This window comes from Cucumis sativus, chromosome 3, assembly GCF_000004075.3.
Source record: "Cucumis sativus cultivar 9930 chromosome 3, Cucumber_9930_V3, whole genome shotgun sequence".
Taxonomy (NCBI): Eukaryota; Viridiplantae; Streptophyta; class Magnoliopsida; order Cucurbitales; family Cucurbitaceae; genus Cucumis; species Cucumis sativus.
In genome coordinates, this window is record NC_026657.2 from 37,441,628 (window position 1) to 37,556,067 (window position 114,440).

The 114,440-nt window shown below is 33.0% G+C and overlaps 16 protein-coding genes, 1 long non-coding RNA gene and 2 other non-coding genes across 31 annotated transcripts; 11 read left to right on the forward strand and 8 right to left on the reverse strand.

Annotated features, from left to right (window-relative positions):
• Positions 1-5,065: 5,065 nt before the first annotated feature.
• LOC101216711 (protein disulfide-isomerase LQY1, chloroplastic) lies at positions 5,066-6,914 on the reverse strand. Its single transcript, XM_004136340.3, has 5 exons — positions 6,541-6,914; positions 6,320-6,403; positions 6,177-6,228; positions 5,504-5,660; positions 5,066-5,384 (listed from the first exon to the last, which is right to left on the reverse strand). The coding sequence occupies exons 1-5, from the start codon at positions 6,697-6,699 to the stop codon at positions 5,363-5,365; spliced, it is 474 nt and encodes a 157-aa protein (XP_004136388.1). The 5' UTR covers positions 6,700-6,914; the 3' UTR covers positions 5,066-5,362.
• A 1,952-nt stretch (positions 6,915-8,866) lies between these two features.
• On the forward strand, positions 8,867-12,231 carry LOC101216294 (HVA22-like protein i). The gene is made up of 7 exons (XM_004136338.3): positions 8,867-9,158; positions 10,029-10,069; positions 10,157-10,255; positions 10,340-10,396; positions 10,550-10,613; positions 10,721-10,930; positions 11,386-12,231. The coding sequence occupies exons 2-7, from the start codon at positions 10,038-10,040 to the stop codon at positions 11,911-11,913; spliced, it is 990 nt and encodes a 329-aa protein (XP_004136386.1). The 5' UTR covers positions 8,867-9,158; positions 10,029-10,037; the 3' UTR covers positions 11,914-12,231.
• A 9,072-nt stretch (positions 12,232-21,303) lies between these two features.
• On the forward strand, positions 21,304-24,035 carry LOC101222539. Its single transcript, XM_004136445.3, has 4 exons — positions 21,304-21,566; positions 21,641-21,990; positions 22,134-22,234; positions 22,751-24,035. Exons 1-4 carry the CDS (start codon positions 21,423-21,425, stop codon positions 23,428-23,430), a joined length of 1,275 nt encoding a protein of 424 aa, XP_004136493.2. The 5' UTR covers positions 21,304-21,422; the 3' UTR covers positions 23,431-24,035.
• Positions 24,036-36,012: 11,977 nt separating this feature from the next.
• LOC101222301 (WEB family protein At1g75720) lies at positions 36,013-38,785 on the reverse strand. Its single transcript, XM_004136444.3, has 2 exons — positions 38,496-38,785; positions 36,013-36,612 (listed from the first exon to the last, which is right to left on the reverse strand). Exons 1-2 carry the CDS (start codon positions 38,628-38,630, stop codon positions 36,148-36,150), a joined length of 600 nt encoding a protein of 199 aa, XP_004136492.2. The 5' UTR covers positions 38,631-38,785; the 3' UTR covers positions 36,013-36,147.
• A 3,331-nt stretch (positions 38,786-42,116) lies between these two features.
• On the forward strand, positions 42,117-45,652 carry LOC101216058 (hexokinase-2, chloroplastic). Its single transcript, XM_004136337.3, has 9 exons — positions 42,117-42,714; positions 42,791-42,941; positions 43,654-43,836; positions 43,920-43,994; positions 44,074-44,229; positions 44,329-44,424; positions 44,607-44,737; positions 44,851-44,932; positions 45,085-45,652. Exons 1-9 carry the CDS (start codon positions 42,452-42,454, stop codon positions 45,412-45,414), a joined length of 1,467 nt encoding a protein of 488 aa, XP_004136385.1. The 5' UTR covers positions 42,117-42,451; the 3' UTR covers positions 45,415-45,652.
• Positions 45,653-45,916: 264 nt separating this feature from the next.
• Positions 45,917-48,611, forward strand: LOC101215581 (AP-2 complex subunit sigma). The gene is made up of 6 exons (XM_004136335.3): positions 45,917-46,151; positions 46,235-46,333; positions 46,434-46,484; positions 46,797-46,970; positions 48,031-48,090; positions 48,317-48,611. Exons 1-6 carry the CDS (start codon positions 46,149-46,151, stop codon positions 48,356-48,358), a joined length of 429 nt encoding a protein of 142 aa, XP_004136383.1. The 5' UTR covers positions 45,917-46,148; the 3' UTR covers positions 48,359-48,611.
• On the reverse strand, positions 48,610-49,368 carry LOC101215816 (gibberellin-regulated protein 1). Its single transcript, XM_004136336.3, has 3 exons — positions 49,138-49,368; positions 49,009-49,051; positions 48,610-48,925 (listed from the first exon to the last, which is right to left on the reverse strand). Exons 1-3 carry the CDS (start codon positions 49,213-49,215, stop codon positions 48,744-48,746), a joined length of 303 nt encoding a protein of 100 aa, XP_004136384.1. The 5' UTR covers positions 49,216-49,368; the 3' UTR covers positions 48,610-48,743.
• Positions 49,369-52,344: 2,976 nt separating this feature from the next.
• Positions 52,345-53,142, reverse strand: LOC101215341 (gibberellin-regulated protein 11). The gene is made up of 3 exons (XM_004136334.3): positions 52,925-53,142; positions 52,798-52,843; positions 52,345-52,713 (listed from the first exon to the last, which is right to left on the reverse strand). The coding sequence occupies exons 1-3, from the start codon at positions 53,003-53,005 to the stop codon at positions 52,532-52,534; spliced, it is 309 nt and encodes a 102-aa protein (XP_004136382.1). The 5' UTR covers positions 53,006-53,142; the 3' UTR covers positions 52,345-52,531.
• A 3,148-nt stretch (positions 53,143-56,290) lies between these two features.
• On the reverse strand, positions 56,291-59,499 carry LOC101215096 (ER lumen protein-retaining receptor erd-2.2). Its single transcript, XM_004136333.3, has 6 exons — positions 59,154-59,499; positions 58,553-58,752; positions 57,348-57,488; positions 57,088-57,168; positions 56,866-56,990; positions 56,291-56,779 (listed from the first exon to the last, which is right to left on the reverse strand). The coding sequence occupies exons 1-6, from the start codon at positions 59,374-59,376 to the stop codon at positions 56,731-56,733; spliced, it is 819 nt and encodes a 272-aa protein (XP_004136381.1). The 5' UTR covers positions 59,377-59,499; the 3' UTR covers positions 56,291-56,730.
• Positions 59,500-62,213: 2,714 nt separating this feature from the next.
• Positions 62,214-65,742, forward strand: LOC101222062. 6 transcript variants are annotated; one of them, XR_004215694.1, is made up of 7 exons: positions 62,214-62,565; positions 62,682-62,793; positions 63,359-63,435; positions 63,512-64,108; positions 64,300-64,374; positions 64,760-65,170; positions 65,415-65,742. XR_004215694.1 is itself a non-coding variant. In XM_031883591.1 (6 exons), the coding sequence occupies exons 1-6, from the start codon at positions 62,362-62,364 to the stop codon at positions 64,808-64,810; spliced, it is 1,116 nt and encodes a 371-aa protein (XP_031739451.1). In that variant the 5' UTR covers positions 62,214-62,361; the 3' UTR covers positions 64,811-65,742. The 6 variants fall into 6 exon arrangements, 5 of the variants coding, with proteins under 5 accessions (XP_031739451.1, XP_031739452.1, XP_031739453.1 ...); XM_031883591.1 differs by having other exon boundaries at positions 64,760-65,742; XM_031883592.1 differs by having other exon boundaries at positions 64,782-65,742.
• Positions 65,743-67,314: 1,572 nt separating this feature from the next.
• LOC101214860 lies at positions 67,315-69,967 on the forward strand. The gene is made up of 4 exons (XM_011654149.2): positions 67,315-67,827; positions 68,152-68,286; positions 68,384-68,454; positions 69,501-69,967. Exons 1-4 carry the CDS (start codon positions 67,519-67,521, stop codon positions 69,811-69,813), a joined length of 828 nt encoding a protein of 275 aa, XP_011652451.1. The 5' UTR covers positions 67,315-67,518; the 3' UTR covers positions 69,814-69,967.
• A 3,450-nt stretch (positions 69,968-73,417) lies between these two features.
• LOC101214619 (BRISC and BRCA1-A complex member 2) lies at positions 73,418-78,483 on the reverse strand. Of its 3 annotated transcripts, none has more exons than XM_004136331.3 (13): positions 78,184-78,482; positions 77,853-77,943; positions 77,540-77,732; positions 77,356-77,446; positions 76,939-76,974; positions 76,723-76,821; positions 76,509-76,639; positions 76,358-76,406; positions 76,159-76,248; positions 75,970-76,023; positions 74,550-74,615; positions 74,058-74,155; positions 73,418-73,977 (listed from the first exon to the last, which is right to left on the reverse strand). In XM_004136331.3, the coding sequence occupies exons 1-13, from the start codon at positions 78,259-78,261 to the stop codon at positions 73,911-73,913; spliced, it is 1,143 nt and encodes a 380-aa protein (XP_004136379.1). In that variant the 5' UTR covers positions 78,262-78,482; the 3' UTR covers positions 73,418-73,910. The 3 variants fall into 3 exon arrangements, 2 of the variants coding, with proteins under 2 accessions (XP_004136379.1, XP_031737812.1); XR_004214929.1 differs by lacking the exon at positions 73,418-73,977 and adding an exon at positions 75,688-75,760 and having other exon boundaries at positions 74,082-74,155; positions 78,184-78,483; XM_031881952.1 differs by lacking the exon at positions 78,184-78,482 and having other exon boundaries at positions 77,540-77,763.
• A 345-nt stretch (positions 78,484-78,828) lies between these two features.
• LOC116403023 lies at positions 78,829-78,924 on the forward strand. Its single transcript, XR_004215753.1, has one exon. It is a non-coding gene; the product is annotated as a small nucleolar RNA Z161/Z228 (small nucleolar RNA).
• Positions 78,925-79,027: 103 nt separating this feature from the next.
• Positions 79,028-79,098, forward strand: LOC116403014. Its single transcript, XR_004215743.1, has one exon. It is a non-coding gene; the product is annotated as a small nucleolar RNA Z105 (small nucleolar RNA).
• Positions 79,099-79,879: 781 nt separating this feature from the next.
• On the reverse strand, positions 79,880-88,236 carry LOC101221826 (putative E3 ubiquitin-protein ligase LIN-1). 6 transcript variants are annotated; one of them, XM_031881951.1, is made up of 17 exons: positions 87,642-88,235; positions 86,072-87,120; positions 85,895-85,955; positions 85,386-85,760; positions 85,160-85,242; positions 83,809-85,074; positions 82,802-82,946; positions 82,463-82,720; positions 82,073-82,379; positions 81,874-81,998; positions 81,592-81,711; positions 81,364-81,495; positions 81,001-81,123; positions 80,801-80,911; positions 80,500-80,643; positions 80,140-80,400; positions 79,880-80,051 (listed from the first exon to the last, which is right to left on the reverse strand). In XM_031881951.1, the coding sequence occupies exons 2-17, from the start codon at positions 87,010-87,012 to the stop codon at positions 80,034-80,036; spliced, it is 4,470 nt and encodes a 1,489-aa protein (XP_031737811.1). In that variant the 5' UTR covers positions 87,013-87,120; positions 87,642-88,235; the 3' UTR covers positions 79,880-80,033. The 6 variants fall into 6 exon arrangements, with proteins under 6 accessions (XP_031737811.1, XP_031737809.1, XP_031737810.1 ...); XM_031881949.1 differs by having other exon boundaries at positions 82,463-82,946; positions 87,642-88,236; XM_031881950.1 differs by having other exon boundaries at positions 79,880-80,400.
• LOC116402519 lies at positions 80,287-81,266 on the forward strand. The gene is made up of 2 exons (XR_004214930.1): positions 80,287-80,429; positions 80,788-81,266. It is a non-coding gene; the product is annotated as an uncharacterized LOC116402519 (long non-coding RNA).
• A 3,222-nt stretch (positions 88,237-91,458) lies between the features above and the next one.
• On the forward strand, positions 91,459-95,226 carry LOC101214378 (UPF0307 protein ECA0281). Its single transcript, XM_004136330.3, has 7 exons — positions 91,459-91,850; positions 91,993-92,041; positions 92,146-92,197; positions 92,972-93,129; positions 93,435-93,542; positions 94,050-94,210; positions 94,936-95,226. Coding segments are annotated over exons 1-7 (891 nt in total). The 5' UTR covers positions 91,459-91,488; the 3' UTR covers positions 94,937-95,226.
• Positions 95,227-102,282: 7,056 nt separating this feature from the next.
• LOC101214136 (pathogenesis-related thaumatin-like protein 3.5) lies at positions 102,283-104,382 on the forward strand. The gene is made up of 3 exons (XM_004136329.3): positions 102,283-102,453; positions 102,561-103,254; positions 103,748-104,382. The coding sequence occupies exons 1-3, from the start codon at positions 102,396-102,398 to the stop codon at positions 103,923-103,925; spliced, it is 930 nt and encodes a 309-aa protein (XP_004136377.1). The 5' UTR covers positions 102,283-102,395; the 3' UTR covers positions 103,926-104,382.
• Positions 104,383-105,160: 778 nt separating this feature from the next.
• Positions 105,161-110,640, reverse strand: LOC101221601. The gene is made up of 2 exons (XM_011654151.2): positions 110,418-110,640; positions 105,161-108,875 (listed from the first exon to the last, which is right to left on the reverse strand). Exon 2 carries the CDS (start codon positions 108,787-108,789, stop codon positions 105,697-105,699), a length of 3,093 nt encoding a protein of 1,030 aa, XP_011652453.1. The 5' UTR covers positions 108,790-108,875; positions 110,418-110,640; the 3' UTR covers positions 105,161-105,696.
• Between the last annotated feature and the right edge of the window lie 3,800 nt (positions 110,641-114,440).

Here is a 114,440-nt window from a genome sequence, read left to right on the forward strand (position 1 = left end):
AAGTCAACCTATAAATTGAATCCCTCTCGAGCCAATGAGAGGGCGTGGACCCCTTGTTCAAGACTTGGATTCAGTTTTTAAGAGAACAACCTATCTACTAACCCTGAAGCAGGTAGGAGTGAATTATGTATTGCACCCTATGTCCCCAGCTATCCACCCAGTTTTCTCCTTGAAATGAGAGGTTTATTGGGCCAACGCCGTTTAGCTACCCTCACTTATGTAGACTTAAGGATAATTTTGTGTGAACAGAAATTCATATAAATGGAATCCCTCTCAGATCAACGAGAGGGTGGGACCCCTTATTCAATACTTGGATTCAGTTCTTAAGAGAACAATCTATCTACTAACTCTAAAGCAAGTAGAAGTGAATTCCATCTTGCACCTATGCCCCTAGTCATCCACTCGATTTTACCCTTGAAATGGAAGGCTTATTGAGCCAGCGTCGTTTAGCTGCCCTCACTTATGTAATAAGAATAATTCTGTGTGAATAGAAGTTCATAGTTAATTCAGGATTAAGATTAATTTACATTGGTCATCAATAACCGAAATAGTCAGTTTTATATAGTCAACGATGTTATAACTTAAAAGTGACTAGCTATTTCATAGTTTCAGTCTTATGCAAACTCTTTATATAGGATGCCCTCACTTCCATGTTTTTACATGTCATGAATCGTTTGCACTAACTATACAACGGGTCACATCCATAGTTTTTCAAAAATAAGGCGTCCAACCTTATTTACACTATAGACCATTTGGGTTATATACTCGAACTTGATCCACATTTATGTCTCTACATAAAGTTCAAGTCTACACTATATAGCCTCAAGATCTTAGTCTATTGGGTTCAAGATTATAGTATTCTATTTTCACTAATAAGTCCTCAATAACCATTCTCTAGGGACGAGATATATGAGATCGTTTTTGGTAGACGACCATGTTTGAATTTATGTCCTAAAACTCGTATTTTACACAATATAGGTAATAAGTTGTGAGATGATTAGAATTAAAATAGAAAGTACAAAAAAAGTTTTCATAAACTTACATGTGCATCCACTACTGCATGTGAAATGAACTTGCCAATCCTATTGACATGCGTTTCTCGGAACAATTTGACACGGTCCACCAGGTGACTGCATTTTTCAGCAAGCTCATCTTGGGTTGAAGGAAGGACTTGGATCTGCTTCTGTGATTATAAGGCTGCTTCGCTCTAGCATATTGTTGGCCCCTAGTTGCTCCTAGATTCAAATAATTATAAAAAAAATGTTACATCCCAACAACAAAAATGAAGTATTGTTAATAAAATTAAAGTAAACAATATAAATCACCTTAAATTGTCGAGTTGTATAATAATCACAAACGAAGTCCTTTGCTAACTATCAATTACAATGTTATCAAAATTTAAGGTGGGAACCTATTCGATACTAATTAACATTTATTGGATGTTAACACACTTAGTATATGTTTTTTCTTAATTAATTTTAACTTCAAATTGTTCATTCAAAATTTGGTTCATTGTTAATTGGTTGGGAACTAGCAAGTCAACTAAATAGACCTACAAAATATAAACTTTAATGATTCAATTCAATTTATAAACTATGAGAAAAAACACTATAAACCCATAGTTATACTCTTGTGCAGTATAGAACAAGTTGCTCCCCATAAATATAATTATTATGGGTAAGTTGATCCCATCATGAGTTACTCGTAATAATAGCTAGGTCAACTAATTGTATTATCCTAAGTACGGTTTTTTTAATGAACAATTTGTTTTCAAGATAAAGATTAAGTTAGATATAATTGAGATTCAAACCAATATTTCTCTAAACTGTTAAAATTTTACTAGTTATCTCTTGAATTTTCGAGTGCATCTATATTAGATTTTAACAAATCTTCAAAATCTTTTATTCTAGTTTATGTGTTTCATAGCCGAGTGGACAAGATTACAATCAAAATCTTATTTGCAATAACCTTATATAAAATTTGACAAGTTTGAGGAAAGTTAGTTGATTAATTTAATTGGATAAAGTTGTACCTAAAAATAGAAATTTAAATATTAAAGGAAAATGAGAGATAGAGAAAAGATGTTTAATAGATTTTTCTTTAATAAAACCTATCATAACCGTGTTAAAAAAAAATTGTAGTATATCTATAAAATTCTCTTTCTGTTTTCAATCTCAGTCGAACTCGACTGGTGATAGCTTGAGTTCTAAGCTTCTTAACTTCTCTATTTTCCATCATAGTTGGACAAGGACCGAGATTACAATCACTAAAGCTTTCTATCCGTGAGAAACACCAAGATCTATCTTGACAATTTCACTTTTTTCTTTAATTTCTTCTAAGATTGCGCAAGCGACACTTGAGACTTGGAATTTGATTATATATATATATCAAACCCCAATATTTTGAGTTGGGTTGGGTTTTGAACCAATAGCGTTCATTTTCTATACTTTGGATGAATATAATTTTCCTTCGACCAGACTTTATGAACACCCCTGCCTATTAACCCGTTTCTGACCATTTCCCAGGATTTCCCGCTCGCCCCCGCATGGCCGTCGCGGCCCCATTTCCCAGTATGTTCCTGTGCTAATTTTAGCATTTAGTTATTCAAGTCGGTGATACAATACCGAGGTTCATTAAAAACATGGTATTGGATGTCAAAAGGCCTGTGAATAGTAAAGGCAAGACACTATTACGCACTGCAAAGGCCATGTTTGTTTCTGGTTAGTCTGTCTAAGCTGCTTTGACTGTTTCTTTTTTATATTCTCTGGAGGTTTAGGTTCTGTTTGGTTTGCTTCCCTTATACTAAAAAGAAGCTTCCTTAATTCTTGTTTCATTTATAGAACTGTTATTACAGCCCGTTTCTCTGATTTAATGTTACAGTATGGATTATGCACAAAATGAAGATAGAAGCTATTTGTTTGACATTTTAGTCTATCGATGATCTACATTAGCTTGGTGTTTTTCATTTAGATAAATATTATTCAGTCAGGACCTTTGAGGAACTAGATCAAAGACGGCTCTGAAGTCTATAAATACTTCGCTGTTTGATTAACATTGGTATCTTCAGCATGTGCTACTCACATATAATATCGTCCTGTATGTGTTAGAAAGACAAGTTCCTTGGTTGATGGACCTTTACTGGCGTGCTGTTTAAATTCCACTGTTTTACATCAGTTGCCGCACTGTTAAAATGAATGTTTGGTATTCACTAATTTGAATATCTTTTTTGAAGTGTTGGTGTACTTCATACTGTATTGGCTTACTTGCAGTTGCAGTTGGCACGATAACGTCTACGTGATTGCTCTTGTAGTGTATTAACTTTTGTAAAAAAGGAAATTAGTTCCAGGATAATTATTTTTCAGGAGAAAGTACGGGGCATACGGTTTTGATGTACATTGCCTCTGATTCATGTAAATGTAGATATGAATTATATGCAACCTTCCGAATCTGTTGATTTATATTATACTTTGGTGATATACTTTACAATGTTTACACGCACATTCAACAGAGAGACAAAACAACGTGCTTGACAAGAAAACATGAATTCACATTCGTGATGAACTCAATAAGCGAACTGATATCAACTTCCAATAACAATTGACCTCACAATTGATGATTCATGTAGCACTGGGTTTGATTAGGGGGAGGATCTTGGGCTACATTGCTTTCCTTCGTAAGCTTACCTAGTTTTGCCTTACAGGTCTACCTTAATTTTCTGGTAGATTCTTTTCATAGGTCCAGAATCAGTTTGAGATACTCAAATTCGGAGATTGTCCCATCATATATGAGCAGTTGTGCACAATGTTCACCGAATCAGCTGCTGGTAAGAAGTATGCACAATCCAGCCACTAAGAATAGCTGGATAGATCTGCTGGAACAAATAGATTAGTCATAAATTCATGTCCTGATGGGTGGACGTGGAACCATGTCTCCTGAAAACCCTAACCAAAACTAAGCATGGAAATTAGTTATTTTCTGGAAAAATGACGAAGGCCGTGGTAGAGCAAGAAAAAGCGACAGTTAGATGCACATACTTCCATAGGTCAAAGCATGACAGGACAAGAAACCCATCTGATAATGGCATAAGCATTGTTAGACTTGTTAGAAGTAGAATCTTTCAAGAACAGCTGAAGAATGCCTACTGATCGAAGACCTAGAATCAGTATAACTAATTGCATAGGTGCCCTGGATGAGATTGAAAGCAATGATAACCGGCTGTATTTTGTTGCTTTGGATCTCTTTGATACCCCAAATTTTAGGGAGACTTTTATTTTACTTAAACGGAACAAGATACGTTTGAGGTGGTTAGAAGAAAACTGTCGTAAATGTAAAGCTACCTCATGTTAACCTGGATGGCTTTTGTGCTGGTGCTGCGATATTCAAAGTGTAAATATACGCTTATTTGCCTCTGCTAACTCCAATGAGCTGGTTTTTGCTCAGAATCAAGCATGCTTTCTTTTGGTTTTCAGCTTGCATTGTTTCCCTTTATTATTTTGATGATGGGGCCTAAGGAATAGCAAATGTTTTGGTAGCAGCGCATTAGGATTCTTCATGGTTCTGTCACCGGCATGGTTACCAGGGAAATATGCTTCCAAATTCATTGTTTTTTTAGATGCCCATTGCAGTGCCTTGAAATTCGTCTACTTGAAATGTCTTATAACAAATGTTGCCGATTATTTGATAGGCTCATTACGGGAATGATCTCCTCCCTGCCTGTGATTTAGCTGCCTCTGCATGTTTGGCTAGCATCTGAATTCACGGACTTCACGATTAATTATATGGATTTTTCATAGTGACCCTTCCAGTTCCAAATTCCTGATATGGTTGCAAAATTTTTAACCATGTATGATCTGGTAATTCAGCTGTTCTCTGCTTGTGCCTAAAAGATGAGATCCACCTGCACCGGCTACTATTACTAGGTAGTGATATCAGATAGAGTTTGATCCCCCCATTTTACTGACAGTGAATACAGATGAATTCACAATCTTGGCTTAGTACAGTTAAATTCTTCTCTCCTCTATTAGCCACAGATATTCTTATACTTTAGAAGAATGCACGGGAAAAGTACCAAAAAGAAGTGCTTGTGATTATCAGATTGCGTTTGATCCCCCATTTCTGATTTCACTGACAGTGAATAGAGATGAATTCATAATCTTGGGATAGTACAGTTAATTCTTCTCTCCTTTTACAATGTTTGTATTATTAACCACAGATATACATTAGAAGAATGCATGTTACCAAAAAGAAGTGCTAGGTAGAAGTTACCCAGCTCTTCAATTCGATGGAACTAACAAGGTTCAAGCCATCAAATTAAACACAAAATCGGAATTGGTGATGTTGCCGGGTTTGGTTCTGCAGGGGTTCAATCATCATCTTTAAATTCTCTGTTCAAAGGGAAATGTAAACACTCATCAACCTCTTGGTCTCCACAGCTAGATTTTCGGGCGAGTTTCAACTACCAGAGGAAGAAAAATGAAGCAAAGATCCATAAAATAAAACATACCTGCGATCTAGGTATCGAGGTTGAATTCCAGAGCCCTGACATGTAGTACATGTCAATGTGCCAACACCATCACAGTTAATACACCGGGAGACTTCTTTGTCATCTCCACCAAGTTCTACGGTCACATTGCCAGTTCCCATGCAAAATCTGCATCTCTCTGTGGACGAATTATTCATTTCCAACCAAGGGTTTGTAAGTTTATAATACAACCCACTCGCCATTCATTTGTTTCTAAATAGTAAATACGAATATGCATTTTGTCCTATGAAGAGCTCCTTTCTTGATAATCATATTTCATATTTTATTTACTACATTTCGAGGGTTCAAGTTTACATAATTTGGAGTTGAAAAGCTCCCGTTCAATCTGTGGCGTTATTTTAGATTTTACAGATTAAGCAACGAGTCAGTTTATGTAGTGAGGCCAACAAACTAAAAATTTGATGTGAATAACATATATTATCAAATGTGACTACTTGACAATTCTAAGTTATACAATCTCATCCTTGTAATGTTGTATGAAAATTTAGTTTTTGTTTTGCAAAACCAAAGGATATAATACTATTAAAGAAGGACAAGAGAATTCCCTGGGCTACAATTTAGAATGATGGAGACCTATTTCCTGAAATCATTTCATGAAACGAAGATATACTCTGAAACACCGAAATTAACTTACGTGCTCCTGAACCACTGCAGGGAAAGCAGGGCTGAGTATTTTCACGCTTTGCCTACAATACAAACACATGGATTATGAGCTGGAAATGAACGAAAACTCAATTTACTAGGCATAGACTTGAAGAACAGGTGAAGAGCACTTACAGCATTATCAATTTGGGTTTCGTAGAAGACGGGAATACCTATTCCAATTGCAACACTCACCAGCCCAACTGAAAGTGCCACCACCTGAAACAAAAGGTACTTCTTTCTTCATTTTCACTTCCTTTTCAATCAAATAGAGAGCATAGAAAAATTGGGGGAAAGAATAAGTTAGCCAAAATACTATTTGAATGAAAAATCATGGGAGTAGACAAATAAGAAACCGTGTTTTGGTCAAGATCTATTGCTCTGATGCGTGGATATGATGGTGGCGATCGTTGATTTCCAGAGAATGTGACTGATAAAGAGGTAGATGGAGTTGGCTTGAGAGGACAATACAGAAATGGAGAATGGAGGCGGGAAAGCGAAGGTGCTACTGTCATTTCTGAATTCCTTGGACTCAATTCCTTTGCTTCTGAGAGCTCCGAATCAGAAAGAAAAAGAAAGTCAGTCTCAGTCCTAATTCCTAAAGAAAACACTTGAGGCTGTGGTTTGTTTCAAAGCTACAAAGCTTCACCACGCATTCCAGGATTTTGGATATCCGTTACTGGCTGCCTCTGCTCTACTACAGACCCACCACTCATCCAACTGCCCGTCGTCGTCATCATCATAAAAAAAAAAAAAAGAAGCTGTTTTGGGCCTTCCTTTCTCAGCGAATGTAGCCCGAAAGCCCAGTTAGGATTCCAATGGCCCAAGTTCTATAAGGCCAAGTATGTGGGAGTACTCACTACTCATGACTAGAGAAAATGAAAGGGTGATTGCAACAAGTATAGCATTTTTGGGACTATAACAACACTTTAAGAATTGCAAACAACAAAATCTATTAGCAATGGACTCAGTTGTGAATAGACTCTTATTGGTGTAAACTATCATTAATTTTCTCACCTTAGCCATAAGGTCTAAAGCTTATCTAAATTTTGTTATATTTGGAAAATTGTTTTGCATCATTTTATATCGGCAAATACTATATACGTGGCCTTTATTAATATTTGCAGCTGTCCTAAAATGAAAATGACAAAGCAACGACCAAAAGATGATATAATTAGCGGGCACATGTGTGAGAAGAGAAGAACTTGTTGCCCACTGCACAGCTTCACAAAAACGTAAAATTCAAGTCTCATGGAGCCCTATCCAAAACCACTTTTAACACATCCTATCCTCAAGGTAAGGCCCCCACTCCCTTTTTTTTTCCCTTTTCCAATTGCACCACACTCTTCTCTTCATTAACCTTTAACTTTCTTATGAATTACACAAACACACAATTCAAAAGCTAAATGCCATTTGTAGACAGAAAATAGAAAAGCAATCTCGAGAGTCCAACTATATGTAATGTAAGTATGTTTGTTAAATGAAAGCTTTGAATGCAAGTTTAAGTTTTGAGAGTTGCTGCTTCCTTTAATTTAATTCCATTGGGCCCAGACATTACTCTCTTATAATTTCATACCAAAGTCTAGTTATTTGATGGTACCTAGCTCATTAATAGACACCACACCGTTATATGCGAGAGTAGAAGAATAAAGTATAGAAATGTGCCTTAAAATTTCCAGGGATTCTGAGTTTGATTGAATGAAAGTGTTTGTGAGTAATTGGAAAAGAGAGGAAAGGGCGAGGGAGGTCATATGTTTATATGGCCCAATTTGAAGAGAGTAAGGCCCTACAAAATCCTACGTAGAAAAAGAAAAACATGGGCCCATAGAAAAAGCCTCCATGTCACGTGCCCTCTTCTAAGCATCGGATCTTGTGAAGATGGTTAGATTCTTTATTTTGTTTCAAGTCATGGGACATACAATATTTTCCCATAGCTCTCTGCAGTTGGGAGCAACGGAAAAGTTGAAAAAAATATTGTCTTTTTCCTGGGCCCCTAAATGTTAATTATTTAAAATTAGAGGGGTCCGAACTTGGAAGTATTATTTTATTTGGATTCCATTATTAATATTGACCTTCTCTGGGGACGTTGAGTGATATTATTAAAACATTCTATCTCTCCATTGCGTTACGTTATCCAATATATCCAATATATCCAATATCATATCTGCATATACTTTTTTTCTTTTTTATTTAACACTCAATAATTCTCTAATCCGATTCTTCATTTTGCTCAGAAACAGTGAGTGATTCCTTCACCCTGCAGGGTCACATTCACAATGTCGGTGCAAACAGTGTTCTATTATTTCACTACTTCTTACCAATTTACGTAATAAAATCTCAGTTTAGGGTATATTTGTGAAAACGGTGTCTGAACGGTAAAGTTTTTATTGAGGTTGACGCTTGCTACATCACAAGCGGGTGAGAGGATAGTTATCATACCAAATCGTTTTCCATAAAGTAAAGAGACTAAAGAGGAAATAAATAAATAGAAAAGGGAACATACGCTCCGGTTCCGTGATACTGGAGAAGGGGTATTAAGAGAGCCGTTTGATTCGAATTGGACGGTGATTAAGAGATGAAGTTAATACCATTATTGTCCTTGATTTCACAGATTCCAAGGTGTCCGTCTATTTTAATACGGATTTTTATGGAACTTAAAAAACGGGGTTCATTTAGCGAAATGAACTTCACCAAGCCAAATCCTCAATTGGTTTAAGGATTTCAAACGCCTTCATTTTGACTGCACACGCTCTCTCTCTCTCTCTCTCTCTCTCTCTCTTTCGCCTCTCCATCTTTATCTCCATCTTCCTCTGCTTCTCCAACGGTCCGCCGAGGCATTTTGGCGGCGCCGATCGCCGATTTCTCTCGATCTTCTACTCTCAGTTTACGATTCTCCTCTTTCGCCTGCTTCCGACTCAACTTTTCCCGCTTTTGATTCTCCTTCTCTTCGTTGATTCCTTGATTTTGTCTCAAGGTAATAATTATTAGGTACTTATATTTGTCTCTCGCATTTCCTTTCTTCAACCTAAGCCTTTGTTGTGTTTTTCTTTATTTCTGGCATTCAGTGGTATTTAGTCTTCAGATTGCTCGGTTGAGATGCTTCATGTTTTGTGTATTAGATCTCTCTCACTATCTTATTCTTGTTTTTCTCGGTCTTGCTGGTCTTAGGCTGATAATGTTTGGAGATTTTACTTTATTTTTTGGAATTTGGATACGGTTTCTTTGTGGTTGTTTGGCAGATGCTCCTGACGTTTTGTTATTCCCTAAATTTGAAGTTGTTTCGAGTTCTTTTCTCTTGGAGTTTTTTGTTCGATCGCCGTTGATGAAATTAAGTTGCGATTTCATTATGTGGAAGGCTAGAATCGCTCCATTTGGTTTGTAGTAGCCTGATAATGGCCAAGGAATACAACATTTTACGCATTGTATTGGCCAATTTATCTTCTCATTTTTTGCTTTATAGTTTCTTTTGATTGCTTATTCACAATTTTAGCCTGTTTCTGTGATACGAGAAATGTGGTTAAAAACTGTGTGGCGCAGTAATGTGTCTAGTACTGTTACGAATTTCTGATTGAGGAAAGTTGTGGTACTGTCTATCTTTTTTTTTCTTTGTGCTATTTCTTGCAATTCGGTTAAGTTGATTGTTTAGAAGAGTGAGAACATACATTAACTGTTCCTTTTGCATCAAACAGCAATTATTATGTAACTCTTCAATTTTTTTATTCCTTGTTACTCGTTGTGATCTCCTACTTCTTATAAGAATAAACGATTTTCTCATTGTTAGCTTCATTGATATCTATCTATGGCGTTTTTAATTTAACCATAACTGATCTCTAAATTTTGTTAGGCATTCAAGATGATTGGCTCCTTTCTTACCAGAGGACTTGTGTAAGTCCATTTGATAATTTGCTTGTGTCATTATAAAATAGAAACTATCCATGCGTGTTAATAAATAATTTTTCAATCTGTTGACAGGATGATTTTTGGCTATGCTTATCCTGCTTATGAGTGCTACAAAACTGTTGAAATGAATAAGCCAGAGATAGAGCAACTTCGCTTTTGGTGCCAATACTGGTACATGATAGAATTTCTTTTGCGCCAATTGTCTACAATTTGGACTTGAGCATCTAGGTTTATTGGCTTTCCTTTTGGTTTCAGGATATTAGTGGCTGTTTTGACAGTTTGTGAGAGGATTGGAGATGCATTCATTTCATGGTAGGGGTTTGATGTAGATGATGTTGTTAGGATGCCTTTGTTTTTTCCATTTTAGAACCTTTGGTCTGGAATTCAGTTCAATCCTTATAGTTAGCTGCTCTTTACTTTTGAATTGTGAATTGTTAATATTATTATTATTCTTCATTTGTGCAGGGTTCCTATGTATAGTGAAGCTAAACTGGCATTCTTTATATATCTCTGGTACCCTAAAACAAAGGTAGGGAATCAGAATCTTGAACACTGGGTTTTCTCTTTCTTCCCCTCCCTACTGGACTACCTTTATAAAACCACGCATTTTCTCTCTAATAACTTCTCATTTGTCAGGGAACAACATATGTGTATGATTCCTTTTTTAGACCATATGTAGCAAAGCATGAAACAGATATTGACCGAAATTTGTTGGAACTAAGGACGAGAGCTGGTGATATTGCTGTTATCTACTGGCAGAGAGCTGCAAGCTATGGTCAAACAAGGATATACGAGATCTTGCAGTACGTTGCTGCACAATCAACAGCAAGGCCTCGCCAGTCTCAGGTATAGTCTTGTAGATAAGTTCAGTTGAGTCGGGATTGTCTTAATGTTCTTCATCTCTTGGTTTTGAAATGGTATTTACATCAAGTGGCGTGGAAATAGTTATACTGCAAATGCAATGCTGTTGTGTGTTATTTTAACCATTGCTGTTGTATGCATTTGAAGTTTCGCGTAGACCTGGGATTTGCCAACGTGTAATGATTTCTCTCCTTTTGTTCTCAGATTCTGAAATGTGCAAATGATTTTTCAGCAATTCATGCCTACTCCACTTTGACTCGATATTTTTCTTTTTCTTTGGAATCTAGTGGAGAAGGAGTTCAAGTATCACTTTCGTTGCATGCATATCTGACATTTGTTTATACAGTGCATGTGGCTGATTTTTTTTTTTAAAATACATTATAAACTGATCGTGGCATTTATGGCACTTATCTCCGACTTATTTCCATAAACCTGCACAGCGACAGCAAGGGTCAAGAGTTCCAGCAGACAACGTTGCACCAAAACGCCCGGCAAGCACTGCAAATCAAGTGCGAATTGAACCGACACCATCTCCATCATCAAGCCAACAACAAAAAGATGTAGCTGAAGAGACGGGTGCATCACAAGTTTCAAAACTAAAATCCACATTTGAAGTTCCCAATACTCAGAAAGTGCTGAAACCAACAACCGTAGTCGAGGTTTCTAATATTCCAAAAGGTCTGAAACCATCAACTTCACTCGAACCTCCTAATACTCCAAAAGGGTTAAAACCATCAACCTCAATGGAAGTTTTGAATGCTCAAAAAGCAGTTGCTGCAGCATCTGAACAAGCCAGCAGCAGCCACACTTCACCATCCGAAGTGGAGCCAATGGCCATCGAATCAGTGCCACCACCTCCAGTGATTGAGAATGAAAATCCTCCACCAAAAGACACCATCATGGAAGAACCCACAAAAGTAACTCGAAGATTGAGAAAGACTCGTTCGGGCGCTGCTGCTAACCGTTGAAAAGGAGGTGCAGTGTTTCTAAATCTCAATTCCTTTCTTTAGCCCTTAGAACAACAATAGTAGATGGAACAATGATCAGTGCTGAATTGCTGATCCTAGCATGGCATTCATGTAAATTTGTTGTTTTTATTTCCAGTTTATTTTTTGGACCGTAGCCGATGGTCGGGTGGTACATCCAGCGGTTGTCAAAATTTCATATCATTACAATGTTGGTTTAAATGTATACTTTGTATCTATCGGTTGGATAAATTTTTGATATAGCTGAATTCAGGTCTCTCTTTAAAAGTGTGCTTTTTGCACAAAAATCTTTCCTTAGAAGTGAGATCTTCAAGAACTCTGTTCAACCATTTAATTGAATTCTAAGACTATGTTTGGGGGTTGAGTTGAATATAAAAGATTGAACTTCTTCACAAATGTGCAAAAGGAGAGAAAAAGATTAAGCAAATTTGTACGGCAAAGTTGAGTTTTAATGGTGGTGTTGAATTTGTTGGATTAGACATTTCCTAATTGTTTTCATTTTATCACCATAGAAGTGGTTTGTAAGTAACTATCGCCAATAAATTAATGAACAGGAGAATTGTTATGTTAGCCTATTTTAAAATTAAAAAAAGGAAAGAAAAGAAAAGAAAGTTAACAATATAATTAATGAGGTTGTTGTTGGGCAAATGGTCCATTAGAGAGTGGGATATGTTACCCCATTCCTATGTTATAAAAGGAAAGGAGTGGGACAACTTAAGAAAACCCTTTTGGGATTAATACCACTTTCCTAATCACATCCCAATGGTCACTTTTGCCCAAAATTTGGACTTTGTTGCTTGCTGCTGAGATTTTGTTATTTATCTTTTAATTTTCAATTGGAAAATTTTAATGGGTTTGAACGTTAGGTGAGGTTTAATATAGACTTTCCAGCAACTGCTCTGCTAATCAATCATTGACAATTTTACACTCTAAAATGTAAGTTTAATATTTAAGGAAGTATTTGAGGTAATGAGTGAGTTATTATAGTATGAGGTTTTTGTAGTTTGATTAGAATAGTTTGTATTTGAATTGTAGATTATTTTGGTTTGGATTATTGATGTGTAGACTATTTTAGTTTGGTAAGAAAATAGTAAATGTTGTAGCAAAGAAAAACAAATATGATTGTCAAATAGTAAATATAGCAAATTAGAAGTTTTGAAATAGTGTTTACTGTAGCTAATTTAAAGAATTTTAAATAGTATTTACTAGCATGAGATGATTATTATAGTCGTATATAGTCTTTGTCCCAAATGGTTCCTAAATCTTTGTTGTGTCAAGTTGTTGAGGCTAGAAAAAGATTAAGTAACTACAATCTTGTAAATAGGTTTTAACATTTTGATTGAATTTTAGAAGGCTAAGAACATAGTATTTATAATCTAATGTTAAAAAACTAAAATATATGGTCACGTTTAGTAAGTATTTGTTTTCTAAAATTAAGTCTATAGACATTACTCACACCTCCAAAATCTTCAGTTAAAATTCAATCATTTCCTTAAAAAAAAAGATGTAAATTATTATAAAAATGAAGAACAGAATGATTGTCAAACTTAACCTAAAATAGTTGTTAAATAAAGCTTGATTGCTTATGTATAAATGGCAGTGAGTCTTAATCGCAAGAGGGAATTGATTCCCTGACCATGTTTACTACATATTGGTGCACTCTTTTAAGAAAAAAAAAGTCATTTTGATCCGCCCGAGTTTCGAAAATGTACATTTTTAGTCTATAGGTTTATAAGAATAGATTCATTTGGTCCATAAATTTTCAAAATATACTTTTTTTAATTCTTAAATTTAAAAAATAGGTCTAGAAAGTTTCTTAATTTTATTTTAAAAATTTATATGACATCTTTAAATAGAAGAATAATTTCTAAAAATTATATACTCTTTAAAACCATTTTTCTTAGTTAATATCATATAATTATTTAAAAAGGAACAACCAAAAATATATTTTAAGAACAGAACAAAAATGTACATTTTGAAACTCAAAAATCAAATAGACCTATTTTTATAAATTTAGGATATTTTTTAAAATTTAGAGATCGAGCTTATATATTTGTTAAATCTTGTAGACTTAAAAAGTTAATATTTCTAACAAAGAATATATGTCTTGTTTACTTGGTAGAAAAACCAAAAGAAAGGAAAAATAAATGAGTGTCATGATGCCGTTTTTATAATTCTAATTAATTAAAACATGGTTAACTAAACAAAAAGATAAACAAGAGAAGTTATTACAAAAGATGGTGTCTCTTCTACATAATTGGATTAGTGACTCTTCCCTCGACAATTGAATTATGTTCGTCATAGTCAAATATATTTTATAAACCACGAGTAAACAATAACAAACATTAAAAGGAGGAAGAAGAAGAAAAACATGGCCTAAACACAACAAAGCTTGAAAGGAGGGGAAGGAATAATGTGCCTTCAATTTATTATGATTAGTATGATTAAAAGTTGTCACAAAATTGAATATAGTTTAATATCATTTTCAATTTCACGTGTAATTCCCTTTAAAACAATTATTATATAATGCTTTTTTTCGTTTGAATTATATTCTTTTGCACTATATTTGACAGTAAAAGTTTTGCTTTTTCATTGTTTTCAAGCAATATTGCAATTTACACTTTAGAGTTTAGAGTGTTGTTTTTCATTCAAGAAATCATTCCAAATCATTTTTTTCATCATATCCCGTGAATTATAAAATATATATTTCACATATAATTTATAGGATTTAAAGAAATATGATATTAGAATTAATCCTTTAATTAAAATCTGTATGTTTTAATTAGTAGTGGAATTATTCTTTTTGTTATTCATACCAACTTTCCTTTGAAAAATATATACTTTTTTTTTTACCTTTGTTAATTTAATATGAGAACATGTAAAAGAATTGAGGTTGATGTCTATATTTAGTTTTTTTAAAAAAAAATGTTAACCTTTAAATATGGATATGAATGAGACATCATTTAACTACTTCACATAAAAATATTTGATTAGTTGTTGACAAATAATTTGAAATTAACAACTGTTGAAGTATTAAAATATTCTAAAAAGCCTTTAAATCAATTTCTTCGTATCTATCATTTCCTTTCATATCCTCCTAGTTGATGCCAACCAACACCATTTCAATTTTTTGTTTGGGTTTTTCAATCCTTTAGTTAGATGTTCAAATAAATTTTGGTCATGAAATAGTACAAATTTTTATAAATATAGCCGCGACCAAATCTGTTCTTATGTCTGACTAACTACTTTTTATTCGATTGGTTATGATCAATCAATTAGGTTTTTTTATTAGTAGTGATCATCCTTATTTGATAGGAGTAGACAAACTTGCTCTTGGAAATTTGTAGTAAATAATTACAAAATTCTCAAAAGAAAGAAAGAAAAAAAAAAACTAAGAAGAAGAGAAAGAACAAACACCTTAACGAATCACAAAATATGTCAAATTTAGGTACTAAAATTTTGTATGTGAATGAAATGCGTTAGAAAAGTTCCAAAATAGTATTGATCAAAATCTGGAGGATTGACTTTTTCGTTCTTCGATAAAACATTAATTTATTATCTAACTTTTAATTAAAAATTAATTTTTTTTAAAGCTGAGACTAAAATATTTTTGAAAGTTTAGTTAAAAATATAATATTATATAACAAAGTTTAAAAACCTAAATTTCTCATAAGTAAACGGAAGTAAGGTATAAAAAGTGAATATGGGTATGATGAATGTAATGGAAGGCCCAAGAATGTTAGATATGATGGGTCATAATCTGCTTTTAAAATAAGCCCAAACCCAAACCACTTCCACTTTCCTCAATTATCATCTCACTTCCTTCTTCGCCTTCTTACCACCACCCTCTTGGTAAACCCTGTTTTTCTTTTTACTTTCACAAAGTGCATATTATAGAAAAAGTGATATTATTTTAAACTTAAAAAAAAAAAAGTTTTCTCAATTTCACCACCATTAGTTCTTGTTGGAGTAGAATTAGATCTAAATATTTGGGTTGTAATTGAATTTTATGCATACTTATTAATTAAATTAGATATAATATTAAATGTTATGCTAATGGGTTGCACATTTTTCGAATTATATATCTATATGGCTAAAAATAAAAATATGGTTTCACACGTGTCTTCAATTAATTTGATTACATGTGACATACATATATAATACAACAATCTTCAAATTTTGAAACTCCTTCAAGTTTAAAAATATCACTTTGGTTTAATTTTTTTAATTTCAGTTTGTGAGAGGTTTGAATAACACAAATCAGTTTATTAGTCCTAAATTCTTTTCTAAAAAAAGCATACCATCAAATCCTCAACATTTACAAGACATTTCAATTTAGTACATTTTAAATCTTTCAAGTACTCGACTAAAATTGGAACCTTAATGACATTGAAATCATAAACAATAAATTTTAAGAAAGAAAATTCACTTCCAAGTTGCTTTCATAAAAAAGGAGAAAAAAATCCTCTAAATTTGTTAAGAGAATGTATACATATATATGTATTGGTATTGGTACTTGAAATAAATGACACTCTTTATTTCTCAAATTTTTTTGAAAAAATGACACTCATTAATTACGATAATTAATAAGATATATTATAAAGATGCACTGTACTAATTAATAGATAAATAATAGTTGATGGGGACAAATAAAATAAATAATGATCTGTTAAGTCATAAAGAATATATTAGTAAATATAAAAAGGTTTTGTTGGGATGAATAAATATAAATTATTATACCCATTAAGATGATGTCGAATGTGGAGATTATTGTTTAGGGTTTAGTTTGATTTAATTAATATAATGTATGGAGTAGATTAATGTCTGGTCTCCAAGGTTGAAGAAGACAATGCAGAACACCATACCTTTTAGCATTTTATAATTAATTTGGTTGCCCAAATCCATGGCTCTTGATCTCTAGCTAACCACTCCTCAAAATAATTAATTAAACTAAACCCCCCTTAATCTCTTTCATTATTTTATTTTCCCACAAATATGAGTTGGATGGCTTTTCTTTGTTCTTAGATGTGTTTTACTTCACAATTTTAACAAATTTGACTTGCTTTAGTCTATCTTGTGTTGAAAGTTTGCATTTATGTAATAAATTATAACTAATGACCAAGTAAAATATATTGACTTAACATGTCAGCGTATAATTGGTGACTAAAATAACTTGAGAAATTATAAGTTTGAATTCTCTTCACATATATACACATATTATAATGTCTATGAAAAGAACTAATTAAAAATAAAAATTGAGGGGTAGAATATCTCAAAATCCAAGGTATATGTATAGTTTATGAAATCAATAAATTTATGTTTGGAGTAACAAAATGTGGGTTAGACTTGCGAGAGCCCGTGTGGATCTCGAGTCTTTTGTAATTAAGACTTCTTCTTTTTCAAATGGCCTATTTTCCTTAATAATAATAATAATAAAAAGTAACTTCTTCCATCATTTTTTTAATTTAATTAAATAAGAAGAAAGAGTCGTACACTTTATATCCGCTAGAGATAATCATTAGTTGGTTGGAGTTGATTTCTCAACCAAATTTGGTCACTGAATCTGGTCAATTTAATCAATATTCGAATTGACATCGACTGAGGAATAAAAATTTTCTCAAATTGACAACCACTAACCTCTCTTGTTATCCAATCGACTAATTTTGGTTCGGTCAATTTGCTTGGTTTTTCGGTCTATCATATTCACCTCTATACTATTCGCTACTATTTGTTTAATTTATAAAATACTTAATTGCACCATCTCTACTAAAATTTATTTGCATACACTGAGCACTCCGATCACGATTTATTGTCATGTGACAAATTCTTTTATTTTTTAAAAAAATATTTAAAGCAAATTTCTTCACTATTGTTAAGATAGATTAAGAAAAACATAGGTGGATTCAAAATGTAGTCAAATATTGCTTTTAAATTTATATGTTAGCTTAGGTAAAGGGAAGAATGTATATAAAAAGTGTCTTAAATGAGACTAATTTATGAGGAGGGTGTGACATCTAATTTAATTTTAATTGAAGGTTGACTATATTTACATCCAAATAAATTCCACTTTTGAATGATTAATTAATGGTATAAATTAAATAACAATAGTTAATCTAGTGGCTGACTTACTCCATTTAATTTTGCCTTCACATGGAATATTTATGGTTAGTTTTAGAATAATAGAGACCTCCTTCAAATATCTACTAGAAAATATAAAATTGCATACGGTCAATATAAATTTGTACTGATATATAGTATTACCATTTCAAATTAAACACAAAAAATTAAAGATTTTAAATCTTTAACCTCGTTATAGAACGAGGTTAAAAAATGTAATTTAGAGTTTCATTATTCCATAATCATGTGAGTTAATTACCTCATAAAATCTAAAGTAGAAAAAAAGGGTTTCATCCTTGTAAGTGCTTTTAAGAATGAGAAAAGGCATTTATCTCAAATATAAATGGAAAGGAAAAGATTGAAAGTAGAAACTTTTAAACAAAAAGACTGTGATATTGGAATTAATAAAATAAAGGTTAAATTACCTTAAATTTTGGTTCTTACTCTATTAAATCTGAACTTTAGTCTAAATATTACCATTTATTTACAATAGACCTAATCTATCTATAACATGGTAGACAAATATAGTTTACTATATTTTGAGAAGTTTTATTATTTAAAATAATTTAGAATATATAAATGAGATTTGACAAAAGAAAGAAAGAAGAAAAGTAAATAGGAAAAAGAGATGCATGGTTGAGCGTGGAAATTGAATGAGTACCAAAGCTGCACGAACTTTGATTTCAGCAGAGGAAGAGTCGTCCACATAACAAAAAAGAGGTAAGGGAAAAGAGAGCATTATACTATATTATATCATAGCTATTGAGTATATGAAGAATTTTGAATAAAACCAAAGTGCATGGCGACAATATTTGGCTCTTTCTTTCATGATCCTTCCCCAACCCATCTGGTCCGACCAACCCATTTTTCTTTCATTTATACATTAACACAACCTCCCTCCCTCATACCCCACTTCCCCTCTCCAAAACATTATTCTTTTCTACCAATTTGAACTACCAGTTTCTCTAATTATAACCATTCTATTTCTTACTGCATGGGACTATCCAACTATGTTGTTTGTTAGTACGACCCCATCTACTACTCATCTTGATGTCGCACTCAATAAATTAAACTAATATGAAATTTTTTATAATATTGTACTACTTAACATTTTTCTTTGTGTTTTATTTCTAATTTGACTTGTATTATATAATTTAAAACTATGTGAATTCATTAAGACCAGTTTACCAATTTATAATTAAAATTAGGATTATTTTTTGAATAAGTAAATTTACTTGAAATTACAAATTTTCACATTTATTGTTTTCATTATTATTTGACTCCAACGACAATAAATTAGTAACGTATTATTAGAAAAGTATCTAATAATTTTAAAATTAAAAGTAATAGCACTCTTTATTCTTCTGTCAAATTGTGTATATTGATACAGATTTGAAAGCAGACGTTACAATTCCTTTTGATAGGTAAATAGAGCACACTATCCATATTATCTCATCAATGGATTACAGTTCACTATACATGAATGCAACTTTAAATTATTAGAAATGAACAAAAGTAAACTCATATGGGAGTTTGAGGTTAATAGAAAAAATTTACCGTTTCTTAGCAGCCACTTCTCTATCAGACTCCACTGTCTATTGGGTAGAAGATAAGAATAATGTTTAAGAAACCAAAAACAGAGCAAAATGTTGTTTTCTTTTTGTTATGTGTTTGGCCTTATTCACTTCAGCTTTTACTACTCCTTGGAATCTGCAAACCATCTCCATCTCTATACCCTCATTCTATATTTTATATAATCAATACATTTGACCTTTTTGGTTTCTTCACTTAACACCCAGTTAACCTAATTTCATTTGCCCATACCCCCTCTTTACATCCTTTTTTTTTTTTTATTCATTTTCTATATTTTCAAATTAGGGTAACCCTTTCCAACTCAACCCTTCCCGATTGAAATGAAAACGGAATGGATGATACAAAATATTGATTTAGATGTGAAAATGAAATGAAATTTAATACCATGCTTCTCCATACATGAATTTAATATTTCCAACTCCACTAAATTGTCTATAACTATCTATGACGTCACAGTAAAAGGTGCAGTCTCCAATGGAATTTATTGAATCTGAGTGAAGTGTTAGTAAAGTTGTATATTTAACCATCCATCATACTGTCCATTTAATTACCCCATATATACTTTACCTTAATTTATTTTACTTTTTATATTCAAGAAGTTTCTAATAAATATTTAAATTTTCAACTTTAAGTTTTAATAAAGTTTTCTTATTTCAACGTTATATATATAAAACAAGTATCTAGGAAAGATGTACACCTTTGGGCCGATTATCAAGACAATTATTTATTGAAATGTAATACTTCGAGATGTATCTATTTTGATGCATTTTTTTTTCTCTGGTCACCAAGTAAGAAATTAAAATATTTTAAAATAAAATTTGTTACATCACCAAAATTTGATCAAACATAATTCAGTAGAATGTACAAAAATGAATGATTTTCCTCTACCAAATAAAAAATAATTAAGATTTGTCTAATCTAACATCCTCAAACAATGAAAACAAACATGACACTATTATTTATTTTACACGTAATAACAAGTGATTAATGTTAGAGACTTGGCCTCTAAATGTGAAGAGTGAGTAGTCTTCCCTCGTTTAGTTAAAATAACACATTTCATATATTGCTTAAGACATCCGAATCACAAACTAAATACTATAATAGTGGAGGAAGATCCTCTCAAAATAACTCTTAACCAAATCCAATGAGAAGCATATGAAGGTTCGCAACATCATCTAACTAAAACAAGATTCGAATAAAAAGATTATGATAATAGAATCTATGTTACTACATTTTTAAATTGCAAAAATATAAATTTAAATGTGAATAAGTTGTTTTTGTAGTTGTATGATAACCATTTGATTATTAATTAATTACCTGTCTAAAAAAATTTATTAAACGATTTTCTTCAAAATAATTTTGTGATATGATGAAAATTTGAGAAACAAGATAAAAAGTTAAATTTATTAAAGTAAATATATATATAAAAAAAGAAAGTTTCACATTTATATATTATTTAAAAAATAACCATCACATAATCAATACATTTTAAATCTAGAACTTAGGGAAAAGAAAAGAAAAAAAGGATAAATAGCAAAGGAGAGGACAGTATCCAAAAGTGGGAGAGAGAGAGGTGGTAATAATAATAATAATAATAATATGTTGAAAAACGATAATAAAATGAAAGAAAAGAAATATTAAATAAAGGAGAAAAGGTCCACAAAACCACTCCTCTTTAAGCTTCTTCTCATTACATATCTTGGATCCCTCTCCATTTCCTTTTAGCTATGTTTCTCTCTGTCTCAGAAAATTAAGAAACAGAGCAACTTCCATTTGTTTTCATGGCACTCTTAACTAATTCCTTCCAAGATCACAAGAAACCCCTCTCCAATAAACGCCGCAAAAAACATCCAAACCCAACTCCCCCTCCTTCCTCCGCCCAATCCTCATGGGACCATATCAAGAACCTCATCACCTGCAAACAGGTACTCTCTCTCTCCCTCAATTTTATTTCATTTCACTCAATTTCTTTTTCCTCAACCATCTTCTTGATTTCCAGGTTGAGGTTTCTAGAGTTCAAGAGCCGGGGAAACGGTCGCCAGCCTACTCGAAGTTGGGATCTTCTTGTAGCTCTATATGTAGCTTTAGAGATGTGGTTCATGGCAATGCTAAAGTGGTCCATAGAGCCGATAACTCACCGGAAAGCAGCTCCGTCGGACAGGAAACTAGATTACTTACTAGGAAATCTGCAAACGGTTCTTCTTCTCGTTCTTTAACAGCGCCGACTCCGGCCAGAACTAAAAACGGTGGTTCGGGTTCTGCTTCGTACAATTCGTCGTCTTCTAGAGGAATACAATTACGAAAACTTTCTGGGTGTTATGAATGTCACACCATCGTCGATCCTAGCAGGTATATATTCTCTCATTCTACTAATCATTTATTTATGCTTTTTTTAATCCTTTTTTTTCCCAATAATATTATGTGATTAAGTGATCCAATCAGTTCATATTGCTTAAAATAATTGGATTATATATGAAAAATTTGAAATTCAGGCTTCCAATTCCAAGGAGTTCTATATGTCCATGTCCTCAGTGTGGAGAGGTTTTCCCCAAGATTGAAAGCTTAGAGCTTCATCAATTAGTTCGCCACGCTGGTAAATTTTCCCTTTTCTTTTTACTTTTACCTCTTCTTTCACCACTATATATATTTTTTCCTTGCATGTTCCAAAAAAATGGTCCCTTTTTTTCCTTTTAATTGGTAAAGAATTTAGTAGTAAAAGAAGAGAAAAAATTTCTATTATTGAATCGGTCCCAAAATATTATGATTTAATTTGTTTCCATCAAAATGAAGGAAGCACTTTATTGGTATAGTTGAAAGAAAAAAGAGTAATTTGATAATAGCATAAATCGCTTTCATGACCATGGGGACTCTGCCTTTACTGATACACCATTGCTCTCAAGGTTTCAATGCTCATTAACATTAACATTAATATTTACAGCTGTGTTTCTATGTTATGACGTGTCATGGTTTTTTATTTTTACCATATTGTAAAAAAGAAAAAAGAAAAAAGAAAGAAAAATGGTGCAGGACCCGTTGACCCGACCGACAGAGAGATACGTCAAAATTAAATCCATTAATTTTGTTTTTTTTTTATTTAATTTGATTATAGTATCGGAATTGGGTCCTGAGGATTCTGGTCGAAACATCGTGGAGATTATTTTCAAATCAAGCTGGCTAAAAAAGGACCGTCCAATTTGCAAGATCGAACGTATATTAAAGGTCCACAATACCCAACGCACAATCCAACGGTTTGAGGATTGTCGTGACGCAGTGAAGACACGTGCACTTGGTAGCACCAGAAAAAACCCGCGATGTGCGGCCGACGGTAATGAGTTACTGCGCTTCCACTGCAGCGCCTTGTTCTGCGACCTTGGCTCACGTGGCTCAACCGGCTTGTGTGGCTCGATTCCCGCCTGCGGTGTCTGCACTGTCATCCGTCATGGATTCCAGTCTAAACCCGGTGGCCCCCCTGGCGTACGCACCACCGCTAGTAGTGGCAGGGCCCACGATTCCTTCGACTGCGGCGACGGACGACGACGGGCGATGTTGGTGTGCCGTGTCATCGCCGGCAGAGTCAAGCGGATCTCGGACGATGCTGCCGCCACTGGGACGACGACGACAACGGCTACGGAAGAGGAGAATGTGGTGTCGGCAGCGGCGGCGGCTGCCTCATACGACTCTGTTTCACGGCACTCCGGGATGTACTCGAATCTGGAGGAGTTGGTTATTTTCAATCCAAAGGCTATCCTTCCTTGTTTCGTTGTGATCTACGAAGCGCTCCAAACCTAATTAATTAACGACCTGGTTTTGAAGAAATATATGGTTGCCTTAATTTACTTGTCTTCCTCTTCCTTTTAACTTCTCTAGCTTCTTCTTTTACATTTTTCAATTATACTATTACCCTTTTTGTGGATGTTAAATGTGAGTAATAATAAGGATATCTAAACATTTAATGAGCTCAAACAAATTTAGATAAGAAATTAAGTCACTCAGAAAAGAGAGAACTTAAAATATTTCTCTCTAATGTGGTTTAATTTTTACACTAAATTTTTTTGTCAACTCATTGAGTCCAAGCTTATTGTTGACTACATTTAATATTTACTTATAGAAATAGTATAATTGTAAAATTCTAAAGCAAGAAGTTAATTTAAAACAATAGAGACTTTGATTAAAAATTTAACCGTGTTATTCCATTGGGGTAGCTAACTTAACGTATGTAATGTACAAAGCTTTTGACATTATTGTATTGGTAATTGTCATAATTGTTTTCCTTTTATCTATTTAGTCAAAAGTAAAAGCTTAGTTGAATTGTAATAGACTTGACATTTTCTTTAGAGATAACTATTTTTTTTCCCTCTGTTTTAAAGTGAATGAATGGCAGGCATGAGTACGTATGTATTATAATTATGTGAATGGGAGATTTTGTCTTTCGGCGAATTTAATTTATTATTAATTTTGGTAGATAATGATTGAAAGTAATTTTATTTTATGGGTAAGTTATGATGGAGGAGGAAGAAGAAAAAGAAAAAGGGAAATGATGAGGGTGGAGGTGAGAGATTCTTGGGAAACATTTGAAGGAAGAAGAGTGGGGCCTTGGAAGTCTTAGGCTTAGCTTTTTTGACCCGAAATTTAGACAGCTATCCATGGTTTCATTTCACATATATTATCAAAATAAGAAGCATATGCCAATGCCATGTTGAATTATTAAGCATTGGAAAATGATATATTCTATGACAAACATTATTTGATTTATTGACATTATATGCCCACCTCTCTTGCCCTTTCATTTCTTATCAATTTTAGTTTTCAAGGACAGCATTGGCTATACCTACCTAACATAATTATATACCTAAATATTATTTCTCAATAAATACCTTTTTTATATTCAGAATGTGTACCTATCTACCCTACCATTATCTCATTTGGGAGTTAGAATTAGAAACTACTTTCAATCTGTAATAACATCTATTCATATTTTCATGCAAAAGTATGGAGATTTTTTATGTGGGGATCTATCAACAAACTCGGCGCTGTGAGTGTACCGCAATTAAGGATAGATGTCGAGTGTACCGTACTTAAGGATAGATGTGACATAAGTTATAGGAGACTATTCCTTTGAATAACAATGAATATAATAGGAGTAACTTGACCATGAGTTGAATCATCTATAAACTATAGACCACTGTTTTAAAGGTCGTCGGTCAGTTATAGATGATTTTAAACTAAAAGACATAATAATAGTCGACATCTAACGAAAAACAAAATTAAATAGCAAAGTTAGTAAGATATATAACATGATTTAGGTCAATAAAGTGGCTAGGCTTGGACCTTTTACTCAACCTTGACCTCGAGTTGATGTTGAGTCAAATGCATAATGGAGCAAGACTCATGCATAACTCGAGATCCAAGGGAACATCTTAGATCCTAAATAATGTAGATAAAAGAAGGTGTTGAACCTCGACTTTGATTCATGCTGACTCTAGAAAAATATCAAACAGATCGAGCATAACCCAACCTAATGAAGCAAAGAATAATTTGATCAATGCAACTGCAAAATCGACCATAAGGGGAAGAGGTCAACAACACCTATAAATATATCATGATATAGCTCAAGTGGAAGTAAGTCTATCATGATACTCAAACTCCTTACTTGATACACAATTACATTTTCCGACTTAAGCATCAAAATCTATATGACAAACATCACACCATTGTGTAGATTTTTTCATCTTGCATATTATGTTCTTCTCCAAACTATAAAGATACCATTGTTGTCACGCAAAAATATTAGATAAATTTTCTTCCAACCAAAAACTTTAGGATAAAAAACTGTGTTTGAATGCCATGACAAGAAAAAAAATTAGTATTTAGAAAAATCAACACCATCATACAACTTCAGTTCGTTCAACTAATCAATCTAACTTGATTTGTTTCTATTCTTGCATGTCATTTCATTACATTACATGTGATCAATTCAATTAGGTTCCCACCAATCCAACATCTTTTAACAATTATTCAAAAAATATATTTTGTGATGACATGCAACTAAGATTTGCAAACCAATGCTCTCATCCCAATAAAGGAAATGAGGATGAGATGCATGAATCTTTCTTTTTTTTTTTTAATTGTCATTTTTCCATTATTGATCCATTAAACTTAGAAGAAGAAACCTCCCAGCAATGTTTTTATTGAACTTTATTTTCTAAAAAAATAGACAAAATTAGAATGTATCATAATTAAAATTGAATCTGCCCCTGGGTTTTTGTTTCTCAGTTGTTATACGTTGATTTACCCTATTATCTCTTTTTGTACTTGAGTAATTCTAATTTAACCTCTTTGCATTTCGGCTTCCAATGGAAAAGGATGACCTCAAAACAAAATAAATAAAGTTTCTTTGTTTTTTATGCCCACGTTTTGCCTTCTCTTTTGTTTTTTCTTCTTCTAATCATTTTAGGCTTTTTCTTCATCTCTAACGTGTATATACTCTTCAATGATGTTTTTTTACCAACTCTTTTTTTCAAGTACAAACATTGTGAGATGGATGATCGAACCTCCAATCTGTAGAATGGAAGCCATGTACATACTATCAAACCAAACTCACTTTAATAAAATGAAAGACAAATTACATGAACTGAATCAAAATTTTTAAAACTACATTGTTGTAGCTATGGAAGAAATATTGTTTGAAAGCAAAAAATATCATGTAGAACCAAAAGCTACAAGCATATTTTTTAGATCCATCTTATATATAAAGAGTAAGTAGACTTACTTTGATACCATGTCAGATAGTATGAAGTTTCATTTTAAAATCAACTGAGAATGACAATCAATTGACATACGTAATTACTAATTACTCAAATTTGTTTCAAACATATGATTGGGAGAAAAGGAATTGATGGATATTAATTGAGTTGGGTACACTATTTTTTTTTTTTTGAAGTGAATGCTTCCAAGGCAAGCATCCTCTATTAACTATAATTTAATTTTGTACCACATCTGTTTCCCCACTACTACGTCAATGGGGTGTATTCAAATTCAATGCAAATTTAATTTCAATTTTCTTTTATGGAACTGCAAGTGTTGTTTGAATCATAACGGGTTGGATTATGAAAAATGGTGTAATGTTTCCATTATATTTTAGAAAAAACAATGAACCATCCAAAATAAAGTAAATACCAAAATGTTCCTACTTTTTTTTTTTTTTAACTTATTTGATTTTATTATTTTACAATGGATCATTAATCAATCAACTTTGATTATAAATCACTCATTTTACCATAATTGTAGTTAATAATTCAATTAATATTATTACTTCATTATTAAATAATTAACTTCTTTTTCCAAAACTTTGAATTGAATTTGTTTTTTGTCTATTAATCTATAAAAACTTATAGAGTTGCCACACTCCATTTTATAAATATAATTTATTTCTATAAAATCTAAGTGACATTTAATTTTTAAGCAATCTTAGTTTTACAGTTTTTATTTTCAGTCATTCTTCATTCTTACTCATCTATAAAATCTAAAACTAAACAACCTTTTAGGAATAAGCAACAACAATAACTTTGATTCATTGAAAGATACGTGAAAGAAATGTTAATGGTTCTTAAAGATTGTGGAATGTTACAAATTATGATAAACTTTCTTTGCTTCTCATATTAATTATATCAAATTTCTCAATCTTTACATCTATTAATATAATCTATTGCCTATTCAAACATTTATGAGAGATTTTGATCCAAATATATACAAACAAACACGAAGAAATTATGAAATTTAATTTCAAATTAACAAATTGTACCATTAATAAGACCCTAAATGAATTTAGTTCAATTGGAATAAATGTGTGTTAAGAACCAACAGATTTACGATGAATTCACCACTTCATTGTACTTTAAAAGAATGGTATCATCAACTACTTTTTGTATAATTTTTTTTTCAATATAAATGTGAGAAGTTAGTTTCAATCAATCAAATATAACACGAGCATTGCACGTGGTAAGTCACTAGCAGCCACTATAGGCATTACGACTCGTTACATCTTTATATATATACACACACACATTCATCAACAATAAATTACAACAACTACTTATAAATTACACACCTTTAAACTTTGAATATTAATAATTAGATTTTTAAACTTCTACAATTAATGGAATTGAATCCTCAAATTCTCAAATTTCTATAATTGGTACAATTTATACAACTATGTAAATGAAAAACATGGTTTCCTAATTAATTTTTAAACAAACTAATTTTATTAATAATTTCCAACGTTCTAACTTGTAAAATGAGAGTAACATCAATATATGTGTTGTGAGTATCCAAAATGTTTCACAATACATGTGGGTTTGGGCTCTGCCGGCCCATGTAATGGTACATGCTCCGTTCCTTGTTAATCACATGGACACATATCCCAATTAAAATAACATACAAACAAAAAAAATTCATAAAGACAATTTTCTTTTTATAAATTTCAAAAAAAAAATTATTGGTTTGAATTTCCACGGGATGAGTATAGAATTCTTGCACATTTTCTTCATATATTATTACTTTTCATTCTTTATATTTACAACTTCTTTCTTATTCGCGATTTCTTCAACTTCTCTTCCGTAATTTCTTTCTTATTCATCATCTCTCATCTTCTTTTTCACTACACGATTGTGTACCAAAATCTAAATGATCAATCATCTATTCTATATAGACAAATATAGATCAATATCATTATCTATCTCAGATAAATAAGTGATATATCTAAATGATCGTTTACCATGATCTAAATGATTGTGTACCAATATCTAAACAATCTTGGTACAAGTTCGTGTACCAAAAAATTATTTAGATTTGATACAAAATCATGTACCAAGATAGTTTAGATTTAGTAAAAGATCATGTATCAAAATCGTTTACCAATATCTAAATTATAATCAACCGTCTATCCCAAATAGACAGAAATAGACCACTATCACTGTCTATCTCATATAGATAAGTGATAGATTTAAACGATCGTATACCAATATCTAAACGATCTTTAGACTGTTATACGCTCATTTAAATTAGAGGCCTTTTTGCTAGGGTGTGTGGTCGATTAATCGTGGAGTATTTTTGTTATTTCATGGTGTGAGTTTGTGGATTTTTTCCTCTTTCAAAATTGTTCTATATATACGACATAAATATTTTTGCATTTGGTTCTATTTTTGAAAAAAACCACAAAACATATTGTCAAGTGACAAATTATATAAGGTAATTATAATTGGTAGTAATTTTAAGAATAATGATTAAGTATATAGTAACATATTTTTAAAAATTGCAAATACATATAACAAAAATCTATCGGTGATAGACTTCTATTAATAATAGACTCTCTCTTATAGTCTATCATTGACGGACCAATATTTGTAACATGATCTATTAGTGATAAACTTCCATCATTGATAGACTTTGATAAATTTTGCTATAAATGTTAATAGTTTGAATCTAATTGCTATATTTGATCAACTATCCTAATTGTATATTATACTAGTTGTGCTAACATTTTAACTCTAAACAAAAACTATTTTAATATTTTCTCCGTTAGCCATGTAAAAAAAACTGTGTTGTTTATTATGTACTTTCCAACTTGAAACTAGCTTATATCTTTTCCAACAAAAAAATGAAAAGAACTTTAGACTGACCTATTAACTAAGAAATAAAATGTTCTACTCTCATAACATACTCATATTTCAATTAGGTAGACATCTTCATGGCATCATCATCACAATCTTACTCCATTAAAAGAAAAACGATCAAATCAGTATTTAGAAAACTTTGTAATACAAAAGAAAAAAAAGGAGAGTAAACAAAGGCATAGAGGGCGTAGAGGCAAGCTCCACAACAGAAGAAAGAGACAAATATAGATTACACAAATAATGTGATTGTTGAAATCGCTTCACTGGTACACTTTGTTAGAACAACAAAACCTGCAAAACAGAAGTAATAAAGAGATCTAAAACAATGTCCTCATTATTTGGCAAGAAAGAGGACGAGAGTTACCTTTAAATCATCTCAGTATTCAAGAAAGCCAAATGTACAAGAGTTGATACATTCTAATGTGTGTGGTCCAATGAAAACAAAGTCGCTAGGGAGTGCATCGTATTGTGTGACATTTACTAATGATCATTCAATGAAAATATGGGTTTACACCTTGAAGACTAAGGATCAAGTGTTGCAAGCGTTTAAATAGATTCACGTTTTTTGTTGAGAGAGAAACTGGTGAAAAGCTTATGTGCATTAGAACATATAATGGAGGTGAGTATTGTGGACCTTTTGATGAATATTGAAGAAATCATGGCATTCTACATCAAAAGACACCTCCTAAGACCCCACAATTAAATGAAATAGTTGAAATATTGATCAGAACATTGGTTGCGAGGGTGGAATGCTTAATATCTGCGTCACAATTGCCACAATCATTTTGGGGGTGAAGCATTAAATACAGTTTTACATGTTTTGAGTCTCATACCAATGTGCTCCATTAGGATAAGAAGTTCCGAACAAAATATGGTTAGGTAAGAATATATCTTATAGTCACCTACATGTCTTTGGTTGTAAAATTTTGTTCACGTACCTAAAGATGAGAGATCAAAGCTTGATGCAAAAACTAAACCATGTGTGTTCCTTGCTTATGACGAAGATGAGTTTGGTTATAGATTATATGATCTAGTTAAGAAAAACTCATGTATTTGTTGAAGACAAAATAATAGCATACATTGAAAAAATAGGTGAACCAAAATCTAAGTCGTATAGTGATAATCTAATTGATTTGAGTTCAGCTTCTTTAACACAACCTTCTACATAGATAGAAAATGAGGTTCAAAATGAACAGTTTTTTTAATATAGATGAGAGTTGTGTGTTGGTTGGGGCAGAGAATAGTGTTCAAGAATAGTTAGCTGAAATAGATGTTCCTACATATGTTTCACTCAGGAGACATGTCAGAGATCAACGCCCGTTAACAAGATACTCACATAATGAATATTTTCTATTGATTAACGGAGGAGAACCTGAGAGTTATGAAGAGGCTATAGAGAATTTGCACAAAAGAGAGTGGAACAATGTAGCAAAAGATGAGATGAAGTCTTTACATGAAAACCACACTTTTGAGCTTGTTAAGGTTCCCAAAGAAAAAATTGCACTAAAAAAGAAGTGGGTTTACAAAATTAACCATGAAGAACATACCTCAAATCCATGTTACAATGCGAGATTGGTTGTCAAAGGGTTCAGTCAGAAGAAATGTATCAACTTTGATGAAATTTTAGCTTCATTTGTCAGGATGTCCTCCATACGTGTCATTCTGGGTTTGACAGCTAGTCTTGACTTAGAGGTTGAGGCATATGGATGTTAAGACTGCATTTCTTCATGAAAATTTAGATGAAGAAATCTATATGGAACAACCATAGGATTTTAAGCAAAAAGGCAAAGAGCATCTCATGTGTAAATTGAAGAAAAGTCTTTATGAGTTGAAACATCAACCGAGACAAGACAGTGGTACGAGAAATTTGAGTAAGTTATGGGGGAGCAAGTGTACAAAAAAAACTAATTCTGATCACTGTTTTTTTGTCCAGAAATTTTCTGATGATGATTTTGTTATATTATTACTCCATGCTGACTATATTTTAATTGTTGGTAGGAATGTTTCGAGAATTAATAGCTTGAAGAAACAATTGAGCAAATGTCGTGCCATGAAGGATTTGGAGCCAGCAAAGAAAGTTCTTGAAATTCAAATAGTTCGAGACAAAGCATCCAAGAAGTTATACATGTCATAGGATCAATACATAGAGAAAGTACTTGAACGTTGCAAGATGAGTCAAGAAAAATCAGTTAGTTCTCCTTTACCTAGTCACTTCAAACTAAGCAGTAAACAAGGCCCTTCTACAGATAAAGAGAAGGAAGATATGAGTAAAATCATGTATGCTTCAACAGTTGGGAGCTTAACGTATGTCATGGTAAGTATTAGACCTGATACTGCTCATGTTGTTGGTGTTGTTAGTTGTTTTATGTCTAATTCAGGAAAACAACTTTGGGAGGCAGTTAAGTGCATCATGAGATATTTTACAGGTACTTCCAGTTTGAAGCTCATATTTGTGGATGGAAAGCCGTACTTGTTAGGTATACTGATTTAGATATGGCAGAGGACTTAGACAACATAAAGTCTACCGCTGGATACTTGATGACATTTGCATGTGGTGCAGTGTCATGACAGTTAAGGTTGCAAAAATGTATTGCACTTTCTACAACTGAAGCAGAGTATATTGTAGTAGCAGAAGCATGTAAAGAGATGTTGTGGATGAAGCACTTTATACATGAGATTGGCTTCAAAATATATTGAGGAATTCATTGATACAGGCCATTAATACAATGAACAAAAAGATGATTCATTGATATATATGTTTCATTTTGAAATTTATATTCTAACTTGAAAGTGACAAACATTTTCATCACTCCATGTTCATTTATTGTAACATTTTTCATATGGCCCTTATGTATACATATATAAGATTTTTTTTTTTTAATTTTCATATATATTTATATGAGAACTTCTCGTATATAGAAAAATGTTAAATTGTTTATAAAAACAAGAAAAAAAAATATTATGAATAGTATATTTCTATCTGTTTCTATCAATTTTTATTTTTGATAGACATCTTATCAGCCTTTATTAACGATAGACTTGTACCAATTTTTGTATATCACTAATAGACATTGATAAACCTGATCTATTAGCATTTATCAGTAACTTGTATCAATTTATACTAGGGGTCCCTTGCAAAAATAGCAAAAAAACTTAGAACTCATGTCACTATATTTTTTAAATTGCAAAAGCAACAAATTTTAAAAGTCGATAACCTTATATTACCATCTGATAGTTGTTCGATAACTCTATGATTACCATCTGATATCACTAATTTTGTCATATTCGCAATATGCAAAAAATATATGTCATGTGTTATTTTTTTCTAAATGTTTTTATCATTTGATGCAATTTTCTTTCTATTGTAAGAAATGACAAAAAATAAATTTGCTATAACTTGTAAATAGTTTGGTCCATTTTTCTATGTTTAAAAGGACTCCTACAAATATAACAAAATAAGTTCAATAAATTAGACTCATATCACCTCCATTTTTTATTTACAAAATTGATAAAATTCAAGCCTTAACTAAATTTGAAAAATGCAAAATTACAAACCTTCCAAAAACAAAACCAAAAATGGTGTTTGTGAAACAACTAGTTTTCATTATTAGATTAGTTTTTCACTGTATGGATACAAATATGATATGGAGATTTACAAACAAGAAGAAGAGAAAGTGGAAGAGGGAAGCATTCAAGGGAGATGACCAATAGAGAGAAGAATGTGTGGAAAGTTTGGGAACCATAAAAATTTAAAAGTAAAGAATATTTTACAATTTTTAGGAATTGAAATTTTCCATATTTGAAAATTTTTTAAAAATATGTGCCATAATTGCTAAGCACTATTCACATATCGTTACCCAACACAATTTTTTATTTAAAAAAAAAAAGCCTAAAATTTATATATTATTTTAATTTTCAGTATTATTGAAATAAAACTATTTCTAATTTTTTTAAAGAACCGATAATTTCTAACATTCTAATGTGCCCTTGCTAACACATAAGTATACAAATTTGATATTACAAAAGAAAAAAGAAAAAAGAAAAAAGAATCAATAGCCTAAACTTCTTTCTAGGAATTTATGAGCATCATAAGTTATGAATTCCCAAAGGCATGTGAGATCATCTACTAATTTTAGTTTTATATTAATTGATTTTGAAAATTGAAATGGCATACAGTATTATTAAGTTATTTATGTAAATAAATATTTAAAATATATCTTCGAATGTGTTACGGAATTGAGCAACAGATGAGATTTAAAAAGAAAAATAGAGCTGAAGTTGTGATGTCATTATTATGGAAAGATTTAAAAAATAAGAAAGGGAAGTACAAGACATAATTATAGCGTTTTACAGAAATGATTGTATGAAGTCCTAATTAAATAATTAATTAAAGAAAAATACTCATCTTATAATTTGTCATTTTACAAAAAGGGGTATTTTAGTACACAATAATTGGTTAAAAATGAGGGTCAATTATAGGGCATTTCAGTCCATTGGACCACTTTGACCCTTCCCCACCCCTCTTACTCTTCTTCTCTATCATCATCACTCCTTTACTAATTAATAATTTACCTTCCCCCATCACTAATTTTATACTAACTAAGTTCCTTTCTTCCTAATCTCTTCTAATTCTTTTTAATTAAAATCATAAATATCATTTTGGGGTCCACCAAAGGTTTTGAACATCAAAGCATTGCACCCTAAAGCTAAAGCTGCCCTTTCTAATACTTGTTTTTATCAATAAATGGGCCACCAACCTCATCATTCTTACCATCTTTTATGCCTACTTAAAACCTTTGGGGAATATTTCGTTTTTATAATCTTTACTTCACCATGCCAACATTCATCTTTTATATATATATACATATATGTTTACCAGATAATAAGAAGCAGAATCATGATATATAAGTGTTGATTTCAAATTTTGGTATTCTTTGACTGTGAATGTATGTTGCTTCATCTCAATGCCTTACACAAGGTTTAGAGATTTGGAGAGTAGATTGTTTGATGTGTTTTAGCGTCCCTTAAATGTCACGAGCTCTCTTGATTATACAAAATTGTATTTTGTGATGGCTATTAACTAATTAAATTCTCAAGTAATTAATAAAAATAGTTGCTAATTGTTGTGAATGGTTGGATTTAGTCCTCAAACATATACAAAACTATAAAACAACTTAGACATAATCTCTATTTTCTTATAATTAGTTTCTTTAAGCTCTATGGTCGTTCCAATTGTTTGACGTCCATACTTAGACATTATGGCTTCATGACATCTTATAGATCAATATTTGTACTTAGACAAATAAATTTATAATTTTACAGGCTACCCTGTGGACCAGTCTCCATACTTAACCAAATAAGTATTTACTTTTTCACCAAGAACAACAAGTGTTGACAACAAAATCTAGCCAAAAAAAATCTCACCATAATCTATTAGTAATTAATATGCAACTGATCACATACCAGCAAAGCCTCTTCTCTAAGTTACAAATTTTTCATCAGTGATATGAACAAAATTTCCAAGTAAAGAACATATTAAATAATATAAAGTCTGTTAGATATTGATGCCAATAGAAAACACATATAGAAGAAGTCAAGCACACTTTGATAATATTATTGTAACTTATACAATTTGGGGTATAAGTTAGTGTAAATTTGGAAGCAAATGAAGAGATCAACAGACTTTGTTATTATTGTTATTATTATACAAATTTGTTTGTTTGCGTGAGTTGGAATTCTTCATTGAATCAAACCCAAATGAATACTTATTCTACATTCTCAAATACCATAATTAATGATGGAAAAAAAAATATCTCCTTTAATACTCGTTTTCATTGGGACTACATGAGAATTTGTTTTTTAAAGGGAAATGATTTGTGCACATGGAGAGTTGGACACAATCTTTTAATATATGTATATATATTAAAATTAATCTCCCCTCTGACTATATGCTCTTCAAATCTTGGCACATAGAAAAAACCACACACATAAATTACAAATATTAATTCCTATATATATAAATCACAAAAGACCACACACATTATAGCCATTCCCATTTCCCCAAAAGAATTTTTACACAAATATGCAAAGGCCTAAAACTAGTGCAGCCCTTATCACTGCTGTTTCTTCTTCTTCTTCTTCTTCTAACTCTCTGAACTTCTCTTCCATGAAGCTGTTTCAACGAATCCGTAAGATGCTCGTACGGTTCGTCTTTTCTATCCCATCTCGAGTGTCATCATCGTCGAGACGAAGAACAAGCTATGACAAGTCGTTTGATCCACCAAAAACGTCGTGTAGCTCTTATTACTCTTCTCATTCCCACTATGATGAGGCCATTGCCGATTGTATTGAGTTTTTCAACAAGTCGTCGCAAGATAGGGGTTTTGAAGATCAAAAACCAATCACTAATTTGATGTGATATATACTGAGAGTACACCAACAAATTAAAATATCGTCCCATAGTGGACAATATGTCAAACCATGGTAGAAATATGAAGAAAAGTTTGTTAATCTCGATCGATCGAGAAAATTTGGTTTGTCCTTTGATTTTTATGTGTTGTTTATTCTTGTATTTATATCTATCTTTTTATTTAAGGGCTCCGAACGAATTCTAAGTGTGTTGTATCACCATTTGTATGTTCTTTTATTCTTCTTTGGTACTTTATGGTATTCGTTGTCACAAAATTGCAATATCAAAACATTTTTTTTAAATGAAAAAAAAGAAGTTTATATATATGCATGGAATTTATTATTACATGACCAATCTCATAATTCATTCGTCGTCAAACAGTCTGAACTCTTATTTTTTTTAGAAAAAGAACTAGTGAGTGTGTCTCTAATTTCCTTTTTTCTTGGAAAACATGCCGGAAATGAGTGGGATTAATGTCTTCTTGATCTTATTTTTCTCCCTCCTAATAGAGGATAGCCTGTCCAACTTCTCGACAGCGGCGGGAGGTGGAACAGTGAGGTGAGTGACGGCGGCTGCGGGAGGGTTTGCAAAAGTGACATAACGTTTTTTTTGGAATTCCATAGAATCAGACTGATCTACAAGAAGTTTAACATCCTCGGATTGATGGTTTAACAATAATGAAGATAATTCTCTTTCCTTTAAGAGTTGAAGCTCTTTTTTGGTTTTCTCAAGCTCTTCTTGAAGAGATGAAAGACAATGAGCCATTACCATGCTTTCTTCTTTGGCTTTTGAAAGGCTTTGCTTTGTTTCTTCTAACTCAGCTGCAACATTTCCTAGCTTCAATTGCCTTACCCCATTCCTCTCTTTATTCTCCTCATCTCTCCCTTGCATCTAATTCAAAACCCCACCTTTATATCATCAATTTCTTGTTTTATATCATCATTTAACACGATTCAATCTAATTCAAATAACAGTTTAATTTTCTTGACTCAACTATCTTACCTTCATATTATAAAATCCTATTTCATATTCACTGAGTTTTTTTCTTTAGAATAAATAAACGAATAGTTAAAAGAATTTAATGGTGAGCAATATGAAATTTTATTGATTACTATTCTTTAGATCTTGACTTGTTGAGACACGACCAAATAACTATTTTCTTTTAATTGATTTTGCTAATTAATTTGTTAAACATTATCTATTTTGACTCTTGAAAAAGTGAAATATATTTCTAAGCTTTCAAAACTGTATATTGATACTATTGTTTTATATTGAAAAATGAGAAGGGAGAGAGGATAACCTTCATTTTAGTCTATATACTTTAACTTTGGTTTATTATTTTAATCTACTTTTAAAAAATGATCATTTTCTTACATAAGTTTTCATTTTCAATTTTAAGAAATAAAATTGAACTTGGTAAAAGTTCAAAGATCAAAATAAACAAAAATTGAAAAATACAAAACAAAAAATATTTGAAAGTACAAGAACTAAAATGAATCAAGGCTAAAAAAATATAGAGACTAAAATGAGCATTTTAAAAATATAGGGATCAAAAGTATAAAAACTAAAGTAGTGTTTAAATAGTCTCGTACTTTCATCCCTAAGTTATAGACATCTATAACTATTTAAATCACAACCGTTGTTATATGTGTAAAGAATTTTATAATTAGAAGGAGGAGGGACACCCAAAAATATAAATTATAAAGGATTAAGTTGAAACAAAGTAAGACTACCTGCTATAACAATCACATTTTCGCATTGATTATTTATATATACACAATTAATTTTCTAGTCTAGTACAATTCATTGAATTTTTTTTGGTCCAATTTAACCTAATTACAAAATTAAACAATATGAAACGTGTATATTGTAAAATATTTTATTTGATGATTCGGCTACTATATATCTTACTTCAAATCGAAGCAAAGAAGACAAATCAGATTCCAAATTAAAGTTTTTGCTGATCTCAGTAAACAGACCAAATGCATCTTTGTTCCTTATCAGTTCATACCTATAATTTTTGGGTTCTCTTCTCTCTATCGAAACTTCAAAACAATAATAGTATCAATTTAATTATGCATATTTCCTAATTTTTACTCATATATTTATTATTAAAAAAATTAGTAATTTTGCTATATAAAATAATTTCTTAAATATTTTAATGTAAGAAAAAAAAATGTAAAGATCAGATAGACAATTATAGTTCTTCATTGAATTTGAAGTCATCAATTCGTATTTGTTTGTTTAGAACAAATTAGATGTTGATATTTTAGCACTTTTACGTATAGAAAATTTGGGTGATATCGAGTTCGTTAAATCAAGTAAAATAACTACAAAATAGTCTATAAGAGAGTTTTTTAAAATTTCTGTTAGTTGAAATTAGTAAATTATTAGTTTGAATTTTAATCGAATTTTAAAAATATAAATTGATATTTGTTCTAAATATTTTCTTACATAGTGAATCCGACTCGATGGAGATAAATTATCTGCTAACCACTAAAGGATAGAACATTTTACGTTTAAATTTCAAACTTATATATTGAATTTTTTTAGAAAATGAAATAACACAATACTATGTGCCTATATTTTGATTGTTAAAACAATTTCAAATATATTTTTAATAACTCAAAATCACTACTTTAAACTCATTAACAAACACATTTATGGTATTAAAATTGATTTTAAGTGATTTAATTAGAACAGTTTTTGATTGATATATATTGAAAATTACAAAGAACTTGAGCGGTAAAGAAGAAGAAGAAGAAGAAGAAGACCTGTTTAATTCTGTTGCTATAAAGTTCTCCAGCCAAAACTTTGTCACCGAACAACGTAACTGCTTCTTTTACTGAACGAAATGGCTTTCTTGTATCAATCTCTGCTCTTTTAAATCTCACACTTCCATTTTCCATCTTTATAAATTTGAACTAACAAACAACAAATATCCCACCAAATTATAAAAAAACTTACTTTGGTTGGGTTTCTGATCTACAAATTTGTAACAAAGACAGAGTCGGACCAACTAAATTTCAACTTTGTCGTTCCAACATTCAAACAGAGAGAAAGTAAAGAAGAATGTTAATATATTAGAGGCAATATGAAAGTAGCATAGCTTCGTTTCTTGGCTTCCAAGTTAATGGAATTCTGTTAGTTCTTTTAGGCAAAAAAAAACCAAAAGAGTGACAGTTGAAATCTATGCTTGTAATTGAAGTCTGGTTTGGGTCTATTTTCTTCCCCCTTTTTCACTTAGTTAAAGATATATATATATATATATACTGTGTGTACTTACTTTAATCAAACATATACTTAGCACACTTATTAAGCTTCTAATCTATTATTCCTCTTTCTGTACGCTTCTCTCCTCCTTTCCTCTTATTTATAATTCATTTTAATTCTTTCTTTTCAAATCATTTGTTGTCTCATTTATTTACTTCGTAAAACATGAATCAAATACGCAAATATTGGTAAATCAGTTTGGTGATAACCATCTAAAAGTTTGGGACCATTTTGTAAGAGAAAGATATATAGTTTACTGAAGATATATATATATATAAAGTCAATTGTTTGCTTATTTGTAAAGTAATGAAGAATACAGTGATCATACAGTTAGAGCCCAACTTGTATAACACCTTGGTTATCTAGATGGACATGCCCACTTGTTCTCAAAAGAATCCCTTAAGTTCAAGAGTTATTGTATCTCTATCAATGAATCCTTAGGGTCTTCGTTGAGAATCCATTTTCAATCAACTTTTTCGTGAGGAATGTTCCTATTACAAATTAATATAATGCTTCTCCAAGTTGAAACTTTCATAGCAAAAACCGCCAAAAGTCAAGATTGTTGTTTTGTTTTTCAAACGACGAACCCACACAGTTGCCTTGTTAAAACTTGATAAATGATCTCACACAATAGTACATGCAGCAACACCTGATAAGAATACACCAGATAAGGATACACCAAGAGCTTAAATAACATAACGAAAATAAAGAAAATATCTTCTAATACTATCGATAAAACAGTACCAATCAGAAAAACATCCCAAACAAGATAATGATATGCATATATACTTGTGAAACGATAACTTTCTATGGCATACTAGGAGACAACACCAACACTGCCCAAGGCAAACCACATATACCTTAAACAAATATACAGCTAACAATTAATAACAAAACTCTAATTACAAGTCTAATGTATACATCTATGTTTGAATAAAAAAATCTATCAATCACAAATAGTCATGTCAATTCTTAAATTAATAAAAAAAATTGTTGAACTTGAGATTAATAACAAACAAATTGGCATGTATTTGAAACTAAGATTGAAAACAAGAATTCAATTGGCCGTAATAATGTCATATGTGTCTATGCTATATATGATTGTTTAATTGAATAAACTAGCTTTTTTTCATTAAGTCCGGTTATTTGTTTTCAAGTTTAACGAACAAAACTAAGATTATTTGGACCTAGAGGTTAACCTCAAGTTCCAATTAATCGATGAGCTTCAAAGGTCATGGTCAAGTCTTTATTGACCTAAGATATATAACTCTATAAATATAATTTATCGATCTTATTAAAAGAAACATATCATCAAAACAATCTACTAACCATGATTATTTGGCAGCCTCAATGCTTTATAGGTGATCTTGTAGCTTACAAGGTGTCAACAAAGCATGTTGTTTTTATTTTCTAAATATTAAATCAGTTTGTAATTTGTAAAGTAATGTGTGGTTATTTGTTAGGATACCACGTAATAACAACATGCTTTGTTATTGTCCAATAAAATTATGTATATTTGAATTTTCTATTCTATATAGGTCGAGTGAACTCAAAAGAAGGAAGAATAGAGTATTTTATGAATGGTCGTGACGATACACTATGTAAGCTTTTATTGTAAACAATAAAATTGAAAATGACACAATTTGGTTTTTGTTATTTCATCAGGTTGATGGATATTTTATGAGGAGAAAATTTTGGATGCTACCAAAGTTACACCTATCTATCTTGATACAACTCAAACAATTGTCCAATAAAATTGTAACGTGTAACTAAAAGAAGAGGAGCATATGTATTATATTTGTAACTCTCTCAATTCTCAACCGTGATTAATACAAGGAATAGTAATTTTATTGAGATTTAAAACTCTTCTATTACAGTTTGAAAGACTCCAGGTACAGCAACAATAACCATAGGAAAATTATGAGTTAAAAACCTAGACCTTTTGTTGGGTTGTGCATATTGAATTTCATAGTGTTTCGAGAATGAAACAGTGTGCTTCAAACGTTCACATGTACCCATCATGTTGTTCCAAGAATTTTCTTTTCATATTAGTTAACACATGTTGGATATATAAAATGAAAATAGTCCTTGAGTCGTATTGTACCAACTTCTTTAAATAGTATATCAAGAACGTTATTTTAATTTCAATATTATTAGAATAAGGTAATAGCAAAATAACTTAATTACAAAAGATACTCGAATGAAAGTTGGTTTTTAAATTAAGATTTTGAGAGTATAATTATAACCCTTAATTGAAGTAGATCGTAAGAAATTTCAACTACCAATCTCTAATTCAAAGATATTAAGGACACACGGTGAAGTTATTTAGTACAAACAAGTATTAAATCTTAATTGTTTGATTGTGAAATCTAAAATAATAAGAAGTTAATAAGTCATAAAATTGATGCTTCTAGTTACGAGACTCGTGAACTACTTTTAAGTTAAACACAAGAAATAGAGTTAATATTCAAATTTCCATTGGTATACAAGAATGCTAAAATATGGGTTGGATTGTTGGATTATCAGGCTTAAGTATTAACCAATATTTTCTTCAATTAATAATATATATATTAATTCGAATTGGGTTAGGTTGAATCTAATTTTTCAACCTCAACCGGAGACCAAATCATATAATAAAGAGAAAACTGTGAAAGTAGCAAAATAATGGAGTACATTTGACAAAATAGCAAACATTAAAAGTAATTTGATTTTTAGCAAAATCTCATAAAATAGATATTCTTTGATATTTTTCACCCGACTTTACTCCTTGATAAAATTAATATTAGAGTGTATTTAAATATTATTCAATTTTATCTCCAAACGAAATTAAATAAATATTTATTTTATTTATGGTAACAAATTATCTTTCAAAATAATATATTTTACCTAAAATTATGCATTTTATATGCTTCACGATTATTTTTTAACTAGCATGTGCATAATGTACAGTATTAGAGAGATTTTGAGATTGTTGGATTTTTGTGTACATAATATACAAACACTAAGCTAACTCTAATATTTGTATCGACCTTGATTATGCTAGTTGGATATATTTTGGTATAAAACTTTGGAATTGCAACAAAGATTTAAGCCAATGGAGAGATGTTTTGTGTTGTAAAAGAGACGAAGTGGATCAAAAAGCACCTGAAGAAGAAGAAGAAGATATAGACAAAATATGCTGAATTCCTATTAACGAACCAAACCAAATATGCTGAAAACTCCACTCCATCTCGTCTTCTCCGTCCCCACTTTTCATTTCACTCCATCTGTCCTAAAACTCTAGATTTGATCATCGAACCCTTGTTCACCAATTAGGATCTTTAATCAATGTTTTGATCCTTTTCATTAAATTTTAACTATTTCAACTACCCCACCTCAAAACACCTCCTTCCCTCTTGATTGTTGCAACTGTATCATCTCTTTCTTTTTCCTCTCTCTATTTTTACTGTTTCTTACAATGTCGGTCGCTGCGGTTGGATCTCTCCCTCCACTAAGATCTCCCACATGGATCGCCCGCCCTCGCTTCACCATGGCCGTCGGATCCAAAGCCGTCTCTGTTTCCCCAATTTTGACTAAGTTTCAGAAGGATTGCGACACCCCTTTGCCGGTATTGCGCCACGTGGCGGATTCAATGGCCAATGATATGAGAGCTGGGCTCGCTGTCGACGGTGGCAGTGATCTAAAGATGATTCTTAGCTATGTCGACACTCTCCCTAGTGGGTAAGTTTCAAAGTTCGAACTTTTTGGCTTAGAACTGTGTTGTTTTAAACTGATTGTTGATGGCTTTGTGAAAAAGAAATGAGGAAGGATTGTTTTATGCATTGGATCTTGGTGGCACCAATTTTCGAGTGCTTAGAGTTCAATTGGGTGGCAAAGAAGAACGTGTTATTGCTACTGAATTTGAACAAGTTTCAATCCCTCAACACTTAATGTTTGCCACATCTCAGGTTCATTACTTCTTCAATTACTCTGGATCAAAATCTTACAATATAATATGGTTAGCTAATATGGAATTTAAAATACTTAAGTTAAGGTCACTCGTGAACTTGAAAATTAGCGTAGGATTCTTGAAGGGGCTGTCAATACTAATCGTAGAGAAAAATGACATTATTAGAGGTCAAATAACTCTTTAAGCTACCACCGAATCAAGAAACTTTAAGTAGATAGATTGTTGTCACTTTTGAACGTTAAAAGTAGCATATGACTCAAGAGGAGATTGTCGATACCATCTGATCGAAAAAATCTTTAAGTAGATAGGTTGCAGTCTCTCGTGAACTTGAATATTAGCACAAGACTCAACTGTCAATACTAATTGGATAGGAAAAGGACATTACAAGAGATTGTGTACAATCTTTAACTCTGAGATCATGTTCATTTTAAGCTACCACTAAATCAAAAAAAGAGACTGTCAATACTGATGAGAGAGAAAAATGACATTATGAGAGGTTGAATACGATCTTTAACTCCAAGATCATGTTCAATTTAAGCTACCACTGAATCAAAAGACTACAAGTAGGTAGGTTACGGTTAGTCGTAAGCTTAAAGAACTCAATCAATATTAATTTGGTTTGGAGAGAATATCATGTTAAACTGGATTTAGCAACTTATTGATATCCTTAGCATCATCTGTTAACTATGAACTTCCTTGTTGTTCTGAAGGAGCTCTTTGATTTCATTGCTTCTGGTCTGGAAAAATTTGTAGAGAGTGAAGGTGACAGATTCCACCTTTCTCCTGGAAGAAAGAGAGAGACTGGATTCACATTCTCATTCCCTGTTAAACAAATTTCCATTGATTCTGGCATATTGATCAAGTGGACTAAAGGTTTTGCTGTTTCTGGAGTGGTATTTTTTCACCATATTTCACTTGAGGAATGTCAAAATGGAAGGAATTTAGCTTGCCTCTGATTGTTTCAAACTAATATCAGGCTGGGAAAGATGTTGTTGCTTGTCTAAATGAAGCCATGGAAAGGCGAGGACTAGATATGCGCGTTTCGGCCCTTGTATGTTCTTGCACCTATAACCAGCCTTGGAAAATGTTTTTTGCTTTGATGCATTGTTGATTGTTATAAATGAAAACAGGTTAATGATACGGTTGGAACCTTGGCTGGAGCAAGATATTATGACGATGATGTTGTGGCTGCTGTTATTTTAGGCACAGGAACTAATGCCTGTTATATAGAACGAAAGAATGCTATTCCTAAGCTGCAAGGCCAGGGATCTTCTTCAGGGAAAACAGTATGTACCAACACTTACATGACCTCTATTCCTCTAGTTCGGTAAATTATTTCATCGGCCACAATGTAATGTCGTTTTATTGACGAAAACTCGTTTCAGATTGTTAACACAGAGTGGGGAGCATATTCAAATGGTCTTCCTCTCTCTGTTTTTGATAGAGAGATGGATGCTGCTAGTATCAATCCAGGGGAGCAGGTGAATCGTAGTGTAATAATGTTCAATGCAATGCACATTACCGATATGATATTGTAATTTTGGGACTAATGCAAATGCAATATATATATATATGGGTGCTAGAGATACATAATTAAATTTGCCTTCAACTACTAATTTAAGCTTTTTTGTGAATTGGTGGTTTAATATTTAACTTGTGGCAGATTTTTGAGAAGACAATAGCTGGTATGTACCTTGGTGAAATTGCTCGTAGAGTGCTTTTAGCAATGGCTGAATTCTCCCCTCTTTTTGGCAAATCCATTCCCGAAAAGCTGTCAAGGCAATTCATCCTGAGGTACCATTTGCAACTGATCCTTCATTCATATGTCCTCATGATGAAATCATTTTAACACATGTTCAGTGTGTATATTTAATAGCTGAACAATTCTTCCCTTGAATGTAATGCAGCACACCAGATCTATGTGCTATGCACCAAGATGTCTCTAACGACCTTCAAGCCGTCGGGTCAATCTTGTACAATGTTTTCGGGGTAAACAGTTTTAAACATTCCATATCAAATCTTCGTCAAACAGTTTTGTAAATTAACGATGACATAGTTTTCCAAAGTCTAGAAAGAACAAAACAGCTATAATAGCCAAATATTATTCAGTTTTCCAAATCTGATTGGAGCAATGAAACCAGGTCGAATCGGATTTAAGTGCAAGAAAAATCGTCGTAGAGGTGTGTGACACAATTGCAAAGCGAGGGGGACGATTAGCAGGGGCGGGAATTGTAGGCATCCTGAAGAAGATAGAAGATTTTGAAGAAGTAAAGGCTGGAAAGAGGAGAGTTGTGGCCATGGATGGAGGATTGTATGAGAATTATCCACAGTACAGAAAGTACCTTAAAGAAGGGGTAACAGAACTCCTGGGGACCGAGTTGGCTAAAAATGTTGCCATTGAACATACCAAAGATGGATCTGGCATTGGGGCTGCTCTTTTGGCTGCTTCAAACTCTATTTATAGAACATGATTTCTTGAGGGGAAATCACATGGTTTTGTCCCTAAGAATTGTCCCTTGTAATTTGTTCTTATTATTGTTTCCATTAATATATATATATTTTTTAATCTTTTGGTCTGATTTTGTATTGGAGTAATTATTTACAATTAAGTTTTAAACTCAAAGTTGATATAGTGCTTCTAATTTTGTGAGAGTATATAGCAGGAAAGTCTTTCTGCTTCGGTGTATAAAGTGAGTTTTGTCCACTCTACAAGATTTGTATCAATATAGGGGAAGATTACATAAGAATAATAGTCCATCCCAACCTAATATGTCATTGAAATAAGTTAAATTTTATTTTAATTGATTGGCATATTGATTTTTGTCCGGATGAACTAAAATTAACCAAAAAAGATGCTATTTATGAAAAAAAAAATATATTTGTAATATATTTTTAGCAGATAAATATAATAGATAACAATTTGAAGAATAATAATAATTTTTATGATAACAAACATTGAAAATATATATGAAAAGAGAAATATGAAAATGTAAATTTGGTGTAAAAGAAAAAAGAAATAGAGTTATTTTGGGTGCTTCGTTCCTTTGATCCATCCTCTAACAGACCAAGCCGAAGGGGGAGAAAATTCAAGCCCAGTGGTATTGAACTTTCAAAACACCAATTCGCCGGCAACTTGTGCTCCGAATTCGGCTTCCGATAATCAATCAGAGCTGCTTTCATCTATTTTCCTTCCTCATTTTCAAGAATGGTCTGTGGACTTTCTCATTTTGACGATCTTTCCCCTAGTCTCATATTGTAAGGGTTTTGACATTTAACATTTCATTTTTGCAGATCCGGTTCATACTTTTGCAGAACAGGCAGGGCAAAACCCGTCTCGCTAAGTATTATGTTCCTCTTGAGGAATCCGAGAAGCACAAGGTCGAGTATGAGGTATTTCTAACTCTCTTCTGAATTTCCTTTCTTAATTCTCTGATTCCAATTTTCTCTTTCCAGCCTAAGTTCTAGGTCTTTTCTTTTGATTGACTTCCAGGTTCATCGATTGGTGGTTAATAGAGATCCCAAGTTCACAAATTTCGTCGAGGTGTGAACTTTTTTGGTTTGATTCTGTATGTTTATGTGATGGTACTTGTATCTTCTAATCAAGTGTGATGATTACGGGCTAGGGAAATGGCTATCATTTCTGGTTTATGCTGGATTTCTTGTTACTAAACTTGTGTTCCGATGGAGAGTTCGTTTTTTACTGTTCTTTGTTGGGATTTGTTTTGTTTCAGCTGACATTTTTTTTAGTTTCCCTTTTTGGGTATGAATCATAGCATTTGTTTATGTTGCACGTCGCGTTCATCTGGTTTTTACGTAAGCTATAGCTTATTCCAATCTTAACTGCTGTTTGCAGTTCCGAACACACAAGGTCATCTATAGAAGATATGCAGGATTGTTTTTCTCTCTTTGTGTGGACATAACAGACAATGAGTTGGCCTACCTCGAGTGTATTCATTTGTTTGTGGAGATTCTGGATCATTTCTTCAGCAATGTGTGTGAGCTCGATTTGGTTTTTAATTTTCACAAGGTTTGTTGATCTTCATTTTCTTTCTTCTTCATTTTTGTTTTCCATTCTATTGTATACCAATGAAGGTTCTCTATTTATGTTTTGAAATACTGGTCTTGTAACTCTCCTCTTACTTCTTGTATTATATCATATGATGTTTGTGTTGGGAATGCAATCAAAATCCCACATTGGGACAGCTATCTTCATTCTAACGAGACTTTTTGGAGTGAAACCAAAGGCAAAGTGATAGGGGTTTATGCCCAAAAATAGCAATATCATACCATTGTAGAAATATTTGGAGGGTCTGTTGTCCCTAACAAGTGGTATAAGCTCTCGACATACCCATGTTAGTAGAATCCACAAGTGCTAAACAAAGATGTAGTTGAGCCTCAGAAGTAGTCACGATGTGATATGTGGTTGAACTTCATCAGATTAATGGTGTGCTTCAATGAAGAGAAGTTAGCCTAGATAAGAGTTAGATGGATGAATGAATGACTATCTAAGGAGAGTCTAGATGGCCCTTTGTTCAATTGGAGGATTATTAGAGGAATGCAACCAAAGTTCCACATTGGTTAGATAAGGAAATGATCATGGGTATATAAGCAACTATCGCCATTGGTGTGATGCATTTTGGGGTCAAACCAAAAACAGTCATAAAGGTCTATGCCCAAAGTGAAGAATATCATACAATTGTGGAGATATTGAGAGGGTTACTATCCATAACTGTTTGTTTATCTATTCTATTTCATAAGTAATTAGCTATCCCGCGCATTCACGGCATTCTCTATGTGTGCTCTCAATCAGTCAATACCAAGGCTCCAATTCAAATTCTTTGTGAACAAATCTTCCATCTTACTCTATTCAGTTTCATATGTCCAACAATGGCAAAAAAAAAAAAAAATCCTTGCATATTTTCTCTTTTCCTTAACTTGATGTTCATACTTGCATTTCTATTTCTATTTCCCTTCTTGTTGAAAACTGTAAATTTAAAGATTCATCGTCTGAGATTTCTTAATGTGGTAATTGTTGTGTTTTATCTGCTGCCATACTGATCCACATTTTTGTTCTGAATCTGATGAAGGTCTATCTGATACTTGATGAATTTATTCTAGCGGGAGAACTCCAAGAAACGAGCAAAAAGGTAAAAATAGTACCTGTTTATTCCTAGTATTTGTGATTTTCTCTTTACCAGACTGTCAAACTACCTGTCAACACAATCTTGCATAGTCATAGAATTGTAATTGTTGGCCATGCATGGGCATGGTGCCACATTACGAGAGTTGATTTATATGGGTTTTATTTGGCCTAAATGGTAATATTCAATCTCATGTTTAAATGATTTTTTTCCATCTTCAAAAAATTTTCAGGCGATAATTGAAAGAATGGGGGAACTGGAAAAGCTGGAGTGAAGATAGTACACGTTAGAGAGCTAAGACTGCAATTTATTTTTTGTGGCCGAATTTATTGTGTTAATGATTTGAGTTTACCTTGTTGTTTCCCCCACAGTATATTTGTCCGTGTGATCTTGTTGTGACAAATAGAACAAAAAAAAGTTGAACAAAATTTGAGGTCCCTGCATCTCTCTTGCATAGTTTTTGAACATTTCCGAACATCAACCGTCTATAAATAGTGAAATCTACAGAATTCATTCTTGTTGATATACTTCTAGAATCAAAGTTGTTATCTCATTAATTTATTACATTCAGAAAAAAGACCATCTTGATTTTAACATCTTTATTTTGGATATCTGTGATATGAAATCAAACATCATCATCATAGAATCAACAAGAATATCTAGGGACACTTGTGCCTGCCACCATGTGTGGTCATATTAGCATAGCAGGGACAAAAATCATAGTTGCCTGAAGTGCCTGGCGGAACGCATTGACAGCGACTGCAACAGGTTCCACATGCCCTCTCACAGATCTTCTGCCTCGACGATAATCGGCACCTCGCATCACAAGCTTCGCCACAATCTGCAATAGGCACATATTTTGGTCACGAAGCAAAAGACATTAACATAGCGATGTGGATGCAGGTGCTCAAATCTCATTGTTACCTATGTCTTGAGGAAGAGGGTTATCCACCTGAGTTGTGATAACCTGAAAGACCATGCCGTGTAAATGGTAAGGCCAAAAAGTTGAAAGTATCGAAACTGAACAGAGAAAACAAATGGAAGAAGGATTACCATTTGGCCTGATTCCATAAGGAGCATAGCAAAAGCAATGAGAAGCAGAACAAACATAAGACCTTTAGTTGCTGCCATGGAAATTTTGAATGGTGTTGTTATACAAGAGGTGTCTGTTTATAGGGGTGAATTTTCGAAAGGGCATACAGGGAGAAGAAATGGAAGAAGTTAGGTAAATCTGTCAGGTTGAGATGGGAATCTAGAATGTTACATGGTTGGTTATGTGGTATCTGGTAGGTAGGGTCTTATGTAGAAGTGGTATGGAAATTGCTTTGATTGCATTGCATCTTTGATCATCATGTTCAGGAAAACAGTTTGTGGTTTAAAAGATTGTGGCATATGAAAGGTTCAAGGTTACTCAAGTTCAAGCTTTGAAGTCAAGAAATGGTAAATTCAAGAGTCTTGAATGAGTACATGAGTCTGTTTTAAGAGCAGAAGAGATGATGAGTTCAAGAGGCTCAATGAAAAATCAAGAGTTCTATCTTAAGGAGCAGAAGAGATGATGAAAGAGATTCAGTAAGAACTTGAGCTCGTCTAGAGTAAGCAGGAAAAAGGTGTTGAGTTTGTTAGACCTAACAAAGATAAAAATAGCCATAGGTTCAAGAAATACAAGTTTATCAACGTAAGTATTGCAAAACTCGATTTTAGGCTCTACTAATGTTTAAAGTGTCAATATCATTCAAAAATGTCGACTACAACATCGATGAAATATCTCTTTTCATAGATAATTTTGGAGAAAAGATCATACATACATACTAGTGACATTTTGTTGTATTTATAGATACAATGAAAATGTGAATCATCTTTTATATTCATGTCAAACTTATATGTCACATATCAAAAAAAATCTTAACGTATCGATAAAAATTTGATATTATAAGTTGAACGTATTCTTGCCTCTAGAAGATGAACGAAACTTTTTTCCAAGTAAAGTTTGTCATTTACCATTGATGTGAGTTCTAAAAACGTTGCAAACTCATATTTCAAGTGTTAGTGACATGTCGCCGAACCACTTTTATATTCATTGAAATTAGGCAAAGTCATTTTGCCCATAGACCACGCGGTTTTGAATGAATTATTTGTGCTCCTCTATTTTTAGCAAATAAAGTTGTCAAACAGTTGTTTAGAACTCTCTTTATTGTTCGATTATTGAAAGATGTTTGACAAGCACTATGCAATATCTCATAATCAACTTTTTTTTATCCTTTAATTTTGTGATATATTTCCAATTTAATTTGTTGCTTTCCTTTTGCACAAAAGTTACGTTGATTGTATCAATATTACGTGTTTGGTCCTTTCCAAATTGTCCTTCCCAATCAAAATTCATCCACACCACTTAACATGTCATATCATATTCATTTGGATTATATGTTAAATCAGAAAGTGAACTTACTTTTGTTTCACTAATTTTATTTTTTTTCTTCTTCCATAGTTAATATTCTGTGAAGTCGGTTTCAAAAGATAGATTATTGAGAGTGGTTGTCCGTCCATCACTTGTATCTTCGTAGTAGTATGATTGTTATTAAAGGAACGTTTAATCGAAAAATTTAACGTTTTTTTAATTTTGAATTTAAGATTTTTTTTGCTCTAACCTTAAAGTTAAATCAATAATCAACTCAAAAGCTTAAGTTTCGTGGCTTCTAACAACTTTGACATTGTCTCAATACTCTAACAAATGATAGTGGGTACTTTAGGCGTATCAATTTGCTTTTGAATAAACTTATACACCATTAAACTTTTCGTTTTCTAATTAATGTGAGATTTTGTTTACACTTACCCACAAGCTTAAGTTTTTTGATTAGTTGATGATCTAAAATTATCCTTTAGTTGTTGTTGGATATGCATTCAAGAAATTGCTATGTAATAACCGTTAGAAACATATATATTCGAAACATTTTTATAGTTATTGCTTCTTTAAACAAAAATTATAAATATGCAAAGTTAGGGATTTGAATATCTCTTTGGCTATATATACTTTCTTGTGGTTCATTTAAAGAATGTTTGTTGCTGCTTACTAATATATTTTGTAGACGTAATGAATTGGGATTTTCATAACGAGATTTGTGGTTTTCATTTGTTACCCAATTATAGAGAGGGTAGTCGATACAAAGTACGTTTGAAAATTATATGAGACTCAATAGTAACTTTGTGTGGATAATTTAAAGTTTTTTTTCCACATTTGTCCTCACATGTCATCATTTATCGTTACAACAATAATCTATTGTTTTTAGTGAGATTATTGATATTGATTTTGCCGTTTCATTTGAGTAGTAAGAAGAAAGATCACAATAAAGATCTTTTTTCTTTTTTCGGGTTTCTTACTTTTTTATTATGGATTTTTTTTATTTCTTTCTTTTTTTTCCTTACGTTTGCTATATATCGAGCATCTACCCTTAATCGTAGATTTTGTTTGAAATTTAGTTTTTATTTGAAGATTATATATATTTTTCTTTTACAAAAATGATTGTTTTTTCTAAATTGAAATTGAAATTACTCATTTATTTTCTAAAATTATGCAATTTGTAAAAATTTTGAGTGAAGTGTAAAGTTTTTAAAATACACAAATTTTATTAAGTACGTAGAAGTGATAAAAGAGTATTTAAATGTAACATATTACTTACTATTTTAATTAGATAGAATATAAAAATGATATTTTAGTAATCATTTTGTATTTCATTACATTGATCGAAATTAAACTAACACCAATAATTTTTTTTATTACTATTATTACACTAAGTAACGTGGTTAAACAAATCTTATTCTTCTACTTTCGATTGATTGAAGAATCATTATGATTCATAAATGAATAAAGTAAAGTCGTTAAGATTGGGGTAATTTTCATCATAACAAACGTGTGACCTTAATTAAAAGTTCATACGGTTCTTAGGTACTCTAATGCAAACCTACTAATGAAGCTATAACTCTCTCTTCCAATAATTTCTCCTTCCAAACAATACGTAAAGAATAATGATGACAAATCGGGAAATAATCGATCTAACTTAAATTAGAGAGAATGAAGTTGCAATTATGAAAACTGATACCAAATTTAAGATAGGCGTTTTAATAAAGTTTTGGTCAATTAATTGTAGCTTTATTACACACACAAATAAAACAACACTTGTAACGTACAAGAATATAATTCATAATTTGTTTTGTATATTCACTCACATAACTGGGAAAAGAAAAACAAACAAAATAAAGGGGACATATAGAAATTTTATTTTAGATAAATAATTCATTATATTAAACAACTCCTTCAAATTTTTATTTATAAATCAAAGCTTATAAACGTTGAAGATGACGATGAACAAAAACAGAACAGAATACAGACTTTTGCATGGGAGAGATTATGACGGACTTTTCAACACAGTATCTTTTTTAACAATGAAATAACTTAAGGACACTTTCGCCGGCCGCCGTGAGTGGTCAGTGTAGCGTAGCAAGGGCAAGCCTCATAGTTTCCGGAAGTGCCCGGCGGCACACAGCTGCAACGTGCACAGCACGTCCCACATGCCCTATGGCACAAGTTCGGCCTTGATGATAATTTGCACCTCGATGCACAAGCTCCTCCACAATCTAATATACATATAATTAATTTTCACAAATTTCACAATCAAAATACTTCAAATAAATAAATAATCCCAAATAACAATAACTTACCAATATTTTGAGTCTTAGTGGGACTACTAGCTGCAACACCAACGACCTGAAAACAATTGGAATATGAGAATGATTCTTGTAGGATTAAAAACACGTTTAATTGAGTATATGAAATTAGAACTTATACCATCTGATCATCAGCTTCAACAAAACAAAGAACGAGAAGAGAGGACGCAAGAAGACAGACGATGATTTTAGGAAGTGCCATGGTATTAAGATGAAGAAAGAAAGAAAGGAAAGACGACTTAGAAAATGCAATGCAAATGAGAAAGGAAGTGTTGATATTTATAGTAAATATAAAGGGGGGGAGGTGTTAGAGTGTTAGGTGAATGAGAAAGTAGGGGACTTTTCTTTTTTAATTTTTGAAAATTTTCGTGGCGGAAGGGAATAATCCATTTTCTGGTGGGGGAAAATATAAATAAATGAAAATAAAATGAGTCAGTTCCTTTTCGTCTCTTTCTTTTTAATTAATTGCAAGGGTGGGGTCTATACATTCATACATTTCCACTTCGGATCATAGCCTACAACTTTGAGACATCTTTTCAAGATGCTGTTTATTAGTCTAATTAATTTCATTCAAGTACCAAATTTTTGTTACTCCATAGCTAAGGAATCAAACTATTTAGTATTTAGCTACCTGTGATCTTCATTATCCATCAATTGAGTTTAGTTCTACCATCATTGGAATAATAATATTCATTTTACGTATCTACAAATTTTGTATTAAATAGAGAAAAATTTAATGAATTAAGTTTACTCAAACAATAAAATATAACGTGCATATTTGGTAGTAAATTATAATTCAAAATTATCTTGATGTTTAATTTTACGAGGTTAAATGTAATTTTTTATATTATCAAAATTAATTTAAATAATTAAAAGCAGTGTGGTAGAGTATTTTTTTAAAAAAAATTAAAATAACAAAATGATTTAAAATATTTATAAATACAAAGTTTTGTAGTTTAGAATATTTTTTCTTTAAAAAATAACATTTTAACTATTTAAGAGTCACTTTCAACCATATTCTTAATTTATCAACTTTCTTGCTTTTGAAGCTATTAACTAAACAAATCTTTTATGTTTGGTAAGCTATTTTTAAAATCTCCATTTTATGTGTTATAACCTTTCTAAAAGTTCAATGAAAGTTTAGAGATAATTAGACATATAATTTAACTTTATGTGTAATAAATGTATTCATTTTTTTTATTTTAAACATAAAATTAAAAATAAAAAAGTGTACCAAATCATTTTCATGGGACTTAAATGGTAAGTTATTGTACAAAATTGCATCAAAAGTTGATGTGTATTAAAATATAATGTAGAAGACAATTATTAAAGACATAAGAGTTATAAATATAGAGGAAAGAAAAACTACGCGTTTAAATCTTATTTTGGTTCATAAAGTTTGTATGATCACTAAACTTTTAAATGTATTTGTTTTAGCTTTCAAATTTTTTAAAGAAAAAAACTTACTTTGCTAATGGTTTCTGATATTAAGATTTTGTTAATTTTTTAACGAAATAATGATATGGTTTTCATATTTAGATAATGGAGTTCTAAATTCATCGTATTACTACAAATAACCAAGAAAAACATACTAATTTATTCTATAAATATTTTATGTCAACACAAAAACATAATTACATTTATCAAATAAACTCAAAATCTAATTTTATTATTTTTTCTCCGAGACGCAATTTGTCACAACCCTTCATCGTCGTCGTCTCCATAGTGACGATCAAAATCTTGAAAACAAAATGATTATTTAAGTTTTTCAATAAAATATCAATTTACTACACGACTTCTAATTAAAAATTAAAACTCTAAACTTTTTTAGAACAACTATCTTATTTGACGATCTAGTCATCTACATTATATATCGAATAGAGTCTCTACTTTTATCTTAAAAAGAAGGATATATAAACTAAAACGTACGTTTTAAAAAGTTTGAGACAAAAATAGAAGAACCAAAATATAATTAAACCTAATGATATTAATAATTAATAAATGCAAAAGAACTTTAGTTGAGCTGGAAATTAAGTAGAAAGCAAAGCAAAATTGGTGTACAGCTGTACACTTGGTTTATTGAAAAGCAAATGTGTTTAAACTAAGATTGATTAAAGTGTATTCATAATCTACATATTATGCCAACTCAATCAATTATGACTGCCACCCTTCACTAGGATAATGTTATATAATTTTTATATCTATATAGATATAATGTTATATGATTAGATAATGTCAATGTCCCTTTCTTATTTTTAGCAAAGTTTGGATTATAATTATAGCTAGTTGTTTTGGTTGATATACAACCTTTAATGTGAACTAATTGTAAAGGTAGTGAATATAAAATTTCATTCGGGGTGTATTTTGGGATGATCAAAGGCAATGAAAATATGTTTTCTAACAAATTTATTTTTATGTAAATTTTTTTAGACATTTTTTAAAATAACAAAATAAATTTATAGCAAAATTTTGAATGATATTGATGATAGTTATCAGTGTAGCATATTAATGATAAAATTTATTATAGATTGTAAATATTTTGTAAAACTTGTTATTTTTAAAAATATCAGTTTTTTTTATAAAAATTATTTCAAGGAATTATCAAGTAGCTTTAATTTTGTCCGAATCACTTGTTTTTTAAATTAAATAATTAATATTAAAATTGAATGTATTCCGTTCATAGAAAAACCATTATTTAAAATATTGTTATATTATTTGAGTTTATCAACTAATTTAACCTCTCTTTTTTTCAGATTTTATTACAACAATCAAAATTGTGAATAATGTTTAGAAAACTTAATTGCTTTCAAGTTATTGTCTTTAGAAATCATTCACTGTAATTCAATTCCAGATCTAACTTTGTTTACTTAATATAAATTAATACTATATCAAAATATATGTGCTGAATTTATAATGTATCAGATTATAAAATATTTAAATATAATTTTTACTATTTTTGCAAGCATCTCTAATATAATTTATCAGAGAAAAAAAATGTCTTTCCAATCTAATTTCTATTTGATCATAAAATTAACTTCAATTTAGTTAATGTTTCTTTTCTTTATTAATCTCTAAATTTGGACCTTTAGTGTTAATCTCTATCAACTAACTTAAATGAAACAGAGTTAATTAAGCTTCATCATTTTTCATTACTAATAAAATTAAAATTTCAAGTAAACAGACAATCACACAAACAGCTTAGACCAAACTAGATTAGATACAAGCCTTTCTTTGGTCACAACTAAGAGTTAGGTTAAACTTGAAAACAAAGGAAATAAGCAGGCTTTACTTGGTACAAAGATGGCAATGAGGATCGTTTCGAAGACTCTTTCTTCCGCTTTGATCGTTTTATGAATTTGATTGTCTATTGTGTTTCCTTTGGTGCACAACTAAACAAACACCCTTTTACTCGCTTCACCTTATCTATTCCAATATGAAATGAGATGTTTTTATTGATAACAATAAAAACTGTGAGAAGACGTTAGAGTTGGTTTATGATACCTACAGAAAGATTCATCCATTGGATATAAATATTTCCCTTACACCTTTCTTAAATGCAGAAATAGACAATACAGGCCATATGCATTGCAGGTTAGGCTTAACTATGGTTTCATCTTCAACAGGAAGCAACAAAACCCCGTGATACATATTATTTTCCATCTTAAAATCATACCTTTTGTAGAGAAGATGATGATAGAAAATCTAGAGTAAATAAGACCATGTTATATAAAACAAAAAAAAAAAAAACAAGAAAACAAAAAACTGTTACAGACCATATCCTATGTCTTGAAAACTTGTGCATCCTTCACATTTCACGTATAACCATTAGTCCAACTGAGACCCATATCCTACCTTCCCAATTAGAGCCTAAGATGAGCAAGACGGTCTCTCATTCCCTGTCGTGTGGCATACACCTTTTTGTTGAAGTTACACCACTCCAGAGGGAAGGCGTAGAACAAGCTGTCCACCAACAAGACTGCAACCAGAATGGCATGTTATGTTAAGCTCATCGAGGAGTTGTCTAGATATATTAAGATTCCAATGTCAATCTATATTACCCACCTCTTGACATAATAATAACAGAAATCAGCAAGAATGAAAGTCTGAACGATCTCTGATAGGAGAACCATGGATGGCCATAATCCATAACCCAATGCTGTTAACAAACGTCCACGTGTATCCAGGACCTGCAGTAATTAAGGAAACATAAGAGTGTAAGGTACTGAAGTAAAATATATACAGGAATCAAAGTAGAATATGAGTCTCCGGGTTCTATTAACCTACCTGTAGGACCCAATGTGCACAACTCAAGAACCTTGCAACTCCTAAGGCAAACACATAATGTGCGGTAAACGGCTCAACAATCTAGGAGAGAGAATAACAGTGAAAACAAGTTATTGAAAGCTTTTTGAAAAGTATTAGGGAGGAAAACAACAGAATAAACTTGAAATACCAAAAATGCCAATATTACTTGAGCAAGGCAACCTGCAAAATCCAATCTACAATCTTTAGATGTGGTGAAACACGGGAAACATTCCCCATACCTTTGTATTTTGCATGACGCGCAGCTGAGGTAGTACTGAAACAGCTTCAAGATAAACACAAAATGCCCATGCTATTCTATTAATTATGTTATGCACAGTTGTTGGATGGATCACAAAAGATAACAGAGCACAGGGTACCGCCTAAATCAATAAATAAGAAAGGGAAAAAAAGGGTCAGAAACAGTAACTTCAAGAACCAAACTTCATATCTCAAAGTTTTACCAAATCATCACATTCTTCCATGTTCACCGGGGATTTTAAAATATACATTTTAAACTATTCCACAATATATGCTTCAAAGAGATAACAGATTAATGACTTATACTAAAACATTACAATACAGTTCTAATCACTTTATGTCGTGCCTTGGTTGAGATACAATTCTCAAATAATGATTTTGAATCAATGGCAGAATGAGAAAGTAATGCTACCTATCCAAACATCCAAACATTTGGTTATGTAATTTAAAAACCAGATTGAACAAAACAGTCCCACTCCCAGCTCCAATCTGCTATCAGGAAATCTGAACAATTGAAGCAAATAAACATTGAATTGTTGACTCAGCCAAAAGGAATCTACTCTTGACTCAGCTAATTTAGATAGAGCCTACTCTTGTTCAAGTGAATAATAGCCTTCTTACTTGACTCTGAAGTGACCTTGATTATGATTTATTAACCATTGCAGTAAAACGTCAAAACATAAACAATGTACATTTCTTTTCATCCTTTTTTTTGTTCTTTTTCCCTTTTTTTTTTTCTTGGTTGAGAATAGATGTGACAATGAACATTCATAAAAAATCCAATATCCTACTCGAATCACACCCAATGTATTTCACATTGCAATAAAAACAAAGTAAATGCTATAATGTTTTTAGGACCTTACGGTTCAGCTTTAAGTTGATCATCCAATTGTTCAATTGTAGAACAACAGAGTATCAGGTCTACCTTTAAAACAAATCCAAACAAGCAGCAAGGTTATCAAATGTCATTATTATTTGGTTACTCAATAGCAGAATAGATCTCCCACATCATCCACTTTCAAAAATGGTCAAACAATATTAAGCAGAAGATCAATATCGATCCAACCGTAGGTTCTTTTGAACTCGACTCTCATAAAGCAAATCCCATATTTTGAGTTTGTGTTTAAAAAAATGCAAAACAAATGGTTGATGAATTAAAACTAAAAAAAGTTTGCGGTGAACTTACCACATAGTAAATGGGGAAATTATCTTTGTCTTCCATGTAGCTGGATCTAAGCTTAAACCGAATCATATAAATAACCCAAAGAGTCGTTACCAGAGTTGCTGTATCCAATAGTGTATGTATATCATATTCCATAACAAAACTACAATAAAGTCTAACAGCTAGAAAAATTGCCGTTAGTTCCTGAGATTTTAGTGAAAGTCCTGCAACCAAAGATGAGTACGACAACATTACAAACAAAAACAATCACAAACACGGCAAGATCCAACAAAACAAAAAATCAGAACTGAAATTGTTTATTATGCAGAGGAAACAAAAAAAAAATCTAAAATCCTATTTCACAATTGTCTCTCATAAGACCGCACACAATTTGAAGATTCAATGAGCAAGAAAGACGAATTGTTAATGGATAAAATAATATTTATATAATCAGAAAATAACAAAACATCGATGGAGATTGCATGATACTACAGAAAACAAGAACAAATTAAAACCCTAAAACGAATTCAGCATTTGAACACGATGAAGAAAAGAGTCAAACAACAATGATTAAACAAAAATAAATAATAATAATAATAATAATAGAAAAAGGCCACGGCGAGACCTGCGCAAGTCCTCTCTTTCATGAGTTTGTAAATGAGGACGGAGATTCCGATGGCGTGAACAGCCTCGGCAGCGACGAAAAGATTGTCGTGGTCATGAACCACAAAGCGCAAGAAAACAAGGGCAGCCATTCCAGAGACGACGGCCAGAAAGGCCTTGATCTTGGGGGGTTGACGTCGAACCCATGTGGCTACGGCCTGAATTGGCCTCTTGGTTGCCTTCATTACAGGATTTGGGACTCTCTCTGTCTCGGCGAGAAGAGGGATGAAGAAGAGTCGGGCGAGAATGGTTCGGTTTCTACGGCTGTGGGTTTGAAGGATTTCGTGTTTTTTTTGTTTTTTTTTGCCTTTTTGTGAAGAAATATTATAAATCCGGACCCATGGGTCGGATCCATTACCATACCCCGTCAGGATCCCGATGGTAAGTCTTCCCATTCATTTATTGTGACACGTGTGATGTTGGTGAGCGGGATTTAGTTGGGCTTGCCCCTTTATTAAGTTAGGTTACTTGTTTTGATGTTTTTTCTTTTCTATTCAAATGTAATTTTAATTCCTCTACTTTTTAGTTTAGTATTATGTGTTTTTTAAGTATCTAAATTTAGCTTCTCTACTTGGTAATAAATTTTTTAATTAGTTTTATACTATTTTCTCTTTTCAAAAACAAAATTAGTCTTTATCAACTTTTTTATTACACAAAATTTTAAAATTTGTGTCCACAATTGAGATTGATTTTTTTCACATGATCTTAAAGAAAATTGGGAAGAGGTGTAAAAGTCGGAGTTTAGATTTATTATTTGAGTCGATAAATATATGTCAATTGAGAAGCAATCAAGTTCTACTTCGTCGAACATACTACATTCTCGAGCACTAAGAACAACCTAGTGTCGCTAAAGTTTTACACCCAACATAGGTAATTGTTAGAAGAAATGCATTATAAATAGACATATTTTGACAACCTGAAGAGTGAGTAATTTTTAAGAGAGAGGTTTAACATCATTTTTCATGTTTTTAATTGAACTAACTTAGGCATCAAAGTGTGATAGACTCAACACTACATTAGTGCAAGAATCTCTTGTGCAAGTGAACTCGATAATCAATACTAGACTAAGAGAAGTGTGTTAGAGGTCAAATCCATAAAGTCATACAAGATTCGAATAAATGGTTTGTCGATTGCTAGATAGAGGCTTCAAGGAAAAAAAAAAAAAAAGCAAGGAGGATGATAGGGAGGAAGAAACGTTGGCCATTATGTTGTTTTGTAGTAATCAACGTAAAATGTAAAGTAGCTATAAAGCTTGAGTTTATGATTGATGTGAAGGTGAGCATAAGTGGGAATAGAAAGTTTAGGAGATTAAAGTTGTTACGTATTAAAATTTTAATAATAATTGTTAGCACGTAAACGGGCTCACTCATATTTAATCCAAATGCATTGCTTTGCTATAAAGGTGAGTTAATTATTTTTTTAATGTAAATATGAACTTAAAATTTGTATTAAATAATAATAATAATATATTTTTCATGAAATATTGTTGGAAGAGTTGAAATTTAGATTACCGACTTTGTTTCTTTTATATAAATATTTGTTGGATAAGAAACAACGATTAAAAAATAAATTAGATTTTTATCTTAATTAGGTTTTGGTTATTGCAAAATTATTTTGTCACCTTTAGTTATGAAATTAAATAAAATAAATATATACATAAGTAATGTAAATATGTGAATTTATAAATTACATAAAAAAACAATATATTTTTTCATATAATATTGTTGAGAGTTGAAGTTTTAGACCACGTGACTTTGTTGCATTTTTTAAAAATATTTGTTAGATAAAAAACTAGGAAATAAGTTATAGTTTTCTTGTTAGGTATGTTTTTTTTCTTTAAATAAAAATATATTCCTTTTAAGAAATCATCGAAATTTAGGAAATAAAATAAATAAGTTAGGTTTTAGATTTATTTTCCTTTTAAAACAATTATATTGTTTTAGAAATTGATTGAAATTTAAGAAGAAAATTGATATTTGCAAGAATTGAACTCTTAAACATGATAGTTTTATACTAAGGACACCGTTACAGAAGACCCATAAGTTAGTTAAAATAAAATATTATTTAATACATATTGTAATACGGCACTTTAAAAACGATAATGTGAGAGGCACGTATCTCTGACCTCTTAAAGTTTATGAACTAACATCAATTCAGAAATTGATGAACAAACATTTTAACTTTACATAAACATATGTCCTCAAACATAAAATTATAAATGTAATGGTAACTATATGTCAATTTTTCTTGCTCTATCTAACAATATTACACGATTTCAATATTAAATCGATGTATCTAAAATTATATTTATACTAACTCATGCCCCCACTACACAAAAGTTGGGATATGCCATTGAGTGTGCCTTGAAGGATGTATGTGCCATTTGCGAGCTCTGCTTAGCTATTTTTGTTCGATCACTCAAGTTAAAATTCGAAGAAGTTTGACTTTATCTTTTTAAATGTACAACAACTTTTTAGTTTGTGTAAAAAATACCCTAAATTTTTAAAAGATTTTAAGAAGTCCTAAATTTTTTTTAAATGGTTCAAAAATATCATTATCGATAATTTTGCATGAAACTTTAAAATTTTGTTTAAAAAATAACTTCACTATTAGAAAGTTTCATAAATAGATTTTTTTTTGTTGAACTTACATAAGTTAAAGTCTATAAAATATAATGATCAAAATTAACAAGAATTTTTCAAAACTTCATAAATTAAAAGGTAAACTTCTTATATTTAATAAATTAAGCTTATCAAACCTAATCTATTTTACTGTTATACTTTGTTATCTACATTTTAAGAGTGTTTTGAAAAAGCAAACTAAAATCAGAAAAACTAAAAAATAGTTTTTAAACATCAACATTTTCAAATATAGTAACAAAAAAATATTAACTCAAAAATCAAAACAAACTGAAAGAAAACAAAATTATATTTTTCTCAAGAACCACTTTTTCTTTTAATAAGATTCTAAAAAATCTATTAGTTTAGCCATTTAGTAGCAAGTATAAAATGGCAATTTCAAACATTCTTCAACCATAGGGCCAAAAATCGACCGTTGAAAATCGTAGCCGTGGGAAACCAATTTCTCCCCTTCATTCAACGGTCACTTTATACTCATCGTCGAACACTGTCTTCTCTTGTTCTCCTGTGTTCCTGTTCTGTGGATCGTAAATGGGAAAATCCGATAGATCTAAACCTTCGATTGAACGGCGAAATTGGGGCAAAATCTTCAATGGTCTCACACAAATGCTACGGACGCAACAAAATCAGCTCGAAACACTCGTCACTGAGCGAAAACTTCTCGAAGACCGCGTTAAAATGCAGCACGAACGATGGGTCGCTGATATTCGTCTTTACGAGGACCATGTTTCTCAGGTTCCTTTTTATATCTCTTCATTTTTGTGGAATTCTTCATCTAAGAATTGGAACTTCCACTCTTCCTCTGAAAATTAGGGTTTCTGATGGATTTTTGGAAATTGCTTCTTGTCTAGATGAGGGATGAGTTGTTTTTGCAAGATATGGAACGCTCATTTCAAGCCTCGAAATCAGATCTGCTCGCTGGAATGAAGCAGACGGAGCTCTATGTCTGCCGATTGAAAATAGGTTTTTGTTTATTTTTCCCCTTTTGATCTTTTGAAATTATGAATTGTCAAAGCATTGAATGGAGAAAATTCATGATGTTTCATAGGCGCAATCTTACTTTCCTCCGTATTTTAGTCAATTTTGAGGAATGCAAATCGAAATGCGACACTAAGAAGTAAATTCAAGGACGCTTGCGTATGCATTAGATTAGCTATAAAGTCAGTGTGAGAATGAAGTTCATCTTCATTATGCAACTTCCCTTGAGGAAATAAAACTCTAATTGGAATATTTTAGGAACCAAGGTAGTACAGGTGCTTTGTTCCACACTGGTTAGAATGGGATGACCAATGTTATACTTGCGTGGCTTAACTCTTCCACACCAATAACTGGATTTTGGGTTGTGGTTCTCTAAGGTACTTAAGTACCTAACAAATATGATTCAAAATACTTCAATGAACTCTCGTTTGTATTTGCTGTATTGTAATTTGTTTTATTACAATAGGAAGAGAGGAACGTCTATACCTTTGGCAATGTTGGGATTCTCAGATCTGACTATATTATACTGGCTTGTGTTTTCCTAATGCAGAACATTCAGAAGCTGAGTTAGAGGATTTTAAATCTTTCTTTGACGATTTCATCGCTCATAAGAACTCCAAGCTACAAGTATGGTTCATCGACTTCTTTATAATTCCAGTTAAGAATAGCAGGACAAATTCTAATCTTCTGTCTCTGATTGCAGGAATCATTTTTAAGAAGTGCATCAGAACCAGCTGAAGCAAATGGTGGAGGAGAAGGTGGTATGTCCAAATTTGGAAATACAGATGAAGTGAGACGTTCTGAGGCATTGGAAAGCGAAGTAAGGAGGTTTAGGAGTGAGTATGAAAAACTCGCCTCAGAAAAGAGTTCGGAGGTGTCTGCGCTGGTGACCGAGAATAAATTTGTATGGAATCAATATAATGTTATAGAAGCCGATTACTCTAGTAAATTGAAGAATAAGCACTCAGAGCTTGAACGTGCACATCTAAAGGTAGAGGAACTTCTAGCCACATTGGAACAATTACAGAGCTCAAACAATGAGAAGGATGATGTTATTGCAATGTTACGAAACCAAGTCGGGAAGATGGAAACTGACTCATTTAAATTAAAAGACGAAATTTCCAGACTTTCACACGACTTAGAAGTGCAAAGGAAGTCTGTGAATGCAACTGCCACACCCGTGTTGAAACCATGCAAGGCAGGACTTAGGACATCTGGTTTGGGAGGCAAAAATGGCTCGCGGAGCCGAAGTAATGTCATTGTCAACAAAGATGCATATTCTGCACAACCTTCTCATTCGGTAAGTAGACTATGATAATATGTAAATTATTTATGCAGATAATGATTTTGATTTTGAACATTTTACTTTTTGTGGTCCATTTTGTGTGTTCATATGGAAAGTTGAATACCTTGGGTAATTGTCAATTTAGGCTGGTATTGGGGTAGTTTATTTAAGATTCTAACTCAAATTCAACTTTTCACTGTGAGTAGGGAAACCAAATGAAGAGAGGCGCTGGTGATATTTCAGATCCAGGGACTCCAAGGTTGTTCACCTCTAGTTTCAAGGTCCCTAAACTGAAGAACGAAATCAATTTGTAGATTTGCTAGTGTGTTACTTATAGCTGTGTGTGATCAATAATAATGTATTATTGCTGTTGCTGAAAAATGAAAATAGTTGTCAGTTATTTTATATATAATGTATAATGAATTATTCATTATTTTTCCAATGTAACAACTAAATTATCAATCAGAATGTCTGTTTTAGGAAACTTTTAACATAAAATAGTAGTATTGTGGGCATATTGATAATATGCCGTCAGCCTCTATAGAGTAGACAACTTCCGCAAAACTTCTTATATCTAACAAAGAAAACTGCAACTACATTTTACATCATACTTACGAATCTTTTCAAAGTATGCCTCCCATATACTATTTGTTATGCATTAAGTAGGTTTCGCATCGGTGCTGGACAGTTACGACGGAGGTGACCACTTGGACCTAAAGTAAGGACGGTTCCACAGCAATATCAGCAGCAGAAACAGCAACACCGCGGCGCCCCAAGGTGAGGTCCTCTCTGCCTCCTGAGCCGACCTGCTCTTAGTTCTCATGGAAGCAGAACCAACTGTACCAGACACAGCTACAGAATTTGCAACAAAGATCATCAAAAACGGCAAAGCCAAAAGTAATAGCTTGAAGTCCAACACCATCTGCTGAGACTGCAAAGAAAGCAAAAGAACGACGACGCCGAGGAATGCGAGCAGCGGCATAGGCGGGAGAGACATGGAAGACATTTTTCTCTCAGTCCATCCATACTTCCACTCGGGACCTCTTTCCTCCACCACCCAACTCATGGTCTTTTCAGGTTAGAAGCTTTCCTTTTACTTTTTGGTGTAACAATCTGCAAAATAGACACAGAATCTGATACGCAAATGGTGAAATATTGAAGAGGGAGACTTGGCTTTTTTATAAGTAAATTCCCAACCGACCTTCCTCTAAGCACAGGGATGTTCTTGGAAGATTTGATCTCAATCTGTTCCAGACAGCAATAGATAAATATGAGAATGCGGCTGTTTAGATTTTTTTTTTTTTGGTTTGTTGTTTTGCAGTAAAGAACGAACACATGGAGGCCATGCAATGGACTTGACAAAAGCTTGTCATATGTAGTTTGTAAAGATATTGTTTCTACTTTTCTTTTCAAAGGAGAGATAGTGTAGGTTAAGTGTTGCTGCAAAAAGAGAAATTGAATCCAAAGTATTATAGCATAGTATAAAAGAATTTTGCAAATTTAGCTATGTTTTTAGAGCCTAAAAGGTAGATCATATTGTTATAGCAGTAGCAGTAGAGTATATGATGTAATACTAAACCTACCCTTGTAATTACCAACAATATAAATAAAAGGTATCTCCATAAGCTAGAGATCAATTCATTTTTACATGCGTATTGTTCTTGTTCTTGAAGTTGATGCTCCCCTACCATGTTCTGTATCTAGAAGTGATCCAATTTTTTATATACTTCATAACTTTTTTTAGTTAATGGGTATTACCATTTTGCAACTTTTTTTCAAATAAAGTAAAAGCAGCTGATTCACTTTTTCATTTAAACTCGATAAAAATTGTTTAAAATAAATTTAAAAATTTATTTTTAATGGCTGTCAAACATTTTAATTCTTTCTAAATTTTATCACTTTTGGATAAGATAGTCTTTACTTTGTAAATTGAAGCACAATAACCGGAAAGACAAACATGCAAGTTAAGTAATACATGAAACAGAGTTTTTGGCAAAGAAGCTTTACCTTTTGGGAATGAGGGAAAACTTTGAAATAGTGCTTGAAGATAGTAGAAAATTCGTTCCTCAAAATATGTTTTTCAATTGTGTAGTTTGAAGCTTGATTTGTTCATCAAAATTGCAGAAAAATAAAAAGCAAGGGAAGTTGGAGTTTTGGTCAAGTGAAATTTTATGTGTTTACAATTCAGAGGAAACCCCAAATCTATTTTGTAGAATAATTTGAAAGCTAGTTTTAATTAAGTGTTTATTTTCCTTTTAAATTACATACATTGATTGGTCGTTTTCCTAAAGTTTTATTTTTATTACCCAAACTATCTAAATTTTAGTAATACATTGGAACAAAGTTTTTGCATAAATAACTATACATATATATATCATGAGTGTCACATCTCACTCATTAAATGAAAGAGGTATGAAAAATTTGCATACAACAGTGACAAACACTAGAAAAATTTCCTATTTATCATACATGATATAGGCTGTTTGAATTTGAACTAATTATTTGGGTTTTTTTTCCTTATGATATAAAGGTATTTTTAATATTTCTTTTAATAAAATTTTGGTTGGTTTATTGGTTTGCTATTTTAATTGATAGTCTGATTTTCAAAACATAAGTTTAAATTTAACTATTTTTTTTAAGTTAATGGCACTACCCAACATATTGAAAAATTTATAGACGAGAAGCTTAAATGAAAATTGACTTAAATTTAGAAGACATTAAGTGTTTTGACCTTCTTGTCTTCTACCTTTGTCATCCAAAATACCAACAAATCATGCATATTTCTTCTTTGTATTTTCCACACTGGATGAACATTTAAGAAACTAAAGAAATCAGAGATTTGTAGTGTTATCAATACATGTTGAATGAGCTTAAGTAATTAGACCTCACTCCTACCATCCTACTCCCTATTCGATACTGAAGTGAGGTTCATCCTTGTCTTCTTCTCTTTCATATTCACAAGAAAATTTGTGAAAATTAGATTGTTAGAAGATCCAAACAAAACCTCCAATTAGTTGGGGTAGAATTGATGATGAGTATAGAAAACGAAATATATTAATGTGAGACCTCCTAGATGAAACAAAGTATAAATTCAACCATAATTTATGTTCAAAATATACATTATCACAACCTTAAATTAAAAAGTAATAGGAACAATTTTTTTTAAAAAAAAACCTAGAAAATTTATAATTGGGTAAACCAAGAACAAAGAAATATAGGAGTAGGAGTAGGGCACTAATTCCCCAAAAGAATCAAAGCCACTGGCGGGTTTCTTAATTTTCATCCCAAATTTTTTCAAAACGCTTTTCTTTCCTTTCCTAATCCCCAGTGTTCTTCCTTCCAAGTCCTATACTCCACAACACTCAACCACTTCACCACCATAGATTTCTTCCAACAAACCCTTTGATTTTGTTTCTGTTCCTAGAATGTCTTCTCAAGATCAAAAGCCGCTAAAGAAAGCCAAACCGGAGCTGGACGATTCCGATGACGGAATGAGCCTCGGTGCCCTTTTGCAAGAAAAGAGGAAGAAACTCTTAAATGTGGGTTCTAAACTTCTCTCAAAGCCCAAGAAGGAAGAACTTCAGGGAGTTGATGGGTTGGGAAAATCTCCCAAAATAGATTCTGGGTCTGCTCCAAAGGGCTTCAAGGTTAAGAAAGAAGAGCGTTTCAACACTGTTGATGATGGTTTTGACGATAAGCCTGCTAAAAAGAGCTCTGTTGCCAAACGTGATACGGTTCATACATCTTTCTATTTAGTCTTTTTTTTCTTCGCATTTTGCTTCTGTTACTGTTTGGATTAGTGAGTGTTCGAAAGTAGAGATATTGATGTAGTAGACAATAATAGGGAGTTTTATTAGTATGGTTCTGGAGATTTTTAGCAATGTGCATCTCTAGCATGTGGAATTTGAATGATTGTTAACCCCCCCCCCCCCCCCCCCCCCCCCCCATTTTTCTCAAAGTTTCTAGCGCAGAATTTTGGTTCGTGTTGTTATATTTTCCTTTTTATACACAATGGAAGTTATTAACATGTTTGCGTTTTGAATGGGCTGGGGAGACAGGAATTGAAGAAGAAGAAGAAAGTGAAGGAGGAGGAGAAGAGCAAGAGCTCCAAGGAGTTGGAGAGCCTGATAAAAGATAGAAAACAAAAGAAGGTATATGATTTGCCTGGTCAGAAGCGAGATCCTCCAGAAGAGGTATTATATGTTCATGTTCTATTTTAGTTTTGGTGGGATCAATTTTCTGTTTGAGAATTCTTTAGCTGATGCTCTTCATGTGCTCTTGGTTATTCAGAGAGATCCGCTGAGAATTTTCTATGAATCGCTCCACAAGCAACTTCCCCACAGTGAAATGGCACAGTTTTGGTAAGAAATTTGCCTCTAATTGTTTTTCCTATGATATAATCAACTATGTGATTTTGTTGGGTTGCATTAGTAGTTTTGATTCCTTGATGATGTTTTGTTTTGATTGAAATTATGGATTGCTTATTGCCTACAAGAACAAAGATGTTTTTTTGTGGGCTAAAGTTTCTAAGAACACTCTAGTAGACTACTTTTACTGGTTGAGTTTCTTACTTCCCAATAGAGTTTATCCCGTCATGAATATGTTTCCAAGTTCTCATGGATGGAACTAATTTGGTGGCTACATCACGAAAGATGTTAAATTAGTTGTCTTCATGTTACTGCATACCCAGTACCTAGTTACATTGGAGCAACTCATATTGATCTGGATGGTCGGATGGTTTCTGTTACCCAACATAAAATTTATACTGCAAAGTAGACATTGATTTAATTAATGCAGTCTTTATCAACAAGAAACTAGCAGTGACAACTTTGGATGATCTATATTATCTGTACATAACCATCTCATATATCAAACACGGGGAGTTGTACACAACACAACACATTGAGTTTTTTATCCCATCAACTTCTGTTTTACGTGTGAAGTGTTGTTTTTATCATATAGCTTTAAATTTTAATTGTATAGAGAAAAAGGAAGAATGAATGAAAATCCTGGAGTGTACACACTTGTTAACTGAAACTAAGGAGTTGTATCTTTATATTTTCTGTAGTCGCCAATGGTGGCCTCAGCTTTATCTCTATCTTCCACTTTGGAAGTTTTCTTTCGGTATTCTGCGTGAACTAAGAACTAAAAAAGGGAAATTACCCTATTAACTCACTATCTCATCTGTTACATTTTTAATGAGGCCCAGAATCCCTCTACATAATGTTCTGCAGATATTGTGAATCCTAAGCTGAAAAGTACACTAAAGTCTAAACAAATTCTTTGCAGTGTCTGATCATATTGAATCTGTTTTTCTTCTTCAAACAAAACGGTAATGGAATGGGATTCAGTTTGTTGTTCATTAATGCTTATAATTGTGGTCTTGTGTGGATGGATGAATTTACAGGATGATGGAGTATGGTTTGTTATCCAAAGAAGAAGCAAAGAAAGTTTTTGAAAAGAAGCAGAAAAAGGCACCATTGCAAAAACTGAGCTCCCCAATGAAGCCTGTGAGTGCTGTAAAGAGCGTGACGAAGACCGCCATTGTCAAGAAAACTGTCCAATCTTCTCCACTCTCTTCAAATAGAACGACAAAAGTGGACTCCAAAGTCGTTACAAAACTGTCGAAGAAGCGCAAGTCCAAAGATGACAGTTCTGAAGATGAATCAGACGACTACTTTATCAGTCAAAGCATAAAAAAGAAGCAAAGAGCAGCCTAATTCACGTGTAAATGAACAAACCCTTCTATTCAGAAGCTCATTTTTAATTTCTGATTAGTTCCAAAACATTGCATCAACGTTTTAATGATATTGACACTCATCTGGTCATTTTTCTCCCACAATGTATGTGTACATATAACTTCATAACTATTTACTGTTCTTGTGCCTGATCCTAGACCTCACTTGCTAGTGGAGCAATTAGAAATAGAAGGTTCTTATTATACATTCAATGTTGATATTGTTATGAACCAACTTTTGAAGTAATATGAAGTTATCACTAGTAACATTTTTAAAACTTAAAACAAAATGAAAATCATGATCATGTAAAAAAACACTACTAAAAAAATCTAATTTGGGTTTTATCTAGTTTTAAAGAAAATATAAAGAATTGTTTATAATCTTTTTTTAAAAATATATATTCCATATGGGAAGTCACATGTCCTTTTTGTTGCTTTAAAATATACTTAGGACCCATTATTGATCCGGTTAAGTGAACCTATATCTTGTGAAGGAATACACCTCAATCATAAAATGAACATGAATGTGGTGTCCCTCGGTAGAGAAGGTGTTGATCCCCACATGTAGAGAACACTAGTCAGGTGATCTCAAGAGACACCGTACATACAAAGTACACTAGGCGATGAGTAGCAATGTGAAAAGACACAACAGTACAGACAGAGGAGGCCGGCTGGATGTCGTTGAAGGTTGGCCGGAGCTGTGGGGGGCAGCCTAGAGTAACTTTGGGGAGATGAATAGTTTCCCAAATTTCTTTTCTTTTAAATTCATGAATTCTCATAAGCCCTAACCATTTATAACAACTAATGTCCTTTACTGTTATATATATATATTCTATATCCTCTCTTTCTTGATTAAATTTTTATCTCTTCCCACCAATTAACATTAACTCTATTTTTCAACGATTATAATTATATTTCAACATACAGTTATCTTTAATTTTTACAAAAAATAAATAAATTATATATATAAACACATAATTAATAATATTTCTACCATAACCAAATTTCTTAATTAAATATACATATCCATACATATATATCTAATTAATTTCAAATTCACAAAATCAATTAACCTCAATTTAAAATAAAATAACACCCAATAACAACTCAAACATAAAATAAAATTCCTTAATTTTGGGTGTTAGAGAAATAAAATAGAAATCAAAACCCGACGAGCTGGAATTGGGAAAAACAATTGCTTCAGATCAAAGATTAAAATATGTTCGTAAATTCAACAGTTCAATATCGATATTAAACGTCCACAGATATATCTAACATCTTTTATTGCTCACAAAAGATAATATGGCATCTATTTAGTCTGAACTTTGAAGTAAAAAAAGAACTTAATTATTAATTTAAATACCTTTTATAAATGGTGTGACTTTTAGAAATACTTGATATTTTATCTATATATCTAAAAATGAAAATCTTCAATATCGACATCCATATTTTAGTTCTTATTAGGAGTGAATTGTAGTGGAGTTGATTATGGTCATTCCGAATGTAGAGTTTCCATAGTCATTCGGACGATATCATTTCATTGTGAAAATGTTTAGAAGGTAACAATAGTTGAAGAAGAGTAAAAACCAAGTAAATGTGGACTGTCGATCCATAACTGGGAAACCGAAATCTTAGTTAAGCCACTTTTTGAATTGGGATTGGGCTTGGGCTTGGGCTTTAAGTGGGCCGGTCCATGGCTATGAAAATGAAAACCTAGAACCTTCTTTTCACTCTTATATATGAGTTTAGGGGTTCTCAAAACACATACACACAATGACACACACTTGGATCTGCTAATTCCTCCATTTTCTTCTCTGTGTTCATTTTTTTTTGTATTATTCATTTGTTAAATTGCAAGTGGGCAAAAAAGCGGCGAACAGATGATGATTCATCAATTATGAACAGAGAAGCTTGCAATTCATTCTGCAAGCAATGCTCATTCTCATACTTCCATGACTCTGATGTGCCAAACCTTTTTCCCTTTTTCTTTCTCATTCTTCCTTCTCTCATCCTTGATTTCATACCCTCATCTTTTTTTTTTCTTCTTTCTTTCTTTTCTCACTGTGATCATAGCTTTGTGAATTGCCAACTTTTATCTTACTCTGCATGTTCTCTTTAAATTATTTTTCGCTCGACTGATCATCATTTCCACGGAGATCATAATTGCTGAAATCTGTTTTGCTATTCAAACACAATTAATTCCATGAATCCGTACAGGCCTTTTGCTGTGCATAGATTGTATCGAGGGAAATTTAAGAAATATGGTGATAAGTGATACGGTTGTGTTAAAGCAGGGGTGGATCGTTGCCGTTGAAAGTAAGCAATTGATCTGCCACAAATAGTGATGCATCGGGGTGATTTTAAAATTTGTTTAAATTGACTTTATAGTCAATCAATAACAATATTTATAACACCGAATTTATGTTCAAAATCCATATTATTTGGTTATTTTGCCAGAGAGAATCCTAAGGTAGTTTTGAATGTGATTGTATCAAAAGGTTAACGATTCTTAATGGGTATGGAATACAAAGATGTTTCTATACTCCTCTTTCATGGGAAATAGTTAGAAACAGCGTTTAATAGTTTTTTTTTTTAAATCGTTTTTAATTTTTCTCGTTCATCTGTTCATCCTCGAGACTGTCGATATTTTTTTAAAAAAAAGTATTAAAATTTTCAGTTTCGTTTAGAATTTTTTTATCTTTACTATTTTACCATTTTTCAAATTTCGCATATCTTAACTACTTTTTTATCTTTTCAAAATTATCTTATCAAATATTAAAAATATGATTGGATAAACTATGCATAATATTTGGAAAAAAATTATTTCTCAGTATCAACTAAATCTTTTTTAGCCTGTCAAGATTTCAAGTATAATTTTGTGAACATGAATTCGAATAAAAGATTTTGAAAATTGTATAATCCGGAGAAAATTAATTAAGATTCAAAATTGAAGAATAAATCTCGGTTTTCGAATTTATAAGATAAAAAAAATAGAAAATAATTAAACTTTGGATTGATTTGAAAAATTGTTTTAAATCTCACCTGTTTTTGTCAATTTCTCCACTTTCATAGCAATAACAGTGAAAGTTAATTTATTTATGATAAAATATCATTTTTTTAGAAGATAAAAAGTATCAAGGTTCACTATTTTACTATTAAAAATGCGGTACAAAGAAATATATGGCTTCAATATATAGAGGGCAAATACTATGATAGCATACGATCATTCATAATTTCATACAATATTCATTACATTTATATTTTAATAATTAATGTTAAAAAGTGGAGGAATAAGAATAAGGTAGAAAGGTAAAGAAAAAAAAGAGAAACGGTGGAATAAAATTTTTAAAAGAAAAGGTGAGATTGCCAAGCAAAGCACATGAAAAAGTTATTTGGGTAAAAAACTCCCTTTAAGTGTATCTCATGTACAAGTTATTAGGGATTTTGCAAATGTCATTTGATCACGATTGACATCATTTATTTAGCATTGTCACCCTAAATTTTCTTTTAACACCCAAATAGTGGAAATAGTGGGATTAGTCGGAGGGGGCAAGATGTATATATATGTATAAAAGAAACTATAGTGATAGTTCAAAAGTATATGAAAAAGTTAGTGGATTATTTGGTTCAGGTAAACAAACATGACCTAATCAAAACTCCAAGTCTCAAGCAAGAAGCAATGAATTGGAGAGGTGATTTTAGGTTCAACAATTCAATCGTTCGTTACTGGGCTCTATAAAATATGACAAAACAAAATGCCATGCCAAATCATGGTCGTTCAAGAAGATCAATGCCCAGCCCTGTTGAGGATCGTCCAGTGTTTCTGGATTTGAATCCTTTACCAAATACAACGATCCTTAAAATTGAAACTCACATCAGTTCTTGATCATTTACCTTGGAGCAATCTTAATCGAGGAAGCACTAGGCAGACAAACCCCAAAGGGGATGGCAAAATCAATCTAAGGACCAAAAATTAGGAATACTACTACTCTACTCTAACAGCTACTACTATACATAATAAACTGTACTGACATATGGTGGGAATATTGACTCACGTTGACCAGAGTTTTCATAGAACCATCAGCATTGAAGTTGAGCCTCATTGCAGTACCTCTTGAAACTCAACGCCTCATCAGCAAGAAACTCACTGTTAATATTGAATTGAATCCGTGATTGATTAGTGAATGTATATGCAAATGAAAATAACGAGAGGGAAAGATGACTTACAAAATCCGCTCAGCCATTTGCAATGGCTCCCATCTAGGACTCCAAGGATAGTCGGTAATAAGCTGCGACTTGATGGGTGCACCTTGAGAGTTGAAATGCTAAAAAATATAGAAAGAGTGGATATTAATAATAAACAAGTTGGCCCATCAAATATATTAATAAACATGAGGCAATCTCAACAACAATGCCATTCGTATTCAGAATGAACAGAAAAATCCTTGGAAACTAGAGTTACACCTATTGCAACACCTATCATGTCATTTGATCATCTCTAGATGCAACCTTATACAATTTAATTCACCAAAGATTCCTTGTCAAATAGAAAAATGTAAATGAGAACAAAGTCTGTGTGAATTCCGCCAAAACTATGTGGAGTTTGGACAACCAATGGAGAGAAACGTACAAGCATGTTTATGGCATTAGTCATATTTAACTACAAACCAAAGCCGATATACACAAGAGTTTTCAAGATTCACGGAAAAATTACATTACCTGAGAACTTTGCAGCACCAGAGAAGGCTGTTTCTTTGGAAATTGGGTTGAAATGAGGATGTGGACCTAGCATTAACAAGAAATTTCCACAAACATAAGGAAAATGCAGAAAATAAACATTTCCATATATACATCGTTTAAAAAGATGCAAAACATTTAACAGAAGTTGGTGATAATTGCTTGCTAACACGTTTTACCAAGTCCACATTCAACCATGTTGATCAAAGAACATGAACAGTGTTTCTTAACCTATCTTATCGGACACACTACCTTAGTCGAAGTTAAAACCTAAAGGATTTTCATGGAACAAATGTCATTTACCACTGATTGAGAATGCTTTGTGCATGTGTGCATGTGTGCATGTGTGAGCGTGTAATAAACCAGTCACCAACAAGAGATTTGCGTCCAGCATATGTTCTGTTTCCTGTAAATTATTGTGCATGTGTGATAGCAAAGGATAAATTTGTGTGAAATCATGTCAAGAAAATGTCGTGAAGGAACTTGACAGAAAAGAGAAACAATATGAAAGGATAAATAGTTGTAAAATGTCTTGGCTATCACCCAATTCAACGAGAGAACCCATTTCTTCATCTTAAACAATGAAGTCTTCAGTCAACATAATAAAAAATGAGGTTCACCTATGGTTCGGGGTCTAGGTAGTGTATTTTACACAGAAGGGCATTGGAAGAATTAAATAATGATTCATGGAGATGCCACTTTGTGGGGAAGATTTAGGGAGAAGTCTCAGTGATTAGTGAATAACCCAAGTACAGGATATTGGTAGATGTCAGAGCTTGAAAGCCTCTCTAGCAGACTGCAGACAGTGTTCTTCCTTATTAATAGGATCATCAGATTAGAGAGAGATAGCAAACTGCAAACAATTGAACCTTCAAGAGTGTAGAAAGGTCTCGAAAGGGGAAGTTTAGAGTGAGTGTTGCTTTCTTCAATGCCTCTCTTTAGAGGCTCTATAAAACTCTAAACCACTGTATTGTTTTTGTTGTTGAGGGATATTTTGTTTCGGAAATTTCTTTTCTTTTTGGATAACAAACGATTTCATTGATGAAATCTCTTCAAAAAATGAAAAAATTGAGGCCTGATGGCTATCTTTGTGATCAATGGATGTGGAAATTGTACGTACCAGATACAAGGTGGTGATCATCTCCAAAGTTAATATTATAACATCTGATTCTCTACAGACCGAGGTATAGATCCTAAATAGGGAAGATTTTGATAAGAATTCAAGAAGGAGAAATTCTGGTGAAGAGTTAAAATAAACCTACCAAAAGCACTCACCAGAGTTAACCACCCATTACGTGAATAATATTATTTTTCATAGTAAATAATTGGAAAATTTTCCATATAACATGATTTGTGATAGTGATGGGATGCCATATTAAGGATAGAGAAAGTCACTTAATACCAGGAATGTGAACACCCCGGAGGCAGTGATAACTGTAGCTGTTCGACAAAACACCTAAAAAACAAAGAAATTCATGCCATTAGTAAGATTTGATGACCCCTCTCCCCACCCATTCACACTTAAGCTAAGATTTAAGTAACAACTTTAAAAAGAACAATAAGATAAACAAAAGTTTTGTAAGAATCCTACCGGGTCAGCTTCCAAAGGCCTTCCAAAGAAAGAGTTCAATGCCTCTATAAAGCCTCTCCTGACATCAATCAATGAAACAGCCTCCAGAACCTTCATCAGAATGATAGAAGTACAAATGCTCTACTTTAGGCAACTTCCAAAATTAAAATCATAGTTAATCAATCCAAAATAGCCATCAGACAAAAAATATGTAACCAACCTGTTTCTCAAGACTCTCTTCTAGATGGGGAAGATATTCAGCCATGCACCTTGAAGCCAGTTACAAAAAAATCACTTTTAGTATCCAATACTGAGAGCCACAGAAATAGAAAGGACATATGAGAGAGAGAGAGAGAGAGAGAGAGTAATACATTCCATCTATCCAGGTAGGAAGTTTGATGTCCTCGATGGATAACAGAGCCTTCAACTCAGAGGTAGAAACCAACTTCAGACGTGGTGCAGAAGGAGTAGTTGCATATTTTCTCACCACAGGATATAAAACCTATGAAAACATGATGTGTGAGAATGGGAAAAATAAAGGAGAGGGAAGACCAGAAGTTCGAAGACAGAAAAGTACAAGGCAACCTGCAAGAATATCTTCTGTGGATGCCTCCATGGGCATCCAGGTATCATCTTATTAATATTAATGTCTACCAGCGGCACTGCAAATTTGACCTCCTCTGGCTATGCTAAAGTTCAAAGGCATAGAAGCCACATGTATGAGAATAAAGAGAGAGAGAATAGAGACCTTAGTATTCAACTATTTCAAGGAAAGTATAACCGTATACTTTAAACTATTACCTTCTCAACACCTGAACTCAAATGCATTTCAATTCCCTGCAGAAAGGTACAATGAGTTACTTTTGGTTTTATTTAACCGTTGAAAATCAAAGAATTCTTAAGGCACGACAACAGATAACTGTATAAAGAGCAGCCTGGCTAACTACACATACACATAGTTATAAAAGAAAAGAAAGATGGTTAACCTTCTTTACTATTATTTTTCATGCGTAAAAGATCCAGCAACAACTGTCTCATTCAAGTTCTAATTTCCAAGGATGAAAATATATAGTTTTACACGTCTCAATAGACAACCACCAAGAACATTATTATCAAGAAACTGAGCCCAAAACCTCGCCCCTCAAATTCATAAACTCATGTGATTGATCACCAATACACAGTTAGGAGCCTATCAAATGTTATAATGAAGAACATTACCTCCCTCGATAACATAGTACAAAGTTCAAACTTCAATCTTTCATCATCAACACCTTCAACACGTTTCCTTTGGTATGACACATATCGATCCCTTGAAGAAAGTAAATTTGCCCTCAAATTCAAAAAGAGTTATAGTAAAAGGCATTAGAAAAGAAAGAATTATCAAAGGAAAGCCTTCAAAAACCTCAGTTCTTGAAGGAGGCTAGTGAGCCGAGATGGATCTTTGCTGTTCCAGTCACGTAGACTGTTATGTAATGAATTATGATCTCCTTCTCCTTCATCAACCTTGCTACTGAATGGATGGAAATTTTCATCTTCTGGTCCAAACACAATATCAGGAGCAGAAAACGGTGATTCAGCATTGTACATGATGTCCCCTACAACATGTAGCAGCAACCAAACAGCTAGCTATAGCAAATCTATCAACCATTCGGTACAGGGAAAGGGAAGGGAATTGAAAGCACATCATGATAACAAAAACGGAAAACAGGTCTTACATTTGACGAATTCAAGGCAGTAAGGCATGACTAAGGTGAACCTATCCATGATTCCAGGGTAGTGTCTACTGCCAGACCACATGTGCTCAATCTGAATATACCGAAAAAGTAAGAATAAGTGATCCGTTCAACACAATAATCCGTTTGCTTTCCATTGCCATATGAAAATGACATTAAATACAATCCATTTCCGATCAATTCAGTGAACTGATCTAATTCCAAATCACTACAAACAGTCACCATCAATTTCAAAAGCTAGAAAATCTAGAAATCGAAATGAACTTTGTAATCGCTAAATTCTCGAGGAAGAGATAGGAATTCGAAATGTTACCTTAACGGGGAGGGGAAAGTGGTTGAGCAGGTAATTAATATGAGCAGCAATGATAGGAGGAACAGTGTCGGAGGACATGGCCGTAGAAGCAGAACAACGGAGCTATTAGGTTTATCGCCGTCGATCGATCTGGAGAACCACCGTCAAATTCAACTGAAACAAGAATGAACTCCTGATTCGTCTCAAGAAATTCACACCACTACTTCTTTGCTGCAGAGACACCTCGATTTCCGATCAAGAACAGCTCGACAAACTAGAAACGCTACCGTTATTCACGACTTTACTGAACCGCAATTCTAAACTGCGACTTCGTTATAGTCCAACCGCCGAATGGGCTTCATTTAAGTTTGGGCCTTGTACAAAGAAATGCAACATATCATGGGCCTGGAAAAAATTACGGCCCAACAAGAAAGGGTAAACTTGTCAATGGCTAATGGAGAATGAAACCCTAAAATGACGTGCCGAATCTCCTTTAAATAGTACACAGCATATTGAATCGTTAATTCATTTTATTCATCGTTTTCATTCCTTACGGCACAAAGTTGCCTTCTTCCCCGGCGAAAGCTTCGTCTTTGTATCTCTTTCTCATGGCTTCTTCTTCGTCATGTACTGTATTTCTTTTGTTTTAGTTTCTGCTTGATTTATGAACCATATGACGAATCTGGATTCAAATTCTCACGACGGTCGTCTGAGACGCATTACGTGTCCAACTGATGCAATGATCCATTTTTTCTGATGGTCTACCTCGACTTCTTCTCTTTCTGGAATTTTCATTATGTTGTTTTTTTCTTCTCTTACGACCGAATTACAATTTCGATTTTCTTACGGTTTCTGATCGTTGCAAGCATAGTGATGATGATTTAAACATGTCCGATCAATTTAATGACTGGAATATCAACCTCCTACTCATACTGAATGCTTGCTTTGTTTTTCTTAAACCGTTCCTTCGTATGTGTTCTCAAGGCTTTCAATGTTTTTGTTTTCCTTTTGGTTACTTAGATTGATCTCTGGTTTCGTTTGCATTGGCATCTTGAGGAGAAACTCGTATTTGGAATGAGGCGAAATTGAAATATATAAATTATAGAGTTTCTCTCTAAGTGTGAAATATGAGTTTAGGGATGTGCAACACGCTGGAGGAATAATTATTTGGTTTAACTTTATAAGAATCATTGAAATTATTTTTAGTCGTTTGATGTACTAAATTAAGTTTTAGAAATCGTTTTGAGCGGATTTTCTGAGAAATTGAATTTGAAGAGGTATGAATGTATTTAGTTGAATGTTTTATAAATTATAACTCTTTTTTACCGCGAAAAAGTTAATAAAGTACATTTAGAAGAATTGATAATTGTTAAGCCAGTCTTTTATGGTATTAATTAAGTACGATCATTGTGAGAATATTTTTATTATTTACAAGATTGAAATTATTTAGGTTTTTCAATCATTTGTCTCTTTGCTTTTTTGTATGTGAAAATACACAGAAAAACCTGGAGTGATTTATAGAATAGGACAAGCTCAACTAGGTGGCATTATGGTTCAGACTTACCACAAGTTATGGAAATACATGGATGAGTGTTTTTTGATAACCGTATGCTTCGATGGACTGAACAATCAGATGAAATGCAAATTGAACTTCTCTATTTTTTTACTCAAAAAAACAATTCAACCTGACCAGGATTTAAATGAATTTCTCTAGCCCTAGTAGAATCGTTATTAGTGAGGTTTGGTATTTTATTTATTAACGTAAAATGAAATATATAAATCATATACAATTACAATGCACCAATTGGAGGTATAATCGTATCTCTATTACTTAAGTTGAATAATGGTGTGATATGCTCCCCGTTTCATGGTCATTCAAGAGCCCAAACCTGTGTTCATAAAGAAAATGGAAAGTTAAGCTATGGTGTCAAAATTTTCTCGTGGGGTAAAAATAAGGACGAGAAGTTTACAAGAAACCTGTATCTTTCCATCTGAGGTACCAACGAGTAGCAATCCTCCATCGTCTGTAGTTAGGGAAGTGATTTTTGTGTGGCTACCACTAGCACTGCTACCTATTTTAACTGAACCAATTTTTGTGTGTTTCTCTTTCGCCCAAATCTCTATTAACATCCCCAATCTGGAGGCTGTAAACAAGAAATCGGTGCTTGCGGCCATGTGATGTATGTCAACTCCAGTTGAAAAGGATCCTACTGTTGTCTTGTTTGCCAGCGAAAACGTCTTTTGCAGTGGGAAAAAAGATTTAGGATGTAAGTTACTTCACCGAATGATTATCATCATAAGTCTAATTGATTCAATTATTTGGTTCATTTGTTATACCTTCCCTGCCGTTCCATCCACGGTCGAACCGGCAGCAGACAGTAGGTCACCGTGGATGTGTAAGGAGTAGATGTTTTGTTTCCAAAGCAATTTTCTTACACCCGTGTAGAACGTGCTTGTGGCATTTTTGGACAAATCCACCTCCTGCCAATTTAAAGTTTGTCCTTAACATTTGGGTGCATATTAGATGTTGTGTTGAATTGGTTATTATTATTAATGCCCTCTATTTTACTAAAATTGTTAGTATTTGTTACCCTACTAATCAAGCAAAAGAAAGTGGATCTTCAGGACTTGGGCGTACCATTATGCTGTCACCAGAACAACCGCAGTAGAGTTTATCTTCTGATAGTGCCAGGCATTTGACGTATTTGTTGAAATTTATATGCTTGGGAACCCCAAAGAAGTTGAACACCTGTAATATCCAGTCCATTACATATATGCCAGATTATTGATTTCAATGGATTTTGATTTTTCAAATCTTGTAGCTTAAACCACGGTTACCTTAACACCATTTCCTGGAGAAACAAAGCATGCGAGTTTGCCATTTACTTTCAAGTCATAAACTGGCTCCTTCACTTCGTGGACTTGAACGCACTGTATTTCTTCAGATTTGATGCTCCATACCTGTAAATGTTGTAGTTTCCGAGAATCAATGGTAGAAGTTTGATCAGAATAAGATTTGCTTTCAGATGTAGTGATAAAAGTAAGGCCAATTTGCTATCATCCTCTTATAGAATAAATGTGGAGTAGAACCAGATTCATAATCAGATTGAATCTTGTCCTTTAATAATTGATCTGATTACTATTGTTGTAGTTTCTCTTTTAAAGAAAACATGGCACAACATGATGAAGAAAGAAATCTACCCGAATTGTTTTGTCTAAGGAACCGCTGTATACTGTGTCGTACGAAGAGGAAACACAAAGGCATGTTACAGCTTTTGAGTGCTTGCGAGCTTCTTGGATCAACCTTAATACTTTATTTCTAGCATCCCAAACCTAAAAGCAGGATATCAAGTGTTGGTCGTAAGAGAACATAGTGAGTTTACACGTGATCTTAACTGAGACCAAGATTCTGTCGTTTGTTTAGATTACCTTGATGGTGCCATCCGAGTGACTACTTAAAACCCGCCCTTCCAAATGAAGCAGAGACAAAACCTCTCCATTTGAGCTGCAATCTATTGCACCAACTTCAGTGTAACTCCAGAGCTCCGTCTAATGGACAAAAGATAGAACAGTAGTAAGCTCCATCACATGGACAAAAGATAGAACAGTAGTAAGCTCCGTCACATGGACAAAAGATAGAACAGTAGTAAAATCATGAATCCACTTTTAGTATGAACTAAGAATAGAACCATTTCCCCCAACCCGACTTACTGTGTCAACAGATGGCAAGTTCATCAAGGCTTTCATTATAGCATTGACCACCGATGAGCTTCTCCTAAGCTTTCTTAACGTTTTGTTGATGGATCTTGCATGAAGCCCTAGTTCCTCAAGTGCAGCTTTGTAATTGGCAACCAAGTTAGTTCGATTTCAACAAAATATATATACTGTCAGCATTGCAAACAAACCTCACCTGGGTCGCTAATGAAAGTTTTTAAAGCAAGACATGCTAAAATCTTATCCTCCTGGCTATTAGAAGATTGTAGAACGTTTACAAGTTCATCAAGCAAGAACCTGCGAGCAGTCTCTCGTACCCCAGTATCTGGGAGCGTTGAAACCATGTGGCACAGCCAGGAAACGATGACAAGACAGGACTTTTCCATCTCTAAGGATTTACTCTTCAGGCATTCTTTCATAACTTTAAAAATGTACCCCTTTTCATGGTTACAAATAACCAGTGCTACTCTTTTTTCCCATACACTGATTGCCTTCTCTTCCTCCTGTAGCATATATCTAGATTTAGAAACGAAAGGATGTACAATGAAATAAGTTCCACAGAAATTATAAATTCTTAGATCCAAACCTCTCTCTCTGATAATTCGCTGTCAGGCTTCCTCAGTCCCTCGTCCTTCATCAAAGCATTGTAAGGCTGATCAAATCCTGCAAGTTTGAGCAACCACGATTTTGCATAGCACTTTCCTGAGGAAGTCAATCGCCCAGATAGATATAACAAAGCATCTGCAGCTGCAGTTTGAACGTTATAGTTGTCCTTCCTACGAAAAGCTTCAAACAGTGCATCTATAGATTCTTCTCGGTAAATGCTCATTTTTCGTGGTTCAACCTGACACGAAGCAGAATTGTCTGTTAGTTTCCATGAGGAAAATGATTTTCGCATGCTAGCTATTATGGGATCTAGACTAACCAGGAGATCCAGCTGGAGAAGAAGGGAGGCGATGCTAGGTTGTTGCTCAATTGTAGCCTTTGGAAGATGTGTAAGAAGTGTATGCATCGTACTGAATGCTCCTTCATTTTTAATTTGCTGCAAAATTTGATTGCATTGTGTCCTTCTGTAGTTTCTCAACAACGACAAGGAATTGAACTTGAGTTATGATGCAGAATTAACCAAATGCAGATATTGAATAAACATTGGAATGTGTAACATGTCACATACCGTATAGGCCATACCACTAATTTTTAGAAAACTGGTTCATAGCTTTGTTGCTATTTTAATTGAAGAAAACTGGTTGAAATGTAGCGTGTGGTCACCAACATTACTCATACAACAAAAGTTTAATTTTGATTCATTCCACACATTCATCAGAAAATAAGTTTTCTTTTTTTTTTAAATGAAAAGCAATTTCAAGATCAGTTGATTTTCAGTAGTTGAAGGCTGAAACCTAAGAAGCACAGACACATCAGTTTGGAGTTTGAATACCATGTCGGACATTCTTACACTTGGTAGACACCTATTAGACGCTTGCTAATCTAACAAATACATTAGACATGCATAGGACACTTACTGAGTAAACTAAAAAGACATATATATGATAATGATAATAATTTTTTAGTATGAAATATATCAAGCTAAGTCTTGTAAGCATATAAATGCATCCATTCAAAATGAATTTTCTTTTACTATAAAAATGAAATTTTAATAAACGTATCATTGTCGTGTTCTAAATTTTTAAAATATCATGTGCGGCATGTGCCGTCGTGTCCAGGTCATATTCGTCTCTCATGTCCGTGTCTATGCTTCTTAAACTGAAACCTTTACCTGCACTGTTATTATTATGAATAACAAAACCTTAATTTTCTATAATTCGTTTATGAAATAAAGTCCACCATACAGGGAACTTAACGACAGAAGTAGTTTTTAAAACTGATTGCACACGAGAACTTTTATTTTCAAGCGAATTAGTATCATTATACCTGTTCATTTGAACTAGCTCTGACAGAAAAGCCACACAAAGGCCTCTGTCGTCCTCATTTCCAGTATAAAGTAACTCAAGAACCGGAGCAAGCTCGATCTTCTCTACGATTGAGTCCTTGCAACCTTTGTCGACTCGCATACAACATAAAAGCATAGAAAGTATTGGCCTCCTCACTTCTTCCCCATCCAAAAACTTGACTAATGCAGGGCATCCTTCTGCAGAGATAAGACTCGCAACATTCCGGGATTGGCTATATTCATCCCCTCCCATCAAAATTTGTTCAAGCATTGCGATAGCAGCATCTTTTGGCTCTATTACAAATGGCAGATCATCGAAATCTTCATTTTTCTTCTGGAGCAGCTGGGCTAGGGAAGGTATAAGTTCATGAGCTGACAACTTAGTAAATGTGGGCCTTAGCAAGCACATAAGAACGGAAGCCTCTGACAACCCACTCGTCAGCAAAGAAGCTAGGCAATCAAAATCTGAATCTAGACTACTAAGGGACTCTCCAACACTTCCATCTGCACAAATAAGCTCAGAAAGAACGTAAATCGAGGTTCTGAGGACTTCTCTTTCCCGGGAATTTAACAGTATTTCCATAAAGCCGTTCACTACAGCCAATTCGGATAAGTAGGAATGAACCGCTGGATCACCTTTTGAGTCCTTCCAGAACCCTGCCATAGTGAGCACAGCAGTCTCGCATTGTTTCAAGTTCTCGAAATTACAAAGACAAGAGACAAAAGGTTTTAAACTGTTGATGATTTTCTCGACTGTGGCTTGAGATATTACACTGGTGGGTGATAAAGACACTGCTTCTTGCATTAATCTTTTGCCTTTTTGATTAAGAGACTCGTAAGTCCTGTTAAGAGGACCATGAAATGGTTGGCAAGGAGTAGTTGCCACAGAGCTCCTCCTTTTGAAGGTAGAACCGACAGTACTTACCGATGTACCAGTCCACGAACAATCCTGAGCAACATCAGGATGCTGTTCCTGCCAAGATGTTGTCAGTCTTTTCAAGACATAATTCGTTTTAGGCATTACAGTTGAAGACAATGGCTGCCGCGTAATGGGGCAAGTTGTATTTCCTCTTTTCAACCATTCCTGAATAGCTTTTCTTTCATAAGTCTGCCCAGTTTCGAGAGTAACAGGATCACTGAAAATCTGACCTGTTATGGGGCATACGAAATCTTTAGGGGGTCGCACCATATGTGTCACATTCTCAGACGAGCGGCTTCTACTTTCATCCTCAAGTTTATCTATTGAACTGTTAAAAATTTAATAAGTTTCAAGGTACTTTTCTTGTATGAAGACAACGGATCATGTTAGTGGAACTGAAATATTGTAATTACCAATTCTCGAAGTCTTGGCTACTCACGTTGTCATAGGTTGTATTGTGCGTCGGCTTATATATTATTCTTCTGTGGCCATCTTTCTTCAAGTAAAAAACAAAGAGCAGTTGCAATTAAAAGACGCTTTTCCAAGTGCAGTTGTGCAAAGTAAGAAAAATGGAACAAAAAACAGAAATACATCGAAAAGAAGGGTTAAGAAAGCAAGTGGGGCAAGACAAACACTTACTTCACCATCAGACTCTACCGAATTGGAGCTGTAATCACTTCTTGTAGCTGGTGATCCAAGGGCAGAGGTAGCAACTCGTTGTTCGCCACGACTGGATAAAAGTCGCAATGTACGCGATTCACTTTTCTTCTCATTTACTATTGGATATAGAACTCTCGGTGAAGGAACTGGAGGAGATGCAATTGGAGAAAAAATGGTGGGAGAATGTTTGCGACTCCCCATTTTCGACACCTCCTCTTTAGGTCCTATTTGCTCATCCTCCGACGCCCTTGTGCTACTCGGCGATAGTAATTTATAAGTCGCGGTATCACTGAGATCGTAAGAATCGTAAGGTTCCTGATCAGAATCATCCTCATTCTCCTCTAGCAAATCACTCTAGAAAGAAATCAAAACGTAGCTTATATTATTACTGAATTACAACTCAAACCAGCAGAGTTCCTTCTGGCGTATATATGTAGACCATTCTAGCAATTGAAATGATGAGAATGAAATTTGAACTCGGGACAAACCTGAGAATACTGCCCTGCAAATTTCTCTATGTTGTTGGCTGGACTGGAAGCCCCCTTTGGCCTGTTTGGAAACCAAATATTTGGTTAGAAAAAGGGAAGTAACAACTAACAAATTGGAAGCAATTCCAGTACTTGCTCGTTTGTAGAGGAGGCGTCCTCAGAGTTTTGGAATCTTACCAACTTGCTTCTGCCGTGCCATCTTTAGATTTTGGTTTGATGGATGAAAACCCGGCACTCTTGGGTAAAATAGGTCCAAATTTTATGTAATCGGGAATTGAGCGGCTCACTTCATGAAGAGGAGTCATAGGTGGCTCTGCGATTGGCAACATTGGGGCAACCTTCTTGGTGGAGCTTGAATCAGAATTCATACAATCTTTGAAGTATTTAGCGAAGAGCCTCGTATTCTCATCCAAAGATGCTCCATAAAGCTGCTCCAACTTCTGCAATTTCTCAGCTTGATCAGGCCTCAGCGAAAATATCAAAGATTCATTGAAGAATTGATCTAAATCAGCTGTGAAGGATAAATCGGAAGAATCAGGAATCACTTCGATCATAAGTCTATGCCTCTCCTCTGAATACCACCCAACAATTGAGCTCATGTGTGGAAGAAAGAGTTCTTTCCAGAGTTCAGGAGCAAAATCGTTGCGTGAAAAGAAGGGATCCACAATAAACATCTCAAGAATATGGAGGACTGAGTTGTGAGCATTTCCTCGCAATTTCCAGAGATATGAAAGATTTAGGTGAGCCCAAGCAGCAAGGTAGAAATTGGGAACTCCAGCAGTTTTCTCGTTAGAATTCAACAAGGCACACACTTGAAGCATCTTCTCTGCATGGTCAAGTCGTGCAAGCTTAGTCTCCATATTGGATGTGTTTAAAGCCTCCTCAAGGGCTTCAATACCCCAATCCAAATTAGCCAGCACTGCTTGATCCGAGTACCTAACCTCTGTATCTTTGTCATTACTTCCACCTTCAGATGCCAATCTCTCAGCACACTGCTCTTTGTGAAGGTTTCTCTGCTCTTTATTGATCAATCGACCTCGGGTGAAATTATCAATGGTGGCCACCAATATCCTCACGATGTCCTTTTGGTCCATTGAGAACCTATATTCACCAGCCATCCTTCAGCACAGTTCTCCTCCTCTCCACTTCTCTCTTCACTTGTGTTATAACCTAAGACGTAAAATCATTGCTTCTGATAGCATTTTCTTCAGTTGCTGCAAAACTATCTGGAAGGAGAAGAAACTGGATAAACTAAAATTGTTTGTGCGTTCATGTATTCACAAACCAAACGGGCATAAATTTCTTTATCAAATCTACGATCACGTCAATTTCACTGGCACTTCTTCATATACCAACAATTAAATCAACTGATCAAAATCGTGTCACGAAACAAACAACACAGTCTATAAAGGATTGTAAGGACAGAATTCTACTAAAACAATGACAGAACAGATGGATAACTGCTAAAGGTTACACACAGTGAAAATATCAACGAAAATTAATTTCAGAAACAATTATGCATAAGAAGCAATTAACAGACTTCCAATAGAAGTTGCCTGGAGTTCTCTTCAGCGAATCAACTTCATTCTGTCGTATGAATCACTAACCAAACTACAGAGAGAGTGAGAGTGACTACGAGGGATTAGGACATGATTTGACTAAAAACAATGACAGAACTATATCTACAAACAGTTACACGTAGAGCAAAAGCATGAACAAAATTCAGTTTCAGAGTGAACTGACCTACCGATCGAAATCGAAGTTGATCAAGTACTCCTCTTCATCGAAGCAACTTCATTGTCGTGAGAATCAATCAGCAAGGTATTCTTGCACCCAGAGAGATAGAAAATGACTGACGGCCGGCCGCTGAATAGTGGAAGATTGAGCTGCCGGCTGCCGTTCCCAGAGAAATAATCAAACCGAAGACTTGCAAATCATTTCTTAATTAATAACAATCGCTTTCAGCATTAGAATTAAAAAACTAATTAGGAATTGGAAGTCGTCGTTTAGCGATTGAGAAAATATGTAGAAAACCTAGAAATCTTCATTAACTTTGTTATCTCTAAATTTTTTAGGAAGAGAAGAATTCAAAATTTTACTTTAACGGGGAGGGAAAAGTGGTTGAGCAGGTAATTGAGAGGAGGTACAGTGTCGGAGGACATGGCTGTAGCAGCTGAACAACGGAGCTATTAGGTTAATCCCCGGCGATCGTTCCGAAGAACCACCGTGAAGTTCAACTGAAACAAGAATCCTACGGAGACAATGACAGAGCAGAGTAAATTAATGAAGAATTAGAAGCGTCGTTTAGCGATCGTGAAAAATTGTAGGCCACCGTTTTATTAATTATCTTCAAATTTCCAAATGACCGAAACGGCCAGCTTTTGGCGGGATATTTAACTACCCCAAAGATAGTTGTGATGTTTCGTTTTGATCGAAGGTTATTCTGGAATTTCGCATTTTAAATTGTAGCACTATTTTTCTTCCTAGGACTTTTAGTATTGCCCTGATAGTTGATAGTCCGTATACAATTTTGGTAGTTTAAAATTTCGATGTCGATAGTATGTTTCGTGGACTTTTATGATATAATAAAAATATTTATTTGAGTTCATGAAAATACGAAAATATTGATAATAATGAAGATCTCTTCCTAGCATCTAAATGAAATGTTATTTTAGTTTATAGTTCCTAAGATTCTTGATCTTTCTTTTCTGATAAGTAATAAAAGAATGCAATACTTTTTATCCATCTATCACAAAGATAATTATACTGAAATTTATTGTCACAACATTTGTTTTTCATATTGGACTAAATGTAATCACTCCCTCCTAAAGAATTAAAAATATAAATTATATTGTCTTATCAGACGTAAATTTGTTAAGGTGAATATAATGTTACTGATACGGAAAAATAAAGAAGAAAAAACTAAGTTGCAATGTGTAAAATTAGTCTAGGTTGATTGATGTGTCTTTATTTATCTATTTTAAGCTTATACAATAATTAAAATATTTGATTTTCAAGATAAGTGTAGTCTAAAGATCGATCAACTCTAAAATTTGTTTTATGGAAGAGATCTGCTCAAGTGATTGCAAGAAAATTGAGGGTAAGCATGGGTGCGATGTCTAGCCACACATACTCCGACGCTCAAGTCAATTTTGTATTTATGAGTAGTTAGACAATAGAAAAAATAGTAGAGTATTAAGGTATTTAGGCATACTTTCAACCAATGGCCTTAACTTTTGATACAATATAGTGATTCGTAATACATGAGCTCATAACTGCCCTAAATTTCTAGAACCATTGGGTTAATAACCTATGGAGAGTTACACTATCATTATAACAAATCCGTAAATACTCTCAACGGTCCCTTCATGGCGCTCGTTCATTCAAAATTCAAACGATTTCACATATAATCGTTGATTGGGTTCTCTAAGCTCTCTTGGCACTGACCTAAAGGTACTTTCTCTTATGGGCCATTTTCCTCTCGCAAGCTTCTTTTAGGAGACTAGGCTCGACCTTGTGGGTTATCCTTCTATTGAGAGCTTTTCTTAGAAGGTTATAGTCTCATGTACGGGTCATCCTTATATTGCTACTCTTAAGAGACTTTGTTTTATGTTTCTCTAAGAGTCTCTTTAGCTTTCTTCTCAGCTTTGTTGAGCTTCCCTTGAGCTTTCATCTAAGGTACATATGAGCTTACTCATTTTGAGTGTTCGTCCTCGGCCTCACTGAGTTTTTTAAGCTCTCTCTATAAGTGCTCCTCTTGAGTTCTCTTATAGACTTAGCCTACCTCATGGGTTCCACCAAGCTTACCCATTGAGTTGCATAAGCTCTCCCTATGGGTGTTCTTAAGCTATCTCATCCTTTCAACTCCTCTCGAGTTTACCTCATGGGTCCTTTGAAACAGTGTAAGTTCTCCTCCATGGATGCTCTTAAGCTTTCTCCTAGGTCTCTCCTAGCCACTTACGAGATTACTTCTCTTGAGTTTATCTCATGGGTCTCACTGAACTCTTAAAGGAGCTCCTCCATAAGTGCTCCTCTTGAGCTCTCTCTTAGGCTCTTTTGAGTTCCCTCCTAGGCTCTTTCGAGTTGTCTAAGTGCTCCTTTATGAGTGCTCTTAGTCTTTCTCTTTGGCTCCTCTTGAGCTTATCTTATGGGTCTCATTGAGCTAATTAAGTTCTCTTCCATAGACGGCATTCCTCTTAAGCTCTCACCTAGACTCCTTTGAGCTCTTCTTGAACCTACCTCACACCCTCCATTAAGCTACTTTTAGGTCTACCTTATGGATTCCATTGAGCTACCTAATTTCTTCCCATGCGTGCTTTTAAGCTCTCTCATAGGCTCCTAGGCTCCATTGAGCTTCTCTAAGCTCTTCCTAGTTTATGAACTCCTCTCACAGCGTCCTTATAAACTCCTATTTAGCTCAAATTATAGGTCCATTAAGCTACCTCTAAACTCACTTAGACTTCCTTATTAATTTTTTTAAGTAGGCAATTCACGTATAACAAATATGTAATATATATTGACTCTAGTTTAGTTTAGCTACAGTATGGTTATAAGATTCCAACAAAAAGAAAATTGTACTGAATAGTAGAAATATATGTTATTCTTAAAATCAAGGGGATATATGTGATCACAATTTTACCTTAAATACTTGTTTTATTAGACTTATTCAACTCCATTTTCAAGAAAATGTGAAGCCTCTTAGAATAGTTTTCAATCTTTTTTCCCTCTCATGAAGATATAAAATAAAATTCCAAAGCACACTAATATAATGCAAATTGTTTATTAAAAAAAGTTCATTTTTGTTTCACTTACGTTGAACGTTTTTTAGTACCAATTTTATAACGAATGAAGCTAAGAAATTGTTTAGTGCATTTCTATAACGTCAAATGTTTAGGGATCCACTTACTATGAGATGTATAAAAGTTTTTGTTTTTCTTTATTTTTTAATAATGTTTTTTTTTATAATGGAAGGTTCGATGTCTCATTTCTATAGTTGTTGTGCTTCAATAATCGTTGAATTCATCTCACTTTGCCGAAATGTATAAAAGTTAACACTTGCAATATTAAATAATAACAAAATAATATTAAATGTAAAATATATATGTAATTTAGCTATATTAAAAAAATTAACATCAAGCTAGAAAGAAGGTGAAAACCCGCAACTTTATACAATTTATTTTCTAAGGTCCTTACAATAAAATATCGGTTTATTATAATTTATAAGTTTGTTGGTCCTTTCTGTGCATGCATCACATTATGAAACTATTGCAATAGAATCTTGTAATACACATAGGAGCTCTTGATACTTGATTCTCGCAGCTGTTCTTTCACTCTCATTACTTGTTCTCATTTCTCATTCAGTTACTAGAAGACTTGAAAGATGAAAAAACGAGAAAAAAAATTATGAAACTTTACATATATATTCATATTTGATATATACAAAGTGAGAATTATGACAAGTAAAGAGAGTGAGTAGAAGCAAGTATGTTGATGGGCCGAGCCGATTGATCTGGGCCGAACCGATGGATCAGGGCCGAACCGGGCTTCGTCAATTTATGGTGCCGGTATCCGCCGTGAACTGATGGACATCAACCATGAGTCATATGGTTCGAGCTCTCCGGCAATGGCCGTCGATGGTGCAGAAACATTGTTGTGGTTGCGCCGTACATCATTTTTTATTCTCATCTCCGCCGTGGGTGGCCAAAAGAATATACTCTCGTCGACTATCTTTAGCTACCGTTCATTCTGCTCGCCGCGAAGTCCAATATGAATCAAAAGGACTCAGATTATCCAAAGCTCCAGCACTGGCCAAATCCCAAGAACATGAGAGCATTAACGATGATGATTTGGATGTTAGAAAGAGCCGCAACCAGCTTAAACGGGAAGCTCGACGAGCTGTTCAATGGGGCATGGATCTCGCGACCTTCTCCACTTCTCAAATTAAACGCATCCTCAGGTATTTTATATCTTCTCGCAACATTATCCGAAGATGCCTAATTATTGTATAATGTTTATCACTGATACACTTCGGGAAGGGTTTAAGGAGTTTGAGTTTCGAGCACTAACGTGAGATTTCTATTACTTGTTTGGGGTGATAGTGTGACGTCCCTCGAGAAAGATGTCTTCGACGCAATAATGCTTGTGAAGGTGCTCCTTACTAGCGATTTAATTTTGTAGTTTTTCGTATCCTTTGGTAATTTGGCGATGCGTGAATTGTTTATGTAGCTAAGGTGTTTGATTATTTGCCGCAGAGGCTTGGGAATGATGTAAGGGAAGGAAAGCGAAGGCAGTTCAATTACATTGGTAAGCTGATATTTGATAATTCATTCTGTTGTGAAATTTGTATTTGGCAGTCAGTGTTAGTAGTTAGAGCCCCATTTGATATTTAATTCTACAAAAATGAAACCTGAAAAACCTCGACGTAATGCTTTATCAAGATCTATCGATGAAAAAAATATGAAAATTTGCTGTCTTTTTGGTCATTGAACATTTGTCAGCACGAGATCCTGTAACATGTTAGGCAGGAGATCTTAAAAATACTCTCTATAAATCTAAAATGGAAGGTTTCAATCTGTCAAACAGTGAATAGAATGGCTTAAATGGTCTTGGCCTCGAATTGATCATAACTAGTTAGAGTATTGTGATCAGCTTTGTTTCTAGGTTGCCACATATCCCACTAAACTGCATTTCGGTGACTACTCAACTAGTTGATGCTACTAATTCAAGGAATCTACAGGCTCAATCTAGTTGATTACTTTTATGAAGCTTACTTAATGAAAAGTGATAATACGATTTGACATTGTACAGGCCTCATCAGCAGATGATCTTTTGACGAGGCAAAACGCTAAAATGCAACAATTTGAACAGAGTTTACCATTGAATTTTCACTGGTTTCAGATTACACCTTAGGTTTCTGATTATATGAGCGTTCTGATTCCTGAAGCGATTTACACATAACCTTTGTCATAAAAGATCCAACCAAAACAGAAAATCATCTGTTTTGCTATGGAAGTGGAAAATTTATTTTTCTAAACATTTGTATTGTGTGGCGCTGACAAGTCGATTTAATTTGCATAGGAAAACTGCTGAGGGATGCTCAACCTGACACTGAATTAATGGACGTTTTAATACAGTCCACAAAAGCCGGTGACCATAAGATACTACAGAGATTGTGTGCTTCAGTAGATGATGAAGTTTCAAAGTATGTATATGAGGAGGAGGAGGAGGAAGAAGAGGTATTTTGTGATATGGTTTCGTTTACATATTACCCCTCCGTATTTGGTATAATAGACAAAACATTTGTATTTGGCTTGCAGACCAATTGTGAAAATTATACTGCAGCGTGGAACAAATAAAATGAAAAACTTCAATTAGAAAATGAAGGCCAGAGAGTATAACAACTGTTCGCTTTTTAAATTTAAATTTGATTTGATATAGTGGAACAGGAGTTGAAGGGGTTGATAAATGCCATTTTATACCGTGTTGTTTCTTTTAGTTTTATAAATTCATTTTGTTTTTTCTTTTCTTCTATCTAAACTAGGGTCCGCATGTAGACATTGCTACAAGGTGGCTTGACGGGTTAATCAGTAAGAACAATATCATTACAAAGGAAATTTATTCGCTACAAACTGTTGAATTTGACCGTCAGGTACTTCACTTGCTGCATCATTCTTTTTCATTACCCATTTTTATCCCTCCTATCTCTTTAAGAAGTTATTAACTCATTCGGTTCATGCCACTTAAATGCTTATTATTTTCTTTATAAGAAACTTTTCATTCATGAGATGAAACGACAAATAAAGGGGAAAGTTGAAATACCGAAAGAATACTTCCATTGGGCTATAAGTGTAGATAAGCTATAGCTATGAAACTGTGACGAAAATTGAAGCCAAGTGATTGCCAAAACAAAAGGATCATGTTTACAGAAAAACATAGAAGAGGAATCAAAAAAGTTATTTAAGATTGTCGCAATCAAAAGAGCTCCTCCCTAGGCTTCTAGCTGAAAATGTTCTACTTAGGCTTGCTTCGTCTACTATCAACTAGCCAAGAAAAAATAGGACAAGGGTCTTACGAATGATTACGACTTTAAAGATTTTATTAGCTAGTTTAGTGTTCTATTCCCATTCAATTCTAACTTAATGACAATCATCAATAGGAGCTGCGGAGACTTGTTCGAAAAGTACATATGGTTGAAGAACGTAAGGCAGCAATTGAAGAAAATGGGGATGAAGTCAATACAGCAGTAACAAACGCCAGAAAGCCCCTTGCTCGTTTTCTTTGTAGAATGGCGAAACAGTTGCCCTCCGATGAACTCTAGTACGAATTTATTTGTGCACTATATTGATTTCTCGCATTCTTTCCTATAAGCACTTACTTTTTTTTACAACTTAGCAGACTGTTTATTCTCACTTTCAACACCTACTTTTTCCTTGTCTTTCACACTTACTAGTTGAGGTGCTAACCGGGATCATAGAGATTGTTTATCAGTTTCTTGTTGTAATATGCTTTTCAAGGACTTTCTTGCTTCTTTCTTGCTTCTTTTCTAGGAATGCCTTTTAATAGTGGGGGAATTTATTAAACCCGAGATCTGAAAGGGAGAGGTTGAAAAGATGGGCACTGGGGGGGGGAGAGTTTTGGCCTATTGATGATGCAAGTGGTTGCATAATTGAAAGAAATTGTTAGGAAGCTAACAAAAGCTTGCTTACATTTAGGGATATAGTCATGATATTGTTTAAAATTCTGGTCTTGGCCTTTTCTGCATCAACTTATGCGCAGTTGAAGGTTGCATAAACCAACAAAACTTTTTGCTTTAAAATTGCAATTTCTCCTCTATGATGGAAGATTAGTATCAAATGACGCCATTTCTTTTAGTGGTATTTACACGCTGATTAAACAATGATTGGACGTGACGCAGGCACCTAAATCAATCCCATAAAACCAAGAGTCAAGACCTCTTTTTGAAATTTTCATGTCATCAACTTCAATATTTTCGGCCAATTCTTAACTATATTTGCTGAAATTTAACCCCTTGACATTGACAGGGCAATGGCCAACCTGCTGTTAAACTCGAAGAGGACAAAAGGGTATGCGAAATTTGAATAGAATTACTCTTGGACATCGTGTGAATTGTGGGAAGAAAATAAAACCCACCACCAAAATGATGGTCCTGTCCACCGAAGAAGACAACTTCCTGATAAATAGGGATTTGTGCTTGCGTTTGTCCTGTAAGTTAATTTGTTCGTTTTTGTGATATTAATTTATTATTACATAATTAATAGAATGGATATATTTCTTCTTTTACTACCACGGTAAGGTGGGAGATTGAAACTCTACCTACAATGACCTATAAAGATGAAGTTCATGTCAATATTACTAAGCCAAAATGACTTTTGTTTAAAGAAATATGCTTGAGTTTTGTCACTTATTTAAAAATTATCAATGTTTTCACAAAAACTGTCATATTACCAATTGAGACCATTTATAAACGTTTCAAAACTATTCTTGAACTAGAATTCTCTTAGAATATAGGATAAGAAATTAATTTGGATGTGGAATGATATAGAGATGATTAGGACACTCGTCTAAATTAAATCTTTAAAAGAAATTTTAACTAATTTTTATACTCCAAAAAAAAATTATATATTTTGAAACATTTATATAAGGTGAAAGGTAACATTGTAACTTATAACCTAAACATATTGAAGATTTATATACCCTAGAAGTTAAGAGCGGGCTTACCACACCTTCCAAATATCTTGAAATCATTTGACATGTCAAAACATCTCTTTCACCATCAAATTGTGAGTAAAAACGTGGTATCTAGATATTTTCATCACATGCCATCCTACAAAATTTTCACACCCTATCTTTCTTTCTTTTGAGTTCTAACATCTTCCATCAACAATTTGAGTATTAAAAATTATGTTGGAAGCTATTTCATCAATGTGAAGGCAAGGCAAGTGTATTTAGCTGCAAAATACAGCCATTTATTTGCAAGTTGAAACGAATTTAGAAATGAGAAAAAGTGTTTTAAATGACACTAAGGATGTTTATTTTATTTTGGTCGACAGGTCGTTGATATATAAAAATATCAAAAGTGTATTCAAATTATGTCTCTTTCCCTTCTAATTGAATACGCCCAGCTGTTTAAATGCCATATTATGATAATGATATCAATATAGGTGCTTTGACAATTATATATATTTTAGTGGTCCTCAGTATTGAAAATCAAAGGGCCTCATGAATTTGGTCATTACCTTTCTTTTCAAGAGATAATCTTCAATTTTTTCTTTGAACAATGTTCTCTGTTTCTAATGGAATATGTTAAAAACATTACTTTATAAAATAACGATAATAATAAACACATAAGAGAATAGTAAATTTTTATCGCAGTCAAAAGATATTTAAAGCACTTTTCTTTGAAGTTTCGTGCCATAAACAAACTCCAAAAGTTTAATATTCGATTCAGAAGATGAGATTATTGTTACTGTATACTTCTCAACATTTTTCCAGTTCAAAATTTTACTTTTGTTTCGTTCATCAAATCAAAATTTGATTCTATATATATATAAATATAAAAACTCAACTCTTTTAAGGAACTTGTATATATCAATTTCTGGTGTGATTCTTTGTTTGTTAGATTGTTATTGTTATGACATGTAACGATATTTTTAACTTTATAATCAAAGAGCATTAATGAAGAAAAACACATTGAATCACATGTTAAAATTCAAAGTTGAGAGCCTAAAGCTCCTAAATAATCACACTAAAATAAGGATCAAGTGTTGACAACCAAAAGGCGGAGATGGAAGTTGGAAGCAACCATCCTCTTAATAGTTAATCACTGCTCTAGCTCAATGGCATCAAAAATATATCAAGACTTAATCAAAGCACGAGTATTCAACTTTAATAAGTAATGATTTTATTAATGTGCTTTACAATTTATAACATAAAATCTATCCTAATATAAATCACAAAATGAAATGTCACTACGTACCAACTAAGTATATAGTATATAAATAAATTCAATCCCTAATTATTTTATCAATATAAACGCGTAAAAAAATTTATTAAACCATACTAATATTTTTTACCATAGAAACCAAATTAAATCATTATCAATTATAAGGTAGAGGACTAAATCATTACTTAATTATAAAGTTCAAAACTAAAACTCCATATGATAACCATTTTTTTTTGTTTTTTTGTTTTAAATTAAATCTATAAACAATGCTTCCACTTTCAACTAGAAAGCCAAAATTTAAAAACAGAAAAAGAAAAAATAACTTTTAAAAATTTTAACTAATTAAACTAAGAATTAAAATGTTGTATTTAAAAAAGATACAAATTACTATGGTAAAATGTGAGCATACAAGTAGACAAACATAAAACGAAACTATTAGTAAACGAGGCATAGATTATAAAAGATAGGGTGAGAAACAAAAAGTGTTGTTTTGCGCACTATTTGATGAATGGCTGCGGCGTTTATGTGTATAGAAAAAAAGAAATGAAAAGGGAGTTAGTGGGAGACATTGAAAAAGGTATAAGGATAAGGTCAAAAATTCTAACTTCCATCCATATATCCTTTCATTATATATTATTAGTTCCTCTCTATTTCCTTCAACTTTCGCCCTTTGCCGTCACACACTGATTCAGCTTCTACGTTACATCTACTTGGCTCCGCATTTGCAACACACACTCACACGCACTAAAGTTGATCATCCTCATAGATGTATGACTTAATATTAGCCAACCCCTAATGGTACCCAATTCCCTGTTTATCTACACCTTTAACTCCCCCATCCCCATTATCATTTGTCGCTCTCCAAAACTAAAAAAAAAAAGTCTCCTTTATAGCCAATTGTCAGTGAGATAGATTCAAATAATCTCTTAAATCATTCTAACAACAATATATAGTTAAGAACGAGTGTTCAAAACCTAGCACGAAGGTTGTCGTAGATCCTCATGTGTTGGTTGTAGTTGGAGTTCATGTGTGCATGACATGACATGGAACAATCACAATATCAAAAAGAAGTTTCATCTGAAAATTATTACAACCACTAAAAGTTCTCACTCATCCTTACAAACATTGTCTAGAAGCCCATTAGAACATTTAAACACTAACTATAGTTAAACTAGCATATTAAGTTTAAGATGCTTTAAATTTGGATGGTTTAAAATCAAAACTATATGCTTCTTTTGTAGTATTTAGATCAACATATCACTTTTTTTTCAACATTTTCAATTTGAGATAATCAATCACACAATATTTGTTGTCAAAACCCTACAATATCTCAAGTTCAAATTTGAATAATGTAATGTATTATTTTTTATTCATTTGGATTTACTCGAGAAAAAAATGTTTTTTAAAAAAACTTATTTTTATCCGAACATCTTTGATTAAAAAAATTGTTTAAAATATAATTCAAAAGAAAAGTTATTTGAGCGATTGTAAATTACTTTAACTTTTTTTTTCAAAACAATCCACTTTTAAATCAAACCCTCGAAAACGTCTATCGTAAATTTAATTAATGCTACAAGTAAAATAAAAATAAATAGAAGAGTTTTGTGTTAGTTGTTGAATTTGCAATAAAGTTTCTACCATTTTGCAACAACATTGTTGTGAAGTAGAAATGTTAATTAGGTTGAGATTTGGTTTGAACATCGAGAGGAAGAGGGGTCTTTGAAAATTGGAATGTTCTTGGTTTAGTTGTTGTAGGTTAAGACTATACAATATTACTCTAATTTGATATTGGGAATGGGAAGTTGCATCCAACCTCAAAATTATTTGTCAACTTTGGTAAACAAACTGAACACCCAAAATTTCCAATTTGTTGACTAAGCACACACAGTTGGCACCCTACGTGGAACTATACTCATTGAAGCCGCCAATTATAAATTTCATTTCTTTATCAAATATAAACGTGTCCCCGTCGAATTCTTGACTTTTTCTTTTTTCCTTTTTATAGGTTCAATTCATGTTTAAAATGTTTTTGCCAATCAAAACATGGCCATAAAAATTTATGTAAACAAAAAAGTTCTAAGAAATATTTAAATTAGGAGATGAGCGTTTTTATAGTTTTTAAATAAGCTAACTTTTTAAATTTGCTCAAATTTAGTCCTTATAAAAATTAAGAACGTAGTTGACAAATAAATAATATTTTTTTCTCAAAATTAGAGGAATTAAGAATTGCAATTTTACAGAAAAGAATGTGTTGGTGCGGCTTTCTGACTATGTATTACTTTTCCCTTCATGACTAAAGTTATCTTTTGTGTTTGGCCACTCGTTTTTATTCATTTGGATAAGTTATAAAAAAACCACTTTTCTTTTTTTCTTTTCTTTTTGGTGGTGTTGATTCACTGCTCAAATCTTAATTATCTATTTAAATTTAGGTTATACCAAAAAGGTCTATAATTAAAGAGAAATATGATTCAATTTTAGGTCTTAGATGACAACAATAGAGTTGCCTTGCCTTTGCCTTTGCCTTGTACTTTTAATAAATCTTAAAGATTAAGTTTAATTAAAATTTAAATGGAAATTAAATTAAACACATTTAAACAAAATTTAAAGTACTGAAATAGTATTTTAATTTGATTAATTCATTTTATAATTTGGTCATAGGATAAATACTAAAAAAGTTGGAAAGAACAACAATACTATTTAGAAAAGAAACGAAAAAGATGCTACATTAAATAAACTTTTGGTAAAGAATTTTGGATGTTGGGCTAAAATAAAATACCATAGGCTCCAAAATTTGATACCAATCGAACGCTTTTCTTATCCAAATTCAGCACACAAGTTGATTGGGAATTTTCATTGTTAGAAACCTCCACCCACCTTAGTTTAACCAATTAATTTGTTAGCAATTTCAAAATGTTAGTCTACAATAAGTCTTTGAATTTGTTTCTTACTTAATTTAGTTTATAGTTTTTAGAAATTAAAACCAAAAACTCTAATTTCAAACGTAAAATTATAAAACTAAATATGTAAGGAAAACTATACCTAAAATTTAAAATATATTGATGAAGGCAAATTTCTAAAACAAATTCATATTACAATAATAGTAAATATGAGATCAAAGCTTCCACGGAATGGCTGAGCTATAACTTCCAAAATGAATTAGGTAATAAGGTTTTGAAGATATTTGAGGGGAGATGGAAGATATTAATTTGTAATGCAGTGATCTGAATTATTTGATGCAATGGATACCGAATTTAATGTCCCACCTAATTACTATACCATCATTCCATAATCCACACCCAAAATTTGTGGAGAATAAATGAAACAAAAAATATCTTCCATCTAAACTTATGAACTAATTCAATTTTTGGTCAAATTTTCGTTGATATTATTTTAAATATCTTGGTACCATACCTTACCTTGCGTGTTCGTAATCTTATTCTAATTTTCTACTTTTTTTTTATTTTTGTCTTTACTTCAAATAAGTTTACAAAAATTATTAATACATAAATTTTAGATTACATTGTAATGAAATTCAATTTCTATTATGGGTGTATTCAAACAACTTAAAAGAAGGGTGAAAGGGATGGGTTTGAAGTTATAATTAGACCTAAAGGTATTAAATATTAAAGAATGGATAGAGGCTTGGCTTTCTCAATTTTTAATTATGTTATAATGTTCCAATGTTTAATAGATTTGAAATTAGAATAAATAAAAGATTAGAAATGGAATATGCACACGAATTTTGAATTAATTACAGCATGAATAGTTTGACTAGTTATTTATTAGAAAGAAAATTTTGGGTATGAAATAATGGTTATAAAATGTGAATTAAGAATGTATTGACCACTTGGTGGTGGGCTGCTTTAAGTAGTCAAACTTTCCTATGTGACTTCTCCCCGTGAGGAATTGACCATAGGTTAAATATATAATTGTAGTCCCTATTCTTTGGGTGCATTTTTCAACCTAGTTTTTTTTGTTCTTTAAAAATACATTCTCCTCTATTAAAATGGAAAACAACAAATTTAGAGAAAGTTTGAAATCCATCTATAATAAAATATTTTTTTAAATAACAAAATAAATTAAAATATTTACAAATTATAACAAAATTTTAAATTATATATAAAAATTTAATAACTTCCGTTGTTGTCTATAATAGTCACTAATACAAACATAGATTTCACTTTTTTTAATTTAAAAATCTTTTTTTATATTTAAACTTTTTTTTATATAAAACCAATTTAAATTAAACTTTAAAATAAAATTTTAAGTATTTAACACTTCATTTCTTTTACAAAATGATTTATTATGAAAATTAAGATGTGTCGAAACTAAGAAGAAAACGAAGAGAATTGGTATTCATTGATGTAATGAAATGACTCCCCTAATACCTTAAGTATTTTAATATTTATAATATCCTAATCTGATTAGACAATAAGTTGCATGAAAAAGGAAGACAATAACAATTATATTACATTGTATAACAACCAAGATGTGTATGATTCAAACCCCTTTCTCTTCCTAAAATAATTCTAATCTAATTTTAGTGATTTTTAATTTATCTAATTAGTTGCTAAATCATGCAAACTTTTCTGGATTTATTAAACGAACGCCATGTATAATTTCGTAAAACTATTGACTATATATAAAGAGAAATTTATTTAAAAGTAAGAATCAAATTCATATAAATAATGAATGAAGGATTTTGGAATTTAGCCAACGTGAGGGCTAGATAATTGTTTAAATAACATGGCATATATAGACATGTTTTCTAAATAACAAATAATACCTATCTTGTGCCCAATCTTAATTAATTCAACTATAAAAGATTTTAATTTAAACATAGTCAATAAAATGACAAACACCCATTTGATTTTTTTTGCAATTGACATAAACAAAACTTCCAATGTTTGATTTGTTTGTTTCTTATTTTCAAAGCCAAATCCAATTTTAAAAACTTAAAAAAAAAAAATACAAAAACTTCTTTTTCAGAATTAAACTTGATTCTGAAGAAAAGAATTTAGCTTCAATTAAATTATTTACTAAAAATTGAAAACTATAAATAAAAATTATATTTAAAAAAAACAAGTTTGATTGAGATTGAATTGAATTCTTAAAATCAATTTTGTTATTTTTGACAAATTTTCAAAGAAAAATTGAAATGGTAATTAAAGAAACCAAAATAACCCATGATAAAAGTGACTAAGTATCTATAAATAAACAAACTTAGTTAGTAGTGAATATTGAATTTCATAACATAATTCCAAATTCTTAAAAAGACACAAATCATTTGGTGTTCCTTTTTCTTTTTATTTTTTTTGTAAAAAATAAAATAAAAGAAAATAAATCAGGATGGGCCCGGGTCCAGGCCCACTGAGCATGAAGCTAGAAAGCTCCGTCGTCCTTCCTCTGCTTCTATAAATACTCCATCTTCATTCCTTCGTTACAAACCTCACTTCAATTCCCTCGGTTTCTCTCTTCCCTAACAATACAAACTTAAAACCTCCATCATTTCTCATTTCTTCTTCAACTCTGCATTCAATGTCTACACAAATTTCATTTCTATTATATCTTCTACCAATCCTAACTTCACTCTCAGGTAATTAAATCCCACATCCCTGTTTCATTACTTTTTCACTTTCTTTTAAATCAAACAATGTTTTCTGTTCAATATTCTTAATTTTCTTTCTAACTATGGAATTACAGGAGTATTCTCCACCACTTTCAGCATAGTAAACCAATGTGATTACACAGTTTGGCCTGGAATCCTCTCCAACGCCGGAGTTTCACCACTTCCCATCACCGGCTTCGTCCTCGCTGCCGGTGAGTCCAAAACCATCTCCGCTCCAGCCTCTTGGGGAGGCCGATTCTGGGGCCGAACCCACTGTTCACAAGACGCCACCGGTAAATTCTCTTGCCTTACCGGAGATTGCGGCTCTGACAAAGTCGAATGTATCGGAAACGGGGCGAAACCACCGGCAACTCTGGCTGAGTTCACTCTCGACGGCGCCGGAGGACTTGATTTCTTCGACGTGAGTTTGGTCGACGGTTACAATATCCCTATGTTGGTTGTCCCACAAGGCGGCACCGGCGAGAAATGCATGAGCACGGGATGCGTTGTGGATTTAAACGATGCTTGTCCTCAGGAGCTGAAGGTTACGAGCGATGAGGGCGGTGATAACGTCGCATGTAAAAGCGCGTGTGAAGCATTTAACCAACCGCAATATTGTTGTAGTGGCGAGTTCGGGAGTCCAGATACTTGCAAACCTTCCGCGTACTCGCAGGTCTTCAAAAGCGCTTGCCCACGAGCATACAGCTACGCCTACGATGACAAAACAAGCACGTTTACATGTGCCGACGCTGATTATATTATTACTTTCTGCCCTTCACCCAACACTAGGTATATTTACATAATTCTCCCCTTTGACTTTCATTTCGAATAGAGGGTATTTTCGTACATTACATTCCCTGACAAATTCCATGAAATCTGAACGTTGATGAACATAAGGAATCCCTTACAATTAATGCTCATGCCACGTAGGATTTAGAGGGGTTAGTTTGGTCATTTTCCAATCCTTCATCGACCGACTCTTTAGCCCACACTTATCCCGGTGCATCGTGGGGCGGCGACACCGTTAAGGTCGGCGATTGGAGTTTTAATTAATCGTCTCGGGGGAATAGAGAATTTTCACGTGGTTTTTCCATTTTTTTAAGTTCAACGGCATTAAATCGCGTACAACGAGGAGTTGTAATTCGGCACGATTTTCTAGCGTTAGATGATTACGCAACGGTCAAAAACACTGCATGAAGGTCCACTGAAAACATGACACGTTGTCACTTAATTATGTGTCAGTTGAACTGAATGTCTTTTGTTTCTTTTTCTGTGGGTGCAGTCAGAAATCAACGGACAATCACAACACAAACACACCGGCGATCAACGGCGGCAACGGTACAATGGTATACGAAGGGGCTGCGTATGATTTTAGCGGCGCGTCGAGAACCACGCTCCGTCGTATTCTAGGGGTAGTCGTTGCGACGGTGGGAATTCTTCAAATTCGGCAACTCTTTTGAAGGACGCAGTGGAGGAGGAGTTTCTGCCCAATTTTTCCTGGAGGGTAGGTGACACGTGGAGGGTGGAGCCCATAGGATTGAGTTTGATTGGTTGAGATGGGAAGATGGGCTAAGTGGGTGGGCCGGGCCCATAATTAGGGCCCAGATGATGTGGATGTGAGTCATGATTGAAAAGGCTGAACCGCACACGTTAATAGAGGGGGAAGCCAACCAATCCTCCACTTTCTTCTACGCCAAAGCTGACAGAGAAGACGGAATTTTTTAAAGAATACTTTAGGAATTCTTTTAAAGGATTTTTAATTATTAATTATTAATTATTATGTTACGTTTATTCTTTATAATTAGTTGTAAGAAGGAACAAAATAATGATATTGGGATTCATTTGTTGGTATTGGGGGACAGAATTCAATATTGTTAAATTAAAGTTATTCTTCTTATGATCAAAATTCCTGATTAATATGTTTTATGTCACATTCTAATAGTGCTGTAAAAATACACAAAAACGAAATTGATGATTTCAGTCGACGTATCACAACCAATGTGTCACGTTCCGTTAAAGAAACTCCAAATTTTGTGCCCAAATTAGTTATATTCACACATAGAAGTAACGTCATAAATCAAATAGAAATGAAGTGAGATGGCCGAATCTATTGTTTATCAATCTTTTGCTTGTCCATTTTATATTCTATGGATTTCGGACGGATATAAAAGATCGTAAATTGACCAGCTTGACGGGGGAAAATGGAAACGTGTATTCAGCCCAAGCAAACTTGCAATTGCATTAGTAGGCAAGCAAGGCAATTTGGCCAATGATTTTGGGCACTTTCCTCGATTAAATCTTGATGTGCAAGCAAGAAAAAAATTGATAAATGTAACCTAATTTAGAAGATAGAAGTGTGAACTTTTTGTTTAGATAACATTAATCAAGCCAATAATACTTCAAATGAACATAACTCAACTCATATGATACTTGCATTACCTAATTTTGATTCCCCATTCTCATATATGGGAGGCATGGAAGTCGTTTAAAATTGGTATTTGAAATACAGCTACATAAAACCTGTTTGAAATGCTAAAGCATTAAGAAAAATACTCCAAGCTCATAATGGTGTAAACCATTGTTAGATCAAACGAAAAGAAAATAAGTAGAAGAAACAGATGGTGGATGTGATTTATATTCTTAGTGATGAGAAGAATAATTGAAAGGATAATTTCAAGCAGCTAAGTCAAAGTTGTAAAAAGTATAATAACAATACGTTGGTTCTTATCTGAATTGCAATAGGCACGATTTGGAATTAACTCAACGCTAACTCTATGCCATTCATACACTTTTAGTTAAAATGTAAAGACCCTACTGCTAAAATTCTGTGATGTATGGAATAGAATACACAGCTACATGTACCAAAGCCGCCTTCTTTTCTTTTTTTTTCTTTTCTTTTTGCAATGGCCTTTCTATGAAAACACCATGAGATAAAAAAGGAACAAAAAGAAAATAAAATATATGAGAACCCCAAGAAGAAAGAAAGAAAGAAAGAAAGAAAGAAAGAAAAAGATGCCCCTAAATTTTCCCTCAACAAATTAACTCGTGAATCATATAACAGCACAATTTACCCAGCTTTATTTAGTCATAAATGAAACCCTTCCCCATCACTATGGCTATTGGGTTCGGTTCAGCCTCCTTGTATGAATCAGTTTCTGGCAGTGATCATCAGTATACTTCTGTGGATTAACGAAATGTGCGATGCGAGATCATGATTGATGAAAGGAAGGATTACTGTTTCCATGGAGGCTGCTGATGTTTATAGCTTAGGAAATAACTTTCCCACCCACCGTCAGGGCCATCTGGCTCTTTCCTTTTTGTACCAACTCCAGAACTTGAGGGTTGCCTCAACTGCTCTTCCACGGATCGAAGATGGCCGGGGAATAGAAGCTGCTTTAAACCCCCAGAATCACTCAATCCAGAATTCAAATCGAATTTTGGACGCGAGTGAGCAATGCCATTTGGAGTTAGCTGCGCATCTGCCATGATAAATGGCGGGTGCGAGTAAGAGGAAGGCGGAACAGCTGACATAGGGCCCATAAATTGAGGCATAACAGCAGCTCCTCTTGAATCAACCATGTAAGGCATTGAACCACCAGGTTCATACATGGTCGAGAATGAAATGGTTGGCCCCGGTGTCAATCCATTGTAACCAATAAAAGGAGTCTGATGGTAAGAAACTGCAGAACTCATCCCTAGTATATCTCCTGTCCTTGCCAAAGTAGCACCCATTCCAGTGGGCTCAACAGTTCTGCCATTGGGCAACGGTGAAGCATGAAAAGGAAAATCTTTTCTACTCACTTCCACCTTTGTACCCATAATGGATATAACAGAAGCATCCGAATTTGGCCGTCCATAAGCACTTGCATTTTGACCATACTTACCAGGACCTTGATCTGGGGCATCACCTTGAACATATGGCCTATCATTCAAATCAATATTCCTTACCAAAGGTTGCATTGACGATGACGAGCAGGCAGGAGAAGCACTGTAGCTATTCTGGTTGTTGAAGAGTCCCTCAATTCTCAAATCTGATGCTGGAGCATCAACATCGTCACCAACACAGTTAAGATCCAGCTTTAATCCCCCAGATCTTCTTGGTCCACTTTCAACTAAGAACTCTCCAGGTTGTGGGAAAGATGACCCTAGGTTTTGCTTCCTGGTTTCTTCTCCAGTCTCAGCCACATTCAAATCAATGTCAAGAAAATCTTGCCTCTGCTTTGAACTATCAGAATTTCCCCCACTAGAAAAGGTTCTATCGCTATCAGGAACTTTACGTGGGGAAGCAGGCCGGAAAGCACTAGTAGCTGCAGAGCCTCTCCATCCAAGCGCCCCTTCAAACTGTAAAGGTGTTAGAGGCAACCCAGAAGAAGCAGCTGGTCTGGAAACAGAGATAACAGATACAGGTATAGACACTGGAGTTGCTATCTGCTCTGCATCATCATTAAATACATCTTGATTTAGATCAATTTCACAATATTCTTTTCCTGTACTTGCATCTGCCCCTCGAGCTGCTTCTGTGACCATGGAGGATTCCATTTCATTCAAATTTTCTGGTTGGGTATCTAAATTATCTGGATCGGTTAAGCATGTCTCTGCATCGGAATATGATTCAGCAATGTGACTTTTTGCAGATTGGACCTCCCTTTCTTGTAGATCAGCTGGCAGATCCTGTTTTTCAGTCATGGAATCTGGTTTACCCAGCTGCCTGATTCCACCATCAGAAACTTTGTCAGAAGAAGAGCTGCAGGATGGCTCTCTATATTCCACCACTTCTCTTTCTACTTCTTGAGCAACTTGCCGAGCAACCTCCAGAGCATCAACTATCCCATAATCAAGTTCCATGTCTGACCTATTATCAATTATACTTGAAGTTTTGGGATTTAATTTCGGTTTGGAAAAAACAGAATTATTCATTCCACTGTCATCTTCCTTTCTCCGACGTTGCCTGTCTCTCTTCATTCCACCAAAGTCTTCCATCCTGGAAAAAGAAGGTCCACGATCCTCAAGTTTTCCTATTAGACTCCCATTCATAGACAAATCCCGAAAAGTACTTCGATAGCGGTCAGCATCTTTGCCTGTAGGTTTGAACACAGGCATGCTACCATAATTTGTCTTTTTATCAGACATCCCACTTGCTGATTCTAATGTGGAAACTCTCTCACTATCTAGACTAGAACTACGCTGACAGGCACCAGCATCGTCAAGACCATCGTTATCTTGTTGAGCTGGAGCTTCTTTAGCAGACTCTTCACCAATTGCAGCATCAAAACCTTCCAAAACAGTTCCAGGATCCTGCATGGGAGAATGTGAAGAGGTATCTGATTTCTCTGTCACGCATGACCTACCGGAAGAGCCATCAATCTTATTCACTTGGTTTTCAGGCTCTTGTGACTCACTACACTTTTTCAAACCAGCTAACTGTTCATTATCGGTGCCTTCCCTCACAGCTGGAAAGCTACAACCCACACTAATTGGGGCTCCTCCGCCAACAGAACATAGAGATGTTTCATCCTTCTTCAAAACATCCTCACTTGGCGCCAACATAACAGGAGAGTTCGCTGTTAAATCTGGAGATCTATCTTTCACAACTGAATTTCCAGAAATTGAATGAGAGTTGAGCTCGTTTATGGGAGATTGAACCTTTGAATCCTCGATCTTATCTGGGTTAAGTGCATCAGGGGTTCCAGAGGATAATATCTTGTCCCCAACAGGTTCTGCTGTTTGTCTTCCATCACTGGATAATTCTCTTGAAACAGATGCACCTGAAGGAGATGACCTTCCTGCTCCACCAACAAGATTTAACTTCTCTTCATCAAAATGTACAATGTTTTCTGCATCTCGAAGCAAATCTTTATCATTAATCTCCTGCATCCACCTATCAAGAAGGACACTCAATTCTTTCCCAAACCTTGATTTTCCATGGTCAGTGCTTTCATGCAGACCCTTAACAGTAAACAAAATCCCAGAAGAAATAGATTTCTCAGCAGTTATATGTAACTTTTCAAGTGCTTGTAACAAAACAATGATAGACTCTTCCACGGTGCTATCATTTGTATCATTACTAAACTTTTGAGCATCCTTAAGCCATCTTTGAATGAAGCTAAGTCCATCTAATTGGATAAAAAGATCAAGACAATCTTTATTCTCTGTAGCAGCAATAGCACCTGCAACAGCAGCCCAATGCCGAGTTGCATCACTAACATTCTTCACAAAACAATCCTTCTCCTTTTGCATAACATTGATTAATTCCTCAACTCTACATGGGGCCGTAAGCCCATTTTTTATTTCAGTCAAGGTGAAGAAGTCTTCAAGTGTCATCATGCTTCATATACCATCCTTGAGAGCATGAGATGAGAGAACCTTTTCGTCCATCTAGCAGATCACCAGGTCAAAATTATGAAGCAACGCTGCAAATAAAGGCAAACTACGTGTCAATCAAGAGAGATTCCTAAAACTAAGGAAAATATGCATGCAAAATTTAACCGATTATTGCACTTTGGTCATCAAATGATTTATGAGGTGACAGTTACAAACTTTACACCAAGTATAAGAAGCAGCAAAAGGACAGTTATACACACGGAAAAATAGTTACCAGCTGCAGGGGTCATCAACGATGTATAAGAATGTTCAATCAAGAATAACGGATAAATCTACTATTGTTCTACACAACAAAAAGATAGCAACCCAATTATAAAAGGCCTGAAATGAAGCACTGATAAAGACACGAGCATCCAGCTCAATATATTAAAATATCATATGAATACACCTGAGATAAAGTACACTGCACATTATGAAAAGTATTTGAAGTCAATAAGCTAAAAAATCAAATCAAAATGAAGCAAAAAAAAAATCACATCTCAATCTTATAGCTATGCAAGTAAGTCACTTAAAAATTACCAATGAATATACATCTAAATTGATTGTAAGAATTAAAACATTGTAGTGTCTACAATTGATCTTGAACCAAAATTGCCTTGATGTTAGAATTTCAAAAGTATTCAGCAAATTCGTAAACCAAAAGAAAGACTTTCTCAGTCTAGTATTCCAATAAGAATAACTATAAGCAACGTTCTTAATGATTACAGACCCAGAGAGATTTACCTAGAAACTACAACAAAAGGACAATATTACATCCAAATCACTCTTCTTCTTCTCCTTTTTTCTTAAAATAAGAGACATCAAGAACTTCATTAAAAAAGTCAAGGGCAACCCAAGGGCCGGGTAGAGAGAACCCCCTCCCAGCAACTTAGCTAATGGATTAGGATTATAGGAGTAACAGTTAAAAAAAACCCATTTGATTATTGTAGGAATTTTCAACATATTCACCAAAAAAATGGATGGTAACGAGCAAGCACTTCGTCCCTGTCAAAACTTTGTAAAATGAAAAACTAAACACGATGTGCAAATGAATCGTGATTTGGAAAACATCCCACCACTGTTTGGATTCCAACTATCGATTACCAAAAAAATTCAAAGTACTGCCCCTTACTACAATCAAGGGCAGAAGCCCCTTTAAGAAAAACCCAGTAGGAAGGGAAAATGAGAGATGTTATTCACTAAATCACAGTTTTCGCTAAAGAAATTGCAAAATCATCCAATATACGTAGATGGTAAAGACGACAATAATTCCAAATAACAACCAGAGTTAAGTAAGCAGTTCGTCCGTATTCCCAGAAAAAGCCAAACGAGATTTAGAAACTACCCATGGTCGTATCTCAGTATAAGATGATAGGTTAGAACAAAGAAGAAATGGAAATTATCAAAAGAAGCCACCCTGCCTCTACAGCTTTTAAACTAAGAACCGGCGTGAATGAAAATGAAATGCAAAATTTCAATAGGTGATTGTGTAAATTAATGCGTAGATACCGATTAGAATATAGAATGAAGAAGGAATTAAGAATGAGTAAATATAAAAATGCAAAAAGACGCAACAGTAATAAGTTTCTTGCCTTAAGAAAAGAACTCGAAACCCTAGGTTTAAGCTCCTGATGAATATGAGCTCCAAAAACTTCTCTTCCACCTCCGAAATTCTCTCTCCTATGGTTGATGAATGAGGATTTTCTCTCTCTAGAACTTGAGCTTTTCTTTCTTTCTCTCTTTTCCGTTTTCACAAAACCCTCGTTTTGTCGTCTGTGAAACCTTCCCCCACATCGAGCGAGAGAAAGAGAGAGAAATAACGAAAATGGCTGATTCTTTTTTTTCTTTTTCTTTTTCTTATTATTTTTTGGAGCGATGAGACGATGGCACGTGGGACACGTGCGGAGTCTTGCGACATGTAGTTTTGGTTCAGGTTGGGTTAAGGTTTAATGAACCGGACTGGTTCGGACCGCCCAGAGCAAATCCAAGAACTGTCACTTTCTGCTATACGGAATGCCTTTTTGTAGGTTCTCTTTAGCTATTAATATTTTTGGAGGAAATAATTGCAATGTAAAGGAATGACCAATTTGTCTAAAGCTTTTACTGATTTTTTCTTATTTAAAAATTGTGTTATATTTTGCCTAAAAGTTTTATTATTTTATTTTTCTTATAAAGAATGAATTATGTTGGGAGACAACCACTTTTTAGACCAATTATAAAATAAGTTAACATAGTTTTAAGTTATTTTTAGTTGGGTGTATATTGGTTTTTGTGTTGTGGGTCACTTTAATTTGTGACATTCAACTATGACCTTATTTAAATACTTTCAAATGTACTTGGTACAAAAAAAAAATGTCAAAGATAATAAAATGGTCAAATTATTTACTTTTATGATAAAATCAAGTGAGGTATATTTTTTTAAAATTTGTATTTTTTTTGTTCCAAAGTGTAAATTGTTTTTTTTATTATTATTCTTTTAAAATTCCAAGATATAAGAATTTAATCTCAAAAAGGTAAATTTGTATTTAAAGAGTAAATGTTGATCTTAATACATAGAATAATTACTAGAGGAGTTGTGTTTAAGGACATTTTTTTTCAAAAAAAAAAAATATTAGTATTTTGTGTATAAATCTTGCTTGTTAAGATATTTGTTTTTATGCTAAGATGATTTTGAACGAAAAACATAATCAACGTCAAATAAAAATAAGAATAATAAGCATCGTAGGATCAAAATGGGCCTAACAAATAGACAACTTCGAGCTCAAATTAACACTTTTGGCCTTAGGCAAGTCTACCAAAATGTGTCAGCATTTCTTAACTTATTTAAGTGTTTCAACACTCTATTTGAGATCACTTTAGTCATTGTCTTCGTGTGGATTTAGGTCATTCTCACTCACAAACTCTTAACTCGTTATACTTATCAACTTTCTAACTTTAAACATTGAATCTATATAAAAAATATCATAGATTTTCCTATTTTGCAAATCAAATTCTTTTATTTAGTGACAATGATATCATTAGAACGTAATGCTCTTTTCTCTACTTAAATTTAGGTATCTCAATTGTTATTGGTTTTTTAATATTTTATAAGCTTATACATATAACTCATTCTCATTCTAATTAGTTTTTCACACAAATATTTATAATAAAAAACTTAATATCTTTTTTTAAAATGTATTTTAGCTTCAAGTTGTTGTGACCTATATGACTTTGATTTTTCTTTTTAATTGAGCTAACATACCGACAAATGTTTGTTTATAATCATTTCAAAACGTATAAAATAGCTAAATTATAATTGTTATCGTAAGTAAAGACGAATAACAAACATAAATTCTACGTGAAAACCTAGTGTAAATCTTTCTTATTGTTTTTTTTATATCATTCATGATAGAGGGAACATTAATTTATAGGCCATAGGAACCAAAATAAAGCAATAAAAGATAATTAGGAAAACATAAAATGATTTTATAACTTTCTAAACATAGTACATGTTCATAAATAGAGTAATAACAATTTATTGTCAACTAATTCTTAATGGGCAAATACAACTTAAAGTTATAATTTATGCATATTTGTATTAAACATATTTTATTGGAGAATTTTAAAAAATAACAAATTTTACAAAAATATTTACAACCTAGAGTAAAATTTGTAAATTCTATGGTTGATAGTCGCTGATATGCTACCGTGGTAGAAGTCTATAAGTGACTATCATTGGTAGAATCCAAAATTTTGCTACACCTGATAAATATTTTAATTTATTTTTCTATTTTAAAAAATGTCTATTAGGCCATGTGGAGGCTGATTTTGAGAAATAATAAATTTAATACGAGAGATCTTTTAAAAATAGAACAAATCGACCAAATATTTTCACTGTATACAATAATTTTGAAAATGTAAAAAGCTCACAGACCCACAATGAAAAGTTCTTAATATGCCCCGATTAATTGACATCAAGCGCTTATTAATTTGAGAAATCATCATTTAGTATTTGGGAAACATCTATGACACTCTGAAAATTAAGATAATTTTTTGAGTTAATTATCTTAGTTTTGTTTAATTATGTCTAAATTTATTGAACGTCTATTTTGAATGATTATTTGGTTACATGAAAATTAGAATTAATTAAATAATTTTGTTGTTATTTAATTAAATTGAAGAGTAGAAATTTTGTGGAAGATTTGATAATTAGGTAATAATCTTCCAAATAAACACTCAAACGAAAAGATAATTATATTTATTAAAATATAATTATTTAAGAGAAATATATTGTATTTTGTAGAGAAGACAAACATAAATTATCTGTGAGAGGATAATTATTTTGAGAGAGTATATCTCTTTAGAAAGAAAAAATAATAAGAAAATAAAAATATACTTATTTGTAAAAGTATAATTATTTTGGTAAAAAATAAAGTTGATTGGATTTAGGGAAGAGAGAAGATTTGATATTTGAAAACTAATATTAGATAATAATTAGAGAGCAATTATTATCATTGACAATGAAAAAAGATCAATATCAAAGAACAATAAAATATAATCATCAAATTGAAAATCAATATAATAAAGTATTTAAATAAAAATTAAAGGGTGTTATGCTCACCAACATAAGTTGAGTTGGTATAATATTTCTACTCGTGCTTGGCTAACCAACAATTAATGTTGGTGGATTTGAGTTGGTATATTTTACCAAATCACTCCACAACTCTCCCTTCTTTAAGTTGTTCTTATGCTCCACTCATAAGCCACGGTCAACGAATATAGTTTCTCACACTTTAATGACCAACTTCAACAATCACTTTTACGCTCTCAACTCTAGTGACCTACTCCACGCTCCGACAACAACTACGATGATCAATTTCTAGCTACAATAATCACACTAGTGGCAACTCCAACGACCATGTCTGGGCTCCAACAATTACTTTAATTACAAACTCCGATGACCAATTTTGGGCACCAAGAATCATTCAATGACAACATCAGTGACGACCTTCACGCAAACAACTCCTACGATTAGTTACTATTTCCCGCATCCATCATCAACAACAATTATGACAACCAATTTCAAGCTTCAATAACCTCCTTCGTGTGACTCACTTCAACAACCAATTTCGATCTCTATTGTTTGTGCATGGTCAACTCATACATTAAATGATTGTTAAAATGTGTTGTAGGGTGGTTGATTATATAAATAATTATATTTTGTCTACTTAAGTGCAATAATTATAGTAAAATGAATTTTTATAAGTGTTGAAGAATTTGGAAAAGTATGTATGTAGTAGATCGTGAAGATAAAAAAACCAACACCATATATCACAAATCAACTCACCGACATGTAAATTTGCCGACATATGAAGTTCAAACGTATTATATCAACTTAGCACCTAAAACAACCCCTCACTACCAAATAACAATAAGGTATTAATTATACAACAAAGAATATCATTCACAATTTACACGATAACATTGAAAATAAGCAATAAAAAAACAGAAATTACCCAAGCGGAATGAATCACATGAAAGCAGTTTTTTACTTTAAAATTAAAATGGTGAGCGGATCGATTTTTAAATTTTTACAAACTTGGTATAATTGGACTATGAACTCAATTTATGAAAGC

Bases quoted from the DNA above. Each gene is read 5' to 3' on its own strand.
- LOC101216711 (XM_004136340.3), bottom strand. From the start codon at position 6,699: ATGACAGTAGCACCTTCGCTTTCCCGCCTCCATTCTCCATTTCTGTAT. The intron at 6,404-6,540 runs GTTTCTTATTTG...CTTTTGTTTCAG, and splicing joins TAGATCTTGACCAAAACACG to GTGGTGGCACTTTCAGTTGG. The intron at 5,661-6,176 runs GTAAGTTAATTT...ATTCGTCCACAG, and splicing joins CTGCAGTGGTTCAGGAGCAC to AGAGATGCAGATTTTGCATG.
- LOC101216294 (XM_004136338.3), top strand. From the start codon at position 10,038: ATGATTGGCTCCTTTCTTACCAGAGGACTTGT. The intron at 10,397-10,549 runs GTAGGGGTTTGA...TCATTTGTGCAG, and splicing joins GGAGATGCATTCATTTCATG to GGTTCCTATGTATAGTGAAG. The intron at 10,931-11,385 runs GTATAGTCTTGT...AAACCTGCACAG, and splicing joins CAAGGCCTCGCCAGTCTCAG to CGACAGCAAGGGTCAAGAGT.
- LOC101222539 (XM_004136445.3), top strand. From the start codon at position 21,423: ATGGCACTCTTAACTAATTCCTTCCAAGATCACAAGAAACCCCTCTCC. The intron at 21,567-21,640 runs GTACTCTCTCTC...CTTGATTTCCAG, and splicing joins ACCTCATCACCTGCAAACAG to GTTGAGGTTTCTAGAGTTCA. The intron at 22,235-22,750 runs GTAAATTTTCCC...ATTTGATTATAG, and splicing joins TCAATTAGTTCGCCACGCTG to TATCGGAATTGGGTCCTGAG.
- LOC101222301 (XM_004136444.3), bottom strand. From the start codon at position 38,630: ATGGAAAATGGAAGTGTGAGATTTAAAAGAGCAGAGATTGATACAAGA. The intron at 36,613-38,495 runs GTCTTCTTCTTC...GTTTTGAATTAG, and splicing joins ATAGCAACAGAATTAAACAG to ATGCAAGGGAGAGATGAGGA.
- LOC101216058 (XM_004136337.3), top strand. From the start codon at position 42,452: ATGTCGGTCGCTGCGGTTGGATCTCTCCCTCCACTAAGATCTCCCACA. The intron at 44,230-44,328 runs GTATGTACCAAC...AACTCGTTTCAG, and splicing joins GATCTTCTTCAGGGAAAACA to ATTGTTAACACAGAGTGGGG. The intron at 44,425-44,606 runs GTGAATCGTAGT...AACTTGTGGCAG, and splicing joins GTATCAATCCAGGGGAGCAG to ATTTTTGAGAAGACAATAGC.
- LOC101215581 (XM_004136335.3), top strand. The intron at 46,971-48,030 runs GTTTGTTGATCT...AATCTGATGAAG, and splicing joins TGGTTTTTAATTTTCACAAG to GTCTATCTGATACTTGATGA. The intron at 48,091-48,316 runs GTAAAAATAGTA...AAAAATTTTCAG, and splicing joins TCCAAGAAACGAGCAAAAAG to GCGATAATTGAAAGAATGGG.
- LOC101215816 (XM_004136336.3), bottom strand. From the start codon at position 49,215: ATGGCAGCAACTAAAGGTCTTATGTTTGTTCTGCTTCTCATTGCTTTT. The intron at 49,052-49,137 runs GTAATCCTTCTT...ATGGTCTTTCAG, and splicing joins TTATGGAATCAGGCCAAATG to GTTATCACAACTCAGGTGGA. The intron at 48,926-49,008 runs GTAACAATGAGA...TGCCTATTGCAG, and splicing joins CCCTCTTCCTCAAGACATAG to ATTGTGGCGAAGCTTGTGAT.
- LOC101215341 (XM_004136334.3), bottom strand. From the start codon at position 53,005: ATGGCACTTCCTAAAATCATCGTCTGTCTTCTTGCGTCCTCTCTTCTC. The intron at 52,844-52,924 runs GTATAAGTTCTA...AATTGTTTTCAG, and splicing joins TTGAAGCTGATGATCAGATG to GTCGTTGGTGTTGCAGCTAG. The intron at 52,714-52,797 runs GTAAGTTATTGT...TATGTATATTAG, and splicing joins CACTAAGACTCAAAATATTG to ATTGTGGAGGAGCTTGTGCA.
- LOC101215096 (XM_004136333.3), bottom strand. From the start codon at position 59,376: ATGAAGGCAACCAAGAGGCCAATTCAGGCCGTAGCCACATGGGTTCGA. The intron at 58,753-59,153 runs GTCTCGCCGTGG...CTTTGGTTGCAG, and splicing joins GAAAGAGAGGACTTGCGCAG to GACTTTCACTAAAATCTCAG. The intron at 56,991-57,087 runs GTAGGTTAATAG...TAATTACTGCAG, and splicing joins GTGCACATTGGGTCCTACAG to GTCCTGGATACACGTGGACG.
- LOC101222062 (XM_031883591.1), top strand. From the start codon at position 62,362: ATGGGAAAATCCGATAGATCTAAACCTTCGATTGAACGGCGAAATTGG. The intron at 62,566-62,681 runs GTTCCTTTTTAT...CTTCTTGTCTAG, and splicing joins ACGAGGACCATGTTTCTCAG to ATGAGGGATGAGTTGTTTTT. The intron at 62,794-63,358 runs GTTTTTGTTTAT...TTCCTAATGCAG, and splicing joins TGTCTGCCGATTGAAAATAG to AACATTCAGAAGCTGAGTTA.
- LOC101214860 (XM_011654149.2), top strand. From the start codon at position 67,519: ATGTCTTCTCAAGATCAAAAGCCGCTAAAGAAAGCCAAACCGGAGCTG. The intron at 67,828-68,151 runs GTTCATACATCT...CTGGGGAGACAG, and splicing joins CTGTTGCCAAACGTGATACG to GAATTGAAGAAGAAGAAGAA. The intron at 68,287-68,383 runs GTATTATATGTT...TTGGTTATTCAG, and splicing joins AGCGAGATCCTCCAGAAGAG to AGAGATCCGCTGAGAATTTT.
- LOC101214619 (XM_004136331.3), bottom strand. From the start codon at position 78,261: ATGTCCTCCGACACTGTTCCTCCTATCATTGCTGCTCATATTAATTAC. The intron at 77,447-77,539 runs GTTTTTGAAGGC...ACTTTCTTCAAG, and splicing joins AGCCTCCTTCAAGAACTGAG to GGATCGATATGTGTCATACC. The intron at 76,975-77,355 runs GTAATGTTCTTC...ACCTTTCTGCAG, and splicing joins GTACTATGTTATCGAGGGAG to GGAATTGAAATGCATTTGAG.
- LOC101221826 (XM_031881946.1), bottom strand. From the start codon at position 87,012: ATGGCTGGTGAATATAGGTTCTCAATGGACCAAAAGGACATCGTGAGG. The intron at 82,947-83,808 runs GTATAATGATAC...GAGAAACTACAG, and splicing joins GAGCTAGTTCAAATGAACAG to AAGGACACAATGCAATCAAA. The intron at 82,380-82,462 runs GTTTGGATCTAA...TATATGCTACAG, and splicing joins GCGAATTATCAGAGAGAGAG to GAGGAAGAGAAGGCAATCAG.
- LOC101214378 (XM_004136330.3), top strand. From the start codon at position 91,489: ATGAGTCATATGGTTCGAGCTCTCCGGCAATGGCCGTCGATGGTGCAG. The intron at 91,851-91,992 runs GTATTTTATATC...TTGGGGTGATAG, and splicing joins CAAATTAAACGCATCCTCAG to TGTGACGTCCCTCGAGAAAG. The intron at 92,042-92,145 runs GTGCTCCTTACT...TATTTGCCGCAG, and splicing joins ACGCAATAATGCTTGTGAAG to AGGCTTGGGAATGATGTAAG.
- LOC101214136 (XM_004136329.3), top strand. From the start codon at position 102,396: ATGTCTACACAAATTTCATTTCTATTATATCTTCTACCAATCCTAACT. The intron at 102,454-102,560 runs GTAATTAAATCC...ATGGAATTACAG, and splicing joins AATCCTAACTTCACTCTCAG to GAGTATTCTCCACCACTTTC. The intron at 103,255-103,747 runs GTATATTTACAT...CTGTGGGTGCAG, and splicing joins TGCCCTTCACCCAACACTAG to TCAGAAATCAACGGACAATC.
- LOC101221601 (XM_011654151.2), bottom strand. From the start codon at position 108,789: ATGATGACACTTGAAGACTTCTTCACCTTGACTGAAATAAAAAATGGG.